The 121,896-nt window shown below is 40.6% G+C and overlaps 1 pseudogene; it reads right to left on the reverse strand.

Annotated features, from left to right (window-relative positions):
* Positions 1-67,158: 67,158 nt before the first annotated feature.
* LOC124962866 (sulfotransferase 1C2-like) lies at positions 67,159-120,248 on the reverse strand (annotated as a pseudogene).
* Positions 120,249-121,896: the final 1,648 nt, after the last annotated feature.

The following is a 121,896-nucleotide window of genomic DNA, read 5'->3' on the forward strand; positions in this document are numbered from 1 at the left end:
ACAGGTAGGAGAGAGTTGCCTCATACATATCAGGCTAGAGCAGCAGAGTGAAAAGAACTTTGAGATAGTGCTGGTAAGCCTGGAGGCAGGGTCGTTCCCTGGTTCTATCCCAGGGCAGGGAGCAAACAAAAATCCAATATATTGGGCTACTCAGGCCCTCTTGAATTGGAGTTTTTCAATGGTCAGGAAAGATAGATGGGAATAAAGAAGAGAGAGGTCACTGTTAAGGGCTTTACCAGAATTGAGGGAGAGAACAACAACCATGTCCACTCCCAATTTGTGACAGAGTTTGTATGTTGGACGTCAGAGTGCAGACCAGAAGTGCAGGGACAGGACTTGGCAGGGAGATGAGAAAAGAACAGCTTCCAGGTGGCAGGCTCCATGGTGTGGGATGGAGAATGCCGGTGCACAGGGAGGAGGAGAGCAACATGAGATTGTTCCTGCCCCTTGAAAAAGGAGCAGAGGGACTCTGCAGAATCGATATTTATGTGTATGGAGCACACTCCGTCTTCAGGTAGCCTGCACTACAGGAGCTCTTTCCAATGATCACCCTTGCTGAATGAGGTGTCCTCCTCCATCCCAGTCAGTAATGAACCTCTGGAGGCCAGGAGTTCTAATGGCTAGTGGAAATAAGTATTTCAGGTACAGGCATCACAGGAAGAGACCTCAGTACATTGATGATGGATCAAATGGAACATAGAACCATGGTAACCAGGCACCCAGTTCACTGAGTAAGCCATCTGAGTTCACTTGGTTGGAGATACTGGAGTTAGAAGGAAGTTCTCCTCTTGTTTCAAAAAGTGTTGAACCCCAGGACCCTGGTATCTCAGGGGACCACCGTGCTCTTGTGTTAGAAGAATGGATGGTGTTCTGACCTAGACACCAGAGTCTCTGGACAGTTTCTTAGAGAAGCTCAACAGTGACACTGATCAGCACAGGATGGGTGAGCATAGTAGGCCCTCATCTATGATCCCTCATGAGTGTCCCACTACTCATACTCTGACCCTGTTTGTGTGTGTGTATGTGTGTGTGTGTGTGTGTGTGTGTGTGTGTTGGTATAGCTATGAGTGTGCTGATGAGAACTGTCTCACTCTGCTGTTACATTATTGTATTGGATTAAACCGATTTTATGTTGTTACCTTTTCCATTTTTGATTCCACCATTCTTGGTCCAAAACTGGAGTGAAAATGAACTGGTTTTGAAAATGGATAAGCCCTGCAAGATGTAGACACTTGTAGATAACAAACAGGAAGAGCACATGAAGCAGCTCATGCTTGTGTTTTCTGGTAGGAACCCAGACTTGGGCAGCACCTTGAGGTCTAATTACTCCAGTTTCATCACCACCCAGCAGGTGCTGGAACTGCTATTCCCAAGGGAAGAGCAAGTGTACAGCAACCTCATGCTTGGGTCTTGAGAATGCCATCAATGTGTCAGAGACCCAAATGGTTTGTGAGAGCTAGGGAGATCAGAGGTCCCCACTCATAGGCTATGGTCAGTACCAAGTGGGACAAGTCTCCCATGTGCCTGCAACAGCATTGTGGTGGGGAGTGAACTCCCCTTCTCAGGAGGACCTCAACATCCTGTCTCGCCAGTTGGTCCACAGAGGTGTGTGGAGTAGCCTACACACATTAGCCTTGCCATTCGAGGGTGTGTACTCAGAGTAATTCCGGGTGGGCTCAGTTAGGCTTGGGGTTACTTTCTGGTGTGATGTGACCTTCCTTCATGAAGAATCTCTGTACTAGGGGCGTCACTTACATTAGGCCTTGGAGGAAGCCCTTTTACATTTAGAATGGATGTTCTAGATTCCATAGTGGGGCAGAACTCCCCTTCTTTGGTGTAGCCAGACAGGAGTTGTGGGCTGTCAGCTGCCATGTCCAATGATATATGTGTGAAGAATCTGTGCTCTTGCTTTGATGATGAACATAGAGAAATTTCCCACTGTGGGAAGACATGTTGAAAGGCATGTGGCATAATTCAGTGAAAACTGTGGTCAAAGTGTCTGCTATCTTGTCTCTTGTGATGAGGTTCAGCCCCAAACCTCAGGAGTCATAAATAGATATACTATGTGTGTCAGCTTCCCTGCCTCCTTGAGACATGGCCATCTTGTCCTCCTCCAGTGAACATGGTAAACCAGTGAACCAACACAAACATGAGGTAGACTTGCAGTAAACAGTGAGGGCTGCTGTTTCCAGAGTAGGGGGCTGCCAGGTTATTTCACACGGCAGGGCTGCACAAAGACTAGTTCCCACAATTATGTTTGGTGCAGGCAGTCTAAGGTCTAGGGTTTCAACTGTAGGAGGAGGAAAGCAGAGAGCTACAGGTGGAATCATGGATACCTGAAGAACTGAGAGGAAACTTTAGCCTCAGAGGAAGTTCTTGTGACAATAGATCATCCCACCACAGCCCATCCCAGTGTGACATCTCCTGCCTGTCCTCTCCCAGGGTCACAAAGATGTGGTCTTTGCAATTTGAAAAACAGAGTTCATTTGACTCTCAGGGGGACTCAGTGAGAACTCACAGAGAATGAGGAAGCAAAGCAGTTCAAGCCTGGGGATGAGGTATCCCTGGAGCTCTGCTAATAATGAACCCAAGCACAGACCCTAGTGGATGTTGCCTTTCAGTTTGGAGAGCATGTAGCAAACAATGAAGAGTGTCTGGCCATCCCTGAGGAGGGGAGAGCTGGTCATGCCATGGTTCTAAAGGTCTTTCAGTGTCAGATTTTTGCCTAAGAGCTGTCCTGTCACTGTGTGTACAGCCACCGTGTCTTACATGTGGCAGACTGGCCTGTGCAGAGACAGGAAAGGGATAGGATGCCGTGGCCCGTTTTGGTGGTGGAGACAGTGGGGAAAGAGAGTCCCGGCTTCTGCTGACTGCACACCTGCTTGCCCACAGTGCTGTGCCATTCATTCCGGGTACCTGGATGAACCAGTACAGTAAGGCTCTCCATTGTTTCCAGGCCTCATGATTCTCCAGCTCTGCTGCCTTACCTCCATCTGTAAATAGGTGGCTTGAATCAGTAACACCAAGCACACCACCTGCTGGCCTAGCTGGAGTATGGCAAGTCCAGCAAGGCAGAGGCTGACTGGGAGACCTGGGTTGCGTATATGAGGGTATAGAAAGGTCAGCACTAATTTCCAGATTATATAAAGAACTCAAAAAACTCTACACCAAGAATACAAATAACCCAATCAACAAATGGACTAAGGATATGAACAGACATTTCACAGAAGAATATCTACAAGCAATCAAAAGATACATGAAAAAATGTTCAACGTCTTTAGTAATAAGAGAAATGCAAATCAAAACTACACTAAGATTCCATCTCACCCCAATTAGAATGGCGATTATCAAGAATAGAAGCAAGAATAGGTGTTGGCGAGGATGTGGAGAAAAAGGTACACTCGTACATTGCTGGTGGGGCTGCAAATTAGTACAGCCACGCTGGAAAGCAGTGTGGAGATCCCTTAGAAAATTTGGAATGGAACCACCATTTGATCCAGTTATCCCACCCTTTGGCCTATACCCAAAGGACTAAAATCAGCATACTACAGAGACACACCCACAAGAATGTTCATAGTTGCTCAATTCACAATAGCCAGATTGTGGAAACAACCTAGTTGCCCCTCAATTGATGAATGGATAAAGAAACTGTGGTATATATAAATATACAATGGAATATTAGTCAAGCATAAAAAATAATAAAATTATAGCATTAGCAGGCAAATGAATGAAGTTGGAGAATATCATGCTAAGTGAGATAAGTCAATCTGAAAAAACCAAATGACGAATGATCTCACTGATAAGTGGATGATGACACATAATGGGGGGTGGGAGGAAGGCAAGAATGGAGGAAGGAGGGACTGTATATAAGGATAAGAGGAGTGGGAGGGGTGGGGGGATGAAAAAATAACAGAGTGAATCAAAAACTATTTCCCTAGTAAATGTATGATTACACAAATTGTATGCCTCTACTTCATGTACAAACAGAGAAACAAGATGTTTCACATTCGTTTACAATAAAAATGAAAAAAAAAAAAAGAAAGGTCAGAATTTTGTCCAACATGGTAGAATGTATATGGCTGGTGTTGGACTGGGAACAAGGAGAAACCATTGTCCACTCAGGCCATGACCCTGTCTGGGAATACGTCCAGTGTGGCACAGGGGCTGAGATCTTCCAGGCAGAAAGGGGATTTGTCTGTTAGGCAATGCTCAGGGCCAGGCTATCATGTTGGAATCTTCTCCTCTAGCTACAGAATCATTTCTAATGCCCATCACAGGGCTACAGCCTCCTGGAGGACTCGCTCTGGAGCCCAGTGAAGTGGCATCACCATCCCCAGTGGCAGAGCTCAAGTCCAGTTTCTCTGGGATCTCTGCTCCGAGCTCTAGAGGTCTTCTGTATAACCAGTGAGTGGGAGACAGCTGCTCCATTCATGTCCATCTAGAAAATCAAAGGCGAACAGAGTATAAGAGCAATTGTGGTGAGCCAATCAGCAGAGGATCTCCTGGGTGCCCTCACTGGGGAAGGAAGAGAACATAGCAAACAGCTTCAACTAGGCCTGCCTTCTTGAATTAGAGCTTCTGTAAGGTCAAATAGAAGAGAAGAGAATGAAGAAGACAAAGGTCAGCGTTAAGAACTTGACCTGAGATGAGGGAGAGCAGCAGCATGCCTCAGCTCCAGGTGTGAGTGGGCGGTTGTGGGTTTTGCTGTCTGGAAGTGCAGGGGTAAGTACTGTGCTCAGAAGAGGTCAGAGGAATGCCTAGGGTTCAGGCTGCACTCTCTGAACCTTGATGTGTAGAGTTAGTTGAAGGCTTGGAGGAATGTACAGAGGTGTAGTAGTCATACCTCCTGTGTGTTGGATGGCATATGTCATTGGTGGAATGTGAAACATATTAGGTTCGATTATTCCTGGTCACAGATAACTTGGACTTTCCAGGAAACCATGAATGTCATAGTGTGAACATACCTGAATAGGGAGTTAGTGGCTCCCTTTGCAGAAGTTTTCTGGGTGTGGGGTTTAAGTCCTAACTCTCCAGGTGTTCAGCTACAGAAAAGTGCTGTTCCAACATTGCCCCTGCTGGTTCCACACCTCATTACACCCCATCGTGTACTGAGAACCTGGAGACCAGCAGCTCTCTTGGCTATCATTAAAGAGTCACAAGCATGCTCTTGTTCCTTGGTATGTTTTATGTTCTGGTTGCTAGGACTTAAGCATCTAAGCCTGCGTCACCCACAAAAGGAGCCTGTATACCAGAGCTGAGATGGGATACAGGAGCAAACTGGACCATTCCTTGTACCCTTTACCCTTAGGGAATAGCAGGTTCAAGCTGATTGTTGTACCAGGATGGGGCTAGCAGCACATAGGAAGATTTCACATGAACTCTTGAAGGCTTCAGGTAGCATGATAGCAAATGGTGCCCTGTATTAAGAGCTAAGCTGTCTCCTGAATGACCTTGACCATTGTCTTCTGGGTGGTACTCCAAAACTCATTCTCTGATGAGATTTCTCCAACCCTGATCAGGTGACCTGCCAGGATAGGGCACCCTTGGTCATATGCAGGGCCTTAGATGAACACTTGCTCAATTAAGAGGATCTGGAGGATTTGAGCTGCTGCAGATTGTGTGTGTCAGAGCATAAGAGCAAGTGGGTCCATCAGATGGTGGGGAGACATGATTAACTGTGGGCTCAGGACAACTCACCACCTAAAGAAAGAGTGCTGTGACCCAATAAAGAGTCAGAGTGTGGTGGGCATTATGCACAAACATAGTGTAATGACGGGAGTGTAAATCTGTTTACCCTGGTACTGCTGGACGTCCCTATTGAGAGTCCTCCCCTGTCCCTGATCAGGCTTTCAACCTACATATCCACAAGGTGCAAAGGAGATAAGCAACCACTGGGTGTCCATTTAGGCAGCCTTTCATGACAGTGACAAGTATGTGAGAAAAGCTCTTGAATGATGAAACTTTGTTTTAGGCACCTGGCTTCCAATCTTTCCATTCTTTGTGAACTGACACCATTTAGGAGATCCAGGACAGAGACCATATCTGGCAGAAACATATGATGGAATAGAACACTTCACAGCTTGGAAACTGGCACTGGAGAGACAAACAAGAAGGATGAGGAACAAGAGGAAGAGGAGTAGGAGGGGAAGATAAAGGAAAGGAGTTGAAGGAGGAGAAGATGAAGAAGAAGCACATGAAGAAGAACACAACTAGAAGGAGAAGAGGAAGAACAAGTACATCAATAACCACAATAAGAAGAAGAACAAGGACAGACAGAACAATATCCAGAAACACAAAGAGAACAAGAAAATAACAATAAATATATGGATTGTTCTCTGCTCCAAATGAGCCTGTGTTGATGGTTTGAACTTTGTGTCTTAGCAAATGGGAACTGTAAAGACAATTTTACTTCCCTTTCCCCTTGCTGTTATCAGTTGCCCCCAAATAATTGGTAACACCATGAAGATGTGCTCTAGTTCATCAAAACTGAAAATTTCTCAAGTGCTTTCTTTTAATGGTAAAATTAACTATTTGGGCATAGAGGTATGCTAGCAAGGAGCTATTTTGGTTGTTTGTCAGAGGACTTCTCTTCATGTGTGTTAAGTAGTGTTTAGAAGAATAAGAGGTGCTGAGAGAATAATTGTGTTCATTATTCCCACTTCATGATAACTCTCCTGTAAACATTGTTTTGCATTATTGGGCACCACGTTCCTTTTTCTCATCTGTTGCTTTACAAATATTTGCCAAGTTGCCTGAGACAGCGTGGTCCAATAAAGTTAAATTGAGTTTGGACTGAAAAAATACTATGAATATGAAGGTTAATGATGAGGAGGAAATGAAGACTCAGTTGACTCAAAAGTAAAAATTGAAAAAACATGGTTTTTGAAGGAACACCTTTACTGTAGACATCCTCCATCCATGCAAAACATACCTCAAATTTGTATCATCTCCCATTAGTTTCTTCATCTATGAATGGATTATTCCACCAGCAAGGTCAAAGCATCCACCATCCAATGATATCCCAAATCCTGTGTGTGAACACTGCTATATGGGGGAGACAAGCAAGCTTCAACACAGGAACCAGTGGGGACAAATCATGATGCAAACTCCAGCATTGTCTCCTTGGTAAGTTCCATCTGAACTGAGAGTTTCTGGAGTCCAAGTTCCCTTTTCCTGGAAGTCGGTAGATTGCTTTACATCCTGTGCATATTCTTTCCTCAGGGAAAACCACTGAGGATGTCTTCAGTGGATCATTAACTAGATGGCAGGGGCCTCAGGTCTAGAGCTCCAGCCTGACCTGGCAGAGGCTGTCAGTTGCAGGGGGTGTCCTGTTGTGTACTCCTTGAGTGTCATTCACCTTCCACACCTTTCCCTCTCCCTCTCCAATGCTGAGGACCCTTGATGATGCCAATGTATTCTATGACATAAATTTCTGTATGGACTTTGATTTCATCCTCAGGAAAAAACTCACCAGGAAGTGGGCGAACATCAAGAGAAAGGAGGTAAACACCCACATTACTCACTCTTACTCCTGGTGCTCCTCCATATCCATCAGGGTGACAAAAAGCCTCAGCTCCAGGACATATGTTCTAGAATTCCCACAGAGCAAACTGAAAGGCTGGGGTGACTTACAGTTTCTTGGCTCTGCTGATGTTGCCATCACCCACAGTTCTTGGAGGCAACTTCTGCAGTGACTCCCAGGATCGCACGTGCCATGACCAGCAGCTCTTTGGTTGCAGCTGGGGCACTGCACAAGGCCACCAAAAATAAGGAGTCCAGTATCAAGAATGTCACTGACAGGAAATCCGCATTGCCTGACTACAACAAGCACATAGAAGACACCCGCTTTGTACATGTTCACCTCCAGGAGCACAGCAGGAGGGATTCCAAGTTCATCCTGGTAATTCTGATAGCAGGGTTGTCTCCTGTGTGCCCACACTGTGGGAGGCAGAAAATATACTAAACCACAAGGGCTGGATAATCCAAAAGGAAGAGTGAGGGCACAAGCTTGCCCAGCTTCCCCTGAGAAGAAGGAGGGCACAAGCTTGCCCTGCTCCAGGTGTGAGTGGGACTGTGTGTTGTGGGGTTTGCAGCCTAGAAGTGCAGAAGCAACTTCTGGGGACAGCTGCGATCAGAGAAATATCTAGGGTGCAGGTGGCACTATCTATGCCTTGATATTGTTGATGAATGAATTCTGTACAATGGGAGGTTGGAGCAGAGTAAGTGGAAGTGATTTCTCATTTGTAAGGAGGGGCCTTGCGGGTGGTAGAATGGAATGGGCTCTCCTTAGCATGATTACGTGTGATATTTTGTGACCAGAGTCACATGAAGTTCATGCCAACTCCCAGGAAAGTCAGCATTTGTGTGTCAGTGAATAGGGAGCTAAAGGGATTCTTTGAAGAAATTGTATGGAAGGGGGACTACACAGGCGAATTCTGCAGGTGTCCAGCTGTAGAAGAGACATGTTCAATGACTGCCAGTGATGAGTCAGGTACCTCTATCCAAAGAGGCCATCACTGAGCCCCAGAGAGCATGGACTCTCATGGCTATCATTAAGTAGTGAAGGGCACACACTTGTGTTGGAGTCTGTTTTGTATACTGGCAGTCAGTTGCGAATTTTCTAGGCTATCTGCCTGATCCAACCAAAGATGCAGCCTGCATCCCACAGCTCACCTGGAGTAGAGACCCCGGGTCCATTCCTCCATCTTGGTGGGACAAAAATGTTTCTGCACACAGGTAGATTGGTCATTTTTCCCTGTTGGAATGTGTCTCCACACAGGCATGGCAGGTACAAGCAGACATTTATACCAGGATTGGCTTAATGGCACCTCACAAGACCCCATGAGAATACAAGGAGGCCATCATCAGTTAGGAGGATAACAAGTTGGCACCCTTTCCATGGAGCTGAGGTGTCTCTGAATGTCCTTGAGGATTCTCCTCTGAAGTGGTGCTCCAAAACCCATTGTCTGATGACTTTTCTCCCACCATGATACCAGGATAGGGTTCTGGACATCATAGGCTGGGCCTTAGACAAACACTTTCTCAAGGACAAGAATCTGGAAGACATTGAGCTGCTGTGAATTGTGTCAGTGCAGGAGAGTAAGTGGGACAATTAGATGGTGAGGAGACACAGTCCTCATTGGGCTCAGGATAATTCCCAGGCCACAGGAAGTGTGCCTTGGCAAGAAAAAACAGCCAGTGTGGTGGGCTTTTGCATGAAACTAACTGTAAGGATGAGGACCGTAATATTGGCAGGTTCTCCCTGCTGCCCCAGGAGCCGCCAAACCTCCCCAAAACGTGTCTGTCCCTGGGCCTCATCAGGCATTGTAAAACTAATATCCATGAGGCACAAAGAGTAGAGGGTCCTTGAAGCTGCTGTTCGGTTCATGGTTCACTGGAAGGAGTTCCTTCCTAGTAAGATGAGGATATCAATGGCTAAATGCAGGATCAGCCTTGATGTTGACTGAAGCAGCACGTGTTCAAATCCATGTGTGGGACAAGAGACATCCAGCCTATTGAGAAAAATTTCAGTAATCATAGTCTCTGCTGACAGGACTCAGTCAGGAATACAAAAAAGAGAGGGGACGGCCTGTTTGGGTTTTTTATTCTTTCTTTCTATTTGAAAATTTTCAAATCCTCTGTGCCTGGGTGCCCATCTCCAAAAGAGATCAGAATATCCTCATTTCTATATTTTGTCCAACAGCATATAAGGGCATAATAAGTGCATAGATCACAAAGCTGATCGGGAAGTAATGTTATTGCCATTTCCTTTCTTATGAGACAGACTCTCATAGCATTCAGGATACCAATCTGTCCACAGTAGATACCACCATCTCTATGGCACATGTGGTCCATTCTCTCACATTTTTCCACACCAAGCTGGTTTGGATAGCCAAGTCTTACACAGCAAGAAGACTGAGGTCAAGTTATTCCAAGGAACCAGGCAAGATGGCAGTGGCCAGGAATCTCAGTAGCTTGGGCAGCTTCCAGTAGGATCAAGAGTTCAAAGCCAGTCTCAGAAACTTAGTTAGACCCTCTATCAAAATAAAAAGGGCTGCTAATGTATTTGTGTGCTTATGTCCCTCTGGGTTCAATTCCTGATACAAGATTAGTGAAAAACTTAAGATATAAAAAACAGTCGTCAATTAAAATGATATCAGAAATAGAAAGATGCAAACCAACAATTGTTGAGAGCGGCTCCAGTCCAGTGGAGGATTGTGTGTAATTGATGTCCAAAGGGAGGAATTGCTGATTGCCTTGAAACCACTAGGTGTTATGGCATGGATGGATTATGGCAGGAAGATTGCAGTGATGCTGGCCTTCCCCTAGACTTTGGAAACCTTGTTTATATTCACAAATTTTGGGCATGTGTCCTCAATTGTAGAAAGTGTGGTTGAGTTGAAGGTGTTCACCACCGCAGGTACAAGCATGGACAAAAAGGGGGTCAGCTGTTAGGCAGGCTTTCATGACAGTGACAAATCTGAAGATAGGAAGAAATTATACTTTGGCTCCTCGTTTCACTACTTTCCAATCATTGAGAACTTATTCCATGTTAGGGTCCTAAACAGAGGCTGCATTCGGGCAGAAGTGTGTGGTAGAATTGTGCTACTCAGAGCATGGCCAACTACACTTATAGAAAGGATGAAGAGAATGAGGAGGAGGAAACATAGGAGCTGGATTGGAAGAAGACCAGGAGACAAATTGGAATAAGAAAAAAGAAGAAGGAGGAGGAGGAGGAACAGAGTAGTATGAGTAGCAGTTGTAGTAGTAATAAAAGTAGGAGGAGAGGATGAAGAGGAGGAGGAGGATAAAAAGGAAGAGAAGAAGAAATAAGAAGAAGAACAAGAAGAATTAAATAGAATCAAGAAAAAAAACAAATGTGAAAAAGAAAATTCTTGGGGAAAAGATGAAACAGAAGGATGACAATAGGGAGAATCAGAATGCAAACTGAACGATCATGAAGAAACACAACACAAAGGAGATCTCAACTAGAAAACAATATAGGTCTTCAGGGCACAAACCTGCTTAGGTTGAGGGTTGAATCTTCTCCATTCCCACCTGCTGCTAATGTATAACTCCTGTCTTTATTGTAGCCATCTATGAATGGATTAATCCACTGGCAAAGTCAAAGCATCCAACAAGAAATGCTTCCCCCAAACCCATTTGAAAACATTGCTCCATTAGGGGGAAATGATGAAGCACATAAGGCTTTGGGGGAAATCCTGCTGCAAACCCTACCAGTGTCTCTTTGGCAGGTCCAACCTGAACTGGGAAATTCCTTGGTTCAAGGTACTTTTTCATTGAAAGGTGTTAGTTTGGTTTAGATCCGGTACATAAACTTTCTTCAGGGAAGACTCATTGAGGAAGAATTTAGGGGAGGTGTAGCAGGAGTGGAAGGTTGTCAAGACTGTGGCTCAGGTCTCACCTGACAGACTCTAAGCTGTTGGGGAGGTTTTGTGGTAGAATCCTTGAGTGTCACCACCAATCTCTACACCTCTTTTTCTAGAAATAAAAGTCCTTGACCATGCAACCATCTTGTTCTCCATGAACCCTCAAATCAAAAATTATTTCATCATGAGAAAAAGGTCCATTGATAAGAGAGCCAAGGTCAAGGGAAAAGAGGTAAACACCAGGCTTATTTCCTCTTGCTCCAGGTGCCATTGTAAATCCACACAAAGAGAAAAGGAACCTCAGACTCTGGACATATGTTCTACAATGCCAGGAGAGCAACCTGACACGTGGAGTGGATGTCAGTTTCTGGGCTTGATGATATTCCATCACCCACAGTTGTAAAAATCGACCTTCAAGACTTCTAACATGGCATCTAACATCAGCCCAGTCTTCAATAGTACCTTGGTGAAAAGACTTGGACCAAGCCCATGGGCACAAAACAGATGAAGAAGTCCAGGTCCATTGGAGGCATAATATGCAGATCCTCAAGACCCCGGTAGAACAAACAGGTAGGAGAGAGTTGCCTCATACACATCAGGCTAGAGCAGCAGAGTGAAAAGAACTTTGAGATAGTGCTGGTAAGCCTGGAGGCAGGGTCATTCCCTGGTTCTATCCCAGGGCAGGGAGCAAACAAAAATCCAATACATTGGGCTACTCAGGCCCTCTTGAATTGGAGTTTTTCAATGGTCAGGAAAGATAGATGGGAATAAAGAAGAGAGAGGTCACTGTTAAGGGCTTTACCAGAGTTGAGGGAGAGAACAATCATGTCCACCCCCAATTTGTGACGGAGTTTGTGAGTTGGACGTCAGAGTGCAGACCAGAAGTGCAGGGACAGGACTTGGCAGGGAGATGAGAAAAGAACAGCTTCCAGGTGGCAGGCTCCATGGTGTGGGATGGAGAATGCTGGTGCACAAGGAGAAGGAGAGCAACATGAGATTGTTCCTGCCCCTTGAAATAGGAGCAGAGGGACTCTGCAGAATCGATATTTATGTGTATGGAGCACACTCCGTCTTCAGGTAGCCTGCACTACAGGAGCTCTTTCCAATCACTACCTTTGCTGAATGAGGTGTCCTCCTCCATCCCAGTCAGTAATGAGCCTCTGGAGGCCAGGAGCTCTCATGGCTATCCTTGGGCATTCATGTGCATGGTCTTCCTGAGTGTGTTTTGTGCCCTGGCATCAGAACCAAAGACTCTTGGTTTTCTGCCTGGGCCACACAGAAATTCATCCTGCATTCCAGAACAGACATGGGATAGTAGAGGTCACTGACCCATTCTTTCCTTCTTGTTGGGATGAGAGTGTTTTCATACCCAGGCTGTGGGGTCCTTTTTACCCTGATTGAAATGTGGCTCCACAATGGGCAAAGGGAGGGACAGGCAGATCATTGCAGGAGGATTGGTGTCTTATCCCTTAGGAAGGCCCCAGGTGACTACCAGGAGGCCTCCTTCAGGTAGTGGAGTAATGATATGGTGCCCTTGTATTTAGAGCTGTGGTTCCTCGTGAATGTCCCTGATGTTGTTCATGGGTAGCTAGCCAAGGACCCATTTCCTGAAGGCCTATCTCCTATACTGATGCAGGTGCCATGGAACGACAGGGCTCCTGCCATCATTTGCAGGGCTGTGGAACAACTCGTGCTACTGGAGGAGGATCCAGAAGACTATGAGCTGGGGCAAATCATCTCCCAACAGCACAGTAAGTGGGAGAGTCCGATGGTGGGGAACAATGTTGAGGAAGTGCACTCAGGTCAACTCATAGCACAAAAGATTAGAATCTGACCCAGAAGAACACTCAAACAGAAATTTGTGGGCTTGTGCACAAAGAAACTCCACTGGCACTGGTGAAAATGTCTCTATGTTCTCTGGTCAGTCTCTAGGGCTAGTGCACCTTCCCACCAGGTGTCCAACCCAGGACAGCAACAGGCATTCAATGCTGACATCAGTGAGGAGCCAGGAAGAAAGCATTCTTTCAGGTTCTATGTGGCCCCATGGCTCACTGGGAGGAGTGTTTTCAGAGGATGATGGAAACACAGGGGCTAACGATGCAGTTGATATATATTTTGACTGAAGCAGTACACTTTAAAGCCTTGTGTATGACCAGAAATCCACTCCCTGTACAGAGCATTGCCAGTGTTCTAGCAAGCAGGAACAGGACTAAATCTCAAAAAATAGCAGACTGGGAAACAGCCTCAACAGTCTGACACTGGACAAATTACCAAGTCGTCTTTGCCTGAGTCCCCTTGCATGGATTTAATCAATGAAACCATGCCCTTTTCCTTCACTAAAGTCAGATGAGGGCTTCCTAGGCACATATTCTACAAAGCTGATCTGTAAATAATGCCATTGCAGTTTTCTTTTCAGTGAGCCAAAACCCTACAGCAGTCATGGTCTTAGTCTGTCCACACTCAAAATTCCCATCCCAAACTGACCTCTGAAACATTCTCTCAGATCCTAATCTACAAACTCCTTGAGGTTAGTAGAGTTTATGGAAGCAGAAGGCTAAGGTCTTGGTAGGCTCAGAATTTCATAGCAGAGATACACACAACAAAATGCAAATGGATTGAGGACAGGTACTTTGTTAGAGGAGGGCTGCAGGAGAGAGGTGTTCAGAGGAGGGACTTGCTGGTTATCTGAAACCCACAGGGGATAGTGGCATCCTTCTTCCATAGCCTAATGTGGGATTGAAGCAGTCCCTTTTCTGGTCCTTGGAATGATTGCTCTCAATAGGGCAGCATTTGAGATGTGGACTACATTTAAGATGCCTGTTCCACATGGAGTTGGCTACCAACAATGTCAGAACATGTCTAAAATGAGGTGTGTGAATTGGACATACATTCCTCACTCTGACAATACTTGAGGAAAATAACTTAGAGGCAGAATCCTGTTTTGGTTCTGGGTTTTGTAGCTTTCCATTTGGTTGTGAACTGAGGTTGTCCTTAGTGACAGAGCGTATGGAAGTGCAACTCAGTTCTTGCCAACAAGTGGATTGATTGTAAGAGAGAGAAGGAGGCTGAGAGGGGGAAGGAGAGAAAGACAGGAAGAGGAGGAGGAATACCACTAGGAGAATGAGAATTCAAAGGAGCCTGCAGCAAAAATATATGGTTGTGAGGGCATCCCCCTGTTCAGGTTTTCCTCCAACTTTGCCCAACCTTCTTCCATTTTCTTCCAGTGCCCAGTAGTATCTTCATCTTGAGTATTTCATGATATCATCAGAACCGTCACCATGGAATGCTTTCCCCCCCAAACCCACCAGTGAACATGTGGAAATTGGCGGACAAGCCTTGAGCACCTGAGTCTTTTGTGGGAGACTTCAGATGCAATCCCTAGTGCCATCCTTTGGACCTTTCAAGAAGCATTTTTTTGTTGTGGAGACCAAAGCCTTTGGAAGCAACTGATATTAGGTCTGTTGACATCCCAAATCCTGTTTTTTGTCAGGGAGTACTATTGAGGATGTCTTTCATGGTATTGGAGCTGACCTGGACAGCTCTTTGATCTGTGGCTAAGGTCTTTCATGGCAGAGGCTGGCAGATGTTTGGATGTTCTGCTGTGCACGTGTTGAGTGCCACCTACCACACGTGTACCCCTCTCTCCCCAGAAATGAAGATTACTCAGAATGTGAACGTTTTCTATGCAATGAATCCCCATATCTGGTATGTATTTGTCCTGAGGAAGAGGACCTACCCTCATGAGGAGAACAATGACTGGATCCATCCCATACCTCCCACTTATGAGGCAGCTGAGGCACGATGTCACCACTGGAACCTTTGCAGAACATTGTGCTCTTGTCTGTGTGGGCAGTGCTGAGGCATCACATGATGAATGATTTTTCATTCTTGAGATTTATTTCAGAAATATTTGCTTGACATTTTGAAGTCATCAAGTCCATATATAATTTGTCCTTAGATCTTTGTTATTTGTAGCTTTAGGAACATCTTTCTCCCTGTATTATATACTTGCTGTTTAACTCTTTCTACTTTTTGAAATATATTTTTCTCTGTAATCAGGTCAAGTTTGATGATTTGAATATATTCATTTTAGCAGTGATTCTTATAATAAACATTCAACCCCAGATAATAGAATGTTTCATTTGATCAAAGTGATATTTTGGTATTGGGAGTATGGCAGATTGCATTTTCTGAGTCAATTTCCAATAGGAACAATGAAATGTTGGATATGATCACACACACACACACAAACACACACACACACACACACGAAGATACATGCACATATGAGCACATACCCTAAGAGATAGATAAAAAGGTTGATTTTGTTCATACTGAAATGCTTGGGAAAAAGATTTCCAATTTCAAGGATTTTGGAATATACTTCTTTATTATTATATAAGTAGTCTTATGGATGAAACCGATGTCTGACCCAGTCTTGCCTGTGTGCCTCACACACACCTTTAAGGATAACCTAATGTAATTTTATGCAATCTATTTAGTGCAAATGTGTTTTGACTGTGAACACTGCCCTGATATCAGGTGTGGAATTTTCTACTTGTAGAATCATATTGGGACTCCAATGTTTTCACTTTGGATTATTTCAGATTTTGGTTTTTCAGATGAGAAATGCCATAGTCCACACATATGTCTTTTAAATTCTACATTTGATGATAATGAATGTCATGCATCTAGGAACCTGTAGAGCATTGAAAATGAATGAAAACCTACTGTTGCCTGGGCTGGTGTGCAGAATCCCTGGAGCACCTGAGCAGGTGTGAAGGTTGCACGGGTCTTGCAACAAAGGCCAGGTCAGATGGTCCTGCATAAAACGGGTCCTAGAAGTGTCCACCAGAGCATAAGGACCAATGAGAACTATACTCCCACCGAAAAGATGTGAAGTTACTGTATAAAGTTGTTTTTGGAAGTGGGTATATTTCCATGGGTGGGAGTGAGCACCCGGGAGAATAGGATGCACAAGGTGCCCCATTGTGAAACTGAAATGAGTCCCAATTTGGTAGGCGCCACTAAATCACAGGCCACGTGAAACAATTCAGCCTCACCCATTCTCCAAATATCTTTCCACCAAGTTCCAAAGATAGATTGGATCATGTGTGTGAAAGACACTTAAACATTTTGTAGAAAATGCACTTTGATTTTGAATTTGTATCTTTTCCCAGGATAGTGTCATGCAATATGCAAGGTGATATTCTTCTTCTTCAATTATTTATTTTTAAATTATTTACAGACTACATTTTGATTCACTGTACACAAATGGGGTACATCATTTTTTTATGCTGTACGTGATGTAGATTTATACTATTCGAGTAATCATACATGTACATAGGGTAATGATGTCTGTCTCATGCCACCATTTTTCATATCCCTTCTCCCCCTTGTTTCCTTCTACATAATCTAAAGTTTTCCCATTCTTCTCTCCCCACATTCTTCACTCCCCACATTCCCACCCCCATTGTATATCATTCTCCACCTAGGGAAAACATTCGGTCTTTGATTTTTTGGGATTGGTTTATTTCACTTAGCATGTTATTCTCCAGTTCCATTCAGTTATTTGCAAATGCCATAATATCCTCCTTCTATGGCTGCATAATATTTCATTGTGTATATATAACACAGTTTTTTTATCCATTCATCTGTTGAAGGGCATCTAGGTTGGTTTCACAATCATGCTATTTAAACTGAGCTGCTATAAACATTGATGTGGCTGTGTTACTGTAGTATGCTGGTTTTAAGTCCTTTGGGTATAAACCAAGGAGTGGAATAACTGGGTCAAAAGGTGGGTGCATTCCAAGTTTTCTGAGGATTCTCCTCACTGCTTTCCAGAGTGGTTGAACCAATTTGCCTCTCCACCAGGAAAGTAAAACTATGCCTTTTCCCCACATCTATACCAACATCTATTATTGTGTTCTTGATAATAGCCATTCTAATTGGAGTAAGATGAAATCTTAGAGTTGTTTAAACTTGCATTTCTGTAATTACTAGAAATGTTGAACATTTTTATATATATATACATATACATAATATATATATATATATATATATTAGTTGTATGTTTTCACTGTGAATTTTCTTTCCAGTTCCTTGGCCCATTTATTGATTGGTTTCTTTGTAGTTTTGGTATAAAGTTTTATAAGTTCTTTATAAATTTTGGAGATAAGTGCTCTGTTTGAGGTGCATGTGGAAAAGATTTTCTCCCACTCTTTAGGCTCTCTCTTTACATTCTTGATTGTATACTTTGTTGAAAAAAAGCTTTTTAGTTTGAGTTCATTCCATTTACTAATTATTGCTTTGCTTTCTTACGCTTTGTGAGTCCTGTTGAGAAAGTCTGATCCTAAGCCAACATGATGAAGATTCAGGCCTACTTTGTCTTCTATTAGATGCAGGGTCTCTGGTCTAAATCCTATGTCTTTGATCCATTGTGACCTCTACAATGAAAACTACAGAACACTAAAGAAAGAAATGGAAGGAAACCTAAGAAGATGGAAAAATCTCCCATGTTCTTGGATAGGCAGAATTAACATTGTCAAAAGGGTCATTCTACCAAAGGTGCTATACAGATTCAATGCAATTCCAATTAAAATCCCAATGACATTCCTCATAGAAATAGAGAAAGAAATCATGAACTTCATCTGGAAGAACAAGAGACCTTGAATAGTCAAAACAATCCTGAGTAGAAAAAGTGGAACAGGAGGTATCACAATACCAGATATTAAACTCTACTACAGAGCAATAGTAACAAAAACAGCATGGTATTGACACCAAAATAGATAAGCAGACCAATGGTACAGAATACAAGACACACAGACAAAACCACATAAATACAGACACCTCATACTACACAAAGGAGCCAAAAACATACAATGGAGAAAAGATAGCAAAACTGGAGATCCATATATAGTAAATGATATTCTTCTTTTTCAAAAGACTCATATCCACATTTTATGTAGATGGAAATAAACATTCTGAAATGTAGTTTCTTCACCAAAAATACAAGTAGTGTTTTCTGTATGATTTTCAATAAACAATAACAAAAAAATCCCATTGGTTTCTGAGGTTTTGCTTATAAATCTAAACAGGACAGAAAATTGTTGAGAAAGTCCATTCCTGAGCCAACAGGATGGAAAGTTGGGTTCCATGTTTTTCTGATAGGCACAGGGTCTCTAATCTAATTCCCAGGTCCTTGATCCACACTGAGTTCAGTTTTGTGCAGGGCGAGAGATAGGGGTTTAATTTTATTTTGCTATCTATGGATTTCCAGTTTTTCCAGCACCATTTCTTGAAGAGGCCATCTTTTCTCCAATGTGTGTTCATAGTGCCTTCATCTAGTATGAGATTACTGTATTCTGTGGTCTTTCCTCCATGTCTTCTATTCTGTTCCATTGGTCTTCATGTCTGTTTTAGTGACAATACCATGGCATTTTTGGTACTCTAGTTCTGTAGTATACTTTAAGGTTTGATGTTGTGATGCCTCCTATTTCACTCTCCTAGCCAAGGATTGCTTTGGCTATTCTGGGCCTCTTATTTTTCTAAATGAATTTCATGACTGCTTTTTCTATCTCTATGAAGAACTTCATTGGAATTTTAGTAAGAATTGCAGAAAATTTGTATAGGTCTTTTGATAGTATGGCCATTTTGACAATATTAATTCTCCATCCCAAGAAAATGGGAGATCTTTCCATCCTCTAAGATGTTCTCAATTTCCTTTTAGTGTTCTGTGGTTTTAATTGTAGAGATCTTTCACCCTTTTTCAGATAATTGATTCCCAATTATCTTAGTTTCCTTTTTTGATGATATTGTAAATGGGATAGTTTTTCTGCTTTCTCTTTCAGTTGATTCATCATTGAAATACAGGGACCCAATTGATTTTGTTAATTTTAAATCCTGTGACTATGCTGAAATCATTTAAGAGTTCTAGAAGTTTTTAGGTGGAGTTTTTGGGTCTTCAAAATGTAGAATCATGTCCTCACCAAATAGGCATACTTCGAGTTCTTATTTCCTCTTGTATCCCTTTCTTTTTTTCCTTCTTTCCTTCCTTCTGTCCTTCCTTTTTCTTTCTTTCTTTCTTTCTTTCTTTCTTTCTTTCTTTCTTTCTTTCTTTCTTTCTTTCTTTCTTTCTTTCTTTCACCTTCTTTATTCCTTCCTTTCTTTTACTTTCTTTTTTCCTTCCTTTCTATTCTTTTGCATTTCAGCCTAAATAACCATGTTAGGGTTTCAAGAATGATGTTCAATAAAAGTAGTGAAAGAGGGCATCCTTGTCTTTTTCCAATGATTAGAAGTAATAATTTCAATTTTTATCATTTTAGAAAGATGTTCACCTTGGGTTTTACACATATAGTTTTTTAAATTTTGAGGTATGATCCTACTATCCATAGTTAATCTAGTGTTTTGAAAATGAAGGGGTGCTATATTTTGTCAAATGCTTTTTCCTCCCTTTGCTTGTGGAGGCTTGTGCCTCCATAAGAAGCAACCTAGGTGATGCTGGGGATTACTTCTTCATTTTACTATATGCAACCTCCTGAGTCCCCAATCTCCTTTGAATGTCCAGTATTCCAATTCCACAAAGTCCACTGAACCCCTTTTGTTTTAATTCACCTTGCTGAAGTCTTCCTCTCTGTTTTCTTTGTTTCACACCATGGAATATTTAGGAAAGCAACCTTCTCCACTGTGACATCTTGAAACTTGAATCTATTAGACTTCCAAGTAAACAGCTTATTTGATTCATTGTGTCTTTCATCTCCAAGATTTCTCTTTGGTGATCTTCAATCATTTGGTGTTCTTCTCATTCAATTTCTCATTTATATCCTATACTGAACTCCTTAATTCTGTTGTTTTTCTGTGTTCTTTTGGAATTCATTGATTGTCTTTGAAGGCATACTTTGGAATTCTTTATCTGATATTTTGTCCATTCCAATATCTTTGGAGCCAGGTGCTGAAGAATTATGAACTTCAGGAGGTATCCGATTACCTTGTTTTTCCACACTTTTTGTATTCCTGTGTTGGGTTTTATGTATTTTAGGGATGGATATCGCTTCATCTCCTATGTGTGGGTCTTTTTGGGGTTCAACTTTCTCTTGCTAAAGCATTTCAGAGTTACCTTGATGAAGATATCTCATTTCGTGTTTTTTTTTTTTTTTTCTCTTCATTTTTGCTGTAGGAGGGGATGTCCATGATTGGAACCTGAAGGCTCCCACTAGTAACTCCTACTTGAGACTTGGTCATTAGTTTGTTATTTTCTTTTAATTTTTGTACTAAAATACAGTGGAAGGGTACATTCTTAGCATTTTGAAGAACAGGGAGAATCAAACAACAGCAAAAAAGCAAAGCAATCACTATGCAATATTAATATAAACACCTGGTGCTTACTTGACATCTACAACACTATCACAAAAACATAATGGAAGGGTCAGCATTTCCCAAAAGCAAAAACAATAAGCAGGTGTGAACTTGACTCAGCATTAACATAAATAGCAAGTGTCAACTATGCCATCAACAGTACCATGAGCTGCAACAATGTACATGGTGGAAGCAGGAGTTCAATAATCAAAATAGATCTAAAATTTGTTAAAATGAATTTCACTGAGAGAAAATCACATGTGATAGGAAGGTAAAAGAAAGTTGAGAATGGTCAATAAGTGAAGAGAGGAAATGCAGAAGAAATGTAGCAAGTAATGGTTATAGATAAGAAGGAGTATATAGAAAAAATGCAAAGTAAAGGCAGAAAGAAAACAAGAGATGAAAGGTTAGAGAAAGAAACAAGAGAACCAAAACATACAGAACTAAAATTGGACACCCCAACCCCAAAAAGAAAGAAAAGGAAAATATTTCTACTTTAAAAAATTCTAGAAATGGAAATAAATACATATATGTATCCATGATCCACTCAGTCTGGCAGTGTGTTCCACGTGGTAGAGGAAAATGGTTCCTGTTGGAGGGATGGGCTAGTTGAAAATGAATCACTGAGAAATTTATTTAGTTGAAAAAAACCACAGGAGAAAATTATCTTTTGAATCAGAGGGCGTGATGGGTTGAGCCATGCTAAAGGGTCTGGCTCTAACGAAATGGAGGAGCCCACTCTCTCTTTATTTATAGTAATACAGATTGAAAGGGGATAGGGAGGAGATTCTTCCATGAGGAACAGGATGGTGTGGAGTTGAGCAAGCCAATTTGTTTCAGCCGGTCATTGGCACATGTAGGACCTGCAAATTCCAGTGGTGAACTACTGCACAGAAACCACACACTCCAGACAATCAGAACAGTTTCTCATAATTGTCAGTTCTTGAGAGCCAGATTTCTGAGTCTGATAGCTTGACTAAGCCTGGTTTTATTTTCTGATCATGGATGGCACCCCATGACTCTACACAGTGAGAACACACACATGTGCACATACACACACAAACACAAATATACACACATATATAAAGAACAAAAAATAATTTTTAATGAATAATAAGATAATTGTCTCCACTGAGTTGACCAAAACAGTCAATGAAGATGGGTGGTCACTCCCTAAGAGAGCCTGTCCTTTTTCCATTTCATCTTGGGCTGCATACTGACAGGCACATAGAGCAAATGATGGGTTTGTTAATCCATTCCTCTTCTTGTGTTGTTCACTAAGCTGTAGTAACAACAAGTGAATGTGGTTAAAGAGCTCTCAGTTTTCCTCTACAACAGGATAACACCTGATGTAATGGGAAGTACGAATGGATTGGGGTTTTGTACAGACAGACCAGATTGATATTCTTCCAGTAAGGAGCTGCTGCAGAATTCAAAGAGGGAAGTTCTGACAGTTGAGACTTATGTCTAATTAGGTCTTAGGACCTTTGTTACCAAATTCTGGAAAAGTCAGCACTTGCTTGTTGGTGAATAGGGAGATAAAGTTTGAACATGAGAGAAGCATGCTGAGACAAGCACATAGAGCAGGTTGCATTTAAAGGTAGCTACAGTGAATTGTCAGGGGCAGAAAGGAGAAGGGGGCCATGGCTGGTGTTTTGCTGTCCCAAAAGTGAAAGAGCCATGTCTCCATTTATAGACTAAAGTTTTCTTTGTTCTCCTGCTCCCTCATAGCTTATCTCTCTCCTTCCTGCCTAAGTGACTAGAACCAGGAGATTCTGGTGGGATGGCCAAAAGGTGGGAAGAAGATGTGCAGGGGGAAGGGTCAAATATGGTGATCCAGGCAGGAAGCAGCCCAGGGGGCATTAATTAACACCTCACTGTCTAAAAATTGGAGTAGGGGTAGTATAGGCTGGTAATCTTTGTAATCAAAGGGCTCTGGAAACAAGATATTCCAGTTTCCCAGGGGTGGTCTACAACTTCCTGGAACCAATCTGGCCTCCATTGACTCAATAAAACTCAACTAACTATTCTACACTACCTGCCTGTTGCTAATTCTGGCTTCATTACCAGGGAATATTGTAAGCCCATCCAACACATTTTAGTATAGATTATCCCTTATCTAATGGAGTTAAAGGGACAGGGTACAGTAAAAGTTTAACCATTGTTCCACATGTGGGTGGTGCTGCTTCCATTCTTGTGTGGAGCCTGCAGGTTCATAAGCTTGACAGCAGGTAAATATTCCACACTCCTGTATTGGGCTCATGACAGTATCAGACCAGCAAAAGTGGCAGCAGACTTATCTGTTTTCTTCTGTCATTATCCATGAAGATATTTCCTGTCCTGCTTATATTCATCAGCAAAACTGTGAAAACCAATGAAATAATTTTTTGTTGGTATTTTTGATGAAGAAAATACATTTTGGAAAGTTTATTTCCATCTATATAAAAAGAAGATATGAGTTTTTTTGAAAAAAGAAGAATATCATCTTGCATATTGCATGTCACTAGCCTGGGAAAAGATAAAATTCAAACTTGAAATGCATTTTCCACACAATGTTTAAGTATCACATTCACACTATCATTCACTCAAGATCATAAATTGCCATGTCATGCATCAGGACCCATCTGAATAGCAATCCTATTGAAGCAAGGATTACTGAAATACAACACCCAGACATTTTGACACAGGAACTGTGCCTTGGTGTCAGAGAATGTACATTTAACAGAACCCTTCTGATGTGGGTTCTGGGATCCCCTGAAACATATTGAGAGAAACAACCTGCACCCAAGCTGCTGGAGTTGTAAGAACCCATAAGATTGGTCTTGCCAATTCCTCAATGACAAAACTATCAACATGGAACAGGTTCCTTAAAATCCGTCTTGCACCTAAATGATCACCTAGGAAAAGTTAGTCTTCCCTCTAAGACATTCATAGCAAAAACTAGGTGTCCAAGACGAACATCTGGACATCAATCTGGCAAGTCACTCACCTTCTGTCCTTCTCCTCTCCTTTCACTTCATTATCTGCACTGTCTCCTTTCACATCTGTTTCTAATTAATTGTAGGCTTCTTAAAGTGGAGACTCTGATTTGGTTTGGTGGTCCTCCAGTGATGGCACAGGACCTGACACATGGACACCATTTTACAGCGTTCATAAAATGAAAACCTTCATGTTCTGTTCAAGATTGTGAGCATAAAAAGTCACCATTGGAGATTTCCAAGTTCCCTGTCCAAGACTGTCAGTTGTCCATGCAGTGGTTGATTTAATTCAGCCAGGATTTATATTATTGCCTATGTCTAATATGCTTGGGAGGCATAGAAATGGGAGAGGATGATGTGATGGTGTCTGTAACAATGAAAAGTGGATGAAGCCCAGATGGTCAGACTGAATTGATACCTCATCTTACAGATGTGTTTCATCTACCAGAAAAGGAAGAACAGGTTTATGTTTCATTATATTTAAAACAACTGTGGCAAAGTGTTTTGAAGCTATTCCCAGAGACTCATTGGAGGGAAAATGGGTCTTTTTCATACTCATTTGTTATTTTATTTGTATTTGTCATTGGTTCTTTTCAATTGTCCTTGACAGGAGAGTCCATTATGATGTAATTATACCAGTGTGAACTCTAACTTGTTCTAATTAAGTCCCCATTCTTGTGGATATGCATGATGGTGAGATTCCCCATGGTGTGTTCACATAAGTACATAGATAAGTCATGTCAGATCCATTCTACTGTCTGGTCTTTTTCTATCCCCTGTCCCTTACCTTTATTCCCATTGTCTATTCTACTTAACTTTAATTCTTCCCCTCTGTCTGTGCCCTGTGCCCTGATGTGTGAGCTCTGACACATCAGGGAAAGCACTCTATCTTTGACTTTTAGTGGGTGACTTATCTTCCTTAGCATAATAGTACCCAGTTTCATCCATTTGCTGAAAATATCATAAAGTCATTCTTATTTATGGCTCAGTAGTACTCCATTGTTTATAGAGTCCACATTCTCTTTATCCCTTCCTCCATTGAAATTGTATTATAGAGCTACAGTAACAAACACAGCATGGAATTGGTCCCAAAACACACAAAACCATATATGGGACAGAATAGAAGACACAGAGAAAAACTCATGACTAAACAGTTGGTTCATCCTAGACAAAGGATCCAAAGGATATATGGCACAAAGGATAGTCTCCTCTTATACAAATATTCCTGGGAAAACTGGAAATTCACATGTGTTAGAGTGAAATTTAATCCCTGTCTCTCACCCTGCACAAAACAGCTCAAAGTTGATCATGACCTGGGTGTTAGATCAGAATCCCTGCACAGTATTAGAAGAAAATGGACACTTAAACTCCAATCTTTTGGCTCATGAACTCATTTCCTTAACAAGATTCTTGAAGCATGAGAAGTCAAATCAGCAATCAATATATGGGATGACATCAACCTAAAAAGCTTCTTCAGAGCAAAGAAAACAAGAATGTGAGGAGAGAGCCTATCGAATGGGAGACAGCCTTGGCCACCTGCACCTTAGCTGCATTTTGAAACTTCTGTAGGGATTTCAGGTCAATCAATGTAAAGAGGAGTGAAAGTCCTTTGAGTGGAGCAGACTCCTCAGGATAAAGGCGCTCCTGTGAATGGCTTAGAAATGCTCTTCACTACTCTGTCTTGAGGCCATTATCTTATTGTAATAACCTTTGGTACTAATGGACTCTAAGAAGCAAGCACAAAGGTAACTGTACTATGTAACCTAATTAACTTGATATGATCCTGAAATAAATAATAAACTGGACTGGCTCTTTCACTTTTTTCTCTTCACCATTCTGTGTGCTTGCCTCTTTATTGCTCTCCTCTTAACACTTATAGCTGGACCCCAATTAACCTTTACAACCTTTTCTCTCCAACGCCACCCAAGGCAAGTGCTTCATGTTCCAATTGTTGTAACACAGGAGTTTGGTGTGAAAGAGTGGATCATGAAATCTTCTCAGTTGAATTATCATTTGTCTTTGGATGCATGATTTGGTTACATGTATTGTTATACTTCCAAGCACATGGGTTTTGAAAATCATCTTTCTGGCTTTCTCCCTTAATATCATTGTCATGAGCAAAGTGGTAAGAAGCCTGTTGTGTCCTGGTTCACATGTGGACTCTGTTAACCCCTGCAACTCTTCCACATGGACTTGTTTGGAATGTGTCTCTCCCAGAGGTTGGATGCAGTCAGGTTCAATCACACAACATCCACACTTTCAACACTCACTTTCCTTATCTTCCTGCTGAGAGTTTTGTTTCTATGCTTGTTTTCATGTCTGTTTTGTTGTTTCTTGGTGTGTCTTAACTAGCAATTACTAAGATGCGGGTTAACATCTCCTGCTCTACTGAAGCTTTTGACCAATGTTCAAAAATTTAGAAATTTCTCACCACTATTTCTTCAAATATTTCACTTGTTACTGGAGTATCTCATTCTGGCACATAAACTTCATTCTATTTTCCTCCTTTAGACATGTTTGTTTATGTCTCTTGCTGCCTGTTCAGCTTTTTAGGTATCTTTTCAATTCTGTAAAGTTATAGAACATTTTATATTAGTGTCCCTTACACTTTCTGATCTTTGTGGATATCTTGCTGCCTTGCATGACTTCTCATGCTTGATGTCTCCTCTCCTTGACTTTGGGTAATTGCTAATCATGACACAATCATTTTCTCTGGAACTTGATGGAAAGATATATTTGAAGCCCGGGTGAGGTTGAATTCTTTCATGTGGCCTGTGGTTTAGTGGAGCCTAACAAACTGGGACTCATTTCAGTTCCACACTGGGAAACCTTGTTCTTCCTATTCCTGGGTGCTCACTACAGCCTATGTAAATAGACCCACCTCCAAAAACAACTTTATTAGGTAACTTCACATTTTCTGGGTGGGGGTATAATTCTTCCTGGTCCTTATGCTCTGGTGGACACTTCCAGGACCTGTTTTATGCAGGACCATCTGACCTGGCCTTTGTTGCAAGACCCTTGCAGCCCTCACACCTGCTCAAGTGCTCCAGGGATTCTACACACCAGCCCAGGCAACAGTAGGCTTTCATTCATTTTCAATGCTCTGCAGATTCCTAGACATTCGTTATCATTAAATGTAGAATTTAAAAGACTTATGTATGGTATATGTCATTCCTCTTATGGAAAACCAAAATCTGAAATAATTCAAAGTCGGAACACTGGAGTCCTAATATGATGCTACAAGTAGAAAATTCCACACCTGATATCAGGGCAGTGTTCACAGTCAAAACACACTTGCACTAAATAGATTGCATAAAATTACATTAGGTTATCCTTAAAGGTGTGTGTGAGGCACACAGGCAAGACTGGGTCAGACATCGGTTTCATCCATAAGACTACTTATATAATAATAAAGAAGTATATTCCAAAATCCTTGAAATTGGAAACCTTTTTACCAAGCATGAACAAAATCAACCTTTTTATCTATCTCTTAGGGTATGTGCTCATATGTGCATGTATCTTCGTGTGTGTGTGTGTGTGTGTGTGATCATATCCAACATTTCATTGTTCCTATTGGAAATTGACTCAGAAAATGCAATCTGCCATACTCCCAATACCAAAATATCACTTTGATCAAATGAAACTTTCTATTATCTGGGGTTGAATGTTTATTCTAAGAATCACTGCTAAAATGAATATATTCAAATCATCAAACTAGATCAGATTACAGAAAAATTATATTTTAAGAAGTACAAATAGTTTAAACAGCAAATATATAACATAGTGAGAAATGTGTTCCTAAAGCTACAAATAACAAAGATCTAAGGACAAATTATATATGGACTTGATGACTTCAAAATGTCAAGCAAATATTTCTGAAATAAATCTCAAGAATGAAAAATCATTCATCATGTGATGCCTCAGCACTGCCCACACAGACAAGAGCACAATGTTCTGCAAAGGTTCCAGTGGTGACATCGTGCCTCAGTTGCCTCATAAGTGGGAGGTATGGGATGGATCCAGTCATTGTTCTCCTCATGAGGGTAGGTCCTCTTCCTCAGGACAAACACATACCAGATATGGGGATTCATTGCATAGAAAACGTTCGCATTCTGAGTAATCTTCATTTCTGGGAAGAGAGGGGTGCACGTGTGGTAGGTGGCACTCGACATGTGCACAGCAGAACACCCAAACATCTGCCAGCCTCTACCATGAAAGACCTTAGCCACAGACCAAAGAGCTGTCCAAGTCAGCTCCAATACCATGAAAGACATCCTCAATAGTACTCCCTGACAAAAAACAGGATTTGGGATGTCAACAGACCTAATATCAGTTGCTTCCAAAGGCTTTGGTCTCCACAACAAAAAAATTCTTGAATGGGCCAAAGGATGGCCCTAGGGATTGCATCTAGAGTCCCCCACAAAAGACTCAGGTGCTCATGGCTTGTCCACCAATTTCCCATGTTCACTGGTGGGTTCGGGGGCAAGCATTCCATGATGACTGCTCTGATGATATCATGAAATACTCAAGATGAAGATACTACTGGGCAGTGAGAGAAAATGGAAGAAGGTTGGGCAAAGTTGGAGGAAGACCTGAACAGGGGGGTGCCCTCACAACCATATATTTTTGCTGCAGGCTCCTTTGAATCCTCATTCTCCTAGTGGTATTCTTCCTCCTCTTCCTGTCTTTCTCTCCTTCCCTCTCTCAGCCTCCTTCTCTCTCTTACAATCAATCCACTTGTTGGCAAGAACTGAGTTGCACTTCCATACGCTCTGTCACTATGGACAACCTCAGTTCACAACCAAATGGAAAGCTACAAAACCCAGAACCAAAACAGGATTCTGCCTCTAAGTTATTTTCCTCAACTATTGTCACAGTAAAGAAAGTATGACCAATTCAGACACCTCATTTGAGCCATGTTCTGCCATTGTTGGTAGCCAACTCTATGTGAAGCAGTCATCCTAAAATGAAGCCACGCCCCAAATGCTGCCCTACTGAGAGCAATCATTCCAAGGACCAGAAAAGGGACTGCTTCAATCCCACATTAGGCTATGGACCAGGGATGCCACTATCCCCTGTGGGTTTCAGATAACCAGCAAGTCCCTCCTCTGAACACCTCTCTCCTGAAGCCCTCCTCTAACAAAGTACCCATCCTCAATCCATTTTGATCCTACCAAGACCTTAGCCCTCTGCTTCCGTAAACTCTACTAAACTCAAGGAGTTTGTGGATTAGGATCTGAGAGAATGTTTCAGAGGTCAGTTTGGGATGGGAATTTTGAGTGTGGACAGACTAAGACCATGACTGCTGTAGGGTTTTGGCTCACTGAAAAGAAAACTGCAATGGCATTATTTACAGATCAGCTTTGTGGAATATGTGCCTAGAAAGCCCTCATCTGACTTTAGTGAAAGAAAAGGGCATGGTTTCATTGATTAAATCCATGCAAGGGGACTCAGGCAAAGACGACTTGGTAATTTGTCCAGTGTCAGACTGTTGAGGCTGTTTCCCAGTCTGCTATTTTTTGAGATTTAGTCCTGTTCCTGCTTGCTAGAACACTGGCAATGCTCTGTACAGGGAGTGGATTTCTGGTCATACACAAGTGTACTGCTTCAGTCAAAATATATATCAACTGCATCCTTAGCCCCTGTGTTTCCATCATCCTCTGAAAACACTCCTCTCAGTGAGCCATGAGCGTACATAGCCCCTGAAAGAATGCTTTCTTCCTGACTCCTCACTGATGTCAGCATTGAATGCCTGTTGCTGTCCTGGGTTGGACACCTGGTGGGAAGGTGCACTAGCCCTTGGGACTGACCAGAGAACATAGAGACATTTTCACCAGTGCCAGTGGAGTTTCTTTGTGCACAAGCCCACAAATTTCTGTTTGAGTGTTCTTCTGGGTCAGATTCTAATCTTTTGTGCTATGAGTTGACCTGAGTGCACTTCCTCAACATTGCTCCCCACCATCGGACTCTCCCACTTACTGTGCTGTTGGGAGATGATTTGCCCCAGCTCATAGTCTTCTGGATCCTCCTCCAATAGCATGAGTTGTTCCACGGCCCTGCAAATGACGGCAGAAGCCCTGTCATTCCATGGCACCTGCATCAGTATAGGAGATAGGCCTTCAGGAAATGGGTCCTTGGCTAGCTACCCATGAACAACATCAGGGACATTCACGAGGAACCACAGCTCTAAATACAAGGGCACCATATCATTACTCCACTACCTGAAGAAGGCCTCCTGGTAGTCACCTGGGGCCTTCCTAAGGGATAAGACACCAATCCTCCTGCAATGATCTGCCTGTCCCTCCCTTTGCCCATTGTGGAGCCACATTTAAATCAGGGTAAAAGGACCCCACAGCCTGGGTATGAAAACACTCTCATCCCAACAAGAAGGAAAGAATGGGTCAGTGACCTCTACTATCCCATGTCTGTTCTGGAATGCAGGATGAATTTCTGTGTGGCCCAGGCAGAAACGGGATATGACACCAATCCTCCTGCAATGATCTGCCTGTCCCTCCCTTTGCCCATTGTGGAGCCACATTTCAATCAGGGTAAAAGGACTCCACAGCCTGGGTATGAAAACACTCTTATCCCAACAAGATGGAAGGAATGGGTCAGTGACCTCTACTATCCCATGTCTGTTCTGGAATGCAGGATGAATTTGTGTGTGGCCCAGGCAGAAAACCAAGAGTCTTTGGTTCTGATTGCCAAGGCACAAAAAACACACTCAGAAAGAACATGCACATGAATGCCCAAGTATAGCCATGAGAGCTCCCTGGCCTCCAGAGGCTCATTACTGACTGGGATGGAGGAGGACACCTCATTCAGCAAGTGTGGTGATTGGAAAGAGCTCCTGTAGTGCAGGCTACCTGAAGACGGAGTGTGCTCCATACACATAAATATCGATTCTGCAGAGTCCCTCTGCTCCTATTTCAAGGGGCAGGAACAATCTCATGTTGCTCTCCTTCTCCTTGTGCACCAGCATTCTCCATCCCACACCATGGAGCCTGCCACCTGGAAGCTGTTCTTTTCTCATCTCCCTGTCAAGTCCTGTCCCTGCACTTCTGGTCTGCACTCTGTCGTCCAACTCACAAACTCCATCACAAATTGGGAGTGGACATAGTTGTTCTCTCCCTCAACTCTGGTAAAGCCCTTAACAGTGATCTCTCTCTTCTTTATTCCCATCTATCTTTCCTGACCATTAAAAAACTCCAAGAGGGCCTGAGTAGCCCAATGTATTGGATTTTTGTTTGCTCCCTGCCCTGGGATTGACGCAGGGAACGACCCTGTCTCCAGGCTTACCAGCACTATCTCAAAGTTCTTTTCACTCTGCTGCTCTAGCCTGATTTGCATGAGGCAGCTCTCTCCTACCTGTTTGTTCTACCGGGGTCATGAGGATCTGCATATTATGCCTCCAATGGACCTGGACTTCTTCATCTGTTTTGTGCCCATGGATTTGGGCTGAGCCTTTTCACTGAGGTGCTATTGAAGACTGGGCTGATGTTATACGCCATAGCAGAGGTCTTCAAGGTCCATTTTGACAACTGTGGGTGATGGAATATCATCAAAGCCCAGAAACTGACATCCACTCCACGTGTCAGGTTGCTCTCCTGGCATTGTAGAACATATGTCCAGAGTCTGAGGTTCCTTTTCTCTTTGTGTGGATTTACAATGGCACCTGGAGCAAGAGCAAATAAGCCTGGTGTTTACCTCTTTTCCCTTGACCTTGGCTCTCTTATCAATGGACCTTTTTCTCATGATGAATAATTTTTGATTTGAGGGTTCATGGAGAACAAGATGGTTGCATGGTCAAGGACTTTTATTTCTAGAAAAAGAGGTGTAGAGATTGGTGGTGACACTCAAGGATTCTACCACAAAACCTCCCCAACAGCTTAGAGTCTGTCAGGTGAGACCTGAGCCACAGTCTTGACAACCTTCCACTCCTGCTACACCTCCCCTAAATTCTTCCTCAGTGAGTCTTCCCTGAAGAAAGTTTATGTACCGGATCTAAACCAAACTAACACCTTTCAATGAAAAAGTACCTTGAACCAAGGAATTTCCCAGTTCAGGTTGGACCTGCCAAAGAGACACTGGTAGGGTTTGCAGCAGGATTTCCCCCAAAGCCTTATGTGCTTCATCATTTCCCCCTAATGGAGCAATGTTTTCAAATGGGTTTGGGGGAAGCATTTCTTGTTGGATGCTTTGACTTTGCCAGTGGATTAATCCATTCATAGATGGCTACAATAAGGACAGGAGTTATACATTAGCAGCAGGTGGGAATGGAGAAGATTCAACCCTCAACCTAAGCAGGTTTGTGCCCTGAAGACCTATATTGTTTTCTAGTTGAGATCTCCTTTGTGTTGTGTTTCTTCATGATCGTTCAGTTTGCATTCTGATTCTCCCTATTGTCATCCTTCTGTTTCATCTTTTCCCCAAGAATTTTCTTTTTCACATTTGTTTTTTTTCTTGATTCTATTTTAATTCTTCTTGTTCTTCTTCTTATTTCTTCTTCTCTTCCTTTTTATCCTCCTCCTCCTCTTCATCCTCTCCTCCTACTTTTATTACTACTACAACTGCTACTCATACTACTCTGTTCCTCCTCCTCCTCCTTCTTCTTTTTTCTTATTCCAATTTGTCTCCTGGTCTTCTTCCAATCCAGCTCCTATGTTTCCTCCTCCTCATTCTCTTCATCCTTTCTATAAGTGTAGTTGGCCATGCTCTGAGTAGCACAATTCTACCACACACTTCTGCCCGAATGCAGCCTCTGTTTAGGACCCTAACATGGAATAAGTTCTCAATGATTGGAAAGTAGTGAAACGAGGAGCCAAAGTATAATTTCTTCCTATCTTCAGATTTGTCACTGTCATGAAAGCCTGCCTAACAGCTGACCCGCTTTTTGTCCATGCTTGTACCTGCGGTGGTGAACACCTTCAACTCAACCACACTTTCTACAATTGAGGACACATGCCCAAAATTTGTGAATATAAACAAGGTTTCCAAAGTCTAGGGGAAGGCCAGCATCACTGCAATCTTCCTGCCATAATCCATCCATGCCATCACACCTAGTGGTTTCAAGGCAATCAGCTATTCCTCCCTTTGGACATCAATTATTCACAATCCTCCACTGGACTGGAACCTGCTCTCAACAATTGCTGGTTTGCATGTTTCTACTTCTTATATCATTTTAATTGACTACCATTTTTTATATCTTAAGTTTTTCACTAATCTTGTACCAGGAATTGAACCCAGAGGGACATAAGCACACAAACACATTATCAGCCCTTTTTATTTTGATAGAGAGTCTCACTAAGTTTCTGAGACTGGCTTTGAACTCTTGATCCTACTGGAAGCTGCCCAAGCTACTGAGATTCCTGGCCACTGCCATCTTGCCTGGTTCCTTGTAATATCTTGACCTCAGTCTTCTTGCTGTGTAAGACGTGGCTATCGAAACGAGCTTGGTGTGGGAAAATGTGGGAGAACGGACCACATGTGCCATGGAGATGGTGGCATCTACTGTGGACAGATTGGTATCCTGAATGCTATGAGAGTCTGTCTCATAAGAAAGGAAATGGCAATAACATTACTTCCTGATCAGCTTTGTGATCTATGCACTTATTATGCCCTTATATGATGTTGGACAAAATATAGAAATGAGAATATTCTGATCTCTTTTGGAGATGGGCACCCAGGCACAGAGGACTTGAAAATTTTCAAATAGAAAGAAAGAATAAAAAACCCAAACAGGCTGTCCCCTGTCTTTTCTGTATTCTTGACTGAGTCCTGTCAGCAGAGACTATGATTACTGAAATTTTTCTCAATAGGCTGGACGTCTCGTGTCTCACACATGGTTTTGAACATGTGCTGCTTCAGTCAACATCAAGGCTGATCCCAAATTTAGCCATTGATGTCCTCATTTTACTAGGAAGGAACTCCTTCCAGTGAACCATGAACCGAACAACAGCTTCAAGGACCCTCTACTCTTTGTGCCTCATGGATATTAGTTTTACAATGCCTGATGAGGCCCAGGGACAGACATGTTTTGGGGAGGTTTGGCGGCTCCTGGGGCAGCAGGGAGAACCTGCCAATATTACGGTCCTCATCCTTACAGTTAGTTTCATGCAAAAGCCCACCACACTGGCTGTTTTTTCTTGCCAAGACACACTTCCTGTGGCCTGGGAATTATCCTGAGCCCAATGAGGATTGTGACTCCTCACCATCTAATTGTCCCACTTACTCTCCTGCACTGACACAATTCACAGCAGCTCAATGTCTTCCAGATTTTTGTCCTTGAGAAAGTGTTTGTCTAAGGCCCAGCCTATGATGTCCAGAACCCTATCCTGGTATCATGGTGGGAGAAAAGTCATCAGACAATGGGTTTTGGAGCACCACTTCAGAGGAGAGTCCTCAAGGACATTCAGAGACAACTCAGCTCCATGGAACGTGTGCCAACTTGTTATCCTCCTAACTGATGGTGGCCTCCTTGTATTCTCATGGGGTCTTGTGATGTGCCATTAGGCCAATCCTGGTACGAATGTCTGCTTGTACCTGCCATGCCTGTGTGGAGACACATTCCAACAGGGAAAAATGACCAATCTACCTGTGTGCAGAAACGTTTTTGTCCCACCAAGATGGAGGAATGGACCCGGGGTCTCTACTCCAGGTGAGCTATGGGATGCAGGCTGCATCTTTGGTTGGATCAGGCAGATAGCCTAGAAAATTCGCAACTGACTGCCAGTATACAAAACAGACTCCAATACAAGTGTGTGCCCTTCACTACTTAATGGTAGCCATGAGAGTCCATGCTCTCTGGGGCTCAGTGATGGCCTCTTTGGAATGAGGTACCTGACTCATCTATGACAGTCATTGAACATGTCTCTTCTACAGCTGGACACTTGCAGAATTTGCCTGTGTAGTCCTCTTCCATACAAATTCTGCAAAGTATCCCTTTAACTCCCTATTCACTGACACACAAATGCTGACTTTCCTGGGAGTTGGCATGAACTTCATGTGACTCTGGTCACAAAATATCACACGTAATCATGCTAAGGAGAGCCCATTCCATTCTACCACCTGCAAGGCCCCTCCTTACAAATGAGAAATCACTTCCACTTACTCTGCTCCAACCTCCCATTGTACAGAATTCATTCATCAGCAATATCAAGGCATAGATAGTGCCACCTGCACCCTAGATATTTCTCTGATCGCAGCTGTCCCCAGAACTTGTTTTTGCACTTCTAGCCTGCAAACCCCACAACACACAGTCCCACTCACACCTGGAGCTGGACAAGCTTGTTCCCTCCCTCCTCTCAGGGGAAGCCCTTAATGCTGACCTCTCTCTTCCTTTTGGATCATCCAGCCCTTGTGGTTTAGTACATTTTCTGCCTCCCACAGTGTGGGCACACAGGAGACAGCCCTGCTATCAGACTTAACAGGATGAACTTGGAATCCCCCCTGCTGTGCTCCTGGAGGTGAACATGTACAAAGCGGGTGTCTTCTATGTGCTTCTTGTAGTCAGGCAATGCGGATTTCCTGTCAGTGACATTCTTGATACTGGACTCCTTATTTTTGGTGGCCTTGTGCAGTGCCCCAGCTGCAACCAAAGGGCTGCTGGTCATGGCACGTGCGATCCTGGGAGTCACTGCAGAAGTTGCCTCCAAGAACTGTGGGTGATGGCAACATCAGCAGAGCCGAGAAACTGTAAGTCACCCCAGTCTGTCAGTTTGCTCTGTGGAAATTCTAGAACATATGTCATGGAGCTGAGGCTTTTTGTCACCCTGATGGATATGGAGGAGCACCAGGAGTAAGAGTGAGTAATATAATGTGGGTGTTTACCTCCTTTCTCTTGATGTTCGCCCACTTCCTGGTGAGTTTTTTCCTGAGGATGAAATCAAAGTCCATACAGAAATTTATGTCATAGAATACATTGGCATCATCAAGGATCCTCAGCATTGGAGAGGGAGAGGGAAAGGTGTGGAAGGTGAGTGACACTCAAGGAGTACACAACAGGACACCCCCTGCAACTGACAGCCTCTGCCAGGTCAAGCTGGAGCTCTAGACCTGAGGCCCCTGCCATCTAGTTAATGATCCACTGAAGACATCCTCAGTGGTTTTCCCTGAGGAAAGAATATGCACAGGATGTAAAGCAATCTACCAACTTCCAGGAAAAGGGAACTTGGACTCCAGAAACTCTCAGTTCAGATGGAACTTACCAAGGAGACAATGCTGGAGTTTGCATCATGATTTGTCCCCACTGGTTCCTGTGTTGAAGCTTGCTTGTCTCCCCCATATAGCAGTGTTCACACACAGGATTTGGGATATCATTGGATGGTGGATGCTTTGACCTTGCTGGTGGAATAATCCATTCATAGATGAAGAAACTAATGGGAGATGATACAAATTTGAGGTATGTTTTGCATGGATGGAGGATGTCTACAGTAAAGGTGTTCCTTCAAAAACCATGTTTTTTCAATTTTTACTTTTGAGTCAACTGAGTCTTCATTTCCTCCTCATCATTAACCTTCATATTCATAGTATTTTTTCAGTCCAAACTCAATTTAACTTTATTGGACCACGCTGTCTCAGGCAACTTGGCAAATATTTGTAAAGCAACAGATGAGAAAAAGGAACGTGGTGCCCAATAATGCAAAACAATGTTTACAGGAGAGTTATCATGAAGTGGGAATAATGAACACAATTATTCTCTCAGCACCTCTTATTCTTCTAAACACTACTTAACACACATGAAGAGAAGTCCTCTGACAAACAACCAAAATAGCTCCTTGCTAGCATACCTCTATGCCCAAATAGTTAATTTTACCATTAAAAAGAAAGCACTTGAGAAATTTTCAGTTTTGATGAACTAGAGCACATCTTCATGGTGTTACCAATTATTTGGGGGCAACTGATAACAGCAAGGGGAAAGGGAAGTAAAATTGTCTTTACAGTTCCCATTTGCTAAGACACAAAGTTCAAACCATCAACACAGGCTCATTTGGAGCAGAGAACAATCCATATATTTATTGTTATTTTCTTGTTCTCTTTGTGTTTCTGGATATTGTTCTGTCTGTCCTTGTTCTTCTTCTTATTGTGGTTATTGATGTACTTGTTCTTCCTCTTCTCCTTCTAGTTGTGTTCTTCTTCATGTGCTTCTTCTTCATCTTCTCCTCCTTCAACTCCTTTCCTTTATCTTCCCCTCCTACTCCTCTTCCTCTTGTTCCTCATCCTTCTTGTTTGTCTCTCCAGTGCCAGTTTCCAAGCTGTGAAGTGTTCTATTCCATCATATGTTTCTGCCAGATATGGTCTCTGTCCTGGATCTCCTAAATGGTGTCAGTTCACAAAGAATGGAAAGATTGGAAGCCAGGTGCCTAAAACAAAGTTTCATCATTCAAGAGCTTTTCTCACATACTTGTCACTGTCATGAAAGGCTGCCTAAATGGACACCCAGTGGTTGCTTATCTCCTTTGCACCTTGTGGATATGTAGGTTGAAAGCCTGATCAGGGACAGGGGAGGACTCTCAATAGGGACGTCCAGCAGTACCAGGGTAAACAGATTTACACTCCCGTCATTACACTATGTTTGTGCATAATGCCCACCACACTCTGACTCTTTATTGGGTCACAGCACTCTTTCTTTAGGTGGTGAGTTGTCCTGAGCCCACAGTTAATCATGTCTCCCCACCATCTGATGGACCCACTTGCTCTTATGCTCTGACACACACAATCTGCAGCAGCTCAAATCCTCCAGATCCTCTTAATTGAGCAAGTGTTCATCTAAGGCCCTGCATATGACCAAGGGTGCCCTATCCTGGCAGGTCACCTGATCAGGGTTGGAGAAATCTCATCAGAGAATGAGTTTTGGAGTACCACCCAGAAGACAATGGTCAAGGTCATTCAGGAGACAGCTTAGCTCTTAATACAGGGCACCATTTGCTATCATGCTACCTGAAGCCTTCAAGAGTTCATGTGAAATCTTCCTATGTGCTGCTAGCCCCATCCTGGTACAACAATCAGCTTGAACCTGCTATTCCCTAAGGGTAAAGGGTACAAGGAATGGTCCAGTTTGCTCCTGTATCCCATCTCAGCTCTGGTATACAGGCTCCTTTTGTGGGTGACGCAGGCTTAGATGCTTAAGTCCTAGCAACCAGAACATAAAACATACCAAGGAACAAGAGCATGCTTGTGACTCTTTAATGATAGCCAAGAGAGCTGCTGGTCTCCAGGTTCTCAGTACACGATGGGGTGTAATGAGGTGTGGAACCAGCAGGGGCAATGTTGGAACAGCACTTTTCTGTAGCTGAACCCTTGGAGAGTTAGGAATTAAACCCCATACCCAGAAATCTTCTGCAAAGGGAGCCACCAACTCCCTATTCAGGTATGTTCACACTATGACATTCATGGTTTCCTGGAAAGTCCAAGTTATCTGTGACCAGGAATAATCGAACCTAATCATGTTTCACATTCCACCAATGACATATGCCATCCAACACACAGGAGGTATGACTACTACACCTCTGTACATTCCTCCAAGCCTTCAACTAACTCTACACATCAAGGTTCAGAGAGTGCAGCCTGAACCCTAGGCATTCCTCTGACCTCTTCTGAGCACAGTACTTACCCCTGCACTTCCAGACAGCAAAACCCACAACCGCCCACTCACACCTGGAGCTGAGGCATGCTGCTGCTCTCCCTCATCTCAGGTCAAGTTCTTAACGCTGACCTTTGTCTTCTTCATTCTCTTCTCTTCTATTTGACCTTACAGAAGCTCTAATTCAAGAAGGCAGGCCTAGTTGAAGCTGTTTGCTATGTTCTCTTCCTTCCCCAGTGAGGGCACCCAGGAGATCCTCTGCTGATTGGCTCACCACAATTGCTCTTATACTCTGTTCGCCTTTGATTTTCTAGATGGACATGAATGTTGCAGCTCTCTCCCACTCACTGGTTATACAGATGTACTGTAGAACTCTTGCAGAGACTTCGGAGAAACTGGAATTGAGCTCTGCCACTGGAGATGGTGATGCCACTTCACTGGGCTCCAGAGCGAGTCCTCCAGAAGGATGTAGCCCTGTGATGGGCATTAGAAATGATTCTGTAACTAGAGGAGAAGATTCCAACATGATAGCCTGGCCCTGAGCATTGCCTAACAGACAAACCCCCTGTCTTCCAGGAAGATCTCAGCCCCTGAGCCCACACTGAACGTATTCCCAGACAGGGTCATGGCCTGAGTGGACAATGGTTTCTCCTTGTTCCCAGTCCAACACCAGCCATATACATTCTACCATGTTGGACAAAATTCTGACCTTTCTTTTTTTTTTTTTCATTTTTATTGTAAACGAATGTGAAACATCTTGTTTCTCTGTTTGTACATGAAGTAGAGGCATACAATTTGTGTAATCATACATTTACTAGGGAAATAGTTTTTGATTCATTCTGTTATTTTTTCATCCCCCCACCCCTCCCACTCCTCTTATCCTTATATACAGTCCCTCCTTCCTCCATTCTTGCCTTCCTCCCACCCCCCATTATGTGTCATCATCCACTTATCAGTGAGATCATTCGTCATTTGGTTTTTTCAGATTGACTTATCTCACTTAGCATGATATTCTCCAACTTCATTCATTTGCCTGTTAATGCTATAATTTTATTACTCTTTATGCTTGACTAATATTCCATTGTATATATATACCACAGATTCTTTATCCATTCATCAATTGAAGGGCACCTAGGCTGGTTCCACAATCTGGCTATTGTAAATTGAGCAACTATGAACATTCTTGTGGGTGTGTCTCTGTAGTATGCTGATTTTAGTCCTTTGGGTATAGGCCAAAGGGTGGGATAACTGGATCAAATGGTGGTTCCATTCCAAATTTTCTAAGGAATCTCCACACTGCTTCCCAGCGTGGCTGCACTAATTTGCAGCCCCACCAGCAATGTATGAGTGCACCTTTTTCTCCACATCCTCGCCAACACTTCTTGTTGCTTCTATTCTTGATAATCGCCATTCTAATTGGGGTGAGATGGAATCTTAGTGTAGTTTTGATTTGCATTTCTCTTATTACTAAAGATGTTGAACATTTTTTCATAAATCTTTTGATTGCTTGTAGATATTCTTTTGTGAAATGTCTGTTCATATCCTTAGTCTATTTGTTGATTGGATTATTTGTATTCTTGGTGTAGAGTTTTTTGAGTTCTTTATATAATCTGGAAATTAGTGCTGACCTTTCTTTCTATACCCTCATATACGCACCCCAGGTCTCCCAGTAAGCCTCTGCCTTGCTGGACTTGCCATACTCCAGCTAGGCCAGCAGGTGGTGTGCTTGGTGTTACTGATTCAAGCCACCTTTTTACAGATGGAGGTAAGGCAGCAGAGCTGGAGAATCATGAGGCCTGGAGGCAATGGAGAGCCTTACTGTACTGTTCCATCCAGGTACCCGGGATGAGTGGCACAGCACTGTGGGCAAGCAGGTGTGCAGTCAGCAGAAGCCGGGACTCTCTTTCCCCACAGTCTCCACCACCAAAACTGGCCACGGCATCCTCTCCCTTTCCTGTCTCTGCACAGGTCAGTCTGCCACATGTAAGACACAGTGGCTGTACACACAGTGACAGGACAGCTCTTAGGCAAAAATCTGACACTGAAAGACCTTTAGAACCATGGCATGACCAGCTCTCCCCTCCTCAGGGATGGCCAGACACTCTTCATTGTTTGCTACATGCTCTCCAAACTGAAAGGCAACATCCACTAGGGTCTGTGCTTGGGTTCATTATTAGCAGAGCTCCAGGGATACCTCATCCCCAGGCTTGAACTGCTTTGCTTCCTCATTCTCTGTGAGTTCTCACTGAGTCCCCCTGAGAATCAAATGAACTCTGTTTTTCAAATTGCAAAGACCACATCTTTGTGACCCTGGGAGAGGACAGGCAGGAGATGTCACACTGGGATGGGCTGTGGTGGGATGATCTATTGTCACAAGAACTTCCTCTGAGGCTAAAGTTTCCTCTCAGTTCTTCAGGTATCCATGATTCCACCTGTAGCTCTCTGCTTTCCTCCTCCTACAGTTGAAACCCTAGACCTTAGACTGCCTGCACCAAACATAATTGTGGGAACTAGTCTTTGTGCAGCCCTGCCGTGTGAAATAACCTGGCAGCCCCCTACTCTGGAAACAGCAGCCCTCACTGCTTACTGCAAGTCCACCCCATGTTTGTGTTGGTTGACTTGTTTACCATGTTCACTGGAGGAGGACAAGATGGTCATGTCTCAAGGAGGCAGGGAAGCTGACACACATAGTATATCTATTTATGACACCTGAGGTTTGGGGCTGAACCTCATCACAAGAGACAAGATAGCAGACACTTTGACCACACTTTTCACTGAATTATGCCACATGCCTTTCAACATGTCTTCCCACAGTGAGAAATTTCTCTATGTTCATCATCAAAGCAAGAGCACAGATTCTTCACACATATATCATTGGACATGGCAGCTGACAGCCCACAACTCCTGTCTGGCTATACCAAAGAAGATTTCTGCCCCACTATGGAATCTGGAACATCCATTCTAATGTAAAAGGACTTCCTCCAAGGCCTAATGTAAGTGACGCCCCTAGCACAGAGCTTCTTCATGAAGGAAGGTCACATCACACCAGAAAGTAACCCCAGGCCTAACTGAGTCCACCCAGAATTACTCTGAGTACACACACTTGAATGGCAAGGCTAATGTGTGTAGGCTACTCCACACACCTCTATGGACCAGCTGGCAAGACAGGATGTTGACTTCCTCCTGAGAAGGGGAGTTCACTCCCCACCACAATGCTGTTGCAGGCACATGGGAGACTTGTCCCACTTGGTACTGACCATAGCCTATAAGTGCGGACCTCTGATCTCCCTAGCTCTCACAAACTATTTGGGTCTCTGACACATTGATGGCATTCTCAAGACCCAAGCATGAGATTGCTGTACACTTGCTCTTCCCTTGGGAATAGCAGTTCTAGCATCTGCTGGGTGGTGATGAAACTGGAGTAAATAGACCTCAAGGTGCTGCCCAAGTCTGGGTTCCTACCAGAAAACACAGGCATGAGCTGCTTCATGAGCTCTTCCTGTCTGTTATCTACAATGGTCTCCATCCTGCAGGGCTCATCCATCTTCAAAACCAGTTCATTTTCACTCCAGTTTTGGACCAAGAATGGTGGAATCAAAAATGGAAAAGGTAACAACATAAAATCGGTTTAATCCAATACAATAATGTAACAGCAGAGTGATACAGTTCTCATCAGGACACTCACAGGTACACCAACAAACACACAACACACATACACACACACAAATAGGGTCAGAGTATGAGTGGTGGGACACTCATGAGGGATCATAGATGTGGGCCTACTATGCTCACCCATCCTTTGCTGTTCAGTGTCGCTGTTGAGCTTCTCTGAGAACCTGTCCCGAGACTCTGGTATCTAGGTCAAAACCACATCCTTTCTTCTAACACAAGAGCACGGTGGCCCCCTGTGATTCCTAGGGTCCTGAGGTTCAACATTTTTTGAAATAAGAGGAGAACATCCTTCTCACTCAAGGATCTCCAACCAACTGAACTGGGATGGATTTCTCAGTGTCCTGGGTGCCTGGTTACCAGGGTTCTATGTTCCATTTGATCCATCATCAAGGCACTGAGGTTACTTCCTGTGGTGCCTGAACCTGAGATTCTTATTCCCACTAGACTACTCCCAAAATTGCATGGGCTGCTGATTTATGCCCCCTCAATACACACACATCAAGTGCACAACTGAGCACATGTTCACCAACCACCTCACACCAGAACCTGCAGTTCCAGTTGGAGGATTCAAACCTGAATTCACAAAGAGACCCTCCTTCTCACCAGATATGTGACCCTCCACCAAACGTTGTGCCTCACTTGGGCTCGCCAGAGTCCCGACATGTTTCAGGGTATCCATGTAGCCTTTGATTTCTAGGATGTTATTGGACATATTTGCCCATAAATGCCTGTATTTTCTCTGAAAACCGTAGACAGGACTATTAGGTTGTGAAGGCACAAAAATCGTCCAATCACAAGATGTGGAGAGACAAAGAATGCACCCCAACTCAGTCAGGCTTGTGTCCCACATAGTATCCTAGACAAGGTTGATCCCTTTTGGCTGCTGTTCCCATTCTGCACCATGGCAACCTGAGGGGATTTAGATCAGAGACTGATCTCTCTTGCACAGACCTCCCAAGGCTTCTCGTGAAGTTTCAAATGGGCACAAGTGCCTCTTCTCAGGCTAGGAAGTGGAATTCTCACAAATACTCTGAGGTACCACATCATTCTTATGCTCAAAGCCAGTACACCCCTCTCCTGGAGGTAGATCAGTCTCTCTGTTTGGTTTCAAGGGACTAAATGCAGGCAATGGTGAGCAAATCAGTGAGACCCTGTCTCTAAATAAAATACACAATAGGTTTGGGCATATGGTTTGGCGGTTGGGTGCCCCTGAATTAAATCTATGGTACACCCCCCAAAACAGAAGTTTATTCACTTACACTAATAAAGAACTCTACTGTCTATTTCCTTTAAGTTAAAAGGACACTGAAGTACCTTGAGGCAGCTTCTCTCCCATGCTCTGCAGTTCACCTCCAGTGCCAAAATAGCCCTCATTAGTCCTCCCTGAGGAAAAACTCTTCAGGAATCCTAAACAGACCTAATGTCTGTTGATTCCAAAGGACCTTGGCCTCCAGAACATCCCAGGTCAGCTTGGATCTGCCTAAGGCACATACTGCTTGTGTTTACATCTGGAATCTTCTGCAAAAGTCTCCTGTGTTGAAGGTTTGGTATGCTATGCAACCATGTTCACAGGTGGGTTTGAGAAAAAGTATTTGATGGTGAATGCTCTGACCTTATCATGAAATGCACATTGAAGGGGAATGCACCCACTGGGAGGTGGTAGGAACTGGAGGTAGGTTGGGCATAAGATTGGTGTGCCCTCAGCAACTCTATCTTTTCCCTGTTCACTGCTCTTCATCCTCATTGTCCTCATAGTATTCCTCCTCCTTCTCCTATTTGCCTTTCTCTCCCTCCCTCTATCACCCTCATTCTCTCCTTCATTCTATGCCCTGGGTTGGCAAGAGCTTAGTCACTTTCTTCTACCACACACTTCTGCCATTATGAACAGTCTCAGTTCAGAACCAAATGGGAAACTATGAAACCTGAAGCCAAAACATTTGATTCCTTCACCACATCATTTTCCTCAGGTGTTCCCATAGTGACAAACAGCTGATCAACACAGACACCAAAATAAATGATGCTTCTGTCATTGGTAGTGACCGCCTCCATTTGAAACATGCTTCCTAGAATGGAGGCCACATCCTAAATGCTGCCCTATGGAGAACAAAGATTCCAAGGACCAGGAGGGGGCCTGCTTCACTGCAACCATTTGCTATTGTCCGTGGATGCCCTAACACCCTGTGGGGTCCAGACACCCAGCTAGATGTTCCTTTGAATACCTGTTTCCTGCAGCCATTCTCTGGCCTAGTGCCTGCTCTCAATCAATGCTGGGTTGAATGTGTGTACTTCTGACATGACTTGCTTAGCCTACCTAGGCTTCACCTTCCTCTTCTGTAAGACTCTGCAAACCTTACAGAGTTCGTGGATTAAGATAGGAGTGAATATACCATACAACTGTTCAGGATGGGGGGTTTCACTGTGGACAGACTGGGTCATGGTTCCTGAGGGTGTTTGGCTCACCAAATAAAATATCAATGACATTATTTCAAGATCAGCTTTGTGGTATATGTGCTTAGGGAGCCATCATCTGACTTTAGTTAGACATAATAATTGGGCTATTCTGACATCTTGTAGGGGAGGGGACACAGGCACTGGGGATATGGGAATTTGGCTAAGTACTGACCTGTGCTTGTTTCTGATTGAGTCTTGGTCTGGCCTGCTAGAATACTACCCATCCTCCACAAGGGCAGGGCTTTTCATGTTGGACACATATCAGCGAGTCATGGGACCATACTGCCCCTTCAGGAAAATTTCCTCCTTGCTTCTCATGGATATTAGCACTAAATACCTGTTCAGGTCCAGGGGGGACACAAGGTGTGGTGTTGTATCAGCCAGTGGGGCAATGTATAGAACCCAGAGACTTTTACAGCAGGCTCAGTGCAGTTGGCTTGTGCACGAGGTCCACCATGTCCAGTTTGAGTGTTCTTTGGGGTCAGACACTAATACTCTGGGCTGCAAGTTGTCTTGTGTCCACTTTCTGACCACTGCTCCCTGCCATCTGATTGTGCCACATACTCTGAAGACATGAGATGATTTTCCTGAGCTCGTGGTCTTCCAGATTCTCTTCCTATAGCAAGTGTTGGTCCAGGGCACTGAGTATGACAGCCAGAGCCTGTAATGGCAGGTTACCTGTATCATGGTGGGAGATAGGTTATCATGGAATGGGTCTTGAACTGGCTACCAGAGCATGATGGTCAAGGACTTTCAGGAGACATTTCAGGTCTAAACACCTGGGCACAATCTTGTTATTCAGCTACCTGAGGGTGGCCTGCATATAATCATGTTGGGGTCTTCTGATGTTCTACTAGCCCAACCTTCAAAAAGTGTCCACCCGTGCCTGCCATTGTCCTGTGTGGATCCTCATTACACTGGTGGTTAAAGGATCAAATAGCCTGTGCACAGACACACTCTCTGCCCACCAAGGTCAAAGAAATGGGCCAGTGTCCTCCTATATGCCAGGTCTGCTCTGTGATGCTACATTTGTGGGTAGCCCAGGCAGAAACCCTAGAGGCTTGGGTCATGACAGCAAGGGCACAAAACAGACTCACAGAAAAGACCATGCATGGAGGACTTAATGCCAGCCATGAAACCTCTTGGATCCAGAGCCTCAGTGCTAGATGGGGTGTAATGGGGCACCTGACCCAGCAGGGGAAGTGATTGAAAATGACTTCTCTGCACCTGGACACCGAGATGATTAGGGTGTACACTCCGCATTCATATAAATTCTGCCAACAGACTCTCTCAGTTTGTTATTGAAGGGACATACAGACACTGACACCACTGTCCTTCTCCATGGGCACCAGCATTCTCCATCCCATATAATAGAACCTGCACCCTAGACCCTACTCTGTCCTCATCTCCCACCAATACCTGCCCCTGCATTCTGGCCTGCACTTCTTGCCTCCCAACATAGACTCCTTCAGACATGGGGGTAGACATGCTGGTGCTCTCCCTTCTCTCAGGTCAAGCCCTTAACACTGACCTCTCTTCTTTCTTTCCATCTATCCTTCCTGAACACACAGAAGCTACAATTCTATAGGGCAGGAATAGTCCATGACATTTGATATGTATTTCCTTTCTGCCCTGTGGTAAGCACCGAGAGGTGCCCCTGCTGCCAGGCTTACCAGGCCAGTCTTGTACTTCTGTCTCCTCTGCTCCTCTAAGCTGACATGAACCAAGCAGATGCTTCCCACCTGCATGCTTTAGAGGAGACTTGAGGATTAGAGTATGTGTGGTGGGCCACTCATAAGGGATCATAAATGCAGGCCTACTATGCTCACAGCACAACACTGTGCTGTTCTGTGTTGCTGCTTAGCTTCTCTGGGAAATTGTCCATAGACTCTGGCATCTTATGAAACCTCACCCATCTTTCTCACACAAGAGCATGGCATCTCTCCTGAGATTCCTGGGGTCCTGAGGCTTGACATTTTTGAAACAACAGGAGAACATCCTTCTCACTCTAGTATCTCTAACCACCTGAACTGGGATAGTTTGCTCAATGAAGTGGGTTCCTGGTTACCAGGGTTCCATGTTTCATTTGATCCATCAATCCATCATCAAGGTACTGATGTCACTTCCTGTGGTGCCTGTACCTCAGACTCTTATCCCCACAAGACTACTCTGAAAATCTCATGGGCTGCTAATTTCTGCCATCTCAACATACATCATGTGCACAACTGAACACATGTTCACCAACCACTACACACCAGAACCTGCCCACCTTGGCTCTCAATACAGTTCTAACTAGAGGATTCAAACCTGAATTCACAAACGGATCCTGCTTCTCACCAGATTTTTGACCCTCTGCCAAACTTTGTGCCTCTCTTGGGCTCCCCAGAGTCCCCATTCATTTAAGCATATCGATGTAACCTTTGATTTCTAGGATGCTATTGGATATATTTGCCCATAAATGCCTGTATTATCTCTGAAAACCATAGACAGGACACAAACTCAGGTTGAGAAAGCACTAACTTAAAAATTGTCCAATCACAAGAAGTGGAGAGACAAAGAATGCACCCCAACGCAGTCAGGCTTGTGTCCCCATAGCATCCTGGACAAGGTCAGACCCTTTGGGCTGCTGTTCCCACTCTGCACCATGGCAAGCTTGAGGGGAATGAGATTCAGAGGCTGACCTCCCTGGCACAGACCTCCCAAGAGTTCTCATGAGATTTCAAATGGGCACCAGTGACTTCTCAGGTTAGGTGTTGGGAGCTTCACAAATACTCTGAGGTACCACAGCATTCTACTGCCCAAGCCAGTACACCCTCTCCTTGAGGTGGATCAGATTCTGTCTCTGGATTCATGGGACTAGATGCGGGCAATTATCATGGAGTTCTAGGAAGTTCTATGACTTCTGTCTGGATCCCTATCTCCACTATTTCTTCCCTCTCTCACTTTCATTCTTGATTCAGGCAATCAAATTGATTCATCATGAGATGTCCTGTGAACACAACCCTATGATAAAGGCATGACACTGCCCATCCTCCCATCAGAGAAGCACTGAGGTTCACCCAACCTGGATCCTCCCAAGAACACGGGTATGAGCCCAGAGGCAGATCCTCCCAGCTAAGCCTCAAAGGAGTCTGCAGTCCAGCCTTCTGAGGCATGAAACAGAGGTGTCCAGCTGAGCCTCTTTGGATGCCATTAATCCAACCTCCTCTTGTGGACAAACTCAATCCTGTATGACCAGGCCTTTCCCAACATAGTGCTTCCAAAATGAGCAGGGTTGGCTCCCCTCATTTTGCTCTCATTACAAAGGAAATGCCAGCCCACTGAAATGATTATGAGTCCCTCCCAAGTGACTCCAGCTTTCCTTTTCATTCCTGGCCCTATTTTGGCCTTGGCTCTTGCTCTTTTCTTTCGTGTGCATTTTCTTTGAGTTTGGTATATCTGCAGCTCCTGCAGTGCAGAGTTCATACTGGTGACTCTTTGAGCTATGCCCAAGCTGACAGGACCCTTGGATGGGTGACTGCCAGATCAGATGGGTGAGTGAACAGATGGTAGGACGTTGGAAACTCCTGTCTGAGTGGCTTCTTTTATCCAGGAATGCTAGCGAGGAGAGGAACCATGACATGGTTTGCTGGGGACATAGCAAGAACACAGGCCCTCTTCCCTGGCTCCAATTACTCCATTATAATGAAGAGCATTGTTGTTCCTAGTGGTTAAAACCAGCACTGTACCCCAGAAAGGACACTTCTCTCAAAACCATGACCTGAGTGTGGGTGTCCTCAAGGCAATGAGGTTCCAGGTTCCCAGGTGCAAAGTAGTAATTTCTCTCAAATCCATGGGGAATATCAGTCTCCCTTGTCCCTCTTTCCCTCTGTTGGTCCCTTGTCCCTCTTTCCCTCTGTTGGTCCCAGGGTGTCCTCACCCTAACCAAGGTTAGTACCCTAACCCATTCCCAAATGAAGACCACTGGGCTCCAAAAAGGACTCTCTGAGATACTTAGGGTGTGAACCCCCTGTTTAGACCTCATGACCCTATTCCCCCAAGACCCCAAGATGATTTCTCTTTCAGGAAACCCAGGTTTGGGACAGCATTTTCTAAAGACCCAAGGACATTAGAGGGTGAGTGATGGATGGATGGAGAACTACGCCTACCAGAAAATTCTGGGAACATGGGTGGCCCTTGGGTCATAGGCCCATGCACTTTGTTTTTCCAACCTATTTTTCAACAGAAGTGAGGCTTTCACTTACAAGGCTCCTACGTATAAAGGGACCTCATACTTCTTCCACAGGAAAATGGTGGTCAATGGGCCTCCCACTGTGTTTATTCAAGAACACTCTGGGCATCTTCAGCCTCTGTAGAATTTGGGAAGCATGGGGAAACCACACCCACCACCAGCATATCATTTTTCCACGTCACAATTGCCCCATGACAGAACTCTCCATTCCACTCTCTACTCTGCCCTGCCTGAGTCATCTGCCTTGATTAGTCCTATCTCTCTCCTTCCTAAGTTTCTTGATTGTCCTGATGTGATTGGATTATGGATCCCATGTTGCTTGTTGAACACCCATCCTACAATTCTCAACCTTCAGGACCCAGAAATTTATGGAATATGTCTGAAAACCTCTGGAAGATGGGAATGCCACCCTCCAGGGCTTCATCTTTAAAGGAATAAGTAGAGTGGAAGCCAAGAGGGATCTGCAAGTTAGAGTTGTGTGGGAACCCAGTGAGCCTCAATGAGATGCCCAGGACTCTGGGATCAGAGGTGGTTTTATATGGAATTGCTGGGGGACTTGAAGAAAGTCCATTTCACTCTATGCAGACACAGTGAACTCCCTCAGTGCTCATCCTGCTGCTGTGATTCTCAGAGCCCCGGGATGTTCTAGGTGTGTGCAGGTGGGGAATCCACACGCCATCCAAGGTTGCTCCTCAGCAACTCTACCTGGCCTTGAAGCATGCATATCTGCATCAGGTGTCATCACAATGTTTCCCTGCCTCCCAGCACAAAAGTGCTCTTATGCACACTGAGGTTCCACTGGCTCTGGACTAGCCCTTTCCTCTGGGAGTCCTGGGTCCTACGATTTAAGAGGCCACAACAATTCGCAGCACGTAGGCTGGGTCCACTCTCAGTACAGGAGAATACAGGCCTTGCTCATACTTCTAGTCTGTCGTGACCCATGACGCAATGCCTGGCTAGACAAGAGTCCTCTCCGCCACTGTGATGGCCCCTCCTACCATCTCAGGACTGTTCCTCCAAGAACCTACAGAGCCCACCATACACAAGGCCTTGGTGCACATTGGCCTGAAAACCCACAGAGCCTGGGACCAAATACCCTACAGCCTGGGATCACAGCTGCCACTGACATGGACACAAAGTTCATGTGCACACAGTCACCACTGCCTCGTACTGAGGACCCAGTTGAGACACCTGCAGAGTTGGATCCCCAGGAGTGAAATGAACTGCATGCATTTAAATTTGATGGTGTCCACAGAAAGACAAATTGTGTAGGGTTTCATTTATCTTTGATTCCCAATAATCCAGTTCTTAAAAACATAAAGAAGAATTCCCAGTAATCCACTTCAGATAAACATAAAGAAGAATGTTTTATTCTTAGGCATGGGGAAGATACTAAAGTAGTCTGGTGGCAAGAGTACATCCAGTGAATTCTGAAGATGGATGGTGGTGATGTCTACACAACAATAGGACTGTGCTTAATGCCTCTGAATTGCAAAGGGGTGTTTGATGTATTTGGCACAATTCAAAAGCAAGGGGATTGCTGATTCACTCACAAAGAATTGTGTTGTGATGTAAGAATACAAGAGACTGGGTAACTTAAAGCACAGGTTTTATTTTTCAAATTCTGGAGGCTGCAAGTCAGGTGCTCAATCCGAAAACCTTCTTGTATCCTCCTGTAGCAGAAGGTAAACAGGAACAAGGGCTTCTTTAAGTAGCCCTTCCCCAAGGAAGGAGACTCCATGGCCTGATCGTGTCTTCAAGTTCTCACCAGGTATCACATCGTGTGGAAGACAAAACAGAATGACATCCCATGCTCCCAGGAACCTCCAAACTTCTTGGAATGACTCAGAATGTCTGCAAGATTTCACAAGTCATGATCTTGCTATAAAACAAGACTTAAGGAAACCAAGATGGCGGACTAGAGGGCAACTGCATCTCATTTTGCTCCAGAACTAAGGATTCAAGAAGAGGAGTTATTGAGGGACTTGGGTCCAACTCACAGCCACTGGGTGAGTCTCTCCCACTGGGTGAGGCTCATCCTGAGCACCAGGCTCAGACTGCAGGCAGCTTCTCAGAGCAGCGCTGGGCAGCAAGAGGCTTCGGCAAACAGCCAGGCTCTCCCTTCCGTGCACAGCCAGGTTCCCTCTGGAAGCAGGCCCAGTCCACAAGCAACTTCTTGAAGCAGGGTCGGCCAGTGAAAGGCTTCTGTGAACAGCCAGTCTCCCCATTCCGCACACTGCCAGACCCCACCACTGGACCCAGCAGTGGGCCCAGACCAAGGCAGCTTCTCGGAGCAGGGTTGGCCAGCGAGAGGCTTCCACGCACACCTAGGGTCCCCTGGCCTGGGCAGCAGGCCTGACACAGGCCCAGACCAGCCACGCTCCAGCCTGAAGTCTAGTTCACTTTTGGCAGACCATTGGTCAACAAGTGGAGGTGCCTCTGCCCACTAGCAGGGAATATACCCCACCTGAAGGCCACCAGCCCTAGAGGGGCAGCTTTCTTGTGGAGCACTGCATTATCAAGTTGCTCCAAGAATTCAGTCTACTGAAGGCTAGGAGGTGATATACTGGAAATCTACAAGGATACTATAAGCCAGTAGAGGAAATCTGCAATATCTCAGAGTTCCACTGATACCTGACCAATATGAGAAAACAAGGAGAAAAAAATGTCCCAAACAAATCTAGATGCTATATCAATAAAACCCAATGACGTCAGGGCAGAAGAAATGTCATAAAGGGAGTTCAGAATGTACATAATTAAAACAATCAGGGAAGCAAATAGGGAGATGAAAGAGCAAATGCAGGCAATGAATGATGAGATGAAAGAACAAATGCAGGCATTGAGTGACCACACCAATCAACAGTTAAAAGAGCAAAAGATCATTTCAACAAAGAGTTAGAGATACTGAAAAAAAAAACAGAAATCCTTGAAATGAAGAAAACAATAAACCAAATTAAAAACTCCATAGAAAGCATAACCAATAGGATAGAACACCTGGAAGACAGAACTTCAGACATTGAAGAAAAAATATTTAATCTTGAAAACAAAGTTGACCAAACCGAGAAGATGGTAAGAAATCATGAACAGAATCTACAAGAAATATGGTATATCATGAAAAGGCCAAATTTAAGAATTATTGGGATTGAGGAAGGCACAGAGAAACAAACCAAAGGAATGAACAATTTATCCAATGAAATAATATCAGAAAATTTCCCAAATCTGAAGAGTGAAATGGAAAATCAAGTACAAGAGGCTTATAGGACACCAAATACACAAAATTACAATAGACACACATGAAGGCACATTATAATGAAAATACCTAACATACAAAATAAAGCAGAATTTTAAAGGCTCTGAGAGAAAAGAATCAAATTACATTCAGGGGGAAACCAACAGGGATATCAGCAGATTTTTCAATCCAGACCTTAAAAGCTAGAAGGACTTGGAACAACACTTTTCAAGCCCTGAAATAAAATGGATGCCAACCAAGAATCTTACACCCAGCAAAACTCACCTTCAGATTTGACGACGAAATAAAATCCTTCCATGATAAACAAAAGCTAAAAGAATTTACTGAAAGAAAGCCAGCATTACAGAACATTCTCAGCAAAATATTCAATGAGGAAGAGATGAAAAACAGTGATACAAATGAGCAAAGGGAGGAAATATCCTAAAGGAACAGCCAAATAAAGGAGAAACCAAGTTGTGTCAAAAAACAAAAATGAGCCAAACCAAGAATACAAATCATATCTCAATAATAACCCTGAATGATAATGGCCTGAACTCATCAATCAAAAGCCAGAGACTGGCAGATTGGACTAAGAAGAAAGATCCAACAATATGCTGCCTGCAAGAGACTCATCTCATAGAAAGAGATTCCCAAGACTAAAGGTGAATGGATGGGAAAAAACATACCATGCACATTGACTCAGCAAAAAAGCAGAAGTATCCATCCTCATATCAGATAATGTGGACTCAAGCCAAAGTTAGTCAAAAGGAATAAAGAAGGACATTTCATACTGCTTAAGGGAAGCATAAATCAGCAAGACATAACAAACATAAATATCGATGCCTCAAACAGTGGCTCATCCATGTATGTCAAAAAATCCTTCTCAATTCCAGAAATCAAATAGAACACAACACAATAATACTAGGTGATTTTAACACGCCTCTCTCACCACTGGACAGATCTTCCAAACAAAAATTGAACAAAGAAACCAGAGATCTCAATAACACAATCAATAATTTAGACTTAACAGACATTTATAGAATATACCATCCAACAAAGAACAAATACACTTTTTTCTCAGCAGTACATGGATCCTTCTCTAAAATAGACCATATATTATGCCATAAAGCTAATGTTAGCAAATAGAAGAAGATAGAGACACTACTTTCATTCTATCATATCATAATGGATTGAAATTAGAAATAAATGACTGAATAAAAAAACAGAAACATACTCCAACACCTGGAGATTAAATAATATGCTATTGTATGATGAATGGATAACAGAAGACATCAGGAGGGAAATAACAAAATTCTTAGAAGTAAACAAGAACAAGGACACATCATATAAAAATCTCTGGAACACTATGAAAGCAGTACTTAGAGGAAAATTTATTTCATGGAGTGCATTCAACAAAAGAAGAAAAAAATCAACAAATAAATGACTTAACACTACAGACACTACAGAAAAAATAGACAAAATAAATAGTTGGTTGTTAGAAAAAATAAACAAAATTGATAAACCCTTAACCACACTAACAAAGAGAAGAAGAGAGAAAACCCAAATCACTAAAATTCGGAATGAACAAGGAAATATCATAACAGACATGAGTGAAATACAAAACATAATTAGAAGTTATTTTGAAAATCTATACTCGAACAAAATAGAAATTCTCAAAGACATCAACAGGTTTCTAGAGACATAAGAATTACCTAAATTGAAACAGGAGGACATATACAATTTAAATAAATCCATTTCAAGTAATGCAATAGAAGAAGTCATCAAAAGCCTACCAACAAAGAAAAGTCTACAACCAGATGGGTTCACAGTGGAGTTCTACAAAACCTTTAAAGAAGAGCTCATTCCAGTACTTCTCAACGTATTCCATGAAATAGAAGAGGAGGGAAACCTCCCAAACCCATTCTATGAAGCCAGTATCACCCTGCTACGTAAACCAGACAGAGACACATTAAAAAAAGAAAATTTCAAACCAATATCCTCAATGAACATCAACAAAGAAATTCTCAACAAAATTTTAGCAAATTTTAGCATATAAAAATATATTAAAAAGATAGTGCACCACGATCAAGTGGGTTTTATCCCAGGAATGCAAGGTTGGTTCAACATCCAGAAATAATTAAATGTAATTCACCATTTAAACAGACTTAAAGTCAAGAATCACATGATTATTTTGATAGATGCAGAAAAAGCATTTGATAAAATACAGCATCCCTTCATTCTCAAAACACTAGAAAAATTAGGGATAGTAGAAACATTCCTTAACATTGTAAAGGCCATCTATGCTAAGCCCATGGCCAATATCATTCTAAATGGTGAAAAACTGAAAGCATTTCCTCTAAAAACTGGAACAAGGCAGGGATGCCCTCTTTCACCACTTCTATTCAACATTGTCCTCGAAACTGTAACCAGAGCAATTAGATAGACCAAGGAAATTAAAGGCATATGAATAGGAATAGAAGAACTCAAACTACCCCTATTTGCTGATGACATGATTATATAATTAGAGGAACTAGGAAATTCCACCAAAAAACTTTTAGAACTCATGAGTGAATTCAGTAAAGTAGCAGGTTATAAGATCAATGCTCATATGTCTAGTGCATTTTTATAAATAAGTGATGAGTCTTCAGAAAGAGAAGTTAGGAAAACTACCCCATTCACAATAGCCTCAAAAAAATTAAATAATTGGGAATCAATCTATCAAAAGAGGTGAAGGACCTCTACAATGAGAACTACAGAACACTAAAGAAAGAAATTAAAGAAAACCTTAGAAGATGGAAAGATCTCCCATGTTCTTGGATAGTGAGAATTAATATTGTCAAAATGGCCATACTACCAAAAGTGCTATACAGATTCAATGCAATTCCAATTAAAATCCCAATGATCTTTGACTTTCTGAGTCTGGCATATTTCACTTAGCATGATAGTATCCAGCTCCATCCATTTACCTGCAAATGCCATAATTTCATTCTTTGTGACTGAGTAATACTCCATTGTGTATATACCACATTTTCTTTATCCATTCATCTGTTGAAGGGCACTTTCGTTGGTTGTTTATATTGGATATTATGCTGCTTTGCTAATTGGTGTGGCTGTATCCCTAAAGTTTGATAAACTTAGATATTTTGGATATATACTGAGGAGTGGGATAGCTGGACCATATGGTGTTTCCATTCCTAGTTTTTTGAGAAATCTCCATTGCTTTCCATAGTGGTTGTACTAACTTTTAGTACCACTGATAATACATGAATATACACTTTCCCCCACATCCTTGCCAGTGCTTTTTATTATTTGTATTCTTGATAATTGCCAGTCTGACCAGAGTGAGATGAAATCTTAGTTTAGTTTTGATTTGCATTTCCCTGTTTGCCAGAGGTGTGGAACATTATTTTCATGTATTTGCTGACCAATTATATTTCTTCTTTTGAGAACTATTTAGTTCTTTTGTCCACGTATTAATAGACTTATTTGGATATTTTTGTGTGTCGTTTTTTGAGTTCTTTATATATTCTAGATATTAAAGCCCTCTCTGAGGAGTAGGTGGCAAAGATTTTCTCCCATTCTGTAGGCTCTCTCTTCATGCCTTTAATTATTTCCTTTGCTGTTCAGAAGCTTTTAATTTGATGATATTCTACTGATTGATTTTTTTATTTTAGTACTTGAGTTTTTGGAGTCTTGTCAAGAAAATTGCTTCCTGTGCCAACACGCTGGAATGTTAGCCTATATTTTGTTGTAGTTGTTGCAGAGTTTTTGGTGTAATTCTTAGGTCTTTGATCCACATTGAGTTGACTTTAATGCAGGGTGAGCAATAGAGGTCAAGTTTCGTGCTTTTACATATGGATTTTCAGTATTCTTACTATCATTTGCTTAAAAGTCTCTTTTCTCCAACAAATGTTTTTGGAACATTTGTTTAGTATTAGATAATTGTAGATATGTGGGATTATCTCTGTTTCTTTATTCCATTCCATTGTTCTATAGGTCTGGTTTGGTGCCAGTATCATGGTGTTTTTGTTACTATAACTCTGTAGTATATTTTGAGGTCTGGTATTATGATGCTACCAGAATAACTCTTTTGTTCAGGATTGCTTTGGCTATTCTGGGTCTCTTATTTTCCTAAATAAATTTTAGATTTTTTTGCTACTTCTGTGAATAATGTCTTAGATATTTTGATGGGAATTGCTTTAAATCTACATAATGCTTTTGGTTTATGATCATTTTAATAATATTAATTCTGCCTATGAAAGAACATGGAAGGTCTTTTCATCTTCTAAACTCTCCTTCAATTATTTCTTCAATGTTCTATGGTTTTTATTATAGCAGCCCTTAACATACTTTATTAGATTAGTCCAAAAGTATTTCATTTCTTTTCAGGTTATTGTTAGTGAAATAGTCTTCCTAATTTTATTTTCAGTAGGTTTGTTATTGGAGTATGGAAAAGTGATAGATTTTTGTATGCTGATCTTGTATCCTGCTACACTTCACTAAATTTGTTTATCAGTGCTAGAAGTCTTCTGGTGGAGCTTGAGTCTTCTAAATAGAGAATCATGTCATCAGCAAACAGATAATTTGAGCTCTTCTTTTCCTATTTGTATCTCTTTAATTTTCTTCTCCTGCCTGATTGCTCTGCATAGAATTTCAAGGGCTATGTTGAATAGGAGTGGTTAAAATGGTCATCTTGTCTTGTTCCCATTTTTAGAGGAAATGCTTTCAGTTTTTCTCCTTATGATGATGGTTTTGGGTTACTCATATAGTCTTTACAATGCTGATGTAAGTTTCTTCTATACTTAGTCTCTCTAGTGTTTTAAACATGAATGGGTGTTTATACAATGCTTTTTCTGTATCTATTGAAATACACCCCTCCCTCAGTTTCTGTTGCTCCTTATCGGGCAACAAGGTCCAATGTACCTCCTCAGGGCCCACCTGAGGAGAATACGGGGCCGAGCAGGATGATGAGTGTCGGCCGCAAAGGAGACACCAGAGCCGGGAGGTCTGTCAGCGCATGAGGCACAGCAGGAATCTCATTTATTGAGGAAACCGCACAGCTTTTATGTAGGGTGGGGGCTAGGTGGGAACCAATTAGCTTAAAGGTCAGCAAAGCACGGGGATTCATGCAGGTGAGAGTACCATAGGACTATATGGCAAGCACGAGCTGATCACGTTCACAGAACTGTTGTTAACCAATCCCTGATGGTGGTCTGATTTATCGTCATTAACTATTGAAACTGCCTTTGAGGCCTTGATCTTGCTCACTCGGCAGGGAGTAAGAAGTCAGCCTGAATTAGTTAACGTGTCATTAGTCCCAACAAGTTTCCTCAGCTAACTCTGCTTCCTTAGCTTCTTCCTCAGTCATTGATTTTGACCCTGCAGATGAACTACTTCCCCCTCAGCCTCAGAATCGACTACCTCTTATTCCCATCCTCACCCACCTTCACCCCTTTTTTCCCTTCACCACACTCACACCCATGGGATTCCCCCAATGAACCCTTCTGCTCCCTCCAAAGTCCCTCCCCTCCATGAGACGGCAGCAGCAGAAGGTATTAGATGTGTCCCTGTCACATTAAATGGACATTAGACAGAAAAAATGTTAGGCTCTTTTGCTTCAAACCACACCACATTTTGAAAGAAATTTTTACACATTACCCAGTCCTATGACCTCAGCTGGCATGACATTTATGTCATCCTTTCTTCCTGTCTTTCTCTTGAGGATAAGGATCACATCTTGTCAGCAGCTGAAGCTCATGCAGACACCCTCCACCACCCAAATCCTGTCAATAACCACATTGGTACCACAGCAGTTCCCCAGCAGATCAATTCTGCTGACAGAGTAAGTTAGGCCACCTAATTACCTGTGATAACTCGTTATCAGTGACGAGTTCTGCTTCCTCAAATGTTGAAGTTTGAACATTAGAGAAGCACACTGAGGCAAGCATATTAAGCAGGTTTTATTTAAAAGTAGTAACACAGACTCCTCCTGGGAGGGAGAAGGGGATTATAGCTGGTATTCTGGTATCCCAAGAAGTGAGAGGGCCCTGCCCTTTTAGAGACTAAAGTTTCCTTTGTTCTCCTGCTTTCTTCTCCCTTATCTTGTTCATTTCCCTTCAACCTGCATAGTGACTGGGAGAGGTTAGGGGTTAGCAAGTGGACTGGAAGGGCCAAGGTAGAGTGCTAGACAGGAATGGAGCAGCAGCTCAGGAGGCATTGATTAGTCGCTCCCTGTCTGCTCAGGAGTTTCTCCATTAACAACTTTTTGGAACTGATGGTATCAAAGGACTCTGAGAACATGAACATTCCAATCTCCCAGGGTTGGTTTCTAATTCAAATTGGCCTCCATTTTCTCCATCCAATCAGATCACCTATTCTACACTGCCTGTCTTGACTTCTGGCTTCACCTGCATACAGGCAGGCATGGAAAAGTCTATCCTAAAGGTAATCAATGATGAAAAGATTAATGAAATAGCCTAAGGCAAAGATGAAAACTTTGCCCTCTTTCTCTCCCACCTCAGAAGGAAATGATTAAATATATTAACCTTAACTCTACCTCAGAAGATGGCAGATTCTATCTTCATTCATATTTCATCTCCCAGTGTGCCCCAGATATCAGAAAAAAACTACAAAAACTGGAGAAGGAACCACAGACCCTTCAACATGAACTTGTAAAACTGGCCTTTAAGGTATACAAAACAGAGAAAAGGAATGAAAAACACAAAAACTCAAACAAGATCAAGCTAAATACCAAATGCTGGCAGATACACTGAGACAAGGGCCCCAAAGACGTTATAAACATACTTCAAATGTGGTAAACAGGGACACTGGATAAATGTATGCCCTAACCCTAAGCCTCTGCTTGGGCCATGTCCTCTCTGCTACTAAAGAGACACTGGAAATTGGAATGCACTCAGCAAGACTCTTCCCTCTCATTTGATTGCTTCCAATTCCCACAGGTCTATGGACACAAACCCCAGGTTGGCATACATCCTCCACCTGTCAGTGGACAGCCTATCAGCAGAAGACTAATGGTCCTCTGGACTCATCACCCTGACTAGCATCACTCAGTCTGAACTCAGGGTAATGCTGTCAGTATCTGGTAAGACTATCTTTTTCTTACTGAACATGAGGGCAAATCTTTCAGTGCTACCAGAATTTTCCTGTCCCTTCTAAGATTCCTCCACCTCTATTGTTGGCATTGGCAGAAAATCCAGCACCTCTAGACAAACAGGTCCTTTATTCTGTAACCTATTCGATACTCCATTCTCTCACTCCTTCCTAATTGTACCCCAATTCCCAACTCCTAACCCTGGTGGGGACATCCTAACCCAGTGCTTCCATTCTTTTTAATTTCCAACAAAACCACAATAATTCCTCACACTCCTCTGCTTCCTTTATACTCTTAAGCTGACCAGATGCTCTTTCTTCCCCTCTAACACCTCTGTCAGTGCTCTTCCCTGAGGTGTAATTCACAGTATGGGATACCTCCAAGCCCCCGTGACTATCCGCCATACTTCTGTTAAGATTTCCCTACAAAGACCTGCCTCCTCCTTGTGATAATCTCAGTATCTCCTCAGACCCACAGCCTTTGAGGTCTCAAATCCATCATTTCTTGCCTTCTCAAGACTAACAGTCCTTGACCCACCAACTCCCCTCATAGCACCCCAATTCTGGCTGTCAAAAAAACCATGGTACTTCTGACTAGTCCAGGACCTCTGCCTGATTAATCAGGCTGTTGTCCCAATTCATCCTGAAATCCCTAATCCTTACACCCTGCTCTCTGATACTCTCTCAATTACATCTCAATTCTCAGTGCTTGGTATTAAAGATGCCTTATTCACTATCCCTTTAGATTCTTCTTCTTAAGATCTATTTGATTTTAGGTGGATGGACCCTGATACTCATTTTGATACCTAGCTTACCTGAGCATCGTTCTTCAGGGCTTTAGAAACAGCCCCCACTTGTTCAGCCAGGCCTTATATCATGACCTAACTAATCTTAATCTCTCCCCTTGTCTCCTTCTGCAGTATATAGATGATCTACTTTTCTGTAGTCCATCCCATGATCTTTCTATTAAATACATTAGCCTCCTTTAAAATTTTCTAAATAAATTAGGCTACTGTACCTTCCCTCACTTTCACTCCTTGGTTTTGAGTCATTCCTACTGCCTGCACACAACTCATTGAGGACCTTCTTGACCCTACTATCAAATGTGAGTTTCTCTCTTTTCCAGAGCTAGCAGATTATTTCCACCTCTGGGTTCCTAATTTTGACCTTATTGTAAGCCCTTCTATCTGCTTCTCACAGTGACCTTTCTGAGCCACCCAACCTTCTCTTCTCATTAATAATTCTTCCAAAAGTTAAAGCAGGCCCTCTTACAGGTCCCTACTTTGGGTCTTTCAGACCCACAATAACTATTTTTTTCTCTATATGTCTTCGCAGCCCAGAACATAGCCTTGGGGTTCCTATGTAAGAGGTTTGGGAATTCCCCCGAGGCAGTGGCTATCTGTCAAAATAATTAGACACACCAATTCAAGGCAGGCCCCCTTTGTCTGAAGGCACTTGGAGCTGCAGCTCTTTTAGCCTCAGAGGCCAACAAATTAACTCTATATCAACATATCCTCTCTTCCACAACCTGAAGAAACTAAATGGCCATCTCTATGTACTATCTCTCCCCCAATTCAGACCTCAACAAATACATGCTTTCTTTGTAGACAATCCACTGATATCTTTCCATCACTGTAAACCATTAACCCAGCCACCCTTCTACTTCTTCTCTCAGATAACCCAGACCCTCTTCCCTCTCACTCATGTCTTGACATTCTAGATACCATATTTTCCCACTTTTCCCATATCTTAGATATTCCTTTACTCAGTGCTCCTTCATGGTTTATTGATGGAAGTTCCTTCAGAAATTCTCATCCTAAGGCAGGATATACCACAACATCCAATGATTAGTTTATACAACCAGGTGTCTTCGCTCCCCAAACCACCTCCCAATAGGCTGAATTGATAGCTTTAACCAAGGTACTCCCTTTATATCAGGGAAAGAGTAAACCTATACACCAACTCCAAGTGCACCTTTCACATGCTTCACTTCCATACCCTGATCCGGCAAGAGCAAGGATTTTTAACCACCAGAGGGACACCCATCATTCACAACCTACTTAAGCCCACGAAATGGGTGGCAGTTGCAGTAATTCATTGCAAAGGACACCAAGGATCAACCAGCCTGATAGGCAAAGGTAAAGAATTAGCAGATGTAGCAGCACAGCAGGTTGCTGACAAGACCCTTCCCCCATTGGCCACCAGTGTTCTTACACAAAGCCTAAAATAGTCCCCATCACAGGACTCCATACTCCCTATTTTCTCTTCCCTATTCCATCTTATTCTGCCTCAGAAAAAAAAAATTCTAATCTTGGACTCCCTTTTAAAAAATAACTGATTTCTAATAGATCACCAAAAAATGATTCTCCTCAGTTCCCCCAATCCCCAATCTATTCTTTTGGTTTTCCATTTCCAATTTCACTCAGGATATTTGCCCCTTTTTTCACCTATTTGTTATAGTAAAATCAGACTTGGTTGTAAAATGAAATTATAAAAATGTTATGTTAAGAAACCAATGACTGGGGAAAAGGTCAATTCCCATCCTCTTCTGTCAGCCCTTCTTCAGGAAACCTAATTAACCATGGGGTTCCTACATTTTGGATTGTAAATCACTGTCTCCATATCCCATACTGCCCCCAATCCTCAGGAAAGGTAGAATGTGAAAATGCCCTCCTAAAATCACACCTGACCAAACTAATGCTTGAAACTAAACTTCCCTGGACCAAACTTCTCCCTTTGACTCTTCTTCATTTATGAATCCTCCCCTGAAAACCTCTCAAACTAAGCCCTTTCAAGCTTCTCTCTGGTTGTCCTTCTGAGCTCCAGGGATTTCCTCTTTCTTCATCCCTTCCTATTCCTGATACCTGAGCAACCTTATACCTGAGGCAACACCTAAGCAGACAACATGAAGAAAAATTCTTTCCTAAACTATTGACAATTCTGAGATTCCGTTGTGACTGTTAGTGCAAAAGGACCAAGTTGGACACAAACTTTACAGATCAGCTTAATGCAACTTTTATGCAGGAACAGAGAAACAACTCTGATGGACCCATTTTCCTGGTGCAAAATGAGCCACTGACCAAAATTTGGGGATTAGGCTTAATAAGGTTACACTGAGAGGTGACTCAGTTAATGAGCATGTCTGTTTGGGCTATCTTTACTGGGCCACATGGAGGGTATAGGGTCAGTTTTACGGTGGGATCAATGCTTTGGCCTCTTCTCAGAAACTGTCACTTCAGACGTGATGGAAATTTCCTCCCCAGGGCCTGTCTTGTTACTAGGAAAAACAGTGACTCCCTCATTCCTTCTCCCTAGGCCACATTATTTTGTGGTTTGTCTTTTTCTATATCCACGAATAACTACCAGGACACCTGGTGCGGAGAACACAGACTCCCTTACTCCCCTTAAACCAGAATAGGTCAGTCCACATCAGGTAGCCCTGAAAAAACACCCACAGCAGTCAAACCGAAATTATTCCCACATCAGATACACCATCTAAGCTTAAAAAGGTAACAGCTCCACTCATCAGCACCCAACAATTCATCTCCCCCACACTCCTCCTTGCTCTATAAAATATTCTTGCTTTTTCACAAGCCCCATTTTTATATACTTGACAAATGAAGAGCTACAGGAAAAAGATTCTGCCTTATAAACTCATTTCTCTTTATTACCCATCTCTTTGTTGTCCCAACTTTTACCAATTTATTATCCTCACTAGCCAGGATATTGCTTGATATCTTTTCCCAAACCCCTGAACACTCCAGCTCAAATTTCCAAATTCATGCATGAACCATGACTTCAAGGAACTTACTGGGACTTCTCACATATTCAACTTTCCTTCTTCTCTTTTCTGCTTCCTTTTATCTGCCCCAATACCTCATTACATGTCTGCACTTATTAAAATCTCTGTTGACCTGCTGGTAAATTAAATTCTACTAACACATCCAGTCCCCTCTGCTGGATCTGTTTACCCCTATGGGCCCCAGTGTATGTAGCCCAGTCAGCTCCTCTTACCACAAGGGCAAACACCAAAGGATTCCTTCACATTCACTGAGAAGACAGAACAGAATTCAGAGAATCAGTCATTCAATGCATCACTTTTTGATATATGACTGCCAAATACTTTGCCTTATGCATTACTATTCCCATAACAGGTCAGATTTGTGCCTTACTAAGCCCCTTGTTTCTCAGACTCCTCTTTGTATCCAGTTCACGGAAAAGGAAACTCCAGTGGGCTTCCTTCCTCTCTCATTGCATAACTATACACAATCACACTTCTGAACACATTAACTATAAGAGGCCCACAGGCAAACTTATGAGAGGTTCCATTCTCTGTGCTCTTTGCAATTTACCTATAACCAAAACCCGGTCCTTGTTCTTCCTTCCTAGCCAAGGTAGAGGTCCATTAACCAAAGTGCCTCTACTAAACATAAAACCTACCCCCTATCTAGACCACTGAAAACTCCATCCTCTACCTGGGTGGGTATTCTTAAACCTCCAAACACACCAAATTTTAATTGAAAAGCCCCATCTTTCAAACACCAGTATTGGTCTCCTGCCTCTTGGGGCTGCACACATGGCTCCCACCTTTACCTTTTACCAGGGGTGGGCATGGGACCACAGTAGCCTGCATCTAAAACAAGTAGTCTCCTATCACCTCTATGGTTACCCTGACTATAATCAAGGAACCTTCTCCCAAAGTGAAAATAACACATCTGTTTACCGAGTAACTGGACAGAATCTTGCACCCTGGACTTTCTCACACCACCCCTCCTATATTCCACTGAGAAGGACCAACTCCTTTCCCTGTATACACCCTACTCAGACCACAAGGAACTATCTCTTTTGCTCCTCTCCTGTTAATCCTGGGCATAACGACAACAGTGGGCACAGGATTGGCAGGAGTAGGAGTTCCCACCTATCATTTTTGCAGTACTATCTAAAGAAATGGCAGGTAGCCTTAGAGAAATCTCAACACAACTATCTATGCTTCAGGACCAAATAGATTCATTGGCAACAATTGTCCTCCACAACAGAGGATGTCTAGATTTATTAACCATAGAAAAAGGAGGTATCTGTGTCTTCCTACAAGAAACCTGCTGCTTTTGCCCTAACAAGTCTGGTCTGGCGAGGGATGGCATTAACAATTAAGAGAACAGGCTAACAAGTTTGATCAGTTCTCTTCCTCATGAAATATAGGATGAATTTCTCCCCTAGCTATGTTTTCTTGGACAGTCCCTTTCCTATTCCCAATTCTCTGTATAATTACCAGTCTTGCTATTGGGCCCTCCCTGTTTCAGTTTTTCACCTCCTTTCCACAGAGAACCATCAATTCCACTACTGATCGCATGATCCAGCACATTCTCCTACTGAACTCCATTAGAATTGCTCAATAACAATGCCTACCAGAGTCCTCATTTGATGCCCCCTCTCAGTGGGAGGTAGTGTAAGAGACGTCACTGTCCCTTCTCCCTTCACCCCTCCCTTCAATTTTACTTATCAAATAAAAAGAAAAAGGCAGGCATGTTAGGTAGAACTTAACACAGGCAACACCATTTCAAAATATATTCTCCATCTTAGAATAAGAGTCACCGTATGGTCACTGACTTAGCCTGACATTAAACCCCAGACAATACTCTACCATCAAGCAAAGAAATCTCAAATAATACTTCATCGTCATACAGAGAAAGGGAATTGCTGAGATTGGAATTCTGAAAACACCTGGTTCAACATGAAACAGTGACTACCTCAAACAATACAGGTAGAGGAAAATGAGAGAGAGGGAAAGTATGAAAAATGGTGGAATGATACAGACAATCATTACCCTATGTGCATGTAAGATTACACAGATGGTATGAGCCCACATCGTGCACAACAATAGAAATGAAAAATATGCCCCATTTATGTACAATGAATAAAAATGCTGTCTGTAAAAATAAAAAAATAATTAAAATAAATAAATAAATAATGGAAAATATATGTCAGAAATACATTAGATCATTAAGAAAATATGCAACTTAATTAATAAATAAACTTAAATTTAAAAAAAGGAATACAGGTGATGACCAAAAAGACCCTTCCCTGACAACCTCCTACCAATGACCTAACCACCAAAATTTCTCCACTCCCTCATGCCCCTATATCTACCCCAGGCTGTAAGTGGAAGATGGGTCTCAGCCTCCACTGGGCCCCCATCTGCAGGTTTGTCCCAAATAAATGCGTGTTACTGTTGAGCTGCCTCTCCTATTTCCTTCATTTGCTTTTTTCCTTACAGGGAGATGGCTTTTATCTCCTGTCATTTTTATTTAATTTTAATGTGTAATTCAGGCTTGGTTCTCTTTTGATCATTCTTCTAGTGTAATGCATCCCTATGCTGGTTTTCACTTTTATTTATCATTTTTTTCTTCATGAAATAGTTCATTGAGTATGCTTTGTAGTGCAGGCTTTCTTTCTGGTTATGAATTCTTCTAGCTTCCATAGTACAAGTATGGAAGGTTTTACCAGTTGAATCTCTGAATCAAATTCCTTACAAAGATGAATAAGACATAGAACCAAATAAATTTTATAATCCAGTGAGGATATGGGTACATAATAAAAATGTTAATTTGAAACTTACAAACTGAGTGTTTTTAACTGTATGAATTTAATTCTAAACAATTGTTTAGAAGTCGGGCTGATGGAAGATCCTTTTCTTTTTCTCCAGAGGGGTATGTTTTATCATTGACATCATTTAGAATTGCCAATGCATGGTGATCGTGTTAATCAGCTTTCTGTCACTGTAACAAATACCTGATACAATCAGGTTTATTTTGATTCATACATTTGAGGTTTTAGTCCATGACTGGGCAGACACATAACTTTTAGGCCTGTGTAGGGAGGCATGGTGGAAATGCATGGCAGGGAGATATTGCTCACCTCATGTCCAAGAAGTAAGAGAGGAAAAAGAAGAGCCTGGGGTCCCACTATCTTCTTTGAGGGCATATTCCCAATGACTTGGATACCTCCCACTAAGTCTTTCCTTTTAAAGGGTTCACAACCTCCCAATAGGGACACACTGAAATCCAAGCCTTTAACTCATGGGACTTTGTGGGAGAATTCAGTTTCAAATTTTAGCAGTGATTTATTTGACTTAGTACACCATCTGATTTGGGTCTTAAAGGAAAGGGTCAAAGTTGGAACTAGGTAACTTTAAATGTGCCTACCTTCATGTAAGTTGTTCTTTCATTCGCTCATGCAACAAGTTTTTTTGGCACATGCTAAGTGCATTAGGCACTGGAAGTAACATGGTGAATAAGACATGGAACTGAGCCCCACAAGGTTTACAATGTAGTGTGATGTACAGATAAGCATATTGATGAGTAAATGCAGAGCAATGGGGGCAAATATGGGGACTGGGTGAAAAGGACACCTAACTTGGTTAGAAAGTGTTCCCCAGAGTGTACAGCAGTGAAGCTCAGGTCCAGGAGTCTCCAAGTTTAGCACCACACCTGGACTGACATTGTTGACACCAGTTGTGTATCCTACTTTCTGCCTTTACCAGAATCCAACCGGGGCTCACAAATACCACCCTCATGTTTTTTGTTTGCTAAATGACCTAGCACCAGGTCTCTCTTAATTAGGTTTTGGATGTTCAACATTTACTCTGTGACCTTTCCCTGCTTACAGTTAGGGTACTCAGAGCACATTTTCTTAGCACTGGCTGCACCAGGGTTATATTCCTTCCCATTGTGACCAGGAAGAACCCCAGGACTAAGCCCAGACCAGTGTTTCCTAAGTGTCAGGTCAGACAACAGAATTTCATGTTGTTATTTTATATTCTATCTAATATTTGTGTACTTGTTCTCAAGGTATTGTTATATTACACCCTAGAAAATGAATACACTTCCCAAAAGAATGGGGATTAAAAGATCCTTGTAGTATTTAATTCTTATATTTTACCGAGTTTATTAAGATGTCTTAGTCTTACTTTGGAAAGAATAGAGGAGAAAATAGGCGTTAGACATGACACTTTTTGCAAAGTTGTGACATGCTCTTCATAATCACAGACACGGTTTGTACCATAATGAACATTTACAATATGCTTTCATAGATTCGTTTGGCTGGGGCAGAGAATTGAAGGTAGCATGGTGTTCTTGTCTTCCACCCTTTCATTTACTAACTGCTCAGAGTTCCAGGCAGAAGTTTATGGTGATTTCTTCCATCTTCTTCCTATAGATTTCATCACACTTTTCATTCTGGGTCACAGTGAATGGTTTTTTCAATCCCCTACGGTTCCTAGAAGATGGAAAACAGAGAGGGGTGTCATTCTCTTATTGATAGACTGAGCAGTCCTGAGTTAAGCAGTGGAGCACCCACATTAGGCTTGGCCTGTCCATTGCCTGACTCATTCCACTGCCGTCAATGGACTCCCTTCCATCTGCAGCTATCTGCTATGAGAAGCAGCACTTTGGGACTCTGTGCAGAAGAATGGGTTTCTAAATGTAATCACAACTGGTACCAGGAGCTGTTGACCTGGCATGACCTAGCCCACCTGTGCCCATTCACACATTAGGCACTATACAGACAAAAATACAAATGAACTATGGAAATATACCACATGAAGGAATCTCAAGATGTTATGTTGACCCCAGACATAAGAAAGTGTACTGTGTGGTTCCATGCACATGGCATTCGAGGACAAGTAAAATTAATCTATAGGATGGAGATGAGAATAACGGTTGTCTCTGCAGGTACAGATCGATGGGCCAATTAGAATCCCTCTTTTGAGAATTGGAAGCAAGAAATACTAAGAGGAGGCAGTTCTCAGCAGTAGTTGTAGTTGAAAATCATGATGTAGGGCAGGTTTGGGTCATGGTCAAGACCAAGATATAAGCAGAAATTGAGGCAGCAGAAGCTATAGTATCGGATAAAGGCACAATGTGCAAAGAGACAGGACACTGTTCGTGACAGAAGACATGCATAGATGTGGATGGTAGCTGAGCCTTTTAAGTGATGGAGTCTTAGAGCAAAGAGCTGTAACCTCCTGCTGCTGAGGTCCCAGATGCTTAGGTTCAGGGCTCCCTGTGAATTCTGGATCAACAGTGGCTCATGCCCTTAGTCATTTCCAAGATTGCATTTCCTTTACTGTTTGTAGAGCTGTCTTCTACAATGAGATCAAGTACCCAGCCTTACTAGAGTCAGATAATGAGTAGTCAATGTGTTGCTTTGAAATTAATGAAACCCAATATCCTCTTGGCAATGTTACTAGGCAAACTAAGCATTTGATAGAGGCCCCACACACTGGTCCAGAATAGATTTAGGAACTATAGAACGATTCATCATGGGTTTTCCTTCATTTTCTCAAATGATGTCTCCTGAACAATTTTATCCAGCACAGTTTCACCCAAGTTCTTTCCCATGAACTGTGCCACCTTCTGAATTTCATGTTCTGGGTTCTCTGGTGAGGGTGACATAGCATTGGAATGAAGAGAGTGGCAGAAAGATATCATTCCTTTCTTCCAGACTTCCTTCTCAGAAGTACAGCCCTGAACAACTTCAGGTTTCTCTGGCCCTATGTCTGAAGTGGTTCTTTACTCACTTTCTTTATGTCCTCATAGAAGAGGAAGAGAATCTGATATCTGTCTTTCTTCTCCCACCATCCTTTCACATGGTCAAACCAGGAACCCCAACTCACTAGAAGAGACAAAAAGAGCAGTCTACAATAAGGACGGTACAAAACCATCTGAGGGTCAGGGGTTTCATTGATCTGAAGTGCACTGAAGAGAGAGGACAAACTCTGGATCAGATACCTCCTAAGGGTCCTGATCTGTTTGATTTTGAGGGTCATGTGGACTGGGATAGGCTTGGGGTTATTTGCTACCTAAGGTGTCTTCATGGTACAAATGTGTACCCTCACTGAGACAGGGATACCCTTTGGAATGACAGTGCTTCTACAGCACATCTGACCCAGAATAAAGACTTTCAGATCAGGTGGGAGATATTTGCTGAGGACTGTGGGTCTATAACAGAAAAGTGGTCAAGCTGCTCCATCTGGTCGCAGTCCATGACAGGACTTACCTAAAGAGGCACATAAAGTTCTAGAGAGTCAAATGTATGTCTGATTCTCTGGAGTCAGTCTCACTAGAATGGGAATACAGGTTTGTGAAGCATCTTCTTTTATCTTTTTCATCAATGAAGGTTTCAAAATACTCTTCCCAGGTGCCAGGGTCAGGTAGCACTTTATTCATCCTTTGGAAATAGTAGTAGGAAACCATACTGTCTTTGGTATTTTGAGCTACATAAACGAACTTTAGGGTAGAGATAGATGGATGAAAGATGGTATAAAAATGGATTTTCATAGAGCTCACTTGGATTGAATCTTCAAGTGAGTGTGTGAGGATGTCTACACACATCTGTTTTGCTTTTCTGAGCTGGCAATGTGACTTGGCTTTGTAACCTCCCTGTCCACTCTCTAGGCTTCTTTGACAATTATGTTCTATTTCCAACCTGGTCCTATTAATTATTTAATCAATTAGCCTGATCCCCGATTTCCCACTTGGTAGCAGGGGCAAAATTCTCCTTTAGAAAGTGGAACTGTCATGTGACTAAAAAACATGCCACACGCAGGTGGATGAGCCTTCTAATGACCTCATGTTGGTTTCCTAGTAAATCAGGATAGCTTCAGTTAGAGTTTAGACTGTGGAACAAAGAAATAGTTATATCTTCCTTCTGGTCTCTCCAACTTTATTATTTCTTTCTCTAATCACTTCAGCTCTGCCCCTACAAAGCATTGCTTTAGATTTCACTTTAACCACAACTTCACATCCTCCTCTTCACAACCTTTCACTTTAACCAAGTTTTGTCTCATTACGATAAAATGAGATAGGTAGGTAAACTTACTTTGATTGCATCAACTCCAAAGTGATCTTTCAATGAGTCACCCAGGATCCATGCACAATTATTTCAATGCTGTGCTGATTTTTACCTTAAACCAATGGTTCACAATCAGCAATAATTTTTCCTACTAGAAGACATTTATCAATTAGTAGAGACAAATTTTAGTTGTGACACTGGAGACAGTGATGCTCGCATCTAGTGAGTAAAGGTAAGGGATACTGCACGACACTCCACAATATATAGGAGAGTCCTGCTCCCACCCACAGGAAAGAATTATCTGGCTCAAAATGTCAATAGTATATTTATTTGTATTAAAGCATCTTTTATATTCTCTAGCATGATGCTTTGGCATCTTGGAACCTTCCTATTTTTAGGGGAATTTTCCTTTCTAGGAGTAGCTCATTCCTAGTGATAGAAAATATACAACCAACCAATTCAGAACCCAAAGTTCCACCTCCTCCTTTAGGAAACTCTCATACTCTGAACCACTTGCTACCTGCCCACTCAACACAGGACCAGGTACCAGACAATTAGACACAGTCCTGTGCCCCAGAGTCTGCTGAAATTGTTCAAACTACCTGACCCCAAGCCTGCCTACCTTACTTCTGCTGTCCCCATCCTGCAGAAATTACAATAATGTATTTTTCTCTCATCTCTCTGCTTCCTGCCTGACCCTGGTTCTTCTCCATATGGCTCTATGTGGCATGCTGTGCCTCCTGTTTCTAGGAAATTATGAGCACAAAACTCTCTTTGTGACAGTCATTTCCATGTCTGCATTACTTATCATACCCAGTTAAACAAATCCTATGTGTCTTTTAAGCAAAAAATATATATAAAATAAGTGCTGAGATTGAGAAGCCCTGCTTGCAAAATTGGTTACTCTGCCACTGTTGTCTAAGTCCAGTACCCATCTTCTCCAACTTACCAAACTGCCAAGCACAAATGAACAAGATTTTTAAATGTTGATTTTTTGAAAAGCACCTGAATTCTTAAGCTTTTTAACCTCAGCTGTCTTTCACTTCCTTGTTGCTTGCCAGTGTGTGAGTCTCATCTTATATTTCTGACCTCCAGTCACAAGACTCTTGCCTCTCCTCAAACCTTCATCCATTCCCTCTCTAAGTTCATGAATTCTATATTTATCTGTATTTATACTTCATATTAGCCCATTGTTGGGTTTTAAAATTAAATAAATGATATATATTCAGTTATATAAATCCCATTTATTTAATATTTATTTCTAATTATATATTATTCCTGTACTTAATTTTGATTAAATCTTTTATTTTTTTTACATAACTTATCCTTTCTTCTTTCCTCCTTTCCTTCTTTTCTTCTTTCTCTCTTCTCTTCTTTTTCTCTTTTTTCTTTCCAGTGCTGGTCATTGAAACCAGGACCTTGTATGCTAGGCAAACACCTTACCACTAAGTGATATCTCCTGCTCTCTTCTCTCATTTCTGTACACAATAAATTGTTACCTAACATTCTTAAAATCTAACTCTGTTGCTTGTTATCTATCATCTATCTATCTATCTTTCTATCTACCTACCTATATAATTATCTATCATTTGTCTTTCTATCTCTATCTCAGTAGCTTGGTCATTTCTGTATTTTGTAATGTGGGCTGGTGAGCTCAGATGAGAATCTCGTGGGGCCTAGACAGAAACTGTATTCCTCCAGGCAATGTTCCTGAAAGTCATCCTGGGGACACTGGCAGTAGGGTTTATTGTATGCTTATTAGTCAACTTGTATTTTCTTGAACAACAAAAGGAAGGACAAATGGAATCTCAAAGTTTTAGGAAAAGAGGGCTATGGCCACACATTCTCAGGTGAGTTGAGAGCCTGCTGAAGACAGGCTCCCTGGGGTCTTCTCCCTGGGGTCTCCTTCACCTTCTACACCCACCCATTGAGAATTCAACCTTCCAGTGTCCCAGCTTCTTCTCCTTCTTCTTCTGGTTTCTTATACCTTGTGCTTTGGCCTTGTGCCTTTGCAACCATTAAAACTCAAGTTTATGGATTATCCAGGACATTAAATTTCCCCCAGGACACATCCAGGCCTAATTTACTTCCTCTTGAGTTTTACTTCCCTCATATTTAGAACTTAGGGACTTTCCTCATTTTTTAAACCATCTCAGTTGGGCATTTTAAAATGAAATTTTCCTATATCTTGCAGCATTCATTGGTGTTGTACACAAATGTTTTCAGGATATCTGGTCTGCCATTATCTTGGAATCAGAAGTTCTCACCCCTTACTCAGCTTTACCAAAAGGAAGTCACATCATTTGATGTGAGTCCCTCTGTCACTCCTGTCATCCAGAAATTACCTTCTTAGTCATTCCCACCTCTTCATTTCCACCTCTGAAAAAACAATGCCCCATTTTCTTAGCAAGGATGAATATTTAATTTGTGCTCTTGCTTCCCCTTGGCTACACAGATCTCATCCTTTGTAGATTCAACAAGCATATTTTCCTGCCTCTATTGTGACAGAAATTTCCCAGACTCTGATGTACATGATAATGTATGAGAATGAATAAAATAAGGATCCCAGAGGCTGTGGGCAAGTGCCTACTGAAGAACATTGCTCCATCTGTCCATCAATTTGCCCTTTTGAACAATCTGCAAGGCTTCTTTATCCCCTTTTCCTCCCCCCCATGACCCAGCCTCTGGCCCCTGTTTCCCCTCTTCCTTTCCCAGCCAGTCTTGCTCTTCAGAGCAGTGAATACTCATGCCTCCCCAGGTCTCATTCTCTCTAGAAATTTAGTATAGCTTCCGCCTTCAAGTCTTATTTGAAACTGTTCAAGTGAATATCCTACTGAGTATAGAACTTTGCATTTTCCCTTACTGTTGTCAAGTTGTCAACCCTTCAGAAGTAGAGAAGAGGTAAAGATATGGAGGAGGAAGTTATGAATTAGGGTCTGGAGACCTCACTTTGTGTGGGCTTCCCCTCCCCCTGCCACTAGGGGACTGAAGTGATCCTATCTTACAGTTGTTTTCCTAGAAAGATTGTGGCAATACCTGACTAGGAAGGTGAGTTCTTAGTATCCGTGGAGCAGGCATCTTATTGGCTTTATTCCCACCTTTAAAATAACTCAAGAAGATACATCTGTATGGTGTAAGCACTGTGTGGAGAACTTAAGTTCTAGGCTCTGTCCAGAATATTCCATTACCCACTTATCTCTCTGTTTCTTGACTTTCTTTTGGGATTTCACAGATTATAGATATTACTTTCACTTTTGTAGAATGACAACCTGAGAGCTATAAGGGAGCTTTGAGTTAACCTATTCTCTCACTTCAAAGATGAGGAGATGGACAATTATATCTTGTTGAGATGGAGCCCATCAGGACCAGAGAGCAGGGCTCTCACCTCCCAGCCAGTCACAGCCAATCCCCTGTGATGGGCCTGTGCCCCAATCACTTTTCTTTATCTCTAAAACCATAGACACTTGCTGGCATGTGAGTCATGATTTCTACTCTTTCATTTATAACCCTTATTGGATATTTGCTCTATGCAATATTGTGTTGAACTTGAGGTTACAGGAAAAGGCAACAAAGAAAACAAACACCTTCTGTCTAAGGAGTTTCAATTCTAGTGTAGCAGTCAGAGGCTTCTCTAAATCACCAGTGGAGAGCCAAAGGAGTTAACGCTGAGACTCAAAAGTGCTCTAAGGATCTGGAGTGAATTGATGTTGTTAGATGGCACACTTGAATTTGGACACTGACTTGTATCTGATGGGTAGAGATCCATCTCTATGAAGGGTCAGGAAGCTGACCACAGAAAGGAGGGTATATCTAAAATAAAGAAAAAAATAATATAACATAACATTCTACTTTAAATGTACATCAGGAAGTTATGCTTAGAAGTACCCTTTCACACAAACTCTCATTTTGCATAGTGTGAGGTGTGGCAGGTGATCAGGTCTCCTGTTCAAAGCCTGTAGTCAAAGCACCCTCAAGTCCACTGAGAAGTTAAGCCCTGTTCTCTCACTGCCTGTTTTTCAAGGATGAACCTGGGTCAGGAAGAAACCTGTGGAAAAGATGCCTCTCTGTACTTCTTGTCCTTTGTTCTGGGCACACATGTAAACCATATTATGCCTTTTAAAAAATTGTGATGCTAGGAATATTGTTCTGAATGCAAACTTCCCTCCACTGCTATAAACCAGATTATTGGGTAATCGTTAAGTGTTATGGGAATGGTTGTTCTGCTGGCCCTGAGGAGTAGGGATTCTCTGCACTAGGAAAGAGAATGAGTACTGAGACCTTCAACAGGGAGGGGTCAGGTTTGTAGCTGACATTCTTGTTTCACCTTGCAGCATGCAGACCTAGTGCTTTTAAATCATAGCTGCTTTTGAGCAACTCTGATTGAGGAACAGTTCTGCTTGGAAGCCTGGCATGATCTCTCATCTCCACAGTTCTTCACACTTTCTTCCCAAACTTTCACTTTAGCATTAGCATTAACATTGACTTTAACTTTCTGATCATATCAATTTTATTTATGGGAATCTCTGATAACATTTTAGGAAATTATGATAAAATACACACAACCACCATCTTAACCTTTTTGGGTGTGTGCCTGGGGTTGAACCCAGGACCCTAGGCATGCTAGGCACATGTTCTACCACTAAGATACACTCCAAATCCCATTTAAACCATTTCAAAGTGTACATATCAGTGACTTTAAGTATTTTTTCATTGCTGTATAACTATCCATCTCTTGAATATTTTTATTTCCCCAAACTGAATCTCTGTGCCCTTTAAAACTAACTCCACAATTCTCCAAGTCTCTGGCAATGACAATTCTGCTCTCTGTCTCTTTGTATTTGACTACTTTAAATATTCATATAAGTGGGATCACAGTATTTGTCTTTTTACATCTAGTTTATTTCACTTAACATGTTTTCTGTGTTCATCATCTTATAGCATAGCCAGAATTGTGTTCCATTGTATGTGTATACTACATTTTCTTTATCCAGTCATCTGTTAATGCACACTGAGGTTGCTTCTACCTCTTGATTATTGTGACTAGTGCTGCTATAAACTGTGTTACAGTCCCTGATTTCAATTCTTTTAGATATTTGCCTAGAAGTGAAATTGCTGGATCATATAGTTCCAACAATTTTTTTTAAATAAGAGAGAATTCTAGTACTAAAAAGAAAGTTGGAAAACCACTTCTAGAGGCCTTTAAAGTCATACTTCTCAGTAGGAGCTTTAAAACTTGTCCTACCTTTCATCTCTTTCCTCAGGTCCTGTCTGGTCTTCTGCTCAAACTCAGCCACTCTGTTCAAATGGGCCCCACTGCTCCAGGGCCCCTGTAGAGAGGACATGTGTCTTCCTTCCTGCCTTCATCTCTATGAGGTTTTAGGGGTTTAGTTCTACCCCACATATTTTTTCTAAGTCATGGAGTTGGTTTCCTCTTTGTTTTGTTATGTTGTATTGAGTACTCTTCCTTCCCCTGGTCTTGATATTGCACCTGCCTTTTAGCTGTCATCTAAACTTTCATCTGCTCCTGCCCTTCTTGTAGCTCCCTCTTCACTTGGTCCCTATGTCATCCCATTTCCTTCTAACCCTAGTTATATATGTGAAAGTACATTTGTGGTGCTTTAATTTGAATTTATAGGTATCTTCTAAAAGAAGAGGTCCTAAGAGGTCCTTGTAATGTCCAAACCACTGAAATGGAAATGCCTGAAGAGGCTTTGGAAGAATGAGTATGACTGCTCAGGTGCATAAACATGAAGGCAGGAGAGAAGGTTACAGGTGGTTGGACTGTCAGTTACCATTTTAGCCATTTAACTGTATAATTTAGTGGCACTAATTACATTCACATTGTTGTGCACCCATCACTGCTACCTACCTCTAGAATGTTTTCTTTTTCCTAAATGGAAAATCCAAACCCATTAATCACTAACTCTTCATTCCCCATTCCTCAATCACTAGCAACCACCACAGTGTTTCCACGAGCACTAGATGTGTTACCTAAATAAAGTCAATCAGTGTTTGTCTTTTTGTGAATGGCTTAACTTAGTTTAATGGTTTCAAGATTAACCTAGTTGTGAAATGTTGCTGGATTTCCCTCCTTTTTGAAGCTGAATGATACTCAGCACTTGCATGTACTGTATTTTGATTATCCATTCATTCATCCATGGATGCTTGGATTTTTTCCACCTTTTGTGATTGTGACTGATGCTTCTATGAAGATGGGTACATAAATATCTCTTTGAATTCCCACTGTTCATACTTTGGTGTATATTCCCAGAAATGAAATTGCTGGATTATATGTTTAACTTGGGGAAAAACAATTACACCATTTTAACAGTGTCTCTATCATTTCATATTCTCACTTGCAGTAAACATGCTCCAATTTCTCTGAATTGTCACCAACTCTTAATATTTTCTGGATTTTTAAAAAATAGTTATCCTGATGAGGGTGACATTTTATCGCATTGTCGTTTTGATTTGCATATCCCTAATGATTAATAATATTGAACATATTCTCATGGGTTAATCATTAAATTGTAGAAATTTCTTTTCAAAGTCTTTGCCCATTTTTGCATTTGTTTTTATTTTGAAAGAAGTTGTATTGAAAAGAAGACTTTTAAATAAACAAAAGGGGGAGGATAGGAGGAGTGGGTCACTATTACTGAAGAATAATTGACTCTGGGGGATTTCAGAAGATATTTCTTAATACTGCTATTAATAAAGTGATAATAGTCAAAGTCCAGCATTTATCAAACACTTTAATTTGTCATGTGCTGGACTCAATGCCTTTATAAATTAGTTCATTTTAATTCTTGCATAATATGAATGACAGAACTTTAGAGATGAAAGAGTCTTTACAGAAAATGTAACAGTAAATGATTGCTGGATATTGAATAAAAGAAGCCGGCTCAGTCACTCCATGGAATGATGAGGGCACTGGGAGCCCAGCTTGGTCAGGCCAAGTTTTCACATTGCCTTCCACTCCCAGAGAGACAAGCCCTGGAGAATAGAGACTATGTTTACATCATGAAATGAAAGACAACTGGACACTGTATGCCTCTCAGTGGAAAACATATAACTAATGAAGTGTTCCTTCCAAAAACATTGAACTCAAATCAGTAAGCAATTATTGGTTTAAAGGAATTTCATGGTAAAATATATCACAACAATGAAAGAAAAATGTAGACAAAGATATAAAACCAGGAATCAATAAGTGACATTGCTTCAAATTGAAAAAAACTTCAGCACAGCAAAGGAAACAATAGCATGAAGAGAGCACCTTCAGGAGAAAATCTTTGCTAGTTACTCTTTCAACAGGAGTTTATTATGCAGAATACAGACAGACCTTAAGAAAACACCAAAACAGAAATCAAACAACCCAATTAGTAGACAGATTAAAAATTAATTAAAAGATATCCTCAAAAGAAGAAATAAAAATGACCAACAACTATATGAAAAAAATGTTCAATATCCTCAGCAATCAGGAAAATGCAAATTAAATTACAGTGAGATTTTGTTTCACTCTAATTAGAATGATAATCATCAAAAATATAAATAATACATGCTGGTGAGGTTGTGAGGAAAAATGTATAGTTATATGTTGTAGATGGGACTGTAAACTAGTACAACCACTTTGGAAAGCCATATGGAGATTCCTCAAAAGAATAGGAATGAATCCACTCTATGACCAAGCTATCCTACTCCTGGGTTTTTATCCAAAATAATTAAGATAAGCATATTATAGCAATGCATTCATACCAATATTTTAGCACCACAATTTACAATATCCAAGTTATGGAATCATTCCAGGTGCCTGTCAACAGATGATTAGATAAAGAAAATGTGATCTATCTATCTATCTATCTATCTATCTATCTATCTATCATTTATCAATCTATCATCATCTATATTATCTCTATACAAACATATACATACACACATGCAATTTAATTTTACTTAACCATAAATTAAAATGAAATAATGTCATTGGCTTGTAAATGGATGGAACTGGAGAACACCTAGCTGAGGGAAATAAGCCAGACTCAGAAAGTCAAAGGTCAAATGTTTTCTCTTACATGCAAAATCTAGAAATAAATAAGCAATTTAAAAAGGAGGGAATCTCAGAAAAATAGAAGGGAGTACAGTGGAGTAGAGGAAAGGGAATTAGGAGAGGGGAGGAGGGATGGGAAAGGGGAGGAATAATAGAATGAAATTAACCCATCTCAGTCATGTGCACATATGAATATATCAAAATTAATTTTGCTTTTATGTATATTTATAACAAACCAATTAAAAATAAGTCAATTAAAAATGTAAACCACATGAAAGCCTATAGGACAATAATACACATACTTCAAATAAATTGCAAGGTATTTGAAAAAAAGATAAAGAGGAGCCATTAGATTTTAAAACAACCTAATTGAATATATTTAAGTCAGCAAGTTTCCATCTATTCTGTCCTGGTTGCCACATACAAGGATGTTTACTTTGTAGTAATGTATTAAACTGTGAATTACTCTAGTAAATATGCATATATAATATCTATATATTCATATATAGAAATAGAAATCTAGATAGTATCATGGGAAGGGACTGGCATATTCAGACAAGAGAAACAGGTGAGGGCTGTACTAGTCAGCTTGTGTTATTATTATTAAATATCTAAGGCAGATTACTGTATAAAGAAAATAGTTTTGTTCAGCTTACAGTTCTGGAGGCTGGAAGTCCAAAGAACATTGGACAGGTTCTTACAAGGGTCAACTCAGGCTGTAACATATCACAGAGGAAGTATATGTGTATTTCTTTGTGTGGTTTCTCTATCTCTTCTTATAAAGTCACTAATATTTGACTGGGGACTCCATCCTAATGACCTAACCTAATCTGATCACTTCCCAAGTTCCTACCTCTAAACACTATAGTAAGATAAAGTTTCCACCTTTTATTTAAAATGTGAAAATTATTAATATTATTAGTAATATTAATTATTAACACAATCTTGGAGATCAAACACCTACATGAGTTGGGTGTGGAGGCACACACCACATTCAAACTTTATCAAGGACCTTTCGGGGTATGCTTTCTATCCTAAGGGCAATAGGAGGTCACCAAACAGGTGAAACTGGACACTGCCCAAGGTGACACACTGCACTTTAGAAAGGTTACTCTGGGCGACCTACTGGAAGGATTCAAACAGAGACCAGTGGGAGAGTTCTGCAGTAATTCAGACAGGGTTGGTGGTTGTTATGGTTTGCATGTGAGATGTCCCCCAAAAGCTCACATGTTAAACAATGCAGGAAGGTTCAGAGGAGAAATGATTGGATTGTAGAAGTCTTAACCCAATCACTGAATTAATCCCTGGTGGGATTAATTGAAGTGGTAAGGTGTGGCTGGATTAATTGAAGTGGTAGGGTGTGGCTGGAGGAGATTGGAATTGGGGCATGACTTTGGGGTATATATTTTGCATCAGGAGAGTGTAGATTCTCTCTCTTTGCTTCCTGATGATGCAAGCTGATTCCCTCTGCCATGCTCTTCTCCTCACCTGGAGTCCCAAAGAATGGAGCATGCCTTCTATGGACTAAAACCTCTGAAACTGTGAGCCCTCAAATAAACCTTTCCTCTTCTACAGTTGTGCTGGTTAAGTAATTTAGTCACAGCAGCGAAAAATCTGACTAATACAGTGGTCATGTCCTTGTTTAGTGGTGTGGCAATGGGGATAGGGAGACATGAGGGACCTAAGAGATCTTTGGGAGGTAGAATCAGTAGCACTTAATGATTAATGTGAGGTGGAGGGGAGATCAGGGAAAGTCAAGCTAGTGAACTGGGGAGTCAGAGAGTCTATCCATTGCAAATGGGAGCACTGGAGATAGTAGATTTTGCATGGGCTAGGTTCAAGTCGAGGGTGGGATCTGAGCCACCTGTGGGTCCTCTACATCTGGAACCTTTGGAAAGGTATATAGGTGGGTTTAGAGTTCTGGTCAGGGCATGATTTGAGAGTCATTCAGTCAGCATATTGTCCAACACTGCTGCTGACGTTGTACTGAGGCAGGTGCTGAGGGCCAAGGTGTGCTCAGGACAGCATGTGAGTTAAGAAGCAATTTCTAATTAAATTCAACTGACAAATTATGACTTTATGAGGAGGAAATAACCATATACATTCAGTAGAAATCCTACTTTGAATTTTGAATTTTGAATTTGAATCATTTCCCAGGATTAGCATATGTGATAAAATCCTCTCAAGATGCTGGACAATGGAAAAGAGCCCCAACCCCCAGCCAGCCCCATGATCACAATTGATGCCCTATAGTGTGCTGTGTTGCTGAGCTAGGATGATTGGTAAGTTAGGTTGTATCAATGCATTTTAATCTATGACATTTTCAATTTATGATGAATTTATCAAGATATAACCCCATCCTAAATCAGCATCTGTTTATGGAAGGGCACCTGGAGCTCAACAGGCCACAGTATGCAGGGTGCTGAGAACAATGCTTCTCTGAGGACTAGGGAAGTTAAAGATGGGGCTGTAATATGCTATCTTGCCAACTGCCTGATTGTGTTGGAGGCCTTCACAGGGTATGGTGCAACCAGACTTGAAGCTCAGGAAAGGAGGTTCAGCAGGAATGTGGAGATAGCTGGATAGTGCTGAGGAGCAAAGGGATCTGCCAGGGGAGAAATTTCAAGCCCTTTTCACCTTCCTTCAGATCCCCTGCTTGGCTACATAAGCACTGGTGGAGGAGAGAGATGGTATTGCAAGGAGAAAGTTTTAGAGGGTTATTACCTGAATTTCTAGATCTAACATAGTTACTCTGATGTCTGTTACACACATCTTTTATGCTATTTTTTTCAGTTTCCTTAGGATCTTTGCTGCCTTGAGTTAAACTATACAGAAATACCTACATGACAAAAGATGAAAAAATACAATGAGGTAAGTACAGCATTTCTTTTAAGCCATAATCTTACCTTTAAGCTCCAGCAGAGAGTCAGCATCTCAAAGGTCAGTAGACATAGAAATTACATTCCAAGAAAAAGGGTGGAGTACCCTGGGTATGGCAATCACAGAGGCTCAAATAACCTTTGTGCTGAATGACCTTCAGCCAGTAGAAAGCACATTGGGAGGTTTTCCTGTTGGTGTGGTACCTTGCAGTCATTCCTGAAAGAGTCCAACTCTGAAGAAAAGACCCCGTTGTTATCTGCCTGATGAAGAATCACCTTTCATTGTACAGTGGTCACTCAACTGTGGCCTTGACTGCTCTGAAAATTTCAGTTTTCTTGAGCTGGAAACTCAAGGCTGTTTGGAGGAATGATGGCAGTAAGCAGACTACTCCTTTCCTTCAATGACCTCCCAGTGGCCACATCTGTGGGCTCCCACAGTTCTCCAACAGAAGCCAGCACTTCCATGGATCTGGTTCCTCCCTCCTCAGACTGGCAGAGAATCCACAGTGGGCAGGGAATGGGTGTATCCAGGCTTTTGGTTCAGAGAAAAGAGTCCCATGGCCTTCAGGTCCTCTCCTTTACTAGTCAAAGTCTATGAGCACATAGCCCTTGTTAATCATTTAAACTGGCAGCCCAAAGTTGACTTATCTGACTCTCTCCTCCCCTTTCACTACTGAGGATGCCATGATAATCTGCCAAATCAACAGATTATCAGCCACTGGGTTTTATCAATCATTTCCTAACCTAAGTCCCTCTTCTTTTCCCTTTACCTAAAGATAAAAGGTACTTAAAACCTGTTTTAAGAGGAGTTTTCAGGATGCTAGTCCATCATCTTCTCAGTTGTGCTAGCTTACCAAATAAATATTTTTCCTTACCCCAATGATTTGTCCTCAATTCATTGGGCCCTTTATGAGTGGTGAGCAAATGAACTTGGGTTCATTAATGGGAGGAAATGAAAGAGCACCAAATAGGTTCCTGCTCCTTTGGTGATCTCCTTAGCCAGAGATTCACTTTCTGCATCTATAAATGTAGGTGATGGAGCTCATCTCCAATTGTTGCTTTAAGCTTCAAAACAACAATGATAGTGGAAACACCCTTCCCAGCACATCCTGCTTACAAATGCTGGTGCTCCTTTCCTTTCTCCTTGAACAGTATTCATTAACACCTACATGCAGAGGAAACACAGCAAAAGTGCAGAATTTAGATGTGCATTTATTTGCACCTTGCCTTATCTTAAAAAAGGTCTACTTTTATGAAGACAGATTAATTTTTGTTAACCTCATAAGGCTGTCTGGGAAATCAAACTGATCATGCATTAAATATTCCCTGACTGCTACTCTTCTGCCAACTCCCAACCTTGTTCTTGACCCAGTGCTTTTCTTTCTGGAATATAAGTGCAACAAAGAGAGGGGTTTAGGATAAAAGAAACATACACTGAGTCTCAAAGGTACACTGAGTCACACATCTGTGAGTCATCGAAATGCCAAATGCACTCAGGAACAGTTGTAATTCTTGAACAACTTGCCTTTTGTCATTATCCTTACAAAATGATGGAAATTCTCAAGCACAGGAAAACTTGTACAAAATTATGTAATTTTGCCCTTGACTCCACCTCCAGTCCAACCACTAGCATAGGTCTGCTATAAATATTAACTCCCCATACCAATGGGTTGTTTATTTCCCTCTGGAGATAGCCTGCATTCTCCCTTGAATGTGCATTCATTCCTTGCTTTACCCCCAAACGCATCTCTCTTAAGATTGCCCTCATTCTTTCTTGAATATATATCTACTTTCCTAAATAAACCTCTTTCTATGCCTCCATTTGGCATATTCTGAAATCCTTTTCCATAATGCATGCCAACAACCCTGCTGGTCCTTTGTCAAATTCTCCCTACCCTCTGGGAAATCCTTGGACCTCTCCCCAGAGAATCTATTCTCCAGTGATGTAACTGTGTGCCTAGCTGCCTTTCCTGCCAAAGTTTGACATCTTTGACCCTTTCTGACATCAGACATATCTTCCTCCTTCCCTTTCCCAAAGGGAATATTCTTTGTTTAATTGCAATCTATTTTTTCTTCTACTCTCTTTCCAATTCACTTATTACAGTGCTGTCAACACTCAACCTCATTTAGTTGACTCACATGTTCTTAGGACTAATTCATGATCTTTCTCTGCAGTTTAAGTACCATGTCCAACTGTGTGGGTACCTGCAATTCCAGAGCCACCTGCATGTGTGCCACTCCTCTCTTACCTCATTACCTTGCCTCAATCCCTTTCAGGTCATGGGGCTGCCATCTTTCACACCTGAAGCATCACCTTAGACTCCTTCACCTACCTAATAGTATCATTTTTTAAGTTAACACATATTTATTGAGGACAACTGTAAATAAGAAATAAACCATATAAAGAACTCCAAAAAACTTAACACCAGAAAACAAATAACCCAATCAATAAATGGGCTAAGTAACTGAACAGATACTTTACAGAAAAAGAAATACAATCAATCAACAAATATTTAAAAAAAATGTTCAACACCTCTAGCAATTAGAGAAAAGCAAATAAAAACTGTACTGAGATTTCATCTCAGTGCAGTCAGAATGGCAATTATCAATACAAGCATCAATAAGCATTGGTGAAGATGTGAGGAAAAAGGTAAGCTCATGCACCGCCAGTGGGACTTAAATTAGTGCAAACACACTGGAAAGAAATATGGAGCAGAAAACTTGGAATGGAATCACCATTTGACCCAGCTATCCCACTCCTTGGTTTATACTCAAAGGACTTAAAATCAGCATACTACAGTGATGCAGCCACATCAATGTTTATAACAGCTCAATTCACAATAGTTAAACAATGGGATCAATCTAGGTGTCCTCCAACAAGTGAATAGATGAAGAAAATGTTGTATATATACACAATGGAATATTACTCAGCCTTAAAGAAGAATGAAATTATGGCATTTGCTGGTAAGTGAATTGAGCTGAAGAATATTATGCTAAGCAAAATAAGCCAATCCCAAAAAACCAAAAGCTGAATGTTTTCTCTGATATGCGGATGCTAATTCACAATGAGGGTGGGGGGGTCTGTAGGGAAGAATAGAGTTACTTTGGATTAGACAGAGGGAAGTGACAAGAGGGGAGGTAGTATGGGGGTAAGAAGGATAGTAGAATGAATCAGACATTTTTACCCATTGTACGTATATGATTACATGGTTGGTATAAATCCACATCATGTACAATCAGAAGAATGAGAAGGTATACTCCATTTATGTGTAATGTGTCAAAATGCATTCTACTGCCATGTATGACTAATTTAACGGAATTAAAAAAAAGAAAAGGAACAAATCCATAGTTCTTACAACCCCAGAATTTATAGTTAGTAACTACTGCTCTGATTGCTTCCTCTGCATTCACATCAATGAATTGATACACTGCAGAACTTTCTAACAGCTCTCCTTTTTACCAATGTCTTTCCTTCTGGTCTTTCCTATGTTCAGCATATAAATTAAGCTCAGTCCAGAGCAGTTACCCATCATTCGGTATGGCCCAAAGCCTGGTGCTTCCATTTGGAATCAAGGTCTTCTTTAACATGATGCCATCCATGGTTGAATTGAACAACATAATGTTCCCTGAAAGCATCTCATAATTTCCTACCTCTTTGTTCTGTTATTCTCCTTGTCCAAAATATTCCTTTTTAAAAATTATTTATATTTAAAAATTTTTTACAGACTGCATTTTGATTAATTGTACATAAATGGGGTACATGATTTTGTTGATCTATTTCCATAAAGTTAAATGTATCAGCTTTAATATCATATTTTTCTTGAAGCCTTTCTCAGGTTCCATTGGAAAGTCATCTGTGCTATGAACTAGCTCTTATTCTTTTTTATTTTTAAGAACCACAGTTTTATTGAGTTCTAATTCACTGTACCCATTTAAAGTGATTTTAGTTTTGTATCCATCACCATAATCAATTTTAGAGCATTTTTATAATCCCATAAGGAAATCCTGGGTGTATGGCACAGTGGTATAGCACTTGCCTAGCATGCTTGAAGGCCTGGGTTCCATCCCCAGCAGCAACAGGCATGCACACACAGACACACACACACACACACACATGCACGTGCGCACGCACATGCACACACACTGAAGAAGAAGGAGGAGGAGAAAAAGAAAAGGGAGGAAGAGGAGGAACAGGAGGAGGTGGCAGAAACTCTGCACCAATTAATGGTTACACTTCATTCCCCCTATTCATCAGCTTTAGGTAGCCATTAATTTATTTTATATCACCATTGAGTTGTTTATTTTGGATATTTTATACAAATAAATATAAGTGGTATCACACAATAGGTAGTCTACATATGCTATTATTTTAATGTGTCCCCTAAAATTTATTGTTTGAAATGTAATCCCCAGTGTAACTGTTTTGAGAGGTCAGAATTTTAAGAAGTGATTTAGTCCTGATTATTGTTATCTTGGCACTATTGTGTGTTGTGAAAGTAAAGTTCACTCCCTCTTGCTGTCTCACATCATGTGATGCCTTCTTCCATATTATCACACAACAAGAAGATCCTCTCCAGTTGTGAGTCCTTGAACTTGGACTTCCACACCTCCAGGACCATAAAAAATATATCTCTATTCTTTACAAATTGCTAGTCTCAGGTATTCTGTAATAGCAGCACAAAACAGACTAAGATAACATGTCTAATTTGTCTTTCTTTAATAGCAGTTTCCCCTTTTATTTTAAAGAAAAAATTAACAAACTTCTCAGTGCCCCCAGTTTTCTTAGCTATACTATTGAAACTTAGGTGGGGCTAGCTTTAGGTCTACCTCTGTGTGTGTGTGTGTGTGTGTGTGTGTGTGTGTGTGTGTTGCTGAGAATAAAACCCAGGATTTCGAAGCTGCTCAATGTGCTCTACCACGAAGCTATTTCCCCAGCTCCTATCTGTGTAACTTTTAGGAGAAGAACATGTCTTATCTCCCAACCAGAATGGGCTACATAGTATGATGACAGCGGATCCCTTATTTAACCAGTCAATAAGATTGCTATAGTTATCAAATGGAAAAATGAAAGCATGAAACAAAAACTAGTCTCCACCAAGACTGGGACTTGGTAAGGCAGACAAAGATCTAGAAAGATATAGGCTTACTATAGGGTCATATAAACCCTTAGCATGAGCACCTCCTTCAATTCTGTGCCTGGCTCCTATCTAGTCCCTGCCTTACTTTGAGCACAAGGTCATACAAGTGGATTTCCCCTGATTTCTGATTCATGTCCCTCTGTGGAAATTTTTGAGACTCAGGTAAAACCTACCTTCTTTGGAGTTAGGAGAGACTCTATGTGGAAGCTTCTGCCCGCCAGAAAGATCACAGTTACCAAAGTCTAACTCATTTTGTACCCTTGTGCCAGATGTAGAACACCTATAAAAATTTCAATTAAGTGAAAAACATAGTAATTATGTCAACCTTGAAATAATTATTATGATTTTATTACTCTACTATTTTGAGAAAAGTAACAGGTGAATGATTATAGTACTTGAAAAATATTCTTATATATGAAAAAAAATATATATAATACATAAGCTCTAGCTTATGATTTCTATTGTATTTTAATGCACTTCTACCAATTTCATTGAAATGTTCACAGAATTGAAAACTTGGAACTTTGTTCAAAGAATTTTGGACCAAAGAATTTTGTGAGGGGTTTGATTGTGATTTGCACATGGGAAAAACAGCTAAGCTGCATATACACTGGCTCGAGAGGACCTCATCCATGTCCCAAAGGAACAAAAGTCTCTGCCCTGAACTCAGTCCTTCTGACTCAACTCTCTTCCTCTTATAGTTCAGTTTCCTGGGGCTGATTCTGTAATTTTTTTTTTTTTAGCAGAGAAGCAGTTTCTTCATGTCCCATAGTCATTGCTGAGCACACAAGATGGTTTGTTACTTTATTAGTCTTGCTAAGACAGCTGGGAGACCAGTTCAGCCAGTTCCTGGCTTGTGCTCTCGGACCTGTGTGTCTTTTTTTTCTCTTTTATTTTTTTTACTTTTAATTTTTTATTTGTTCTTATTAGTTGTACATGACAGTAGAATGCATTTATACGTTTTGATAGATCATACATAAATGGAGTGTAATGGAATTAAACCTTTTGTCTGTCCTTGAAAGTTCACATTTCTGAAGGGCTTCTCTTAGCTAAAGAGTGAGCATGATACGGACACATAGGCAATCAGGGACTCTCTGATGGTTGACTTTGACTGGAGGACTTGTATCAATGTGGCTGAATTTTGTTCAGGGCTTCATTAAAAATGTCTCCAGAGTTCCTTACTTTCCTCTTCCCCATAGGATCAGGTCTGCATCATGATCTGATGGCTCTCCATACTCCTTTGTCTCCACCTTTTTCCCCTCACAAGTTTTTCCCCAACTAGATCTCTTTCATATCTAACTCCTCCATATCCTAGGCTTCTTGGAGGACCCAAACTAAGATACTAACCTTCCTCGGGAAATGCCTGCTTTGTTTCATTGATCACTGTGGCTTAGTTGACTATCAGAATAAATTCCCAATATATTTACAGAAATAGTATTTGGAAAGGAAGATGGATCCAGATTGGAGGGTATGGTAATGTGGCATAAAGCTACTATGTTCCATGTAGTTCTCTGGTTAGTGGCCTTTTATTGTCTTTTATTGTCACTACTTAAAGAGAGACATTCTTTGGCTGTATCCAGCAAAACTTACCTTTGAATTCTCTTTCCAGAAGAATGGTGGTAACATCTGAACAGGTAGATGAGTCTTCAGAGTTCTAGGAGAAGGCATTTTATTGGCCAGGTCCAGACCTGGGAATAAGTTGAACAGTTCTCATCAGCTACATGGATACAATAGTGTTGTGTCAAACATTGGGAATCACATTGACCACATGACTGGCTCTGTGCCTTAAAGAATGATGTTGTAGTTTGTGTTTTCCCCCTGGTGACAGTTTTTCTGTTCATTCTGGTAGACAACAGCACTAATGAGGCACAGCAAGACATGGAGGCAGCATTGCTCTCCTCTCCTGTTGAGCATTGGTGTGTGTTTGGGTGGGCAAAGAAGCTTTGGGAGGTTTAAGTTTAGTGAGAACAAGACTCTGGGTATTTGGTTCTGTGGGTTTCTCTATTACTGCAATGGAGAAGAGCTCCCTATTTCTCTTAAGTAAGGGAGGTTACTGGGGCAGCTTGATGGCCCCAGAAACTCTGTCTAGAGTTTTAGCCTTTCTTTCAGTTTTTACTTTCATAACCAAGAATCACAGCAGTTCCTGTCATGTGCCAGCACTGAGCACTGTGCAGAGATATGTTTTCAACTGAAAAATGGAGCTTTATAGTGATCAAGTCCTTTTTCCAAATTTGCACATGTGGGAGCCATGATGGGAAGTCATGAGTCTGTGGGTGTGGAGGGTCATAGAGGTGAAGCTCCTGTGAAAAACAGGAGACAAGCAAGGCCAACAAGACTGAGTAAGGCACAGACAAAATCATTCCTAGAAAGAGAAAGTCCAATGCTAAGTGCTAAAACATTATATGCAGGCTGGGATTGGCTAAACACAACATGAAGTTCAGGGGAGGGATTGCAAGTAAAGCAGAAGTGGCTGAACTGATGGACATACCTTCTGACAAAGAAGCAGATCTATGGAGAAAGGGAGATATTAGGTGGAGATATGGTGGGAAAGGAAAGAGGAAGGGAAGGGAGAAAATTAAAGACCCTGTGGAAATGAATGAAAAGCAGCTCTTGCTTGTTGCTCCTCCTCTTCCCATTACCACCACTATCCATAAACAAAAGAACACAGGAGAGGCACCATGGATGCAAGAGGGTATTTCAAACTAGGAACTGTCTATGAAATGAACATATATAGAAGAGGCTGACTGTATTGATACCAAACCACTATAAAGGTCAGAAAAAGCAAACCAAACACCTTCCCAAATAAACTAGAAAGCTGAAAACCCTGTCACAACCCCATCAGACTAAATTCAATATTCTGAAACAAAAATTTGGAAATTTTTAAAAATATGTATTAAATTAGAATACAAAAATAAGAACAGAAATAAAAAAGGATAGACAAATGCAAAAAGATCTGATAAAATCAAGGAAGACAGAATAAAAAACCAAAAATATACAAAATATAGATTAAATTATGAAGTAGACAATGGAGAAAAGATTGAAATGAAAACTTAATAGGAGTTATTGAAGGAAAGCAAGGAAATACCTATGAGAATGACAATGAGAAAAAGAAAGAAGTAAAAAGAACTGAAATAGAAGACAGGAAAAGACGTTTCAACACTGTCATGCACTGGAGTTACTGAGAAGTAAATAAAACTGGTGGAATGGAATTAATTTTTAGGTTCATAAGCTGAACAAACTTTTTGGAAAGAGGATTTTAATTTACATCTTAGCCATGGGTACTAGGAAAGTAAATTTATAATAATCAATTCTGAAATATGATGAAGTTGTTGCATTTGAAGGAAAGGGCCTCCAGGAAACACATGAAATAATTCATGAGAGTAAAGCTAGCATCAGACTTCTTAAAATAGAATTAAAAACAAGGAAAATGTGTATTAGCATTTCACTTTTATTTTCTTTTTACTTTAAAAATTTCTATTTACTTTTTTAGTAGAACATAATAGTTATACATGGTATTTTAAAGAGGCTTCAGGAAAGGACTTGTGAATAAAAGGTCCTATAACCAGTGCAGCTGTGCTATAAGTACCAAAGTTGTAGAACAAATGATTAAATGTGCAAGAAGTCAGTAAATGCAGCACACAGGAGCCCTTCCTTAACTATCTACTAGAATAAGTTTCATTAAAACAAAAACTTTGTTTAAAGGACTGATGGGGAATATTTTACATTATATAGTATTAGAACTAAAATCCTGCAAGTGAAGTTCTGGGTAAAATAATGTGCAAATCTTACAGATTACAATGAAGTAGAAAGAATGCAACTCGAAAATTGGAGTAAGATCACTGGCTTCTGTATAGGTAATGAAGGAGTCAAAGAATTCCTTTGAAACTAGCATATCAGATCATAAAAGATTAAGTAAGAGAAAAAAGAATTAACATTTTATAGAAGGTAATAATTTATAGATAGATAATTACTTGGAAAAAAGACAGAAATTTTTCTAATCATCGACAGAACAATAAAACACTCAAACAAAAAGTCTTGCATGCACTTTAAGCAAAGAAAAAAAAATCACATCAACAGAGTAAATATAAAAAAATACACAGTAATCTTAATACACAAAATTTTTGAATTTGACATAATTATAACCAAACCTATCAGTCATATCAAAAAGTGTCAGTGCTTCTAAGTTAAGGAGTATTAGTATTTTTCAAATTGACTCATAAATAGAAATTTAATTATAGGCAGAATATGAGAGACTTTCTAAAATACACTGATTATTAAATACCAAAATAAAGGAATGAAGAGAGTTAAAACATGCAAATAGAAAAAACAGGGATCATGATGCTATTAATAAAGCAGAATTCAATTCTCATATGAAACAAAGAAGGAGGAGCTTGATAGTGCTAAAGACCCTGTTAAATTTAATAAAATGTAATAACAAATATCTGGGTACCAAATAACCAAGTAACCACTTGTAAAATATAAAACATAAGAGATGCAATGAGAAAGAAATGCATTAATAATAGGATGCTAATTCTAGAATTTACATAGAAGTGAATAATCCTATTATAGTTAAATCAATATTAAAGAAGAAAAGCTTGGAAGGACCTACAACTTCATTTCAATATTATTACAATGCTACAATAATCAAAATGAGATTACATGTAGCACAGGAATAAAAATCAATACACAAAGAAAAGACGTAATGGAAAATCTAGAAATATACACATGCTATACTATTACTGATTTTGTCAAAAGGGTCAAGGTAGTTCAATGAGAGGAAAGATGACAAAGTTTTCAACAAAGGTTGATGGAATAATTGCCTCAATAAATGTTTCTAATAAATGCTAGGTATTATTATTATAAAAATAAAGAAGCATTAGGTTTTCAGATGCTTAATAACTTGTTCAAGGTCAAGAATCTCAACTGGCATTTCCAGCAGAATTGTTGAATTCTCAAGTCTTTGCCTTCTCACCATTGGGCTATATTCTATTGCCAAAGTTCCCATTTATTAGTATGTATTTTATTAAACTTCCTCTTGGATAATCCAAGATGGTGGACTGGAGGAAGGCTACATTTCTTGTTGCTCCATAACTCAGGATTCAAGCAGAGGAAATACTGTTTCTCTGTGAGAGAGTCTTCAATGCTCACTGATACCCTGCTGTGTACCCCATTTGTTCACAGGGATCACCCACCATCTGTCAGCAAATTGCCTACTTTTTGAGTGCAGTTTGCTCACTGACTGCCACCTATCATTTGCCATTTGCCCATTTGCCCATCTCTTGCCTGCTTATCGCCCGCCTTTCACCTACCCATTGTCTACTGCCCAACACCCACCTGCTGACTGTCCACCATTAGCTTGCAGACTGCCTGCAGACCACCCACAGATTGCCTGTTGCACGCTGTTGCCTGGAAGTTCATTGTTATAGTACCCACAGGTTTGGTTACATGTGGCTGCCACCATTTTTGGAAACAGTTGCAGCCTGAAGGTTTTCTCCCTTGGCTGCTGCCACCTCAGGGCATGGTCACCTTGGTCTGGGGACTCAGGCCAGGGCCTAGAGATACATTGGGGTACCTGCAAGTCTGGTTGCACCTGAGGTCTATTTGTTGTGGTAGTGGCTGCCATCTGGCTGCCTCTTTTCAGGGTCGCTCTGTTGTGTGAGGACATGCCTGGTGATCTCTCTGCAAGTTGAAAGAGCATTGAGATCTTGGGATTGCAGCAAGAGAGAAGCTGTGGAAGCTGAAGCTCAGGTCCATTCGATTGCAGGTGGGTTTGTGTAGGCCAGTCTGGGTCTGGCAAGTCTGAGGAAAGCCAGAGACTAGGGCCATTTCCCCAGGGGGAGCACAGGTTGAAGAAACTGGAGAAAACTGGGCTCTCTCCACCTGAGTGAGTCCTGAAGTGCACAGGGATGAGAGGGGCCAGTTACAATGGGTCGGTGGGAAGACAGTAAAAGCATGTGAGGGCATCTTGCTATTGGTTCACACACCCAACCAGTCCAGCACCCACTGGACTAGAGCTAACATCAAACTTCATACAACCCCACCTATCTGTGGAGAAGGGAAGCTGAGAACATTTTTGAAAGTCAATGGAAGCAATCATTCAATTTTCCATTGAGACTTTCCTTCTTTTTGTTATTTTGCCCTCTGTCTCACACCTCTACCATCTTTGAATCCAAATATTTTTATACATCAATTTAGGAATGAGATGTCTGAATAGTGCACAACAATTTTGTTGATTATTCCTATATTTTTATTTTTTAAAAAATCTGTACATATTTTTTTTCTCTCACCTACCTGTCTCCCTAGATTCTCTTTCTTAATTTTCTCATACTAAAGCCATCTCTATTAATTCCTCCCTTGCTCTTACTATAATTTTTTATCTCTAGCTTCTCTCCCTCTCCCTCATAAGCATCACATCTTACACTACTTCTATTCCCTCTTTGTCCATCATTTAAAATGGTAAACCCTTTCAGCAAATTTCTGTTTATATTGTAGATAATAATTGAATACTTCATTTCTGTTTGTTGTGACAAAACTCTAAACAGTTTAAGAGGAGCCATTTGGTTCAAGGTGGTATATCATTTGCATTGGGTGTTGTTAATATTGGTCTCCCCCTTAAAGGTGAGGTACTGGAAGCCTTCAGGGACACTGAAAGTCCACAGGGTAGAATCTATACTGCCTAAGCTCCATACTGCTAGATGAGAAGACACACAAGCAACATGAAAACACAAGGGAACAAAGTGCCTCAAACAAACCAAGGTGTTCCAACAATAGAATCCATAGACAACACAGTAGAAGAAATGTCAGAGATGGAGTTTAGAAAATACATGGTTAGACAGATCTTCAAAATAAAGTATGGTATGGGAGAAAAAATACAGGAAGTGAAATGCCTCTTCAATAAAGAGGCAGGGATTATAGAAAGGAATCAAGCACAAATCCTCAAAGTGAAAGAAACAATAAACCAAATTAAAAATTCATTGGAAAGTATCACCAACAGACTAGATCACTTGGAAGACAGAACCTCAGACAATGAAGACAAAATACATATTCTTGAAAATAAAGTTGACTGCACAGAGAAGATGGTAAGAAAACATGAACAGAATTTCCGAGAAATATGATATAACATGAAAAGACCAAATTTCAGATTTATCAGAATAGATGAAGGCATGGAGATACAAACCAAAAGAATGTACAATCTTCGATGACCTAATATCAGAAAACTCCCCAAATCTAAAGAATTAAATTAAAAATCAAGTACAAGAGGCCTACAGGACCCCAAATGTACAAAATTATAGCAGACCCACACCAAGGCACTAAAGATAGAATTTTAAAAGCTTTGAGAGAAAAAAAAATCAAATTACATATAGGGGGAAACCAATTTGGATCTCAGCTGATTTCTAAATCCAGACCCTCAATGCCAGGAGATCCTGGAATAGCTTATAGCAAGCTTGGAAAGAAAATGGATCCCAACTGAGAATTTTATATCCAGCAAAATTAAGTTTCAGATTTGAAGATGAAATAAAAACCTTTCATGATAGACAAAAGTTAAAAGAATTCACAACTAGAAAACCTACACCATAGAACATTCTCAGCAAAATATTCCATGGGGAGGAAATTTTCAAAAAAAGGAAAACCAGCAAAAGAAGGAATTATACTAAAGGAAAGGTCAATCAAAAGGTCAATTATACTAAAGAAAAGGTCAATAAATCAAAGGAGAAAGTAAGTCAAATTAAAAACCAAAAATAAATAAAAATGACTGGGAATAAAAATAATATCTCAATAATAACCCTGAATATTAATGATCTAAACTCATCAATCAAAAGACATATACTCATGGATTGAATTTTTTTAAAAAAGATCCAAAAATATGCTGCCTTCAAGAGTCTTATCATAAGAAAAGATATCCACAGACTGAAGGTGAAAGGATGAAAAAACATATCACTCACATGCATAAAAAGGCAAGAATTTCCATCCTTATATAAGATATAGTGGACTTCATACCAAAGTTAGTCAGAAGGGATAAAGAAGGACATTTCACACTGCTTAAGGAAACCATACATTAACAAGACACAAAAAATCATAAATATTTATGTACCAAACAATGGAGCATCTACATACATCAGACAAACCCTTCTCAATTTCCAGAATCAAATATACCAGAACACAATAATACTGGGTGATTTTACCACACCTCTCTCACCACTGATAGATCTTTTAAACAAAAACTAAACAAACTATAGAATTAAATGATACAATCAATGATTCACACTTAATGGAACTATATAGAGTATTTCATCCATCAACAAGTGAACATATTTTCTTCTCAGCAGCACATGGATCCTTTTCTAAAATATACCACAAAGCAACTCTCTGCAAATACAAAAAAAAGTTACCCTGAATTCTCTCAGATCATAAGGGAATGAAACTAGAAATCAATGATAAAATAAAAAATAGAAGATACTCCAACACCTGGAGACTAAGTAGCATGCTACTGAGGGAAGAATGGATAAAAGAAGAAATCAAGGGTGAAATTAAAAGAAAACTTAGAGATAAATAAGAACACTGATACAACATATCAAAATCTCTGGGACACTATGATGAAGTCAATGCTAAGAGGAAAATTCATTGCATTGAGCTCATCCATTAAAAGAATAAAAAGTCAAAAAGCAAATGACCTAACATTACATCTCAAAACCCCAGAAAATAACAAATCAACATTAAAAGCAGGAGGAGACAGGAAATAATTAAATTAGAGCTGAAATCAATGAAACTGATATAAGAGAAACAATTCAAAAAATTGACAAAACAAAATAATTGGTTCTTCAAAAAGTAAATAAAATTCACAAACCCTTAGCCACACTAAAAAGGAGAGAAAACACAAATTACTAAAATTTGTGATGTAAAAGGAATATCACAACAGATACTACTGATATTACTGAAGTACAGAAGGTAATTAGAAACTATTTTGAAAATTTATACTCAAATAAAATAGAAAACATTAAAGGCATTGTCAAATTTCTAGGGACATATGATCTATCCAAACTGATGTAGGAGAACATACACAATTTAAACAGAGAAATTTCAAGCAAAGAAACAGAAGACACCATCAAAATCCTACCAACCAAGAAAAGTCCAGGACCAGATAAATTCTCAGTTGTGTTCTACAAGACATTTGAAAAAAATTAACACCAATACTCCTCAAGTTATTCCATGAAATAGAAAAGGAGGATCCTTCCAAACTTATTCTATGAGGCTAGTATCACCCTTATACCAAAACCAGACAAAGACACATCAAGGAAAGATAACTTCAGGCTAATATCCCTCAAGAACATAGATGCAAAAATTTTCAATAAATTCTGGCAAATCACATGCAAAAATATATTAAGGGAGTTTCAAGATGGCGGCCTAGAGGGCGGCTGCATTTCACGTTGCTCCAGGACGCAAGATTCAAAAGAGGAGATAGTGAGAGACTTGGGACCAACTCAAAGCCGCCAGGTGAGTCTCTCCCGTTGGGGAGGCGACCTGGATGGGCGGTAGCCCCGGAACGCAGGGAACTTTGTGAAGTGGAGTTGCTCAGCGAGACGCCCCTCCCCCCGCTGGAGCGGTAAACTCGGACAACTGGGATCATCGTAGAGGAGGCGGCTCAGCACAGCGCTTGGTCTCGGAGCAACCACTGGGGCTCCGGGCGGCTGCCTGAGGAGGAGCTGCATGATGAGCTGTTTAGACTCAGAGTAATCGCTTCTGAACACCGGGAGGTTGCCCGGAGGAAGAGGAGGAGCACGGCGGGTCGCTTGGTCTAGGAGTGACTGCATCAGAGCCACAGGCGGTTGCCAGAGGAGGAGCTGCATGGCGAGCTGTTTGAACTCAGAACGACTGCTCCTGGACACCGGTGGCCTGCCTGGAGGAGGAGCGCGGTGGTTCAATTGGTCTCGGAGCCACCGCCCCTGAACACCCGGGGGGCTACCCCGAAGGGGAGGAGGAGGAACAGGGTGGGTCACTTGGGCTTGGAGTGACTGCCTAGGGCTACGGGAGGTTGGCAGGAGGAGGAGATGCGAAGTGAGTTGCTTGTACTCCTAGTGACTGCGTCGGAAACCGGGTTGCTGTCTAGTGGAGGAGGTGTGTGGCGGGTCTCTGGGTATCGGACCTATTGTACGGGGCTCCAGGTGGCGGTTCAGAGGAGGGGCCGCATAGCCAGGCGATTAGGTGCAGAGTAGGATCCCAGGAGCTAGGTGGCTTCTTGCTGGAAGAGCCACACAGAGACACGCCTAGGGGCGGAGTGAAGTTTCCAGGACTGCGGGCAGATTATCTGGGAGAGGCAGCCTAAGGAGACTCGCCTGCGGAGGGTGAGGCTCCCAGGCCCAGGAGGTAGGTCCAGGCCCCTGGGAACGTTGCAGAGGAAGACAGCCCAGTTCAGGCAGTAGTTGTAGATTGAGGGGAACCTCTAGGAGGGGAACTGACCAGCAAGACGTTCCCACCGAGTGAGTCTTCCCTACTGGGAGAGGTTTTCCTGCAGGGACGGTTAAACCAGAGACACAGGCACAAATAGGCCTTGCCTCAGACCACAGACTAGTTCCCCGTTGGATGACCAATGGTCAACAAGTGGAGGCACCTCTGACCACTAGCAGGGAATATACGCCTCCTGAGGGTCACCACCCTAGAGAGGCAGCTTCTTCGTGGAGTTCTGCATTATCAACTTCCTCCAAGACTTCAGGCTACTGAAGGATAAGAGGGGATATACTAGCAATTTTCAGGGACATTATAAGTCAATAGAGGAAATCTGCAATATCTTAATGACCCACTGATTCCTGAAAAATATGAGAAAACAAGGGAAGAAAATGCCACAAACAAATCTAGATGTTACATCAATAGAATCCAATGACAGCATGGCAGAAGAAATGACAGAAAGGGAGTTCAGAATGTACATAATTAAAATGATTAGGGAAGCAAATGATGAGATGAAAGAGCAAATGCAGGCATTGAATGATCACACCAATCGACCGTTAACAGAGCAAATTCAGGAAGCAAAAGATCATTTCAATAAAGAGTTAGAGATATTGAAAAAAAACCAAACAGAAATCCTTCAAATGAAGGAAACAATAAACCAAATTAAGAACTCCATAGAAAGCATAACCAATAGGATAGAACACCTGGAAGACATAACTTCAGATATTGAAGACAAAATATTTAACCTCGAAAACAAAGTTGAACAAACAGAGAAGATGGTAAGAAATCATGAACAGAATCTGCAAGAACTATGGGATATCATGAAAAGGTCAAATTTGAGAATTATTGGGATTGAGGAAGGCTTAGAGAAACAAACCAAAGGAATGAACAATCTATTCAATGAAATAATATCAGAAAATTTCCCAAATCTGAAGAATGAAATGGAAAATCAAGTGCAAGAGGCTTATAGGACTCCAAATACACAAAATTACAACAGACCCACACCAAGGCACATTGTAATGAAAATACCTAACATACAAAATAAAGACAGAATTTTAAAGGCTGTGAGAGAAAAGAACCAAATTACATTCAGGGGGAAACCAATACGGATATCATCAGATTTTTCAATCCAGACCCTAAAAGCTAGAAGGGCCTGGAACAACATTTTTCAAGTTCTGAAAGAAAATGGATGCCAACCAGGAATCTTATACCCAGCAAAGCTTACCTTCAAATTTGACGATGAAATAAAATCTTTCCATGATAAACAAAAGCTAAAAGAATTTCCAAAAAGAAAGCCAGCATTACAGAACATTCTCGGCAAAATATTTCATGAGGAAGAAATAAAAAACAAAGAAGCAAATCAGCAAAGGGAGGAATTATCCTAAAGGAACTGTTAAATAAAGGAGGAACCAAGATGTGTCAAAAAATAAATAAATAAATAAATAAAATTTTAAATATGAACCAAATGACTGGGAATACAAATCATATCTCAATAATAACCCTGAATGTTAACAGCCTGAATTCATCAATCAAAAGACATAGACTGGCAGATTGGATTAAAAAGAAAGATCCAACAATATGTTGCCTGCCAGAGACTCACGTCACAGAAGGAGATACCCATAGACTAAAGGTGAAAGGATGGGGAAAAACATACCATGCACATGGACTCAGCAAAAAAGCTGGAGTATCCATCCTCATTTCAGATAATGTGGACTTCAAGCCAATGTCAGTCAGAAGGGATAAGGAAGGACATTTCATACTGCTTAAGGGAAGCATAAATCAGCAAGATATAACAATCATAAACATCTATGCCCCAAACAGTGGCTCATCCATGTATGTTAAACAAATCCTTCTCAATTTTAGAAACCAAATAGACCATAACACAATAATACTAGGTGATTTTAACACACCTCTCTCACCACTGGACAGATCTTCCAAACAAAAATTGAACAAAGAAACCAGAGATCTCAATAACACAATCAATAATTTAGACTTAACAGACATTTATAGAATATACCATCCAACCAAGAGCGAATACACTTCCTTCTCAGCAGCACATGGATCCTTCTCTAAAATAGACCATATATTATGCCACAAAGCTAATGTTAGCAAATACAAGAAGATAGAGAAACTACCTTGTATTCTATCAGATCATAATGGATTGAAGTTAGAAATAAATGAAAGAGTAAAAAACAGAAACTACTCCAACACCTGGAGATGAAACAATATGCTACTATATGATGAATGGATAACAGAAGATATTAGGAAGGAAATTAAAAAATTCTTAGAGGTAAATGAGAACAAAGAAACCTCATATCAAAATCTCTGGGACACTATGAAAGCAGTACTTAGAGGAAGATATATTTCATGGAGCGCATTTAATAAAAGAAGTAAAACTCAAAAAATAAATGACCTAACACTACAGCTCAAAGCCCTAGAAAAAGAACAACAGACCAACACCAAAAGTAGTAGAAGACAGGAAATAGTCAAACTCAGAGCTGAAATCAACGAAATTGAAACAAAAGAAACAATACAAAAAATTGACAAAATAAATAGTTGGTTCTTTGAAAAAATAAACAAAATTGATAAACCTTTAGCCACACTAACAAAGAGAAGACGAGAGAAAACCCAAATCACTAAAATTCGTAATGAAGAAGGAAATATCACAACAGACACGAGTGAAATACAAAACATAATTAGAAACTATTTTGAAAATCTATACTCCAACAAAATAGAAAATTTTGAAGACATCAACAGGTTTCTAGAGACATATGAATTGCCTAAACTGAACGAGGAGGACATACAAAATTTATTTATTTATTTATTTTTTTATATTTATTTATTTTTTTAAATTGTATACAAATGGGATACATGTTGTTTCTCTATTTGTACATAGAGTCAAGGCATACCATTTGTGTAATCATACGTATACATAGGGCAATGATGTTTATTTTTTTTTCCCTTCCCCCCCACCCCGACATACACAATTTAAATAGACCAATTTTAAGTAATGAAATGGAAGAAGTCATCAAAAGCCTACCAACAAAGAAAAGTCCAGGATCAGATGGGTTCTCAGCCGAGTTCTACAAAACTTTTAAAGAAGAGCTCATTCCAATACTTCTTGAAGTATTCCATAAAATAGAAGAGGAGGGAACCCTCCCAAACTCATTCTATGAAGCCAATATTACCCTGATACCTAAACCAGACAGAGACACATCAAGGAAATAAAATTTCAGACCAATATCCTTAATGAACATCGAGGCAAAAATTCTCAACAAAATTTTAGCAAATCGCATACAAAAACATATTAAAAAGATAGTGCACCATGATCAACTGGGTTTCATCCCAGGGATGCAAGGTTGGTTCAAAATCCAGAAATCAATAAATGTCATTCACCATATCAATAGACTTAAAGTCAAGAATCACATGATTATTTCCATAGATGCAGAAAAAGCATTTGATAAAATACAGCATCCCTTTATGCTCAAAACACTAGAAAACATAGGGATAGTGGGAACATTCCTTAACATTGTAAAGGCCATCTACGCTAAGCCCATGGCTAATATTATTCTAAATGGTGAAAAACTGAAAGCATTCCCTCTAAAAACTGGAGCAAGGCAGGGATGCCCTCTTTCACCACTTCTATTCAACATCATCCTTGAAACTCTAGCCAGAGCAATTAGACAGACCAAAGAAATTAAAGGGATACGAATAGGAAAAGAAGAACTCAAACTATCCCTATTTGCTGATGATATGATTGTATACTTAGAGGAACCAGGAAATTCCACCAGAAAACTTTTAGATCTCATAAGTGAATTCAGTAAAGTAGCAGGATATAAGATCAATGCACATAAATCTAAGGAATTTCTATACATAAGCGATGAATCTTCAGAAAGAGAAATTAGGAAAACTACCCCATTCACAATAGCTTCGAAAAAAATAAAATACTTGGGAATCAATCTCACAAAAGAGGTGAAAGACCTCCACAATGAGAACTACAGAACACTAAAGAAAGAAATTAAAGAAAACCTTAGAAGATGGAAAGATCTCCCATGTTCTTGGATAGTGAGATATATATTGTCAAAATGACCATACTACCAAAAGTGCTATACAGATTTAATGCAATTCCGATTAAAATCCCAATGATGTACCTTACAGAAATTGAGGAAGAAATTATGAAATTCATCTGGAAGAATAAAAAACCCAGAATCGCTAAAGCAATCCTTGGCAGAAAGAGTGAAGCAGGGGGTATCGCAATACCAGATCTTCAACTCTACTACAAAGCAATAGTAACAAAAACGGCATGGTATTGGTACCAAAATAGAAAGGTGGATCAATGGTACAGAATAGAGGACACGGACACAAACCCAAATAAATACAATTTTCTCATACTAGACAAAGGGGACAAAAATATGCAATAGAGAAAAGATAGCCTCTTCAACAAATGGTGCTGGGAGAATTGGAAATCCATATGCAACAGAATGAAACTAAACCCATATCTCTCACCATGCACGAAACTCAACTCAAAATGGATTAAGGACCTCGGAATCAGACCAGAGACCTTGCATCTTATAGAAGAAAAAGTAGGTCCAGAGCTTCAACATGTCGGCTTAGGACCAGACTTCCTCAACAGGACTCCCATAGCACAAGAAATAAAAGCAAGAATTAATAACTGGGATAGATTCAAACTAAAAAGCTTTCTCTCAGCAAAGGAAACTATCAGCAATGGGAAAAAAGAGCCTACAGAGTGGGAGAAAATCTTTGCCAATCATACTTCAGATAGAGCGCTAATCTCCAGAATCTATAAAGAACTCAAAAAACTCTACACCAAGAATGTAAATAATCCAACTGACAAATGGGCTAAGGAAATGAATAGACACTTCACAGAAGAAGATCTACAAGCAATCAACAAACATATGGAAAAATGTTCAACATCTCTAGTAATAAGAGAAATGCAAATCAAAACCACCCTAAGATTCCATCTCACCCCAATTAGAATGGTGATTATCAAGAATACAAGCAACAACAGGTGTTGGCGAGGATGTGGGGAGAAAGGTACACTCATACATTGCTGGTGGGGCTGCAAATTAGTGCAGCCACTCTGGAAAGCAGTATGGAGACTCCTTAGAAAACTTGGAATGGAACCACCATTTGACCCAGCTATCCCACTCCTTGGCCTATACCCAAAGGACTTAAAATCAGCATATTACAGAGATACAGCCACATCAATGTTCATAGCTGCTCAGTTCACAATAGCCAGATTGTGGAACCAACCTAGATGCCCTTCAATTGATGAATGGATAAAAAAGAAACTGTGGTATATATATACAATGGAATATTACTCTGCCATAAAGAATGATAAAATTATGGCATTTGCAGGCAAATGGATGAAACTGGAGAATATCATGCTAAGTGAGATAAGCCAATCTCAAAAAACCAAAGGAAGAATGATATCGCTAATAAGTCAATGAGGACACATAATGTGGGGTGGGAAGAGTTAGTATTAGGTTTAGAGTTAGATTTAGGGAGGGGAGCAAGAATGGAGGAAGGAAGGACTGTATAGAGGGAAAAGAGGAGTGGGAGGGGTGGGGGGAAGGGAAAAAAATAACAGAATGAATCAAACATTACCCTATGTAAATTAATGATTACACAAATGGTATGCTTTTACGCCATGTACAAATAGAGAAATAACATGTATCCCATTTGTGTACGATAATAAAATAAATAAATAAATAATAAAAAAAATATATTTAGAAGATAGTGTAACACAATCAAGTGGGGTTAATCCCTGGAATGAAAGGTTGGTTCAACATACAGAAATCAATAAAAGTAATACATTACATCAATAGACTTAAAGACAAGAACGACGTGATTCTCTCAATAGTGGAAGAGAAAGCATTCGACAAAATACAGTACCTATTCATGTTTAAAACACTAGAAAACTTAGGGATAGTACCTCAACATTGTAAAAGCTATCTATGCTAAACCCATGGTCAATTATCATTCTAAATGGAGAAAAATTGAAAGCATTCCCCCTAAAAATTGGAACATATTGGGGATGCCCTCTTTCACCATTTCTATTCAGCATCCTCATTGAAACCCTAGCCAGAGCAATCAGACAGAACAAAGAAATTAAAGGGATACAAATAGAAAAAGAAGAACTCAAATTATCACTATTTGCTGACAACATGATTCTATATTTAGAAGATCTGAACAATTCCACCAAATAACTTCTAGAAGTAATAAATGAATTCAGCAAAGTAGCATTATATAAAATCAATACCCATAAATTGAATGCATTTCTATACATACATGATGAATCCACTGCAAAAGAAATTAGGAAAACTACTCCATTCACAATAACCTCAACAAAAATAAAATGCTTGGGAATTGATCTAACAAAAGAGGTGAAAGACCTCTACAATGAAAACTACAGAACACTAAGGAAAGAATTTAAAGAAGACCTCAGAAGATAGAAAAATCCCCCATGTTCTTGAATAGGCATAATTAGTATTGTCAAAATGGCCATACTACCAAAAGTGTTATACAGGTTCAATGCAATTCTCATTAAAATCCCAAAGACATTCTTCAGAGAAATAGAAAAAGCAAGCATGAAATTCATTTGGAAAAATAAGAGACCCAGAATCAATCAATCCTTAGCAAGAAGAGTGAACCAGGAGGCATCACACTACTTTGAATCATACTATAAAGCAATAGTAACAAAAATGCATGGTACTGGCACCAAAATAGACATGTAGATAAATGGTACAAAATAGAAGACACAGAGACAAGCTCACATAAATATGGTTATCTCATACTAGACAAAGGTGCCCAAAATATACATTGGAGAAAAGATAAGCTATTCAACAAATGGTGCTGGAAAAACTGGAAACCCATATGTAACAATATAAAATTAACCTCTGTCTCTCAGCCTGCACAAAAATCAATTCAAAGTGGATCAAAAATGTAGGCACTAAAACAGAGACTCTGAGCCTAACAGAAGAAAAAGTAGGCCCAAATCATCATCATGTGGGCTTAGGACCTAACTTCCTTAACAAGACTCCTAAAACACAAGAAGTAAAATTAAGAATCAATAAATGGGATGAATTCAAACTATAAAGCTTCTTCTGAGCAAAGAAAACAATCAACAATTTTAAGAGAGATACTACAGATGGGAAAAAAATCTTTACCACTCACACATGTCAGATAGAGCACTAATCTCCAATATATATAAAAACTCAAAAAAATTAACACCAAGAAAACAAATAACCCAATCAATACATGGGCTAAGGAACTGCACAGACACTGCACAGAAGAAGAAATACAATCACTCAACAAACATATGAAAAAATGTTCATCATCTCTTGCAATTAGAGAAATGCAAATCAAAAGTGCTCTAAGGGTTGGTTATAGCTCAGTTGGTAGGGTATGTGCTGTTCATGCACAAGGCCCTGGGTTCAACCCCCAGCATCACAAAAAAAAAAAAATAGTGCTCTAAGATCCCATCTCACTCAGTCAGAAAGGCAATTATCAAAAATACAAACAATAAGTGTTGGTTAGAATTTGGGAAAAAAGGTACACTCATACATTGCTGGTGGGACTTCAGGTTGGTGAAACCACTTTGAAAAGCAGTATGGAGATTCCTAAGAAAACTTGGAATGGAACTACCATTTGTTCCAGTTATCCCTCCTTGATTTATACCCAAAGGATTTAAAATCAGCATACTATAGTGATGCAGTCACAACAATGTTTATAGCAGCTCAATTCAAGATAGCATAACTATGGAACCAACGTAGATGTCCTTGAACAGATGAATAGATAAATAAAATGTGGTACATATACACCATGGAATGTTACTCAGCCTTAAAGAAGAATGAAATTATGGCATTTGCATGTAAATGAATGGAACTGGAGAAAATCATACTAAGTGATACAAGTCAATCCCAAATAACCAAAGGCCAAATGTTTTCTCTGATAAATGGATGTTGATCCATATTTGGGGGTTAGGAGGAAAGAATGAAGGAACTTTGGGTTGTACAGAGGGGAGTGAGAGGAAGGGTGGAGTGGGTAGGGATGGGAAGACATTATATACATGTATAAAATTTTTTTTTAAAAAATATTTATCACTGTCAAAAAAAGTTAATTGAAAAATAAATAAATAAAAGTTAAAAAAATAAACGTCCATGTAAACATTTTAAACATGGGGAGAGATGTTTGCTTTGTTATTATGGAGTCTTGTGTGTTCTTTATATATCCTGGTTACAGTTCCTTTGTCAGATATTTGTTTTGGAAAAAATCATCTGCCAGTCCAAACCTTGCCTTTTCATTCTCTGTACAGTGTATTTAGCAGAGCATAAATTTTCAATCCTAAAAAAGTATAATTTATCAAAAAAATGGTCTTTATTCTCAACTTAATTACAGACTCTTAAAGGGTGCTGTGTCTTACATTTCTTAGTATATTTGTTGTGAAGCATGATCACTTTTTCATAATGTTACTATATAAATTTGACAATTCTTTGATAGACAGAATTTTAGATAAAATACATTTGAAGAAATCCTCCATGAGCTGGCAGCAGAATGACACAGGAATGTGACTTTCTAAAACATATTTAAAATAATTTACATATGATTGACACAAAATTGTACATTTTTATGGGGCACTCTGATAATTTAAAATTGTACACAGTGTGCAATCATCAAGTCAAAGTAATTAGCATTTCCATCTTTTAAAAATTTATCATTTCTTTGTGTTGTGAAACTTTGAACTCTTCTTAGTGATTATAAGATACATAATGAAATTGTTGTAAACTGTAGATGACATATTGTACTATATAAAATACAGGAACTTTTTCTTCCAATTTAACTGTATTTTGATGCTCCTTATTCAATATCTCTCTGGTCCTCCCTTTTAGCCTCTAGTGACTTGTATTCTACAATTTCTACAAAATCAACTTTTAACTCCCTCATGTGAGCAGGAACATGCAGTATTTGTCTTTCTGTGCCTGGCTTATCTCACTTAATATAATGTTCTTCAGTCACATCCAAGTTGGGGCAAATGACACAATTTCACTCTCTTTGGCTGAACAATATATCAGTGTCTATATACCAAGAAATGTGGTTCTTAATGGGTGCTATGGGTGCTCAATCCTGCTATGTGAGTCAGCTTTCCATCATGAAAAGAGATACTTCAGATAATCAACTTATAAAGAGGAAAGATTTATTTTAAATCACAGTTCTAGAGGTTCCAGTCCATGACCATTTGGCCCTTTTGCTTTGGGCCTGTGGCAAAGCAGCATCTCATGGTGAGAATGTGTGATGGAACAAAAAGCTCACCTCATGGACAGGAAGTGCCAGACAGAGAGCACGGGGCCGGGTCCCACTTCAGAGGGCACACCCAGTGATGTAATCTCTTCCCACTTAGGCCCTGCTGACCAAAGATCCTATATCTTCTCTCAGCTCCACCTGGGGCTCAAACCTTCACTGCATGAACACTGGGGAGACATTTGGGACCCCAACCATAGCACCTGCCTTCTCTACATTGAAATGCTCAAGCATAAGGAGGGAATGTGTGTCTGAGGCTGTCAAATCATATATCTTAGAAAAGAAATTTGAGTCTTTTTTTTCTAGTTGTTTGACTTAAATTATCTACAAATTCCTTCTCAATTTCATTTGGAAATATTTTCTAAGAAGACTAGGGGGAAATTATTTTCTTCTTAGATGAAACTGACCCTGCTTATAGTTCTTCGCTTCACTTGGTCACACAGAGTGGAATTATAAATACAGAAAATGCAGGAGATCATCAGTCACCTTGTCACATCTTTCCTGGTGGCCATGTTTCCTATTTCTCTGCTCTGCACAATCCTGAGGTATCTTTTGCCTTTTCTGACCATACATTTTTCCACACACTCCACTTTACTTTATGAGTCTGGGGTCATCACCTCCCCTTTCCCAGATGCATTCCACCATACTCACGTGGGTTTTAGACCCAGCTCTTTTAGCGGTGGAAAGAATTCATTTCCTTCTCAGTTTCTCCCTAGGAGGAATATCTCAGGGGTAGGGGTTGCTGTTCATTCCAGGAGAGCTTAAGAGAGCAGAAGGAGTTCCTGGACTGCCAAGATTTACTGGAAGAATTTTCATACTATTTCTTAGATTCGGTGCTCTTACATTATTTGTAAATTTTTTCCATTCCTTTGCAATTCTGACCATCTCTTTCTCTAACAAAGACCTAAATAAAAGGGAGGATCTTGGGATGCTAGTGCATTTGTGTTCCTGAGTAAGCATTGTTTTCATTTTTTTCCAAGGACCCGTCCTGGAGAAACCCTACCTTTTTTTCTTAAATTAGGAGTCCCACTTCCAATAACAGTGCTTTACTAAAGGTGATGTTACCTACTGCTATTTCTGCACACCCACCTGCCTTTGCATAGGTTGCAATGAGGAGATCATCAGGTTTTGCTTAGACATTCCAGATTTTGTCCCAGTTATCACTTATCATCTTGGTCATGAGAACTCCATTAATTTCTGTGGTTTCTGATTGTAGGTATTTTTCCTCCAGGTGGAGATATTTCATCTTCTCCAAGGACATCTTAGTATGTGAACTTGACAGATGCTTAAAAGAAAGGTATGCTTTTGTCATTTTTAATACTTAGAACAGTCACTTCCTAATTTTTTTCTTTGGAAAAAGTCAGGAGAGGTGCATGATAGAAGCCTATGAGAATGTTTAATATTTATTTAACTAAGAAAAGTAAAACTGTGGAAGCCTAGAGCACTTAAAATAGCTTGATTTCAGGGTGTAGCAATAATAAAGACACAACTGTATCTCAAACAGAGATAAATACTGGGGAGGAAAACAGATCTGGGAAATTGGCTGCCTTGGGTTGGCTCTTCAGAGTCTAAATGCCTGAGACCTGAGTGACAAGTGGAGATATGAGGAGCCCATGGCAGAGGGGTCAAAAAAGTCATGGGCTCTTGTGAGGTTTGAGCAACACAAAGAAGCAAGAATGGAATCAAAGTTTAGGTTGACTGTCATTGAGGCAGGCTGGGAGAGTGTGAATAAACTGCATTTGACCTGAGAAGCTATAGAACTTGGAGAAGTTATTTAATCTCCTCTTGGGGTTTCTCATTAGACAGTGGCAATTAACAGACAACAGCATGACAAAGTGCATGGCAGAAACCCCACTGGAAGTCTACAATCACAGATTGTACAGCAAACCCCAAAATTCTGACTGAAGAGCAATCAGCCAGCTAAGCCTGTGACCTCTATTTGTTTAGAGGAGTAACCCTGACTTGCATGGGATGTGATGTTTGTTTCTGTAATAGACAACTTTGTTTCAGTCTCATATAGTCTCAAAATTAAATTTATTATAGAAATGTAATAAAGCAAATCAAACTATAGCATTACTATTTTTGTTGTAAGTTTCAGAATCTTCTTGTCATGTTTAATAACAGTATGTTGGAATGTCTAACAGATGAAATTTGAAGTTAAAAGTTAGCATGCTATTGAAGAATTTAATATTTAGGAATTTGGGGTTGAAAGTTCATTCAATTTGCCAGATTTGTAAATGTTAAAGAGAACTGGAGTTCGCATCTTCATAAGCTTGTTTATTAGATTTATGAGATTCAGTGAAGTAGTTAAGTTTTTTTGGTTATTGTTAAAGTAACTTTTAAAAAGAGCATTATATTAAGTGTAATTTAAAATATTGAGGAGGATTTTATTAAATAGATTTAAAAAGGACTTAAGGGGTAAATCTTTATCCAAATTCTCCTGAATATTCTTATGCCTAGTTAAATGGGGTTTTGGGATGGAAGAAGGTTACTGGGTGTGATGTTAGGTGTTTCATTCATTTCCTATTTCTGAGTTTTGCTTTTCTTGTCTACACCATGAGGGTCAGGCTACTACTCTGATTTCTCTATGACTTAGTTTTTGCATATATAATAAAGCATTTTCCTCAGTTACGTCAACTCAGTTTGTGAGATGTTCACTCTCTGAGGCCTCTTCTCCCAATCACAGCATTTAAAGCAGTCAACCTGCATGAGCAACTGTGAGCAATAGAGCTTGGCTTTGTGACCTGCCACCTTTTGCTGTTCTCTTGTTGTCATGGCACTCCACATCCATCCTTCACCTCAGTCCTCCTCTGTCTCCTGATCCAAGTTTACCAGCTCTGTATTCCATTCCTTAAGGTTAGTCATTTCTAGGCAGCTGCACCTGCTTGGGAGACAATGAATACCCCTAGTTCCTTTGGGAGAGCCGGATAATGTATCCCAGGCAGATTGATTCTGTCTTGCCTTTGACCTGAGCATGTTCACTTTTACCTGTCTTCTACTTGGGGCTTCCATGTACATTTAAAAGAAAGGGTTCTGGCACCTGCCTATAATCCCAGCAGCTGGGGAGGCTGAGGCAGGAGGAGAGTGAGTTTGAAGCCAGCCTCAGTAAAAGTGAGACATTGAGCAACTCAGTGAGACCCTGTCTCTAAATAAAATACAAAATAGGGCTGGGAATGTGGCTCAGTCGAGTGCCCCTGAGTTTAATCCCTGGTAACCCTCCCAAAAGAGGGCTCTGGAATGGATAAAAAACAGTTTTGACAACTACCTGTATTAATGTGGGTTTGTCTCTGTGTGTTCTATTCTGTACCATTGGTTTGCCTGTCTATTTTGGTGCCAACACCATGCCAGTTTTTGTTACTATAGTTATGTATAGTATAGTATATTTTAAGGTCTGGTATTGTGATACCTCCTGCTTCACTCTTTCTGCTCAAGATTGTTTTGGCTATTCAAGTTCTCTTATTCTTCCAGATGAATTTCATGATTGTTTTCTCAATGTCTATGAGGAATGTCATTGGGATTTTAATTAGAATTGCATCGAATCTGTATAGCGCCTTTGGTAGAATGGCCATATCGACAATATTAATTCTGCCTATCAAAGCAATATGGAGATTCCTCAGAAAACTTGGAATGCACCCATCTGTTGACCCAGTTATCCCACTCCTCAGTTTATACCCAAAGGACTTAAAATTAGCATATGACAGTAATGCAGCTACATCAATGTTTATAGCAGCTCAATTCACAATAGCTAGATTGTGGAACCAACCCAGATGCCCTTCAACAAATGAATGGATAAAGAAACTGTGGTATATTATGCAATGGAATCATATTCATCCATAAAGAAGAATAATATTATGGCATTTGCAGATAAATGGATGGAATTGGAGAATATCTGACTAAGTGAAATAAGCCAGTCCCAAAAAAACAAAGGACAAATGATCTCACTGATAAGCGGATGAAGTTACATAATGGGGGTGGAGGCATGGGGGATAAGAGAATAATGGAGGAACTTTACGTAGAGGAAAGTGAGAGCAAGGAGGGGCAGGGGTATGAAAGATGGTGGAATGAGACAGACATCATTATCCTATGTACATGTATGATTACACAAATGGTATGAATCTACATGTTGCACAACCAAAGAAATGAAAAGTTGTACCCCGTTTGTGTACAATGAATCAAAATGCAGTCTGTAAACATAAAAAAGTTATAAAAATATTAATGCCACCTTAACAATGTATACATGTTTTATAAGAATGTATACTACATACGTTTTACCAATGAATGCACTTAGAAACTAAATAAATGATAATCTAAAAATAAAAACAAATAAATAAATGAATAAAAATAATGGAACTAAGCAGAGCCCTTGTGTCCATAAATGTCATTCTAGGACCACTATAACTTCTTTGATCCAGGGCTGAACTTCCAATGCTACACTGTAGGGTGGGGAACTTCAGGGGAATGCTATTGCCAGGGACTGTCATGGAATCCTTGTGTCATGGCACCTCAGTGAGACATACTTCACCCTGGATTTCTGTACAGGAAGCAGCACTTTCAATGATTTCTGCAATCCCAGAACACTGAGAAGAGTGGAGTGTTGAACACAATAATAGCTTCCAAAGGTGTTCAAATCATTACTCTGGGACCTGTGAATATGTCACCTCATGTAGAAAGAAGAGCTTTGCAAATGTAATTAAACTCAGGATCTTGAAATGAGAAGTTGATCCTGGGCACAAGCCTTTTATAAGTATCCAGGAAGGCAGAGTCAGAAAAGGAGATGTGAGGACAGATTCAGAGTTTAGATAAACAGAGATAAAGAACAGAGACAAAAGGAAGGCTTGTGTGTGTTGGGGAAGATTTGCAAATGCTGTGGCACTGTCTTTGGAGATGAAGGAAGGGGCCTCAAGCCAAGGAATGCAGATCCTGGGTAACAGGAATACTTGACATTTTGGGCCTGCTTTAGACAATCACAGATCAAGAGCATGACATGCCAAGAGTTCTACTAATGATGGTTAACCTGAATTTAATCCTAAGGAAATAATTGGATACACATGGAGAATGGGACATCCTGTGAGACAACCAGCCTGGAGTTTTCAAAAGAATCAATATCATGTAGCAACATGCAGCAAAAGGAGAAAAAATGACTTGGGCAGAGGAGACAGTCCTAAGTTAGAAAAGACTAAAGAGATGTACACAAATGTAATGCAAGAAATGTCCTGGATTCTAAAATAGAAGAAAAAGTTTTAGAAGACTTTGGAAAATCTGACCTCAACTGTATGTTTAGTGTTAGGATGAAGGAAGAGAACGACCTTATTTTTAGGGATATCAGCTGAATTGCAGAGGGCTGCAGTATCACAGTGCCCTCACCATGCCTTTAGGTGGTTCAGTAAAATAGTGTACAACTATGTTTGCTTACTTGTGCAAATAAACACATAAGCACATAACTATGGGAAGGAGGCACAGAAGGGGAAAACGTGAAGAAAGTACCTAGGAGTGAATCTGGGAGAGGGTTCACAAGTATTGTTTGTACTCCCCCCACCAACTTTTTATAAAGAAGAGGTAAGAGTAAAACAAAGTCCCATTTATTGTCAGACTACTATATTAGGTGAGCTGCCTATGCACGGAACAGGCAGCTTATGATTCAAATTTTCAGGGAGGATTTTCTTCCTTCCTTCCAAAATGCACACCAAGGCAGTGGGAAACTATCTGCCACCTCTCTTCCCAGGGTGGGTTTCACTGGATTTGGTCCCTTAGCAAGCTCTGCAAGTTCTGGGCCCCTGGGCTTTGTTTCCTGACCCCCAGTCCTTCTGGTTGTCTGAATGAGAACCTCCCATTACCTGGGAACTTTCACTTCCTTGTCATTTGTCTGGGTTTTCCTTACAGTTTTGCCAGCTCACAATGCTTTAAAGAAGATATATTTTTAGAAAAGTATCTTACCTAATTTTTTAAAAAGATATTTCTACAGCTATATCTACTTTTCCATACACTTACTTCTCTTTTGGGTCATCTACATGTTACAATATTAATGACTGTATATCTGTGCTACATTACCAGACGTTTTAGAAGGGCTTTTACTTTTCCCCTATTGTGGGGAGGGACCAGTTTTCTCATATTAGGCTGTTCATCATACTCCTTTCATTGCAAGGGTCCAAGCTCCTCACCTTCAGGAGCATTAAACACCCACCTCACCCTGTGGGGCAGTCTGTCCAACCATATGGTGCCTGGATGTTGGAGTCCTTCTTCTGGGCACTTTGAAATTTCCTTTTCTTCCTCTATACTCAACTCCATATTCCAAAGAATGTTTTTTTTTATGTATCTAGAATTTCTTGGTATTTGTCTTGGGAGAATTTTTCAATTAGTCTTGCCCATTGTTTAAATCAGCACTGGAAGTTCCTTAATCTGTTATTTTTGGCTTAAGGAAAAAAAATAACAAGTAAACAAACCTTTAATCACTTAAACCTTTAACTGGCAGAAAGGATCTCCCTGCATAAATGGTTTAAAGTTCTTAGAATGAACAAAAATATAAAGAAGGTGTACCTAAAAATAAATTCTTAAATTAAATGTGCAACTAAGCACATTAAGTTTAGTTAAAATAATTTCAATGACATAGGAAAACAGTGATACTTAGCAAACTTGAACACAAAAATTTGTAAACAAACTAGTTTCTGCTTTTCAATTCCAGGAACCACATCTGTGCAACTTGGTCCTTCTGTGGCTGGTCTTATGGCAGCACAGAGCAGGCACCTGATTTCTGTTATTGTTAAGTGACTTTGAGCTTATCCACAGATCAGATGGGAAGGCATCTTCTTCTTCCTGAGTTACAGCTTGCTTCCTGCCCGGCCTAATGAGCTACATGCAATCATCACTGCAGACACAGTCCTGGCTTGCAGATTTCCTTATGGGAAGATGGAATTGGCACATGGCAAGCTCCCTGTTCTCTGGGAAGGAGAGGGTTTCATCCTGGGCTACCTGGGTGTTTCAAGACCCCAGAATTCAACCTCTATCACACCTGAGACAGTAGAGGTCTGAGTGAGACAGGAGTCTCTTAGGGAACAAGAGTGCTTTCTGCAGAAGGCCGGTCACCCGCCTGGGGGATGTGAATGTGCCCTAATGGGTCAGGGATGTACTTGTTTCACATTCCATATACTTACTGTGTCCTTATGGACTTTTTCTGTGCTCTAAAGCAGGGTGATGGGCACAAAAGCCAACACAGCTGCTGTGGCCCCTGTAGAATGATCCCAAGGAGATCCCTGGGGCCTGGTCTCTTCATACACATTATAATTTCACCTGAGGGGTGGGTCCCAGCTAAGAGGTTCTCATTCCAGTGGGTCTAGAGAGTGCCAGGAGGTCATAGGACAGTCCACTCACTTGATCCTGCCAGGTGACAAAGTACTGTCTCTACAAACCAATTTCATGCCTAAGTTTCTGTAGGGGCTATCATATCATATCAATCTGTTACTGGGGTGAAGGGTGAATGTTTCAGGGACCTCTGAGCCTTGTTTACCTGAGATCCTGATAGTTCCAAAAGAGCCTCCTTCTGCCTCTCCTGTGGCCTTGGCATGGCATGATGACTGGGGTCAAGACTTCAGGTGCTTGGGTCTCACCTCCAGCATGGCCCTCCTGTCCACCTGGGCAAGAGCTTTGTGAGATCTATAAAGTCAGACTGCTAGATTCAAGTGATCTGTGGTTGTGTGGCCCAAGCTGCTTCTGAGAATGTAGGTAAAGAGGAAGGAATCCTCTCTCTAGCTAGAGGAAAGGAAGAAAGGGCTTTGATAGACCCTCGATCATCAGCCCTGGTCCTCAGACTCTGCGATCTGCTTGCCTGGGCATCTTAATCTGTTGTCTGACTATGCTTCTGTTCTCTACAATAGGATCTTTATGAACAGGCAGTTCAAGCTGGCTAGAGAAACCTGATGGGGACTTGCCCTTATCGTGTGGGCTCCACTGAAGAGATCCTGGCCTAATCTTAGAGCAGACACATTTAAATTGGGAGGCCAGCTTCCTCCATGAGGGTAGGCTGGGGTGTCTCCCTCCTAGAGGAAGGGCAAGGACCTGGCAGTGATTTGCTCAGAAGACCCTTAAATTAACCCTTGATGAAAGACTTGGCTGTGAACCTAATTAGTTCACCACAGAACAATGGAAAGAGGCCTTGGAAAATTTTGCAGAAGAGTCAGAAAAATATTTTTCCCTCCTTTATGTCTAAAAAAAAAGTTTTTCTCCTCTATTCTGAAAAGTAAACAATTCTTTCCTTTCTTTCTGACCTTGCTATCTGTTCTTCCAGAGGAAAGCTGTTCTGGTCATTCACTCTAAGGATGTTCAGCCAGTACTCACAAGATTCCAGGTGGTGGTTCTCAAGACCTTGACTTTTGCTTTCTGCTTATTGACTCTTGTCCCTGTTGTCTTTAAGCTCTTCTTCCACAGTAGCTTATGAGTTCCGAAGCTCCAATGAGCCACCTGCAGAGGAGGGCCTGCTGAGCAGGTCTTGCATTAATCCTGTCCCTTCCTTCCCTAGATATAGGACCTGCTTAAGGTAAGCCAGGGATCAGGCTACACAAGCAACTGCAGTACTGAACAATGGAAGGAGGAGATGAAGGAAGGAACAAATGGAAGCCCTGGTTGTGTAATGGGTAGACTGAGTCAAGGCTTTAACTTTATTATTTTCAAGTGTTAAGACATTGATTTCAATATATTATTAAACATTCCATATTTCCACATTTATTTAAAATTCTTTTATCATAAGCAAAATGTCAATGTGAATCTGGAATTCTCTGTTTGGTTCCAGAGATCTATTTCTTCTCCATGGTGGAACTTAGTATTTTGTGAATTACCATAACGGTCCGTAGATCTAGTTCTTCCTAATCACTGTTTTTTTCAGCATTTCTTCAGTTATTCTTATATATGTATTAATAAAATATTGCTTTGTCAAATTCTTTAAAAAAATTAGAAAGGAAACTTCTACTCAAAAAAGAAGAAGAAAAAATGGAGCAATGTAAAAAGAAATCTTAGTGATATTGAAACTGTGTAATTGGAATTGCATTAAACTTTTAGTTAATTAAAGGAGAATTAACTAACCAATAGGAATATTGAGTCTTTTTTCAAAAGGCCATAATATTTTTAAACAAATCATTGAAATATTTTTTAAAGTCTAGAGATCTGTAATAAAAGATATAATAGTGATAGTACATACAGAAATTTATTGCATTAAATTATACAAAATAAAAGTTAATAGTTTAACAAATCTTCTGTCTCATGGTAGAATTTAATATATCTTTCCCTGAATTCAGGATACCACATAGATCAAAAGAGCAGGGAGTAAACTCAACTCAAATATTTCAATGCAGATTGGTAAAGTAATTGTGAGAAGGGGTGCATTTGGGAGACCAACTGCAAACGGCAGAGTCTACACATAACTTCAAGGTATTCAAATTAAAGAAATATATTTTTAAGAATTAAAAATAGCTGTATGGGCTGGGAATGTAGCTCAGTGGTAGCATGATTGCCTAGCAAGTTTGAGACCCTGGGTTTGACCTGGAAACTGCAAAAAAAAAAAAAAAATGCAAAACAAAAAGCACTTATACATAGTGTAAATAGCATACTTAACACTAGTGTAAATAGAGTAAGTTCTAATTGTATGTTTAAAAAATTAGGATATATTCCTAAAGGAATAAGGAAGAAATGGTAAGCTTTTGAAATGTTATTACCCAAAATCCCCACCAATAATATATTGGTTGCTCCCATTGCACATCTCCATGTCCATACACAATCTCAAACATAAATGTTCTACAACTACATTCATAAATTCAAATATGACATATCTAAACATATTTATGTTTGCACATGGATATAGCATTGTGTTTATAAAAATGGTATTACATCATAGAGAATTTTCATACAGGCATCCTTTCAAAACACAGTTTGGTATGTGAATGCTTGTTTTCTTCCTCTCTCCTTATATTATATTCCACACTCCTTTAATTAGCTAAAAAATATGATATACATTCTTCTGTCATACTTAAACACTTTTATGTAATGTACATATTTAAGTTTATTTTTTTCATTATTAATATATATTTTATTGGTGCTTTTTGGAACAGCATGAAACATACACTAAAATGGAAATTCAGAGATCACAACAGCAATGACACTGTGGGGTAAAGGGTCTTTACTATGTTGGTCATCCCAAGAACATGAATTGTTTTGACTTCCAGTCCCTCAAAGAATCTGAAAAAACAAAACAAAACAAAACAGTCTTCTCCTTAATGAACCTGACTTTCAAACACCCCACACATACTTTCACAAGAATTTTAACGTAAATTTGTAAAAAATAAGAGTGTTCACAAAGCGCTGGTTACTGTTGAGAGCTGTTACTGACAGTTGGCTCCCAGGGTCACCCCGGACTCTGGCCTATCCAGTCACACAACTGTCTTACTCCAATACCTTGTCCATGTAAGTGTATTGTTTAGGTTGTGAAACTGAAATCACACTTTGCACTACTCTGCATTTTGCACCTCTGTGAATCCTGCAAATCCAGCTGCTAAATAACTCAAGTTCGTTTATTTTAATGACTGAATAATACTCTCTGAGGTGATTATGTGGGGAAATAAAACTTCTGGTTTATCAGTTCTCCTGTAAAAGTCCTGGTCTCCTGAGTCTTTACATCAATAATAATTAGGTCTATAGTCATTTGTCTAGCTCATTGCTTGGATTCAAAATGTTAATACAGTTTCTCTTTAGCTAAAATGTTATGGCCTAGATTAGGATAAGACCTAGGGTACCTGGGAGAGTGGAGCTGCAATCTTCCTAGGTCTTTTTGATCTTCTCAGGTCTTTGTATTTTAAGAATGAATTTGCCTTGGAACTTGGAGACATTTCTCAATCAAGGTGCACACTGCTCCTTTAGAGATTTTATTCCATACCAAAAGTTGGATTATAAAGGAGACCCTTTCAAGAGTGTTATCTCCTTCCACTTTATAAGCAGGGAAAGCTTTTCCCTCATTCCTGGCCTATGTAGCACCCTGTTGCTCAGGTGGGAAATTTTTCCACCTTGGTTTCATTATGTCACTCTAGGGACTGGTCTGAGATCTGGGGTGAGGGAGTCCGACACTTAAGGAAAAGGTAGCAAATTCATTTATGGTGAGGTAATTAGAGAAATACAGCAGCCAGGGTATAGTTGTGTGGTAGAGTGCTTTGCCTTGCTTGTACAAGGCCCAGGTTTGAGCCCCAGCACAAAGAAAGAGAAAGAGGAAGAAAGAAATAGACAAGAAGCAAGAAACAAAAGCCAGTTTTCTGAGCCAGAATACTTTGTGTGGGCAATGAAGATAATTATGAAAAATCATACAAATCCCTACAGAATGTCTTATTTATTGTTTCTCTTTTCAGAGGCTTCTACAGTATCTACAGATTATATTCATTATCCTACAAAGCATGTCCTATGTCCATATATGCATTTGTTCTAGGAGCATTTCCCAATAGAAGGTAGGAAGTCTATGGACTCAGAGTACTTACATTCCTTTTTTTAAAGTAGATATTATCTGTTCTTCCAAAGGTCCATAAATTTAGACTTTTCCAAGCATAGTAACAATATTCTCCCCAACATACCACTCCAGGCTAACAGTGGGTGTTATTATTCTTCTCATTTAAAAAACTTTAGCCACTTTGATGGGTTTGAAGTTATTGCTCATTATTACCTTAAATTGTACTTCCCTGATAGCCAGAGATTAAATTAAGAATCTTTTTATAAGGTTTTTGTGCCTGGACTTTAATTTTGTGAGTTGCCTATTCATATTTCTTTCCTATTTTTCTATTGGGATATTTACATTTTTTTCTTAATTGGTAAGTTATTTGCATGTTATAGACAATGATTTATCTACCTGCAAATATTATTCTCTAAATACTATTTGTCTCTTGATTTTGTGGTAGTTTTGCCCTCTGAAATCATTAAAAGGATTTAAAATATATTTAAATGACCTCTTTTCCTTTATAAATGTTTCTTTCCTTCTTGATTAAAAATAATCTAGAACATAGGTTGTATATTCAATGTCCTGATTTATTTCCAAATGTTTATATATTTTTATACATTTAATCCAGATGGAATTCATTTTTGCATACAGAGTGAGAGAGCATCCCCCTTTAATTTTCTTCCAGCTAGACGGTCAATTTTTCTAGCATAAGTTATTAAATAATTAAATTTTCAATGATTATACTTAGTACCAATTTTAGAATGTATCAAATTTTTCTATATTGTGAAAATTTTCCCTATTCATAATTCTCTTATTTCTATGCCAATATTACAAATACTCTTTCTAATTTAATATTTGGAATGACAATGACTGTTTCCTTGACAATTCATTTATTGGATACTCTCAGTCTTTTAACCTTTCATATAAAATTGAGAATAATTTTAATATATTCAGGTATGGAATTGGCTTTACATTAAATTTATGTGTGAATTTTGAAAGACTTAACATCTTTATATTGTTTACCAATTCTCAAGAACATACTATATTATGTTTCATGTCTTCTTTTGATCCATTTTATTAATAATTAATACAGGTTATCTTTGTCATATTTATTTCTAAGTTTTTTAAAATTCTTTTCAGTACTACTGTGAATGCAATGCCTTATTATATTTTCATTTGTAGTTAATGAGTGCACACAAGATAAATGCAAAATATCAACATCTTTTCTGTATAGATGAAATGACTTATAAATGCCAGTAGTAATTATGAAGACTGAGGGGTGAATTGGCTGTTGTTAAATGCTATTAAAAGGCTAAAGGAACAGAATAAAGTCTTACATTTGTCAGTCATAAATTCAGTGAGTACTATGGAGTAAGAAGGTTTCCTCTGAAACACTAAAATGACTGTCATCTCCCTCTTTTGGAGGAAACACTAAAGGGAAGCAAGTCCAAGTTTCAATGGTAAGGGTGAAAGAACTGCAAAGGAGATGGAAAGTGCAGCCTTGACAAATATCTTTGCCAAAGTCAGAGCCTGAGTGTGGAAAAACTGAGTCTCTTGAGACTTGGGGCATCCTATGAACCTTGAGCTCCTATTTTCCCTTAAAACTCTCGACCTGTGAAGTTGACCTCATCATTCATCATGGCTCAACTTGAAAATACCACTCCCGTTTTATAGGAAAAGGGTCTTACAGCAGGGTTTTCAACCTTATCACTAATGATATTTTGAGCTGAATTAGTATTTGTTACTTTTAATCCTATGCATTGAAGGACCTTTATCAGTATGCATGGCTCCTACCTACTAGATACCAAGAGCATTAGCCTAGTTTGGCAATCAAAAATGTTTCCAGATATGTTTCTTGGCACAGGAAGAATGGGGTAGAAAAATCACTCCCAACTGAAAATCACTGTTCTAAAGGAAGAGTAAAATGCTTTCATTCACTGGAAAAGAAAAGAAAAATGCTGTGTTGAGCAACTGTAAAGCCCCAACAGGAAATCACAATATGGTCTCCCAAGGTGCTATAAAGAGCAAGACTACTCCATTTATAACATAATACTGCGGACCATTTGAAAGTCAGTCCCTGGTACAGTATTCAGTCACAGTAGAAATTAAAAACCAGACTATGAGATGTCAAATGATTATTCATGATCTTGGTATTGCCAGACCAAATCATAAGTTTGCTTAAGCAGCAACTTATCAGAGTTTGGAAAGAGCATTTGTGATGAGAATCTCAGCAGATTCATAAATTCTGGACTTCATAAGTGATTTTCCCACACTACTCCCTCCAACACTTTTTAAATTTGCATCAACGTCTCTCCTTAGTGCTTTGTGAGGAGTCCCCTGTTATGACCAGTTAACAGATGAGGAAAACCTTGGTATCAGAATGGATTTGCATCCTTTGCATTCCATCTCTTCATGAGGTCCAATTAAGACTTTTCAGATTCTTGCAGTGGCACTGAAGATAGTAAAGAGGATGAATCCTGTCACTGGGCTGAACTTTGGGTGGTCTGGGTGGTCATCGTTTCTGTGTCCGGGGAAAGATTATCTCTGGTATGGACCTAGTTGAACTCCTGGGCAGGAGACACTAGGCCAGCTGGTTGACCACTCTCCTGAAAGGAGCAAATATAATATATTGGAATCATGGAGATCTGTGACAAAGTAATGTGGATGACTCTAGGGAGTGAAAATAACTGTGTCGACCTTTGTGTCACAAAAATGCCTACCAAAATGAAACCGTGCCAGGAAGCACAGAACAGTCAAGTAGATAAAATGACAGTGTGAAGAAGACCATCTTTTTGCTCAGCCTCCACAGTGTGTACGTTGACTCAATAGCTTGGTTCCTTTTCCCAGGTTTATATCAGTATGTGTGTGTATGCATGCAAGGATGGGCATATAGCAATTCCTTCTTAGTTCCAATAGTTGTGTTGGCTTTTCCTAGGTTATCTAGTTGCTGAATAGCTGATTTGTCATCAGCAAACATGATATTGACCCTCTGACCATGGTTCTATCTTTTGAGGGAAACATGGTGCCACATGATTACTGGTAGATTACATTGCCAGTCCATTTGTAGGGGGTAGTGCTTACCTGGCTGCAGTGCTTTGACCAGCATGACTTTCTGGGCTCCCATGCAGTTATCACCACTGTGTACTCCCTCTTTGTTTTTCTGAATCACTTTCCCACTTCTCTGCTGGGGCAAGTCCTCTCAGAAAAATTACTTTTACTAAAATTCTTTTCTTAGAACCTGCTTCAGCAAGCCAAAATTAAGACAGTTAAGAAAAAACATAAAAAAATAAATTAAACTATTGGAACCGATGAAGAAATTGGTATACACACATACATGTATGTATACATACATATATATTACATACACAATGTAAGTACCCAATACACACATTATATACACATAATCAATTAACTTTCCTCAATGCTACCGCTGAAGAATAAGTAGGAAAATAAATAAGACAACAAAAGATTCCTTTCATGATTGCAACACATAATTAAAAATAAAATTAACAAAATATGTTTATATCAATATGAATATTTATTAAAGAAAGAAAACTTTTTCTAATAGTGTAAATATGCATAATAAAATTATATATTTTGGGAAGTAAATATTTAATGTAAATATATAAAAATATACCCCTCCCACACAGCCAGCTTCTCCAGCTTCTCGGAGCAGGCTCCCCAGTGAGAGCCTTTCTGAACAGAACCAGCTCCAAGTCCCGGAGCCAATGCGGCGAGCTCCGGCCCACAAGTGGCTTCAGGGACCAGGACAGGGCAGCCAGGGACTTCCCCAAGCAGCCCGGTCCCCTCCGGTGGGAAGCACCTTTCAAGGTGAGCTTCTCAGAGCAGACCACCCAGTAAGAGCCTTTCTACACAGAGCCAACCACAAGTCCCCGAGCCAACAGAAAGCTCCGACCCACAAACTGCATCTGGGATCAGGGCAGGGCAGCCAGAGACTTCTCCAGGCGGCCCTGCCCACTCCAGCTGCAGGTTCTTTCCATGGGGTGATCCAAGATGGCGGACTAGAGGGTGACTGCATCTCCAGTCACTCCAGAACCCAGGATTCAAGAAGGGGAGGTATTGAGAGACTTGGACTAAAATAGAGCCACGGGTGAGTCTCCCCCACCGGGTAAAACTCAGCCTGGGCGGCAGGCCCGGATAGAGGTGGCTTATCAAAGTAGGGTAGGGCAGCAAATGCAGGAATTAAATGATCGCACCAATCAACAGTTAAAAGACCAAATACGGGAAGCAAGAGATCATTTCAATAAAGAGTTAGAGATACTGAAAAAAACACAAACAGAAATCCTTGAAATGAAGTAAACAATAAACCAAGTTAAAAACTCCATAGAAAGCATAACCAATAGGATAGAACACCTGGAAGACAGAATCTCAGACATTGAAGACAAAATATTTAATCTTGAAAACAAAGTTGAACAAACAGAGAAGATGGTAAGAAATCATGAACAGAATCTACAAGAATTATGGGATATCATGAAAAGGCCAAATTTAAGAATTATTGGGATTGAGGAAAGCTTAGAGAAACAAACCAAAGGAAGGAACAATCTATTCAATGAAATAATCAGAAAATTTCCCAAATCTGAAGAACAAAATGGAAAACCAAGTACGAGAGGCTTATAGGACTCCAAATATATAAAATTACAACAGACCCACACCAAGGCACATTATTTTGAAAATACCTAACATACAAAATAAAGACAGAATTTTAAAGGCCGCGAGAGAAAAGAATCAAATTACATTCAGGGGGAAACCAA

The sequence above is a fragment of the Sciurus carolinensis genome, chromosome 13 (assembly GCF_902686445.1).
Source record: "Sciurus carolinensis chromosome 13, mSciCar1.2, whole genome shotgun sequence".
Lineage (NCBI taxonomy): Eukaryota > Metazoa > Chordata > Mammalia > Rodentia > Sciuridae > Sciurus > Sciurus carolinensis.